Source organism: Cricetulus griseus, chromosome 8 (genome assembly GCF_003668045.3).
Source record: "Cricetulus griseus strain 17A/GY chromosome 8, alternate assembly CriGri-PICRH-1.0, whole genome shotgun sequence".
Lineage (NCBI taxonomy): Eukaryota > Metazoa > Chordata > Mammalia > Rodentia > Cricetidae > Cricetulus > Cricetulus griseus.
In genome coordinates, this window is record NC_048601.1 from 17,874,320 (window position 1) to 18,010,333 (window position 136,014).

Genomic DNA, 136,014 nt, shown 5'->3' on the forward strand with positions numbered 1-136,014 from the left:
CCAAAATCCCAGAAAAACAGCACAGTTCTGTTACCCTTGTGGTACCTGGCACCATTTTTTTGTTTGTTTGTTTGTTTTGTTTTTTCGAGACAGTTTCTCTGTGGCTTTGGAGGCTGTCCTGGAACTAAGCTCTTGTAGACCAGGCTGGTCTCGAACTCACAGAGATCCGCCTGCCTCTGCCTCCCGAGTGCTGGGATTAAAGGCGTGCGCCAACAACGCCCGGCCTGGGGAATAGAGGGGGGGGGATGGCTAAGGGCAGGTGGGATGTTGGGGGGGAGGGGAGGGAGAAGGGATTGACATCTGAAGCAAGCTTGTTCCTAATTTGAACTAATAAAATAAAAAGAATACCCTTCTACAGGCTCATATATTTGAAAGCTTAGTCATCAAAGAGCAGAACTCTTTGAAAGAATTAAGAGGATTCAGATTCATGGCCTTGTTGGAGGAAGTGTGTCACCCGGCGTGGCCTTTAAGGTTTTCAAGAGCCCATACCCCACCCAGATCAATCTCTCTGTGTCTCTGTCTGTCTCTCTGTCTTTGTGTCTCTCTGTGTCAGTCTCTCTCTGTCTCTGTGTCTCTGTCTGCCTCTGTTTCTCTCTGTCTGTCTCTCTATGTCTGTCTCTCTGTCTTTGTCTGTGGATTAGGATGTAGTTCTCAACTACTCCAATGGCGTAAGTGCTGCCAAGCTCCCCGCCATGAGGATAATGAACTAAACCTCTGAAACTGTAAGCCAGTCCCCAGTTAAATGCTTTCTTTTATAAGAGTTGCTGTGGGCATGGTTTCTCTTCAGAGCAATGAAACCATGACTAACAAAATTTGGTACCAGGGACTGGGGTATTGCCATGACAGCCCTGACTCTGCTATTTGTTGTGGAACTATTAGACTAGAAAGTGGTTGGAAGCTTTAAGTAGGGCTTAATGGACCATCCTTCTAGGAGCATGGAAGACAGTGATGAGGGTGGTTTGACCTGTGGGGGCCCAGCGCAAGCTGTTTCACGGGGGAAGAATCACTAATTAAGAAAATGCCCTATAGCTCTATCTTATGGAGGCATTTTCTCAATTGAGGCTTCCTTCTTTCAAATAACTCTAACTTTTGTCAAGTTGAGATAAAACTAGTCAGTGCAATCATCACCAACAAAACTTGGTGCAAATGTAATTAAAGAACAGGGCCATGTTCCAGCCCCAGTAAGCAGCAGAATTTGGTAGTTTGGGCCACTGAGTTTGCCCAAAGTGGTTTGGCTTTAGAGCCAATGGTAGAAAGAAGGGATTATGGAATCTCCCTCCTCAGCTAAGGAAAGCCACTAAGTTCAGGAATGTGTCAGGGCTGTCTCAATATGAAGGCCCAGACAGAACATTTTGTGAAGCTATGAAAGTGAAGCCTGGATTTCATTGAAGACTCCAAGATGTTGGAGATGCCAGAGCTGTAGGATGCCTGCCAAGAGGAGCTACATACTGGGTGTGGAACCAGCCCAAGATTGAGAAGTGTGTTGCAGTGAAAGGAATTGGACGTCTGAAGAGCCCTTTGACATCAGACATGGCAGTTTGTCCTGCTGGTTTTAGGTCTTGCTTTGGTCCAGTATGTCCTCACTATGCTCCCTTCCCTCCCTTTTGAAATGGTGACGTATATCCTGTGCCATTGGGTGTTTGAAGTATGCAATCTGCTTTTTGATTTTGATTTTACAGAGGGTTACAGTTAGGAAATTGTAATGAGGACTGGAAAGATGACTCAGAGGTTAAGAGCACTAACTGTTCTTCCAGAGGTCCTGTGTCCAATTCCCAGCAACCACATGGTGACTCACAACCATCTGTAATGAGATCTGATGCCCTCTTCTGCATGCAGAACACTGTATACATAACAAATAAATAAATCTTTGAAAGTATTGCCATGAGTCTCAGAGACTTTGGACCTTGGACTTTTAAACATTGCTGAGACTGATAAATGATGGGGACTTTTGAAGTTAGACTGAATGAATGTATTTCTTCATTATGACACGGCTGCAAGCCTATGGGGGCAGGGGAGTAGAATGTGGTGGTTTGGATAAGAATGGCTCCCACAGGGTCACGTGTTTGAATGCTCAGGCACCAGGGAGTGGAACTCTTTGAGAAGACTAGAAGGATTAGGAGGTGTGGCCTTGTTGGAGCAAATGTGTCACTGATTGTAGACTTGGAGGTTTCAAAAGGCCATGCCAAGGCCAGGCTATGGCTCTGTCTGCCCATCACGTTGCATCTCTCAACTATTTCTTCAGCACCATGCCTGACATGGCAGCTACCATGCTCCCTGACATGATGACAATGGAACCATAAGCAAGTCCCCAGTTAAATGCTTGCTTTTGTAAGAGTTGCCATGGTCATGGTGTCTCTTCACAGCAGTTGAAGAGTGATTGAGACATCATATGGTTCACCAGATTGGGCATTACTGCCGTCATTGCTTTAGTCTGTCACAGGCTCCTTTCTGGGATGAGTAGGTATGTCTATGTTGTGTTGCCCCAGGAAAAGTAACAGTATGTCATACAGCACACTGCAAAAAAAGTGATTGAAGAAAATACCAGAAGAAGGAAAGGCGTTCCACAATTACAGATCAGTAGAATTACTATTGAGAAAATGATCATCCCACCAAAAGTAACCTACAGAGTCAATGCAATCCCCATCAAAATTCGAAAGCAACTCTTTACCGCAATTAAACAAAATAATCTTGAATTTAATATGGAAGCCCCAAAGCCCAGGATGGCCAAAACAGCCCTGAACAACAAAGCTAATGAAAATTTCACCTTCCTAGATTTCAAGTTACAGAGCTGAAGTAATTAAGACAGCATGGTGATGGCATAAAAATGGACACGTAGTCAGGCATAGATGCTCACACCTTTAATCCCAGCGCTCAGGAGGCAGAGGCATGGGGATTTCTGTGAGTTCAAGGCCAGCCTGTTATATAGAGCAACTTCCAGGACAGCCACAGCTACACAAAGAAAGCTTGTCTCAAAAAATGGACACACTGATCAATGGAATAGAATTGCAAACCCACATATAATCATACACTTCTACAGCCACCTTATTTTTTTTCAAAGAAGCCAACAGCACACAATGAAGAAAAGACAGAGCCTTCAACAAATGGTGCTGGTCAAACTGGATAACTGTAGGAAAATGAAACTAGATCTTTATATCCACCCTCCACAAAATTCAACTCCATATGGGCCAAGAACCTCAGTCTAAGACCTGGAACCCCAATCCTAATTAAAATGGAAGAAAGCAGTAGATACTCTTGAACTCATTGGTACAGGAAAGAACTTCCTAAACAAGACCCTGGCAGTGGACACATTAAGACCAACAACTGATAAATGGGACCTAAGGTAACTAAAAAGTTTCTGACAAGAAAAGGACACTGTTAGCTTACCAAATGAGAAAAAGTCTTTACCAGCTCTGTTTCTGACAGGGAGTCACTATCTAGAACAGGCAAAGAACCCAAAAAAACTTAACACCAAGAAAACAACAACCCAATTTAAAATTGTGGCATGGAACTAAACATGAAGTTCTCAAAATTGAAATAAAAATGCTGAGAAACATTTTTTTCATGTTCAACATCCTAAGTCAACAGAGAAATGCAGAGAAATGCAGAGAGATGTCATCTTACCCCTGTTAGAAGGTTAACTTTCGATAAGGGCATTTTCATCATGTGTATTAGGGGTGGGGAACGCGCCATTGAAGTCCTGATTAAAGACAGAATGGATGAATCCTGTCTCCCTTGACAACTCCAAGTTGATCTCTGAACGCTTTATGTCACTGTGTGACATAAAGAATGTGTCTTTGCAAAATAAAAATAGAGCATTCTTTATGTCCTGTTTGCCTTTCTTCCTCCCTCCCAGATTCTGCTCAGGAGCATACATTGAGGGCTGAAGGGTGGAAACACACTGTGTAACCCTCTCATTTTTCCACACTGTTCTCTCTCAGAGCAAGATTCTCAACGGGAGAAAACACCACGCTATGGTGCTGGATGAGTTATGACAGTGATTATTCCCACTTCAGTCCTTCCTTAGAGCCTTTGTTTGCAATGCCATGTACTCATATGAGCTTCGGGTCTATGTCTCAGAAGACCGGTAGCTGAAAATGTAGCTCCCCCAATGTACACTACCATGGAGAGGACTTTCATTCTTTCATTCTCAGCCCACTCACAGTTGCTCAACACTCTGCAAACACACAGCTCGGGAAGTGACACTGGTGTAGAACTATGTCCAAAGGTAAGGATGTTTTCCACAGTTTTTTTTTTTAAGTAGCTTTATTCTGATAGTTTAAAAGATTTATTGTTTAATTAACATACTGAAATTAACAGTGATGAAGACACCAACCCTGCCACACAAGTGCTAGGATTACAGACATGTGCCACCACACCTTGCCCTAGTCTGCCCTTTGCTACTTATTTTGAGGCAGAGTCAGCAAACTTCTCAGGCTGGGCTTAAACTCTCTCCTACCCCCAGGCTAACCTTGAAGCTGTGTCCTCCTGCTCGGTCTCATGAGTACCAGGGTCACAGACATGCACTATCATAGCCAACATACACAAACTTTGATCTTGTGGTGATGGTATACTAATGTAATGGTGGGGTTTTTCTTATTTTCATGGCTCTGTAAAATAGATTCTAACACTCCAATCTTGGAATGCAAAGAGGACAATGAATCAATACTGGTAAAAAAATGTTTCATAAACCCTTGTTAATGTAAGTATTTAACGGTATAATTCAGCCATAATTTTTTCACAACAGCATCTTTTTGTCTTGCTGTCTTGCTGTTAAAGCTTTGTGGTTAATAGAATGTGAATTTGTTCATCTTGATGAATGTGAAATAGTTGTTAGAATACCACAGGTTTATCATTTTACATACTGATAACATTGTTTATTTTGTGGGGTTGGGCAAGTGCCATAGTCCACATGCAGAGGTCAGAGCATAGAGTCACAGATTACTTATCTTTCTTACTGTGTGAGTCCTGAGGCTCAAACTCAGGTTGCCAGGCTTGGGCACAAGTGCCTTGACCCTGCTGAGCCATCTCCTGGGCTCCTCACGGTTTATGTTTGACATCTGGCAAAAAAAAAATCTGCCATTCAGATTCAACTTTGGCCTCACTCTATTTCACCATCATTTCTGGAATCCTTGAAATTGTGTCTGATCAATAATCTTATGATTATTTCAGTCATCACTGACCTACAGTTGACCCTAAGCATGACTGTTATTTTAGTATGTTATTTAGTATTCTTCCCGGCATCACGTGTATTTTAGATGTGCCCTGGAGTGAAGGCATTCCTTTGAGTTTCTTGTGAAAAAGACAATTTAAAACATCAATATTTGCCAGGCGTTGGTGGCACATGCCTTTAATCCCAGAACTTGAGAGGGCAGAGGGCAGAGGCAGGCAGATCTCTGTGAGTTCAAGACCAGCCTGGTCTCCAGAGCAAGTGCCAGGATAGGCTCCAAAGCTACACAGAGAAACCCTGTCTCGAAAAAAAAAAAAAAAAAAAAAAAAAAAAAAATCAATATTTGTGTAAACTCTTATAATCAAGGAATCTTCAGCTCATCTCAAGCCTCAAACACCTATTGCACTCAAACTTACTTCTAGTATGAGAAAATAATGACATTAGAAATTAGTTCTTCTGGCTCATTCTGGAATTTTCTACACTCATGTATAAATGACCATTTTTGTTTAAAATTACTATCTTTTGCCTTTTCCAATTGCTACCTACTTCCTGCTGACAATGCACAGCCATAAACGAGACAGCATGGGAGAAAATTGAAGCTCTCCAGCCTGATTTTTTAGTCTAGAACCGAGACGTTCAAGAATTATCGTAAACACAGGAGTTCATTAAAAGAAAACCTAATTTAGCAACAAGTACTGAATGGCAATCTAGGTTATTAACAGATGTGGTTTATGTGTATCAGGGGCTAAATGTACCTCTTGTCACACTTTCCCAGGGGAAGCCTGACACAAACGTCTACTCACCCCAGAAAAGGAGGCAACGACAGACCAAAGTCATGATTCTACCAAAGTCTAACTTGGCTTTATTTTTTTTTTCAATTTTTCAAAACAAACAAACAAAAAAAGACACAGAAGCACATACCTCCAAACTTACTTTATCTAACATTCTGAGGTAAATTTCACTTATATCATTAAATGAAGGCAATGCCCCCTGAACTACCAAGAGGAGATGTTATATATTTGCATTTATTGTCCTTTTTAAAAAATGTCAAGCATATTGATTGATTTCATCAAACCATGTGATTTATTTTTCTTTAAAAACTGTTTAACGTGCTAAGTTACCGGCAGCCTCTAGGCACCATTTTTTTTTTCAACCATTTGGGTAACTGCAGAAAGTCAATAAAAGAATGGAGATGGTCCTGGAGATTATCTGGAATTGATTTTTAAATAGTGAAGTAGTTAATATGTTACAAAAATAAATGGTTGGCAGTTTACTCTCACTGCCCATCAGGTAAAATAAAAACCAGTGGCTCTCGACAGAGAGCAGGGTTCAAGGAGCCGAGAGGTCGGCCCCGTTATTCTTCCCTGGCCCTCTCCACCATGAGGGGAAACCAGCAGACCACACTGGCCTGGCTTTTACTGTTTCTGCTTCTTCCCAGAGATGCCACGGCTACTGCAAAACCGTAAGCAATTCTAATTTCAGAAAATCCCTTCCTACTGTGTTATCTATTTCCTGTTTTCCTATTGCAGTTATCTGTTGTCAGAGAACGTGGGCGGAAGGGCTAGTGAGTTGTTATGACTCCTGGAGAAGATCTACTCCAGGTCTAGAGACCTCTGAGATATATGGGGCAGTAATCTTGTCAAACAGCACCAGATAAGAGTATAGAATTCCTACCAAAAAGCGGGGTGGGGAAAGACTGTTTACCGCAGTGCTTCTCAACTTTCCTAATGCTTCCACCCTTTAATACAGCCCCTCATTATTTTCATTGCTACTTCACAACTGTAATTTTGTTACTGTTATGAATTGTAATGTAAATATTTGATATACAGGATATCTGACATGTGACCCCTGTGAAAGGCATTCAACCCCTGGGGGTAGTGGGGGGGTCAAGACCTACAGGTTGCGAACCACTGGTTTATCCATTCATAAATGCCCTGCCATGTCCTGGTGTTGGGAAGTAACTCGGTGTGTCTTTTTCCCTAAGTTGAGGGGCACCCAAGAAAAATGGGTGAAAGACTTTATGAGTCTCTTCACTGAGTCCTTCAGAAAACAGGGGCTGCTAGTAGATTTTAGAAAACATGCTAACAAAATTCAGGCCCTTCCTGAAATAGCACACAATAAGGAAAAAGAAATATGATACATAAAACAAGAAAAAAAGAAGGAAAGAAAGAAAGAAAAAGTGAAGAAAGGAAGGAAAGAAGAAAGATAGCCCCCAAATAGAGCCATCGCAGAGATCTCAGAGAACACCCACAAAAAAAGCCTTAGACTTCATAGCACCCGATATAGGGAAAGGATCTTTGTCAGGCTTGGCAAGTTCTTTTAAAAGTAATAGGTTTTTCCTCAGGAATAATCCCTGAGCCAAGACACATGGGGGTGGGCCTAGGCCCTATCCCAAAGGACACAATAGACTCTGATGACACCCTATGGAAGGCCTCACCATCCAGGGGGAGCAGAAAGGATCTGTGATAGACAGGGTTTTAGTTGGGGGAGGTGGTAGGGGAGAACAGGGGTGGGGGGGTGGGGGGGAACTGGGATTGTCATGTAAAACAATCCTGTTTCTAATTCAAATAAAAAAAAAGTTGAAAAAAAACAGTAATAGGTTTTTCCTGGCATTGGTGGCACACCCCTTTAATCCCAGTAGTCAGGAGGCAGAAGCAGGTGAGATCCCTGTGAGTTCAAGGCCAACGTGGTCTCCAGAGCGAGTGCAGGATAGGCTCCAAAGCTACCCAGAGAAACCCTGTCTCAGGGGAGGGGGAGGAAGTAATAGGTTAATGAAGAAATAAAAATTTCCAGGACAGATGGACACCCAGGAGTGAGAAGCAGTGTAAAACATACAACCCGGCAGAGGACTGCATCCTTGGGTGCCTGGCAGTGAACAGCAAGGATGTGCCAGGAGAGGCGTGTTCTCTTGACAGTGTCTCGTAATGTCTGCTGACTAACCTAGCTTGGCTTGCCTTACACAACCAGACAGAGAAAGGAAGGAAGGAGCTGAGGTTGCTTCTTAAACTGGATTGAAAAGCCACGCAGCTTCTCCCCATGTATTGCGTGTTAGTTTCTAGTGTTTCCTGGGTGAGAGATTTGTGGTACTCGTATGGAACCTGAGGCCACATGTGGCTGGGTTTTCAAGGCTTCCAGTGATAAACCACTGATTAGTTCATGGTTTGGAAATTTAGAATTTCTAACCAAAAAATATAATAGCCGTCACATCACATGGTGTGTGTGTGTGTGTGTGTGTGTGTGTGTGTGTGTGTGTGTGTGTGTGTGCTCGTGTGCACTTGTGTGTCTGTATATCAGGGGAGACCTGGCACAAACATCTACCCACCCCAGATAGGAAACCAACAATACCCCAAAATAGTCCACCTTGGCGAACCAATGCATTTATTGGGGTTACCTACAGGAATATGAGTCAGGAATCGCTTACAGGAGCATGGAAGTTTCAAAGACAACTTCGTAACCAAAAGTCTCACTTCTGTCTGGGTGCTGATTCATGAAAGCCACACCCCTGGAGTTCTTTGCCTCACTTTCAGGTAGTTCTGCTGATAGGAGAGCCTCCTCCAGGAAACTTGGCTGGTCCAGGAGTCTCGTAGAGACAACTCTGTCTCCTCTCTTCTCTCCAGCCATCGTTTACTGCTTCTGTAACCCTGGAGAGACCTCATCAATCCTGTTAGCCTTAGCTCTCCATCCAGAACTCTCCAGATCTGTTTTTTGAGTCTCACCTGCCTCCTTCTTCCCTCTATGAAGGAATGTTTCAATTTGGAGGAAATTGCCACACATCAATAACTTAAATTGATTTCCCAAAGTTTCTCATATTCTGTGGGTGAATATTTCCCAACACTAGAGAACCACACCAGTACTTTCTCTTGGGTTTTATGGTGATCTCTGGAGGACACAATCTTGCTGAAACCTACGTCTGATGACAATATGAAATACACTATGAAAAAAAACCACAGTAATGACATCTTTTTAATCCTTCATGGTTGATCTTTTTCTCCACAGACAATACGTGGTGCTGGTCCCATCAGAGCTCTACGCAGGAGTTCCTGAAAAGGCCTGTGTCAACCTCCACCACCTGAACGAGACTGTGACACTCGACATCATTCTAGAGTATGAAAAGCAGACCACAAACCTCCTCACAGGCCTGGAAGTGAAGAAGGATTCCTTCTACTGCCGTCCTTTCACGGTCAGTGCCCTTCCTGGATGTGTGGTACTGGTAGAGAAAGACTAATTGAGTTGAACTTTATGTTCTCATCCATCAAAACGAGTACAAAGTAAACAAATTTTCTCCTTATAATAATTACAAACAGATCTAATGAAGTACTTGAAAAGTTACCATAGCTGTAGGAAAGATTTAATTTTACCTTAAAATGAACTTCTGAGGTAAATACATTTCTTTTTTAGATGGAAGATAAGTTTGTATTTATGTCCAAAAAACTTAGCAGTGAGTGTACATTTAACCCAGTTTAGTGGGGAGTTCTCTGGCCTTTGCCTTTTCCAGCTTGGCAGTTGGAGCCACAGATTCCTAAGGACCCAGGACATTGCCTCCCCACTGGCAGCGGAGCTCATTCGTCATGTCTGTCATTGTAATTGGTCCTAATAGCTTCCACCAGCTTAGCCAGAGCACCCTTGTCTTCTGAGTCAACCTGTGTGAAGGCAACGGTGGTACGAGTCTTCCTGTGGACCAGCTGTCCCAGCCTGGTTTTTCCCTTCATGATGCAGTAGGGGACCCCCATCTTCCGACCCAGGGCATGCAGGAAGACCACCAGCTCAATGGGCTCTACTTCGTGGGTAATCACTGACAGCTGAACCTTGTTGTTGTCCACCATGGTGGTGACTGTATTGACTCCTGCTCGAAGGACAGGTGGCCTTTTAGTTGGGACATCCCCTCTGCCATCAGCCTTCTTCCCAGAACGGGCCCAGAACCCTTTGCTTCTTCTCCTGCTTTGTCTCTGGCCTGTACTTGTGGGCAAGCTTGAGCAGCTGGGTAGCTGTTTGTCCAGGGCCTGGGTGAACTGGTTAATGGCAGGAGGTACTTTGAGCTGCTTGTAGAGGGTGGACCTTTGCCGCTGCAGCCGAATGTAACGGGGCCATTTGAGATCCTTTTGGGGCTGGATGTGCTGCCCAATGCCGAAGTTCCTAGGCCTTTTCTTAAACAAAGGATTCACCACCTTTTTGGCCTCTTGTTTCTTCACGACAGCATGGGCCGGGCCACCTTCTTCCCCTTGGCCTTCTTTCCCTCGGGCATCTTGCTTGGCTGGAGAAGAGACAGAGAGAGAAAGAGAGAGAGAGAGAGAGAGAGAGAGAGAGAGAGAGAGAGAGAGAGAGAGAGCTATTTAATACTTTTATAGATATAATTATTGTTGTTCTTCTTTAAGATTTGTTTTTACTTTATGTGTCTCTGTGTATATGCACAAGAGTGCAGGTAACCACTAGGATAGAAGAGGGCATCCTTGAGCTAGAGGCTGTGGACAGTTGGGACCCTCCTGACATGGATGTGGGACCCTAATTCCTCTGCAAGAGCAGTGTGTGCTCTTAACTGCTGAGCCATCTCTCCAGCCCTTGAATATATTCTTTTTTTTATAATTTATTTATTAGTTCTAGTTAGGGAACAAGCTTGTTTCACATGTAAGTCCCTTCTCCCTCTCCCTCCCCTCACCCCATCCCTCCTCCCCCACCCCCAGCCTACCCCCCACTCCATCCACCCACCACTCCCCAGGCAGGGTAGGGCCCTCAACCGGGGCTCTGCAAAGTCCACCAAATCTTCCTGTGCTGGTCCTGGGTCCTTTCCCATGTGTCCAGGGCCAGAATGTATCCTTTCACACAGGATGGGCTCTCAAAGTCCCTTCTTGCACCAGGGAAAAATACTAATCCACCACCAGAGGCTCCCTGGAGTGCAGAGGCCTCCTTATTGACATCCATGTTCAGGGGTTTGGATCAGTCTTGTACTGGCCTCCCCGACAGCATCTGGGGCCGATGTGCTCTCCCTTGTTCAGGCCAACAGTTCCTGTGGGTTTCTCCAACCTGGTACAGACCCCTTCGCTCTTCATTCCTGCCTCTCTTCAACTAAATTCCCGATTTCAGCTCAGTGTATATCTGTGGATGTCTGTTTCTGCTTCCATCAGCCACTGGATGAGGGCTCTAGTTCCTGGGTCGGTCGGCCTTGAATATAGATTCTTAAAAGGCAAGTTGCTCACATAAGACAGACGGCTGATGCTGACCTTGGAAGGTGGAATTTGATAACTGGTTTGTTTTGTTGTTGTTGTTTTGTTTTGTTTTTGTTTTATTTTGTTTTGTTTTTGGTTTATTGAGACAGGGTTTCTCTGTGTAGCTTTGGAGCCTGTCCTGGCACTCACTCTGGAGACCAGGCTGGCCTCGAACTCACAGAGATCTGCCTGCCTCTGCCTCCCGAGTGCTGGGATTAAAGGCGTGTGCCACCAACGCCCGGCGATAACCGTATTTTATTAATTTATTTTTTACATTCCAATCTCAGTTCTCCCTCTCTCCTTTCCTCCCACCCCCCCACTATGATAACTATTTTTAATACCAAGACTTTGCTGTGAAAATGTAGACACCATCCCAATCACTGTCCTGACTGCACTGTTCTGGATGGTCCATTGTTTTCTCCTTCAACCAAGGAAGTGAAGTTTTCATAGCACGTTGCACATTTGCAGTAGTCTATGGGTACCACCGGAAATTGAGTCCTTGACATTCCCATCCAGTTCTCAGGGATTCACAAGGAAGACAGACCCCTGTAACAGCTGAAAACCCTCTTCACATTTCTGTTTTGCAGATCTCAAGTTTGCCCTCAGCCTCAGCATTCTTATTGGTGCAGATAAAGGGGCCAACCCAGAACTTCATAAAGAGGAAGCCAATGCAGATAACAAAAGCAGAGAATCTAGTCTTTGTCCAGACAGACAAACCCATATACAAACCAGGACAAACAGGTATGAGGCGCTAACTGAGCAAGGACAGCTGCAGGGCTGTGGGTGGGTGGTTTTCTTTATGTCTAAGCTGCAGTCATGGAACCTCTGGCCCTGGGTTCCCACGTGGTGGGGGCAGGGGTATCTCACAGAGAAATTCTCTGTTTCAGTGAAATTCCGTGTTGTCTCTATGGACATCAGTTTTCGCCCGTTGAATGAAATGGTGAGTCTCCTTTGGGTGGGTGAATTCAAATGAGGTCAGTAAGCAAACATTTAAATCTAATTCATTAAAAAACCTGAAATGGTGAAAGTGATACCTAAATCTACCACAGTAGATTGCCCGACAGTACCCATGCCAGGAGCATATGCAGTGGCAGCTTCCAGGCAGTTCTCTAACTGCCTTCTTAAAGTAGGTAAAGCATTCAAAATCAAGCTGGACTGCTGATGCATGCTTCTAATCCCAGAATATAGGAAGCTGAGTTGCAGGATCACAAGGTCTTGGCCTGCCTGGACCACATAGTAAAATGACATCTGAAAACTAGCAACAAAAAGAAATTCCATTTGAGAATGTCCTCTTAGAAGATTCTAGCCACTTCCAGAAGTGTGTTTAGTTCCTCTTAAGCAAATATCATTTGCAAAATAACAATGTACTTATTACTCAGATCTTCCATCCAGATAGATTTCCTCAAATGTACGTCACCCTTAAAAGGAAAACTGTGACTGTGACTTCTTTAGAGACTTATGTCCCACCCTCGGGAGGCAGAGGCAGGAGGATCTCTGTGAGCTCAAGGTCAGCCTGGTCTACAGAGTGAGTTCCAGGACAGTCGGGGCTACATAGAGAAACCCTGTCTGGAAAAACAAGAGAGAGAGAGAGAGAGAGAGAGAGAGAGAGAGAGAGAGAGAGAGAGAGAGAGAGAGAGAGAGAGGTGAAAAGCTACAGATCAAACAAGGACCTCTCCTAGTTCAGACAAGAGAAACAGCAACTTTGCTCCTCCACACAATAGGCTTTTACCACCGGATGTCACCATTGCCTCTGGCATCCGTGAACACGTAGGCAGCATAATTGGACTTGATGAAAACAAAAAAGACATGAAATAGGGTGGGTAGAGAAGGGGTGTGGATATGGAAGAAGTGTGGGAGGGGAATACTCCTCTCATTGTACACAATTCTCAAAGAACGAATTAAAAAGAAAAAACGGGGCTGGAGAGATGACTCAGAGGTTAAGAGCACCAGCTGCTCCTCCAGAGGTCCTGAGTTCGGTTCCCAGCAACCACATGGTGGCTCACAACCATCCACAATGAAATCTGGTGCCCTCTTCAGCCATGCAGGCATATGTGGAGGCAGAATGGTGTACACATAATAAATAAATAAAATCTTTTTTAAAAAAAGAAAAAATGGTATGGAACAAGGAAATAAATCATGGTATAAAAAAGAAAGCAGTAAGTTTAGTACAATTTTTAAACTGTAGTTTTTGGTGATGATCTCTTTGTAAATGCTGCCACACACTCACCCATTTTTTTTTTCTTTTCAGTTCCCTATCATTTATATTGAGGTAAGTAACAAACTGTACTTCTAAGTTAGAATGAGGGCAGCCTACAAGTCACACTGGATCTCTTTTCTCCTTTTAGATGCCACCTCAATTTAACATATACTATTTCTTTTTTGGCCTACCTCAAGTTCTTTGGGAAAGTAACAGTGAAATGAATGACCACAGTTCTTTAGGATGCTGTGATTTCATAACTCCTCAAATATATCTGGCCAAATAAACTTGCATATCAAAAGAAGTTTGGTGTGACACAGATATGCAGGGTCCCCCTTCTAACCTGCTTGCCTTCCAATATCAGACAAGATTGATGTATCTGGGATGGCACTGCCATAGGATTCATAGGATCCCACAGCTGGTGGACTCACTCTGTTATTCAGTCTAGAATTCTGTTTTAAAGTGCATTAATAACTTTAGCACTACTGCATCAAACACTTACTAAACTCCCAGGGTTGTTATTCCCTGAAAAATCTGACCTCTAATCAATTGTAATCAGTTGTTTACACAACCCATAATATCTTTCTGTAGAATCCCAAGAGGAACCGAATTTTTCAATGGCAAAATGTCGACCTACCCACAGGACTCCACCAGCTCTCTTTCCCACTGTCGATTGAGCCAGCTCTAGGTACCTACAAGGTTATAGTGCAGAAGGACTCGGGGAAGAAAATAGAGCACTACTTTGAGGTGGATGAATACGGTAAGAATTCTCCAAGTACACGACCGGTTTATGATGTTGGAATCTTTTAGGTTACTTTTGTGTATGTATGTGAGAGGTGTGCGTGTGCGTGCATGTCAAGGGTGGTGTGTTCTCACTCCGTGTGTGCATATGACGATGGTAGAAGTCAATACCAGAAGATCAATCAAATAACATGACTCTCAAAGCCCCCCAGAGCTGCTAGAATAATCACATAAGGCAATGCCTTTCACAACTGTGGGAGAGGCTGGGTGAGAAAGGGTCCAACAGGAGGAAGTGGTGAATCGTAGACCATGCCTAACAAGTTCTGAAGCGAGCATGGGTTAGTCAGAGCATGAGGGAGTTGGGGACGAGGAGGGGGGCATCTTCAGCTGCCAGAGGGGAAGATGCATGGGGACCAGTGCAAGGGTCTGCGGAAAGCTGTGACCTCTGATATTTATTTCCCTATTCGGTAGACAAGGTGTCTGGTAGTGGAGCTGGGGTGTCTGTCAGAATAGCTAGCACTTGATAAAAAATGAGAGAGAGAGACACACACACACACACACAGAGAGAGAGAGAGAGAGAGAGAGAGAGAGAGAGAGAGAGAGAGAGATCACACTTGAACCCACTGGCCTTCTGCTCCTACCTATAACTGTGGTGGTCTTCAGACTCAGGGACATTGCACCCGCCTTTGAAATCTTGCACGAAATCAGAGGAGTCTGGGAAATGCAGTCCCGATTTCACCAAGTTAGCATGGTATAACTGCTCACAGGAGTGAATGGCAATGCTCTTTCCCAGTATGGACGCTGGTGCTCCTTCCACGTGATTCAATGTCATAGACTCCTCTAACAAAATCCATCCGTGATATTTATGAGGTTTCCTACCTACTCTCACCTTCCCCCCCCCCCTCTATTCAAAACAGTTTTGCCCAAATTTGAGGTGCAAGTAAAAATGCCCAAGACGATTGCTTTCCTGGAAGAGGAATTTGATGTATCTGCCTGTGGCGTGTAAGTTACATTTCCCCTATCTTATTTTGATGTCCATATTCTATTGGAGAGGTTTATTTTAAATAATATTTGATGATGCATTACTTATCAGCACACACAAGCCTTAGAAGTGGTGTACAAGAAGAAAGCTGTGGCCATGAGGCTCACCCTCATCAGCCACACAGCTCATCAGCTCATCACACACATAGCTCATCAGCTCATCACACACACAGCTCATCAGCTCATCACACACATAGCTCATCAGCTAAAGGGAGATTTTCAGATAATGTTCCACATCTGTTCTATGGGAAGAGCTTAATTAAAATTAGAATCCCTGGCCTCACCTACATAAGTTCTAATTACAAATCTAAGCAAGAGTCAAGAATCCTCCATCACAACATGGGTCGCAGGTCATTCCAGCCTTGCGTGGTACCCTTCCATCATCTGCAGCAGAAACAAATTGAGTCATCATGATATTACTTATAAATCGTGTTTTTATTTTGTAGCCACTGATTTCCCAAATACTCTTCTCACGTATTATTTTAAAATACTCAGGAATAGTCTTTATGTACCTTTCTCTCTTTTAACCTAAAATAACTTTGGTAATCAGACTGCAGAGACAGTAATTTTTTAAATATTATGTGGGTATGTGGGTATATGCCATACACATGGGCAGGTGCCCAAGAAGGCCAGAGATATCAGATCCACTGAAGCATGAATGGAGTTGCAGGCCGTTGTGAGCCACCCCACATGAGGGTCTTCTGGAAGAGTAAGAAGCACTCTTTTTATGTGTAGGTGGTTTTGCCCACAGGTACATGCATGCCTGATGCGTGCAAAGGCCAGAAAGGGCAACAGAGTCCTGGGAACTGAAGCTATAGAAAGTTCTAGACTACCAGGTGGATGCTGGAAATAAAACCTGAGTCCTCAAGAAGAACAACAAGTGTTCTTATCTGCTGAGCCATCTCTCCAGTGCACAGGACAGTCTTAATACCAAAACCTCAACTGAAAGGAGAGAAAAGGCTAGGTGTGATGGCCTTTAAGCCTAGTACTCAGGAGACAGAGGCAGGCAGATCTCTGGGTTTACACCAGCCTGGTCTACACAGTGAGTTCCAACCCAGCCAGGACTACATAATGAGGCCCTGTCTCGAAGAAGGAGGAGGAGGAGGAGGAGGAAGAGGAGAAGGAGGAGGAGGAGGGAGGAAGAGAGAGGAAGGGAAAGGAAAGAGAGAGAACCTGAGAAAAATACTAAATCAGTATCTTTCCATTTAGAGGAATTTTTAAATGGTTCTCTGGCCCTTTTGTCTTGGAATTAATTACAGGCACATTTTCATGCCCACGTAGATGTCAGGATGCAGACCATTACCACAAGCTGTCCTAGAATGCAGATGCCAGGGACATAAAACAGGTCCCTTAGGTGAATACAATGGACCAATGAATGAGTTAAGTGAAGAGACATCTGTATCATTCACACTCAATGGCATTGGAATGATCATTTTATTATTGTAGATACACATATGGAAAGCCCGTTCCAGGTCTGGTGACAATTAGCGTGTGCAGAAAATATTCACGATACCGCTCCAACTGCCATGGCCAAAATTCACAAAGTGTCTGTCAAGAATTCAGCAAACAGGTATGTAGAAACTGCTCCCTAGCTCTTAATTTCTCATGGGCTACAACGCTAAATGCAACACAACGGGGGACACATTTGAAATGTCAACAGCAAAACGTGGTGGTGGGAGGAAGCAACGTGAGAATGGCGGCTGTGTTAGGAGCCCGGATGAAGATGGAGCTTATGCATCTACGATCGCATGTGTGATTGGCCAGTTCTGTGGTCTTTCTTTCTTGCCAACAGCAATCAACATGACGAGTTCTAAAAGAATAAAGAAGTGTTCAAAGATGGCTCTTGTCACAGAATAGGTCAGGTGTTAAAAACTGGGATGATGGGAGGATCCAGTGGCACGTCATTTCCAAATGGCAAAGGGAAAATAATGAGCAGTGAATGAGCATCTGGCCCACAAGGGGAAGACCCAGAAAATGGAAATTAGAGGACCTATTATGTCACAAGGGAGGTTTAATAAGAACAATTAAGGAAAACAACTGAGAGTAGAATATGTTGCATTGAAAACATTTATATTAGCAGCCTCGGGGATCAGCTTTCAAGGCTACTCCCAGGGTTTTTGAAGAAAAACTCCACAACATAGCGAAACTAGATTTAGGGTTTTCATCTGAGGGGTATGGAATAAATTCACACGTGTGCTGTTTGGACTCATGTTCTTCATCCTTCTGCCTATTTTTCTGTCCTCTAATTCTCTTCTAAGTTATAATTCTTTCTCCTTTGTTTCAATTCTCTGTTCCAATTCTCTCTTGCTTCTTTGTCCACCTAGCTTAAAAACATTTTTTTACAGGAGGCTTGAGGCAATAAGAAAAAAGTTACAAGAGTTAGATTTCATTGATCATAGCACATTGGGTAAACAATGAGGACAGAGCTGTTTACCATGGCAACACAAGGTTTCAAGGTTTCTGGTGTAAGACTGTGACCAGAGGCCTGAGGCACAGTGCCTAGTGAGACAAGCTGTGAGACATAGGTCTTCATCAGCCGGGCTTGGCAGGAGAAAAATTGGCACGATTTTTTAGGTTGCTTTGTGTTAATAACCTTGGTTAGACATCTGCAACTCTGACCTTGTGCATATCTGTAAAGTTTTTTAACTGATGATCTATTTCAGAAGCATTCAGTCTAGTTTGAAATTTGTTCTGAGGTAGAAAATGAGCTAATTGTGTGTTGTTTGAGTAAAAGAAACCAAGCAGGATTTTAAGTATCTTATAGTCCTTGTGGGACAATAGATCTAGTTATGAAGCATATCCTAGTATATATTCTATATATCAAAACTACACACTTAATGTGGAGTCATCTTCCTGTTCATTCACAAATACATGTGCCCATAAGATTGAGATGCAATCAAGAGATTACCACTGGGGAGACACCACAGCTGCTTTTGCACATGTGAAATTACAGAGAGGAACAACAGTTTCCAGGGTCAGTGGTCCCACAGGTGTTGTCCAGATGGGATTCTCCTCCATCAGAGAATCATTCCTCTGGTGGGTTGACATCTGAAAACTAGTTGTCACCTACTGCAACTCCCACGGCCTCTGACACACTTAGATGTATCTGAGTGTGGAGGTTCACACCTGTAATCCTGATAATTGGGAATCAGAGGCAAGAACAGTAGTTCAAGGTCATCTTTGGCTATATAATGAGGTCTAAGCCAGTGAAGGCTGAAAGAGAACCTGTCTGCAAAAAACTGGTAGGCCTGGCGAGATAGCTGGGTGGTTAAGAGCACTGGTTGCTCTTGCTGAGCATCTAGGTTCAATTCCCAGCATCCACATGTCAGCTCACAACTTCCTGTCAGGAATATCCAACGCTCTCTTCTAGCCTCCGTGAGCACTGCACCCATGTAGTGCATAGGCACACATGCAGACAAAACACCCATACACACAAAATAAAATGAAAATTTTTAAAGTCGGGTACATGGACCCTGACTTCAGAGGAAGAACACCTAAAAATTCAAGGGCAGCTACTAAAGCATGCACTGCATGGAGACTGTGATAAAAGTGATCAAAGCCTCGAGAAAAACAAATAAACAAGATTAGTCCAGCCACACTCTAGCTGTCCGTGAAGTAACAGCAAATGCTGGCAAGTATAGAGAGAAAAGGAAACTCTTGTATAGTGGGAATGTAAGCTACTCCAGCCACTAAAGAATTTAGAATGGAGATTCAAAAATTAAAAATTGATCTATTGTATGACCAGCTGTACCTGGGTATTTACCTGAAGGACTCTAAGTCAACACACCACAGAGATGCTCGCACTCCCAGTTATTACACCATCGGTCACGGTAGGTATGGAGGAATGAATAAAGAAAATGTGGTGCGATCTGCACAGTGAGATTTTTTCCAGCCATAAACAAGAGTCAAATTGTGCAATTTTTCAGGAAAGTGGACACAATGGGAGATAATCGTGTTAAGAGAGTTAAGTCAACCTCAGGAAAACAAACATCACATGTTTTGCTCTCCCTTGTGGATCCCATCTTTTATATAAATACATGAAATCATGCAAGCATTTACATATGATATGAAAGTAGAAGCAGAATTTGTAGACCAGTGGTTCTCAACCTTCCAAATGCTGTGATCCTTTAATACAGTTCCTCGTGTTGTGATGACGCCCAGCCATAAAATTATTTTCATTGCTATGTCAAAAATATAATTTTACCACTTTTATGAACATAACTGAAGTATCTGTGTTTTCCAATGGTCTTACATGACCCCTATGGAAGGACCATTCAACCCCCAAAGGGTTGAGAACCACTGACCAAGGAGAACAGGAAACTAAGGGAGGGAGTAGGAAGAGGAGAGAGGGGAGAATGTGTTCAAAGTAAATCAGGTACTTGCATGAAAATGTTCTGATAAAACCCACTACCATATATAGTGAGTATAGACCAATATATTTAAATATATTATACAAGAAGAGTACACAACCCACAGTCAGTGTTGAGCTAGAGGTGGTTATGGAAGCCTCTTGGAAAATGTTATGCCTGAGTTGAGTTTTGAGAAGCAGGGACTGTTGGCCAAGGGAAGAATGGAGACAAAGAAAGATATCATTTGAGAAGCAACATACACAAAGAGCTATAGTTACAAAATATTGTGGCACACTTGGAAAGTCTAGGAGAATTGATGTACTAGGAAGAAGTTCCATTTTTAGAAGAGAGGGGAGGCAAAGGCTGGCTATAAATAATGCAGAGATTAACAAAGAAACCGTTCATCCTTAGGGTTGGGAAAGGATACACATCAAATTGTTGTGGAATATTAGTTAAGATATGTTATACTTGTTTATGCTGTGGAATATTTGTTTAATGATGCAAAGATGCAATGCATTATTTTAGGTTGCATTTGTTTAACTCTGTAAAGCTGTGTTACTTCGCCTGTCTAAAACATCTGATTGGTCTAATAAAGAGCTGAACAGCCAATAGCAAGGCAGGAGAAAGTATAGGCAGGGCTGGTGGGCAGAGATAATAAGTAGGAGTGAAATCTAGGGAAGAGAGGAGTGAGAAAATAATAAGGAAAAGAGGACACCAGGGTCCAGCCACACAGCCTGCCACGGAGTAAGAAGGAAAGAAAGATATAGAGAATAAAGAAAGGTAAAATGCCCAGAGGCAGAACATAGAAGAAGACAAACAGGATAATTTAAGTTAAATTAGAAAAGCTGGCTAGAAACAGGCCAAACTAAGTCCGGTATTCATAAGTAAGAAGAAGTCTCCATGTATTTATTTGGGAACTGTGTGAGAGGCCCCCCAAAGAGTAAAAAAGCCAACTACACCGAATAGGTATCTGAATACTTAAAATGTTTTTGCAAATTTATGACTGTCATTTCGATTGCAAATCAGAGAACTTGGGAACTCTCTTCCCTTCTCTTCAGGCAGATGATAAAGGATGTTTCAGTCAAGTTATAAAAACCAAGGTATTTCAGCCAAGACAAAAAGGCTATGACATGAAAATACAAGTGGAAGCCAAAGTCAAAGAGGAGGGAACAGGTCTGTATTGTTTCATTTAATAAATGTCAATTGAGTGGGAATTTACCAATATTCCATTCCATTTGGAATACTTTATAGCTTCTGCATATTAGGAAAATGACAGGTCACTGATCTCAAGAAATTAAATGTTTAAGAAGAGGTGTGTGTGTGTGTGTGTGTGTGTGTGTGTGTGTGTGTGTGTGTGTGTGTGTGTGTATAAAACTGTGGTCAAATTTCCATAAGGAATGTGGAATGTAAGGAAAAGTGGATATGAAGAGAAGTGGCTCATTCTAATTCAGAGGCAGAAGGGGAACCCTTAAGCTATCTTTTGCTGCACTGTGTGGAGGGTGAGTGACATTTTGAAAGACAAGTGATGAGCAGGGGAAAGCACACTCATTCTCAGAATGGGGGAAACTGAGTCAGGCAACGGAAGCTCATATGTGGTTCTGAAAACCATGGCTAGCTTCAGATATAGTTGATAATGGTCTAAATGAACTGAATTTAAAAAAAAATAAGGCTAACACGATACGGGATAAATAAAAACTATTGGATATGACACCTCATAAAACTATTCAAAGATCACTGTGGCACCCTGCAATAATGGAGGAGCGCTGAGGTGGAGCTAGAAGGAGAGTTTGGGATACAGAAAACTGACTTCACTTTTTTTTTCAGGACTGGAACTATCTGGTTATGGATCATGTGAAATAACAAACACCTTAAGCAAACTGACGTTTACTAAAGTGGATTCACACTACAGGCCTGGGCTACCTTTCTTTGGGCAGGTAAAATATTTTCCCCATAATCACACTTAGGGGCATGAAATACTCTTATGTGTTTGTATTTGTGTGATGGTGGTACACATGCATGTGTATTCATCTTCACATGAGTATAGGCACACATGTATGTGGGTACTGTGTGCTTGTCATGTGAATGCAGGGAGGCTCAAGGTTGACATCAGGAGTCTTCCTCAGGCGTTGTTCACTTTAAGTGAGGCAGGGTCTCTCACCTGAACGCAAAGCATGACAGCTCTGGCTACTCTAGCCAGCCAGCTTGCTTTGGATGTGCCCCAACACTCCAAGCTCTGGAATCATAGGAAGGCTGCCGTGTCCATTGAGCAATTATCATTGCTGGAAATCTGAACCCTCATGCACACCCAAGAAGCATTCCATCCCCCGAGGCATCTCCACAAACCCAGGCGTAAGATTTTTAAGAGAAAATGTTTGATTGCAAAAGTATATTACAACAATTATTTAGAAAAAGAAACTATGGCAAATTTCACATTTATCAAGGATAGTGAATTTTTAGAAAACATAGTAATTTTTAAATCATCAACTTCCTTACATAACTCTTTAATGTATTTTTTTCTATGTAGTTTGGCTATAATCTCTTTGATGCCCTCTTTATAAAGAAAGCTTTTCTAATGCAGTTTTCCACAGAAATGATTTTTTAAAGTAATTGTTAATTAGCTTTTCATTACTATAACAAGATACCTGAGACCATTTGCTTATATAGGTTAAAAAGTTTATTTGGCCCAGAATCTTGGAAGTCTCAGGCCCTTATGACTTGTGTTATACATTACATACATCCTCCATACATTACAGTGGAGGAAATTCTCCCTCTCATGACAAAAAGGGGAGAGAGCCAAGATTCCAGTCTCCTTTGACAACATACTCCCAATGACCCAAGAACTTCAAACAGCCCCTTCTACCAGTAGCACCACACTGGGATCCAAGCCTTTGGGAGACATTCAATGTCCAAGAGATGTCAACAATCTTTCATCTAGATGATGAAATTTTTAATTACTAAAAAATTTGAAAGAATTCTTTTTCAGTGCTAACTCAATGTTTGTAACAGCAATGTTAGTAAGTTTTAGGGCGCATAATACAATTGAGCAAACCACTTATGTCTTTTTATATAATATAGCTAAGGTTTTAGGCATTTTTCAAGTTTACTTTCATATCAAATAATCTTTGGACTAAGTATATGAGCAACTTTCTCATTTATATTTGGAATTTTATATATGAGTTTGACTTTTATGCTTTCCTCATTCATTTTAATATTTCATATCAAGTTGGAAAAGACACTGAGAAGTATGTTGGGGTTTGGCAAGGCCATCACGGGTGTTATAATTTTTAAAAAGCAGCAGAGGAAAAAAAGATGGCAGGAGATAGAAAGACACCGTGCAACAGAGTTCAAGCAGAGGGATTTTATTAGAGGAAAGGAATCGTAAAAAAGGGAAAGGGGAGGAGGGAGACTGGCCTCCAGGGACAGGAGCAGTGGGAGAGAGGAAAGAGCAGCACAGAGAGAGAGAGAGAGAGAGAGAGAGAGAGAGAGAGAGAGGAGCAGACATCTGTAAGCAACAACATCGGGCAGCTTACAGCTATCTGTAACTCTAGCTCCAGGGAGACCTGACACCTCTGACCTCTGGGCACTTGTGGTGGTATACCACCACACACACAAACACACGCGCTTAATTAAAATAATTAAATAATAAAGCAAAAAATAATTAAATAATTAAAATAATAAAATAAATAAAAAAACTAACCAGCACAAATCCTATCTCATTAAAAAAAAAAAAAAGACATAAGCCATGATGGATAGGTTCATTAACTAGATACAATCATTCTATATTAAATGAAGTTATCAAAACATCACATTGTACTCTGAAACTGTATGTTATTGTTTTTCAATTAAAAATAATAAAATAAGGGGCTGGGGAGATGTCTCAGTGATTAAGAACACTGGCTGCACTTTCAGAGGACCTAGGTTCAATTCCCAGCACCCACCTGTCAGCTCACAACCACCTGGAACTCAGGGGATCTGATGCCCTCTTGTGAATTCCGAGGACACCAGGAACACACACAACACACAGACATCCATTCGGACCAAACACCTATACACATAAAATAAAATTCAGGTAAAATCAATTTGAAAACAATAAAATAAAAATGAACTGTCAGCTTTAAAATTCATAAGGAATATTTAAAGGAAATATCACAATTTAAAACTCAGTAAGTGCCTCGTTTGCAGATGCAAAGATCTCTCGTAAAGGGCAGGGACAGAGCGTGTGACAGAGATGAAAACAGAACAGCCTGGAAAGACGTCGCGCCCAGCTGGCATTTGTAACCAGCTATCACTTTCCTGTTCCTAGGTTCGACTTGTTGATGAGAAGGATCAGCCAATGCCCAACAAAAACGTGTCTGTCCGTGTGGATCTAGCTCAGTACCAGTCCACTTTCACTACTGATGAGCATGGCTTGGTCAACATTGTCCTTGACACTTCCAACTTCACGTCGTCATTCATAAGTTTCGCGGTAAGTGGAAATGGGAATGTGAGGCTGAAACACCTTAGGTCACGGGACTACACAACTTAAGGGTGTGTGAGAGGTGCATGATCTCTAGGGACCAAAGAAAATGTGGCAGGGAATAATACAAACTGAGCAATTTGGAAACGTATCATGAAGGCCGGAAAGTTCTGTCGGGGGACACTTACAGCATGGTCAGCCTTCAGGAACACGGGAAAGATCATCCTTGTACTGCCTTGAAGTTTTTCATATTTTCAGATCCTATTACCAGATAGATTGTCCCTGATTCCTTTAGCATAATACAATTTTTTGTTTGTGCTTGAACATTCAAAGAATCTTAAGCAATAAAGCCTTAAGACACAGCAGTAGCTACCTGCACAAGACCTGTGCACAACTGGGCCTATCAACACTTCTTGATGGATGGGAAGGGGTTCAAAAGGCCCCACCCTGCCAGAGGAGCTGATTGTTAAAGGTTGCAGGGGGATGGGAATCATATTCCTCGGTGAGTGCATTGCCCTCATGCAATCAAATAACTCTCAAGTGGGTCACACACCAAAAAGAAAAGGCACAAAAATAGAAGATAGGCTCAGAAAGAAAAGACTTAGTGGGGTGGTTAATGGAATAAGAAAGAATAACAAGCAGGAGGACTTGATCAAAGAATATAGGTATGAAAATATAAAAGAATTAATAAGTAAAGCAAAGAGCCTTGCAAGTGTGACGAGCATGCCCCCTTCCTTCTTTTCTTTCTTCTTCCTTTCGTTCCTTCTTTCTTCCTCTCTCTCTCTCTCTCTCTCTCTCTCTCTCTCTCTCTCTCTCTTAGGGGAGAGAGTTTCAAGACAGCCCTGGCTGTCCTGGAACTCACTCTGTAGACCAGACTGGCCTCAAGCTCACAGAGATCCACCTGCCTTTGCCTCCTAAGTGCTGGGATTAAAGGTGTGTGCCATCACCACCTGGCAAAAGCTTAAATAATCTTAAAAGGGAGGTGGGTAAGCAGTTATCAACGTAAGAAAACAGTCTTTTTACAAAAAGATACCATATAGGTAGGTAGGTAGGCAGATAGATAGATAGATAGATAGATAGATAGATAGATAGATAGATACTAAACAAATATGCTATTCTTTTTTCCACTAGGTCATCTACAAGGATAACAATATCTGCTATGATAACTGGTGGCTTGATGAATTTCACACACAAGCACACCATTCTGCAACTCGGATCTTTTCCCCAAGCAAGAGTTACGTTCATCTTGAACTTGTTCTTGGTACTTTGTCCTGTGGGCAAACTCAGGAGATTCGGGTGCACTACATCGTGAACAAAGACACCCTGAGTGATGAAAAAGACTTAACCTTTTACTACCTGGTAAGAATGAGAGTCACTGCATGAGTTCTAATCGTTCAGACTCCAAATTTACTAGATACCTCTCAGAGTAACAGGTTTTATAGGACATCGGTGTTAGTTAATATTGGAGGTTTTTTTGTTTGTTTTTTTGCACTGGAAGATAAACTGCTTCTATGAAATTATTCATGTGTTAGTTCATCATTTGTCCTGTTCACCACTGAAATATTGACTCTAAATAATACTTCTTTATTTCTATAAACAATTAACAAATTTACAATAGTTATCATTTCTGTTGCATTTCTTCATAGTCCTAGGACCTTTGGATAATTTACTAGACTTTGTCCTCAAAAAAAAAAAATGAGCACTTATCTCACCTGAACACTGGAAACAATAGTTTCCATGCAATTATTATAAAAATTGAATTGTTCAAATTACCTAATTTCAGAGTCAGGCACACAGAGAATGAGTTTTGTTTATTTTAAAATAAGAGTAACAGCAAAGGATACTTACATTTTACATTTGCCTCCACTGTATACTTCACATACAGTAGATGCTAAAACTATATACATATGTACTTTTCACACATTCCTAGGAATAGTGAATATTGAACAAAATAAAACACAAAATTATATACTTGTTATTTAATACATACATATATACTATAGGAAGAGTTATATGAGAGTTAACTATACATTGTGAGTATCCTAGAGATAGGCAGGCAGACCTTACGATGATAATGGATGGACTTCCTTCTGTCTTCAGACCAAAGCAAGGGGAAGCATCTTCAACTCGGGAAGCCACGTGCTGTCACTTGAACAAGGAAACAGTAAGCATCTTCCCCTCTTCTTATACCCTCTCATCTTGCCAAACCCTCAGCATCTGAGCATGCTGGAACCTCTTTCACATCACAGGAAGTGCATGGCAGCTCTCAGTTACCCAGTGAGGAAGCTTCTCTGGACACTGCTGCATTTTAGGATTTTATTCCTGAAATAAGATATATTAAATTCATAATTAGCTTAAAAAAGCAAAAAAGAACACAACCCACAAAAATTTAAAAAAGAAAATGACCAAAGAAAACTTTATGTATTTGTGTGTCAGACACCTATTGCTGCCCTGTGGGATACCACAGACTTCCTGGCACGTATCATATTTCTGTTCAGAAGTCTCACTGGGCTCAAGTCACAGTATTGGCAGGGCTGCCTTAGATACGCTAGAAAAGACCCAATGTCCTTGTCTCTGCCAGCCTTGATTGGTAATCCCTTCCTTTTCCTACAAAGCCAGGAGCACTCTGTCTTCAAATCACACCTGCCTTTCACGACCCCCTTTTTATAACTGTCCTCATAACGACCCTCACTCCACCTGGATAATTCAAACCAATTTTCACATCTCAGGATCCTGGTTTAGCATCTGCAGAGGCTTTATTGCCACATAAGATAACACACTCAAAGGTTTCTGGGATCTGATATCTGGGTTAAAACTCTGCTTAATCATAGTCATTCCAAGAACTACACATGCATCAAACAAGTCAAATTCAGTCTCTCCATCAACAAACACCTCAATCCATCACAGCCATGATGTAAGCCCCAAATCTCGCATATCATACTCAGCAAAGCAGTCCCAAATTTTATCATCTCAAATCTTCTAAATTAGGCATAAATGTAATCCATGCCAAGGAGAAAAAGCATCTTTCTGGAGCAGCGTTTCTCAACCTGTGGGTCACAACCCCTCTGGGGGTCATTTATCAGCTGTCCCGAATATCAGATATTTACATTACAATTCATAACAATAGCAAAATTACAGCTATGATGTAGCAATGAGATAATGTTATAATTGGGGGTCACCACAACATGAGGGACTGTATGAAAAGGTCACAACATCAGGGAAGTTGAGAACCGCTGGTCTGCAGAGATATGAAATCCACCGAAACAAACAGCCCCAGAGTCCAACATAGCTACCAGTCCTCCTTGGCTAGTGTCTCTGTCCTCTCAATTGACTCTTAACTGGCAACCACCCTTCCTTTCCCACCAAGCACAGCTCAGGCTTGCCACTGGTTTTGTGTCTATACTTAGAGGGATCAAACGCTCTCCCTTCGTGTACCCTCTGTTCCTTTTATGACAGTGTCTCTTTTAGGATAAATTCCTTAGGTATCATGCCAGGCTCCTGTATGCCACAACAATATCATAATCCTCCTAGACAAAGAATATTATACATCCTCCTAGACAGAGGATATTATACATCCTCCTAGACAAAGAATATTATATATCCTCCTGGACAAAGGATATTATATATCCTCCTAGACAGAGGATATTATACATTCTCCTAGACAAAGAATATTATACGTCCTCCTAGACAAAAGATATTATATATCCTCCTAGACAAAGGATATTATGTATCCTCCTAGACAAAGGATATTGTGTATCCTCCTAGACAAAGGATATTATGTATCCTCCTAGACAAAGGATATTATATATCCTCCTAGACAAAGGATATTATACATTCTCCTAGACAAAGGATATTATGTATCCTCCTAGGTAAGAGGTTTCACCATAGACTTTTCCTGGATAATTCCACCTCTCATTTTGGCTTTTGTTGAGATGAGTGGGGACTCTGTGAGTCACACAAATAATCTCTTCAAAAGGATTTTGAAGAGAGAGTTTTGTGACTGAACATGGTGGCATTTTTACTTTTCTATCATGTTAGCAAGAGGGTGTCCATCATGCGGTTTCTCTCTCTAGAGTGCAATTTCCAGAAGTTGTTCTGTGTTCCTTAGAAGCTAAATAATGTGATAGTTTCCAAAAAAAATTATCTTCCTTATCAACTCCTGCTGGCTTCATGGTGAACAATTCTGTTATCACTTCCCCATCATAGCAGGAAGAAGCCAGGTCAGACATCAGTGCTTCTCTCTAGACACCTTTATCTTTGCTTTCCACATAACTTCAGGACACAGTTCGGCTAGAATTTCTGCCATGGTACATCAAGAATCCCCCTCCTCCAACATCCCTCACTGGCAGCAGTTTTTTGAATTCGTCATTGTAATCATCAATAGTTATTGGTCAAGCAAATTAATGGGTTTTACAGTGTTGTCTCCAAGCGTGTATGGACTTACCTTGGCCTCCATTCTCTTACCCACCCTCCTCTCCCCTTCCCCCCCGGGACTCTTCTTATAGTTTTGAGTCATATTTCCTCACGTAAGAGAAACAAACCACACAATACTAATCTCTTTATCTGGCTTGTTTTGTTTAACATAACGTCCTCCAGTTGCACCCACTGTCCTGGTGGTAACGTAGTTTCGTTATTCCTGTGGCTGAATGATATTCCACTGTCTAAATGCACGGTACCTTCCTGCCCATCCATCCATTGATGGATACTTAAGTCGACTCCGTATATTGGTGGTAGTGAACAGAGCCACAGTTAGTGCGGATATTTAGGTGTCTCTTTTGAATGCTGATATCATGTCCTTTTGATAAACGCTCAAGAGTGGCATAGCTGGTTCATATGATTATTCTATTTTTGTTTATTGAGGATCCTCCATGTTGTTTGCCACAGTGACGGTACTAACTCACATTCTCACCAACTGCCGTCTCCTAGATATCTTTGCTAGCATGTGAGCTGTTTGTGTCTTCTTTTTTGCCATTCTGGCTGTAATGAAGGGGAATCTCAGTGTACGTATGATTTGCATTTCCCTGACTGAGTAGGCTGTGCCTTCACTTCTGAACGTAGCATGCTTCCACAGGTGTCCATCCCTGGGAGCAGCTGCTCTCTGGTTGATGTGATTTTTCCTGTGCTGGAGTAGTGATTGATTGATGGCTGCCTCCAGCCACCATCTTGGATCTCCAAACCCCTGGCACTACTTTGAGTCTCTGTGTTTTCCGTATCCATCTGTTTATTCCATGTTAAGTCTTCACTAAGATGCCTACTAGACCATGACTCTCACTGTGCACACTTCCTCGAGTACTGTTAGCATCAGAATTCTACCAGTCTGATAAAGACGAAGCATTCCCTACTCTAACGCCAGGCTCACCGTGGGGTTTTCTTAGATCTATAGCAGCCCTTATTTCTCTGCAGTCTCACTATAGTTGTGATATCTGTTTTTGAAATAAACATAAAGGGCTGGAGAGATGGCTCAGTGACTAAGAGCACTGGCTGCTCTTCTAGGACCAGATTCAATTCCCAGTGCCCACATGGTGGCTCACAACCATCTGTAGCTCCAGTTCGAAGGGATCCGATACCCTCTTCTGACATTTGTGGGCACGACTCGCAGATGCTGCACAGATGCGCATGAGGGCAAAACACTCATACACATAAAATAAAATATAAAAACCTTTAGAAATAGAGCCTTAGAGTAAGCGGTTTTTCCTGCTTCCCTGGAGGACAGGATTAAAGCAGTACCCGTAAAAATGCCATTTGTTCAGCATGCATTTGTCGAGCACTACTCCACACAAGGTGGTGGAAGCTCAAGTGCGTCTTAGGGGACCCAAATATGAATTCTCAAAGATTCTAAGAACTGTTCTGACATAAAATAGAGAATCCACTCCTAATCTGTGATCTCGAATCTTCTCCATTCTCCAGCAAAAGGGACATTTTCCTTCCCACTTCAAGTGGAGCCAGGCATGGCTCCTGTGGCCCAACTGCTCATTTACGCCATCTTACCTGACGGAGAAGTTGTCGCCGACACTCAGAAACTCGAAATTGAAAACTGTTTTGCCAATAAGGTGGGTGGTTATGTCTAAGCCCAATCCTTTTATTCTATCCTTTATAAGTGTGGACAATAAATAAGTAATACTTATTTTAATTTTTTGAGACAGGGTCTCTCAATGTAGCCCTAGATGCCCAGGAACATACTATGTAGACCAGATTGACCTTGAACTCACAGATATCCACCTGCCTCTGCCTTCCAAATGCTGGGATTAAAATCATGCACACCATAGCTGGCTTAATATCCATTTTAAAACCACCACACAGGGCTCTTTCAACTTTCCCCCTAAGTATCTCTCAAGTTAGTGAGAGGAGTCACACTTTAATAGTCTAGTGGCACTGCCCAAAGCAGGTGGCTGGCCACAGGCAGAATTTTTTTAATTTAAAAGACTCATGTGGATTTCAAAATCTATTCTACAGCAAACTTTAAAATATATCTATTGTTGTCATTTTATTTGATGCTTGTGGGGGTCGTACCCAGATGTATGTCTGTGCACTTGTTATACAAGTATAGAAGCCCTTAATTCTCTGGAGTCTCACTATAGTTGTGAGACTTGTGTATACAAGGCCAGAAGAAGCCACAGGATCTCCTGGAACTAAAGTTACAGGTAGCTGTGAGCAGTTTGTGTGGGTGCTGGGAAGTAAACCCGGTGCTCTTAACTGCTAAACCATCTCTCCAGGTCCTGTGTCAAACTCTTAAATTATTTCAAAATATTTTGTTACCAATTTTCCATTGAAAATGCTGTTTCACCAAGCTGTGTCAACCTTGTCCCATTGACCCCCAGACACACCGCCTTTCCATTCACTGCAGAAGAGTGTGTTCCTTTGAGTTTAAATTGAGCTCCTTAATACAGACAGGAAAGTATGCAGGTTTTTGACAATCTAATAAGGATTAAATATAAAACACTAACTTGTCAATGAGATCTTTATTATTTTTAAAGACTATAAAGCTGTAGTGTGAGTCCCACTAAGTTCTTTTTACCAGAGTACAATTGGCACTGGTTGTCTGATTTTTTTTACTATTCTGGTAGAATACTCTTTGAATTAATGATCAAAGGGCTCTGTCAACTTCAGCCACTTTTCTTTTCAAAACTGTAACTGGGAAGATAATGTCTATTTACAGCGAGTGGACACTTCTGCTGTGGTGACTATTTTCACAATACACATATACACATGCCTTCATGTGCAGTGATCTAAGCAAAAGGCTGTGTGGAATGCTATATAAGCCTTCACCTCCACCTAAGGAGCACTGTCAAAGCTGGACATTGTGTCAGGAGCATGGTGTAGGTTCTGTCTGGGTCTTCTGCGAGTTTCATATCAATTAAGCCTCCTGCATCAGCCTCCAGGCTCTTCCACTGTGGGCCACGTGTGGTTGTGCGGGAGATCTTGGGAGGGTTAACCTTTTGGCTCACCTGGCTCTAGCAGTGGGCAGCAGTCCCTAGCTGGTGAGTCGGTCTTATCTCTTCATGCTCCAGACTTGAAGCTATCTGACAGCATATAATTGACAGAAAGATTACTTTCTACTCAGAACCAAATCTGGAATTAAAAAAAAAAAAATGCCTCTGCTTCTGCCAAGCATTGGAAACCTCTGTGTAACACCACAAAAATTCTCAATAGAAGCTAAAGTCCATTTAAAGTTATATTCACTTCAAATCCAATGCCTTTTCACTCACCGTTGATCAAAGTTGATGGAAAGCACTGACAGTCACACAAAAGAAGACTCACACAGTGCTCACGAGAATGCTGACTGCCACAAAAAAAAAAAAAAAAAAAAAAAGCCAGGTCTAGTGGAGTTACCAATTTAGGCTCTGAAGGGGTGGTGAGCAAAGAGGGGCCTTAAGAGTGAGACAGACAGGGATGTGTCTCTTCAAACCAGTATATTTTTCTCAATCTTTTATTGGACAGAGAAAAACTGTTTTTCCATTTAAAATGCCTTCCCTTAAGACAGTGTGTACACATTAAATATGTATTAGTCTTTCTGGCAGCCAGCCCCGAAAACATTTGCATATAGTAGAGACATAAGTAAGAGAAACAACACAAGTCAGGCACGGTGGACGCCTCTGATCCGATCCCAGCACTTGGGGGCTTCAGCAGGAGCCTGGGTAGGTAGTGAGTTCAAAGCCGACCTGGGATATGTGCAAGACCCTGTCTCAAATTCATTTAAAAATAAGTCGAGTGAAAAACAGAAAAATGGTTCTGAATCCAGTGCTTGCAACAGCTCAGTCCCTGAGACGAACAGCTGCCATGCCACGGTGTCTTCTTCCTCTACTATGGAGTCACATAGCCCACATGAGATGATTTTCCATGCGGCTAAGGTGGAATGAAGGTGGCGCATGAGGTATTTCAGGTCAGATGTGATGGACTTTGTGGTCTAACCTGCATCCCTGCAAGTCCTTTCTCCTAAGAAACACAAAGCAAAAGTGTCTCAAGTGTCAAATCATCAGGCTTTTGGGCATTTTGCATCATATAACCCCATTATAATAAAAGGATAAGTAACTCTTTTCTTTTGAAACCCCACCCCACATTTTTGACTATTAGTCTCAATAGATGTAACCATTAGAGACGATGCTGATTATTGTGGCAGTAAGCAATTTCGAATTTTCCCAACATACCCATTTCTTGGCAAATAATATTTTCCATTGACCAAACTCTCAAATAGCTAACTTGTTCGCTTGACATAGACATGAATTTATTTTAATGAACTTAACTTTTCTAAAACTAAAAAGATGCTTGGAAGTCTCCAGAGGTGGTGTTTTCATAGCAGGTGATTTTGAGATATCCAAATGCCGGTCTCGTGACAGCATGATTTCAAACTGCCCCCTTGTTGCAGTGAAATTCACTGACCTGAGCAAAATAATTTCACTAAGCGTACTGACGATTGAGTTAGAAAACGAACAGGCTTCGGAGGAAAAATAATAAGACAAAATAAGATAAAGCAAAAACTAACACACTGGAATAAGACAAAACAAACAAGCAGGAGGAGAGGAAACTTAAGAAATACCTACATCAATGGAAGAAACCAACACTTCCCTTGCCCATGACTTTCTATGAGGCAAAGCACAATCAAAACTCTAACAAAACTCTGCATGATTCCCCATTGTTCTGTTCTTCCACTAAGCATTCCGATGTTTTTTTTTAATTTTAATGAGCTTTTTAATTTCCCAGCATACACCTTAAAATATATAGTAGATATTTAATTTTTGATCGCCCAGTAAATCCCAGGTGGCCATCAGTACTGCCCTACTTTGGAATGTCACGTGACCATGACTGGAGGTGGTCAGGTGTTTCATCTCACCAACTCCTTACACAGACAAGCTCAGCCACCAAAGGTTTGAGTCTTCCTTCTCAGGAGTGTTTTCAAGACCATTCTAGGTTCTATTTCGGTGGGATCGACATCAACTTCCCACCGGTTACAGAAAGAAATAAAAACCAAGCAAGCCCGAGCCACACCTCCAGGTCATTCTGTGGATGTTGAAAGCAGAGTTCCTAGAAAAGTCCCTGTTGTAAACCTGCTCTAAGACAGGAAAAGAAAGGGGAAGTGAAAATGCAGCATGGGCTGGAGGAAAGAGTCAAGGCTGTCATGTTTTCTTTCTTTTTAAGATATTGCTATAATCACATGCTCTTTGCAGGTAAACTTGAGTTTCTCACCAGCGCAGAGCCTGCCAGCCTCTGACGCCCACCTGAAGGTCACAGGTACGCCCCTGTCCCTCTGCGCCCTCCGTGCTGTAGACCAGAGCGTGCTGCTACTGAAGCCGGAAGCCGAGCTCTCGCCTCAGTCAGTGAGTCCCATTGTGGTCTTGGGAGAAGGATGACATAAGACCCTTTCTGCAAACCATAACCACAAAGGACGAGATCCTCAGAGTGATAAATGTGAAGTAATTCCCTAACAGTCACTGAGCAAAGTGCATTGCAGAATCCATCTCGTTTTACTCGGGGTATTTCTTAACCAGTGAATAATAATTTAGGATAGGTCCTATTATGTTATGAATAACAAAACACAAATAGGATGTGTTAATTATGAAGATAGGATGTGACGATATGTTTTAGAGAAACTAATTTCTTCCAGTCCACTTGCTAACCTGTCACAACTCAATGACTATGTAAGATGCCTGGCTTTTCTGCTTTTCCTGACACCAAGCACTTACTGGTCTTAAGAATGGACAAGCAGTTTCTTTTCACACGTCTTTAAGACATCTTTGCGTTTTCAAAGAAGCATCCCTGCCTTCTGTACTGGCTTTGCGATGTCTTTGCCAGCAGGTGCCCTCCGCTTCTTGCGTCTGGATTCAGTTGTCTCCGGGTACCCATTATCCATCCATCCTCCCTCTACACCACAACCTGAAAACTGCCAGCCTCTAGCTCTCGTCTTCATATTCTTCTGCATTTGGCAATTCTGGCAAATTCACTTCAATTGTTTTTTTTTTTTTTTAAAGAATCTGTTATAGCTGAGATATCACTGAACTCATAAGACAGCTAAGGATGACCTCAAGTTTTTGATTCTAGGCCCCCATCTCCCAAGTGCTGGGATTACCGGCCCGCACCAGCATGCCTGGTTTCGTCCTGGGGATGAAATCCAAGGCTTCATGCCTGTTAGACAAGCATTCTACCAATTGAGCAACACCCCCATCCCGTCAGCCCCTTAAATACTGCATTTGTGCACAAGAGGATTAAAAACGTTGACATTGGGCCTCTTTCTACGCTTCCCTGCCTCATCCCTTATATCATACACATAGCAAGGGTGAATACAACCATGGTGGTTTAAATTCCACGTTGGGCATTGTCACATCTAAAATTCTCTAAACAGTACAACAAGAAACGGTTTCCCTTTGTTCTCTTCCAACTTCCAGATCTATAAATTGCTGCCAGTAAAGTCTCCCCAGGGTGGCTCAATGCATGGATACGATGAAAAGTGCCTGAATGCGGATGAAATCACTCACAATGGGATTGTGTACACGCCAAAGCAGGACCTGAGGGATGACGACGCCAACAGCGTTTTTGAGGTAATCCCCCCGAAACTCACCAGAGCTGATTTGTAAGTCTGTGTTAAGATGCAAAGTCCAGGAGCCTCACAATCGGAGAGAGCACTTCCCTCTCTGGCACAGCAATCATCAACAGAAAAGAATCTCAGAGGCATGGTTACTTCGTGCACACACATATCTACCTGGATTTCTCTGGTACCTTCAGCAATGAGTGGTTTACTGTTTCTCTCTGCATCTAGATATGTAGATACGTAGATATATACATACATATATCTTAGAGACTAACATATGAGTACCTTCTTGGCAGCTGTAATATGACCTGTGCACAATAAATTCTTTAAAGTTTCTAAAGTATCTGTATATACATTGTGTGTTGATCGTAGTCCCCAGGTATGGTCTCAACCTCCCTTTTCTCACCCCTCCCTGCTTCCCATGAGTCCCCTTTGTCCCCCAGACCTCTTTGCCTCTACTTTCATTAATATATGCAGATGGGACTTTATGTATCTTTATAAAGTCTGAGAACCACAAATGAGAGAAAACATAGTCATTAAAAACATGTAATATTTTTCTTTCTGAGACTGGTTTAGCTCACGTAATAGAATTATCTCCAGTTGCATATATTTTCCTGCAGATGGCATGGCTTTGTTGTTCTTTATGGCTGAAAACTTCATGTATGTATGTATCTATGTGTGTATGTGCATAGATATGTATTTTCCCTTATCCACGCCTGTGTTTCAGGGCACTCGAGTTGATTCCATAAGTCAGCTATTGCAAACAGTGATTTAATAAATGCTGAGATGCAAGTGTCTCTGTGATAGGCTGGTTTGCAGTGCTTTGGGTAAGGGGTAGTGGAGTCAGATGGAAAATCGATCTCCTTTTAGTTTTTTGAGACACCTCCATACTTCTGTAGTGACGGGACTAGTTTACACTGCCGCCAGCAGCGTATAAGGGATTTCTTGTGACCATTTCCTTGTCAGTATTCACTGTTTTTTTTTTTTTTCTTATTGACTGCCATTCTGACTGGACTAATATGGAATCTCAGTATGGTTTTGACTTACATTTCTCTCATAGGTAGGGAAGCTGAACATGTTCCATGTGTTTATTGCCTACTTACATTTTATCTTTTAAGAACTATCTATCTGTTAACTTTATTAACCTGTTTCCCTAGTGGTTTGATTTCTTGTTGTTTAGGGGTTTCTTTAGTTATTTATACATTCTAGATATTGATCCCATTATAGATCTATTATAGACATTAATAAGATGTACAGTTGGACAAGATTTTCTCCCCTTCTATAGACAGTGCCTTCATGGTCAATTGACTGGTTCCTTTGTTTTGAAGAGCTGTTTGATTTCACAAGGTCCCATTTGTCAATGGTTGGTCTTATTAATAAAACCCATTTTAGATGTATCAGCCTGTTTCCAATGTATGTTTTCAAGATTAATTAGAGCTAAGCTGAGCTATGAGAGTGAAGTATATCCAGATTGTGAATTAACTTTTATCCTATCAAAATAGACTAAAATTTCTTGTTTTTACCTTAAAAAAAAACATATACAACTGTTCCTCTAGAGGTCTGCTCTTAGCTGAGAACAATTTAAACCCCCTCCCTGGATTTTCCAATATGCTTTAACATGTAATATTTTTCCAGTCTATAGGATTAAAAGTCTTTACCAACTCCAAAATCCACAAACCACGCTTTTGCCAGCTGCCTCAAGCCTATCCAGGAATGTCTGTAGCCTATGGTAAATGTGTGATTTCTTTGTCTGCTAGAAAAATGGGAGCAAAAAAACGGTGGTTCTCTGGGATAGGGTGGGAGCTCAAAGGATACATAAATATATATACATATATATGTACACACATACATATATGTACACATCCTAGTCATACATCTTAGGGTCCACTCCACTCCTTTGGCAATGTATACACAAGTCACATCCTCTGCCAAAAATAGAACTCAGATAGCATTACTGGTTTCCTGCCTCCCTCCCATGTCCTCTCCCCTCCCCACTTCTCTCCCCTCTCTCCCTTCTCTTGGCAAAATTGGCCTTTTTATCCTAGATGTCAATCATCTCAATTTTTCATATCCCCTCTGTAGACACCATGCCTAAGTCAGTCATGACAGCAACTGAGGCTCCGGCCCACAGCCAGCACTCCAACTCAGGGGCTGAGCTTCATGCTGCTTCTCTTTAGGCTCACACAGAAGCTATTTGTGAGTCTATTTCTTTTGTCTCACTGAGTCTTGCCTTAAAAGATGCCTTTGTCCTAACCTCCATGGTGTTTTATTCTATAATTGCTTAACGACGGTAAGCACACACCTGAAATAAACATTCTACCCTAGAGGGACTTTTCATTAACCTCTGAAGGTGCCTCCCACCTTTGTGGTTACATTTGCACAGCTGTTTCTCTGGAGTTCCCTCCCCTCTTTGGCTTCCCATCAACCAATGATCACAGTAAGTTGCCTGTGGTGAAGTCACGAGGACCAGCTGTAGTGAAGATTACAGCTGATCCCCATGGTGTATAACGGACTTGTTAAACTTTGTGCACTTGTAGCCTCTTTTCAAATATAACCCTAGCAAGTAAGCTGCATCAAATAGCTAAGAATATAAAATGTATAATAACAGTGAAGGACAAAGAAATCTATTTTAAACCTGGTGTTAGTGGCACACGCCTTTAATCCCAGAACTGGGGAGGCAGAGGCAGGCAGATCTCTGTGAGTTCGAGGCCAGCCTGGTCTACAGAGTGAGTTTCAGGATAGGCTCCAAAACTACACAGAGAAACCCTGTCTCGAAAAACAAAAACAAAAACAAAAAAAAAAAGAAGAAATTTATTTTAGAACGATTCTTTGGTACACCATTTACTAAAAACAAAAGCAAATTTACATGCTAATGAGATGAATATGCTTGTCTATCTTGCATAAAGAACTAAATTGTGGATGGATATCAGATACTACAGGATCTGAAGCATCTTCAGTGTGTTTCAGCCTTGGCTGACATGTTAGCTTTCTACTCGGCAATGCTGAGAGTGGCACTTCACATAAAAACACAGTAAAGAAAAAATAGCAGATGCATGTTTGTGGCCATTTCAGAAATGATTAGCTGTTTTGTGCGTAATTCCACGCTAAAATTCATTGGACCGTTTTGTTTGTTTGTTTATCGAACTCAAGTCAACAACTCAAATAGCAGCAGTTTTTAAAATTCAGACTTTCTAAATGATAAACTCCAGAGACGGACTAACCTGATGCCTGTGTGCTAGAAGGAAAATATTAAAACTATTTGTTTTTGTAATTAAGCCATTATGCTTCTGTGTCGGGCAGAAACCTTTATGAGGAGACTAAAACTGCTGCAGTGCCCAGCACACAACAGTATGGAATCTGGGCCAGGGAATATCAAGCAGTGACAGGCAGTGCAAAGTACACGTGTTGTATGCTCAGATCCAAGGTTACAGCGAAAGCGATGATGCAAACTGAGAGAACAGCTCAGATCCCTTGCACCTTTGATTGTGGATTAGCTTTTACTTGTGGCATGGTCAGAGACCTTTTCACTGTTGCCAGTGTTTCCCCAGTCTCCATGCTGGATGACACAGCCCCATCCAGAGCTGAGATCCGTGTCCAAGGCTAGGGTGTGTAGCACACACATTCCAAGATCCTACTGTTTGCCGCTTGTGTCTCTCTGTCTTGTGCACTGTTAAATGAGTCAGGTTTCCGAAACCTTGCTGCAGCTAATTTCCTTTCCTGATCTTTGATGTTCACTGCCAATGCCAGTGAGAGACCTATCAGTTCAGGGGAACAGCCGTCTTAGAGAAAGCTGTGTTTGCTTTGTAAAGACAAATATACTCACCTCTATAGAAGCAATAGAACAAATGCATAAAATACACAAAGTAAGAAAAATATATAAAAATATAAAAAAAGTGACTACTGGGTAGACGACCCTCTTCTAATTAGACAAACAACCATTCAAACTCCGTTGCGAGAACGGGTCTCACTGTGGGGCTTCTCTGTTGTCTTCTCACAAGCCTTGTCACCACAAGCCTTGCCTATGGTAGCAGCCTCAAGAGGGGGCTTCAGAACAACGAGCTACGAAATGGACATGATGGAAAATGCTCCAGTGGTGGAAGTAAGAGAGACAGTGCGGAAGTACTTCCCGGAAACCTGGATCTGGGACATGGTGCCACTGGAGTGAGTTGAGTGCCCCCGGGGACTTAGCGTAGGTGAGAGTGTGAGTCTTGCTCTGGGACTTTGGTGTCATCCGTGGTTCCTGATCCTTTCAGGAACCAAGTTCTACAGTTCACGACTCTCACAGCGAAACAATTCTTCTCCCCATCATGTGGTTCCCAGTTTACAAAAGTAACAGAAAACTGGAAGCTGTCTTTTCCCCTGGGGGAGGTGGGGGACAAAGCCAAAGGGGAGGGAGTGGAGAAAAAAGTAAGAATGGAGGGGAGAGATGGGGAGGACTTCCAGAGACCCCCCAATAGAAGCCTCAAGCCCTGAGACTTAGTCCCTTAGTCCTGTGTTTACTACACTTGTTTTCTGAGTTACCACATTCTGGGTTTTTTTCCCTGTCCTTTTCTCTCCACACCAGTGCATCGGGCGGCAGTGAGCTGGCCGTGAAGGTCCCTGACTCCATCACTGAGTGGAAAGCCAGTGCAATCTGCCTGTCTGGAGATACTGGCCTTGGGCTCTCCCCAACCATCCCTCTCACAGTCTTCCAGCCCTTCTTCTTGGAACTCACCCTCCCCTACTCTGTGGTTCGGGGAGAAGCCTTCACCCTCAAAGCCACAGTGTTCAATTATATGTCTCACTGCATTCGGGTAAGGGCTCGTCTCTGGAAGTGAGTGGGAACCCCATCACCCCCCATTACCTAGGACTCCTCAGGCCCCTCCTAGGGGTGTGTGTGTGTGATATGCCCCGATTTCAGAAGGGAGCAAGTACTCAGAGAAAAGCTTTCTGGCGACACACTGTTTTCATTCAGTACTCTGTGTAAATATTCCTAAATTCAGATATGGTTCCCATATGATTGCTCTTTCCTCTTTGGATTTTTTTTTTTGAGACAGATAGTCTCACTGTGCACATGCCCAGGCTGACCTAAAAATGCCCACCTTCCTGCCTCAACCATCGGTGTGATAGAATTATAGGAACATGCCACCATGCCCAACTAAATGACTCTGTATTTAGTCTGTCTAAAGAAACATCTCCTCCTTCTCCTCTGGCACAGAGAAATTCCAGGCATTTACACCATTCCTATGTTGCAAACATCTAAACTTCAAAGTACGTGCTAGGATTTACCCATCCTGACACATCTCAAAGCCTCTGGCCTGGTCTGCAGTATCTGCTTCTCGTCCCTCCCCTAACTCTCTCTGCCTCTCTGCGTTCGGGAACAGATCCATGTGGACTTAGAGGTCTCTCCTGATTTCCTGGCTGTCCCAGTGGGGGTCCATGCAGACTCTCACTGCATCTGTGGCAATGGAAGAAATACTGTGTCCTGGGCTGTGACCCCAAAGTCGCTAGGTGAGTGAGTGGCAAAGCTGTTGACTGATTTCATGCTTTGTGTTGCAATGGTTTGCTCTGGCTGTGAGCCCAATGCATGCTTTTCCTCCTCTTGAATTTAAAACTGATCAACCAAGCAGAAAACCACTGTGTACACTGGGGGGAAGCACTTAACACAGTAGAACTGTTTTTCTGAATTTTCAAATTCATTTATTTGCTGTGGGTGTGTGCCACAAGGCCCATGTGGAGGTCAGATGACAACTTGTGGGGAGCTGCTTCTCTGTTTCTACCATGTGGGTCCCAGGGATCAAACCCAGGGTGTCAGATTTGGCAGCAAGCATCTTCAATTGCTGGGTCATCTCACGTATTATCATTTAAAGCCATCAAATTTGTATCTCCCAGGGGAGGTGAACTTCACAGCTACTGCAGAAGCTTTACAGTCTCCAGAATTGTGTGGCAATGAGGTGACCGAAGTGCCATCCCTTATACGGAAGGACACTGTAATCAAGCCCTTACTAGTCGAGGTGTGTGAGTACTGTGACTCTGTCGTATGGCTTTGTGTTTGTAATCCGGGCGACTCTATCTCATTTCCAAGATTGTACATGGGTCTACAGCTCAATTTTTTACTAATACTTCAAAGCAATTGGCTTGGGGTTTTGTTTTTTGTTTGTTTGGTTGTTGGTTGGTTTGGTTTGGTTTGGTTTGGGTTTTGTATGTTATATATCATTTTACTTTTTTTTTTTTTTAATGCTAAGCCTGAAGGAATCGAGAAGGAACAAACATTCAACGCACTGTTATGTCCATCAAGTATGTATAACAAAACATAAAATTCTCCTCAAGTTAAACCATTTAGTAGAATTTATAGCTGTTGAAAAGTCATCTCTGGGATATGGCTTACTCTGAAGCAAAAACTAGTATGCTCTTTCCATGGAAACCTAAAGATACTTTATGAAGAGAAGCCCTTTCTTGATGAGAATCTCTCAAAATAGGCTCAATTTCCCCAGGGGAATAAAGGATAAGTGCCATTGAGAATACTATCATTATTATTATTATCATTATTGTCACATTTTAATGATAAAGAGGCATAGTGCAAAGGTTGCTAGAAAGCTCCTGGTTAGTGATGAAACTAAATGCCTTGACCTGGGACAGGATTCTTTCTAATACATCTATGTCTGCAAAACTCCTCCTCAAACTATGTTGAGGATATTGAAGGATCTGTGTGGCATTGTTCAGTTGTACTGTTACATTAGTAATTAAAATATATGCACACTCATGCTTTGATTGACAGTGTCTCTGGTGCACTGGCATAGACCCCAAAACAGTATATGACTGATACTGTGATATAAAGATCTCCATCTAAAAAGCTGTGCACCATCCAGAAGTTCCTCAAGGTGAGGCTTTACCTACAAGTCTGTTCCCTATAGAGATGTCCCTTCAACTTACAAAGGGATTGCAACCTACTAAATCCATCACAAACTGAAAATAATAAGCATCAAAAATTCATTGAATATACCTTGCTTATGGGATATCATAGATTAGCAACACGATTGTTTGTTCTTATATTCCCATCCTGGCTTGAAGCAGAAGGTGGCTGCTGCTGGCCAGCATCTCTAGAGTGTTGCTTTCTGTGTCACTAGTCCAGGGAAAGGGTGGTGTTCAGAATTCAAGGTGGTTTCTACGGACTGTGCATCGCTCTCACACTGCAAGTTAGAGACCATTCACGTCAGTATCTTTGGTAGTCTCATCTACATACACTGTGTGTGAGTGTGTGTGTTCCTGTGGAGGATGCATACAAGTCCATGTGCATATGGGGGACAAAGGTCAACCCTAGGCATGGTACTTTGGGTGCTGTCCATCTTGTTTTTTGTGAGACAGGCCTCTCACTAACCTAGTAAGTAAGGTAAGCCAGCTGGCCAGCAAACCCAAGGGATCTCCCTGCCTCTGCCTCCCCGGAGCTGGGATTACAACTACACACTACTATGTCTGGCTTTTTCTTCCCACATGGATTCTGAGGATCGAACTCAGGTCCTCATGCTTACAAGGCAAACACTTTACCGACTGAGCCACCTCCCCAGATCTAGGCACATAGCTTTAATAACCGTTAAGTACCAGAGCTCACGAATGTACTTGCATCATTGGTGCGTATCTCCTTTCTGAACTCAGATTCCTGTATTTAGTCATCCTCTGCGCACAGAGGCGTGCAGGTCTAACAGGGACCTCGGGACTGCCCTGCAGGCAAAGGGAAGCACTGCTGGCCCCACAGATGTGCTCCCCCCAGCTTCCTTCATCTCGTATTGTGGTGGTTTCATTCTCCTACACGGCAGGCGTGAAAACGTCGACCCTGCCTTTACCGTGTGACTTCTCTTCTACTGCACCCCAATCCGTTCACAAATGCAGATCACTCCACTTTCAAGTCACATCAGAATTTACCTACTTCTGGCCACATCTACTTCTACTGTAGTCCTCTCCCTGGCTGGCCTATTTCAGTGACTTCCTAACCGAGCTGCATGTGTGGCACATACTCGAGACCCCAGCCATTAGTAAGATGAGACAGGAACATCACAGGTGTGAGGCCAACAGAGGCCAGACCTTAAGTCCACATCTCAAAAGAAGAAAAAAGAAGAGAAAACAGAATTCAGCAATTCCCTAACTGACCCCCTGACCATCTCCTCTTGTACAGCAAGAGGGCTCCCTTCAAGAACATATCAAATCAGTCAGAATGTGTCTTTCCTGTGCTCACACCTCTCACAGCTCCCCTACGTTCCAACCCTTAACATCATCCTCAAGCCCTCCCTCCCCTACGCGTCATGGCCTCCTGCTCTGTCTCTCCCTTGCTGTGAGCCAGCCACGCCAGCCTTCTCTTCCCTCTCCCTCTGAAGTCTTTATACTTTTTGGTTCATTTTTCCTGGAAGTATTTTTCCAATGGTATCTATAAATCTTACTGATGGTCTCTGAATACTGACGACTTTCTCGATGAGTCTTTCCATAGTGAATCACCTCCCCAGCCTCCCACTTCCTGGTTGCCCGCACTTTACTAGTTCCATCCATAAACAGCCTCTTTTAATTTTCTCCAGGACCCACCAATGTCAGTCTCACTAAATACATCTTCACTCGTTTTCCTAACCCTTCTCGTGAAAGTGAAAGCTCCAAAAAGTCAGGAAATGAGTTTTGAAAGTCGCCTTTCACAGCACATAAGACAGAATGCAGCACCAATCACATGTTTAATGCATATCTGAGGGATAAATGCTTACATAAAAGCATTAACAGTGATGGGAATTACAGCTAGGGAGATGGCTCCGTAGGTAAAGCGTTTGCTGTGGAAGTGTGAGGACCTGAATTTGGATCCTAGCCCTCATATAAAAGCCGAGCAAGACAGTGAACACCTGTAATCCGAGCCAGCACCAGGGACCCAGGAACAGGGGCAGGAGGACCCCAGAGGACCACTAGTCAACCAGTCTAGCTGAAACAGCAAGTTCTATATTCAGTGAGACCCTGCCTCATGAGTGCACACACATGCACACACACACACACACACACACACACACAGAGAGAGAGAGAGAGAGAGAGAGAGAGAGAGAGAGAGAGAGACTGGCGTTGGTAGTGCTCGCCTTTAGTCCCAGCACTCGGGAGGCAGAGGCAGGTGGATCTCTGTGAGTTCGAGGCCAGCCTGGTCTACAGATCGAGTGCCAGGACAGGCTCCAAAGCTACACAGAAAAACCAAAAAAAGAAAAGAGAGAGAGAGAGAGAGAATTAATATAATCCATGAGGAGAAAGAAGGAAGTCTTAGTAACATACAGGCTTATAAGGAAAGCTATAGACATTTACTACAAATATATAAGCAATATGAACTTTTGTCATGAGACAATGAGTGGTGGCTCTGGGAGAAACTGAACTACATCAAGAAACTGCTTAAGGTCCAAGAGAAACAGAAAGACTCCATCTAGATAATGTTAAGGAAAACATCCCCTCCCAGCTCACACTATTCTTGTCACTAATGTCCTGTTTGTCTTCCTTCATTAGATGCTGAATTACATCAGGACTGGTCACTGAACCTTCCACCCAATGTGGTTGAAGGATCTGCCAGGGCTACACACTCCGTTTTGGGTAAGTCTCTCAGCCCCAGCCACAAGGGCTGTCCCTCTCTGTAATCCCAGTATACATGGGGTCTCACCAAGCATGACTAATGAAGTCACCCAGCACCAGGGGTTGGATTGAGACAGGAGCTACAAGCTCGGGGCTGCCCTGTGCGAGAGCGAGAAAGCAGGTTTAACGGATGCTGTCCTATGTGGTATGCTTTAGTTAACTCGGACAGCTAATAAGGGCTGTGTCCTCATCTTCAAGTGATCAGCTGGGTGACAGTGTATCCTAGCAGATATGAAAATGATAGTTCCATTTTCCCAGACATTATGGCCCCTCAGAAAAGATGTTACCTCTTGCCATTCAGTTTCTTCCCTGTTCTCTGTTTTCTCAATTTTTGTATAATTTTTTGTCTCTCATTCCATTAATAACGTGGCCTCTTAGTTATATTTCCCTACTCCAATACAAACCATCTCTATATTCCTCTAATTTGCAATAACCTTTCACTCCTCAGGCGATATACTAGGCTCTGCAATGCAAAACCTCCAAAATCTTGTCCGGATGCCCTATGGCTGTGGAGAGCAAAACATGGTCCTTTTTGTCCCTAATATCTATGTTCTCAACTATCTGAATGAAACACAGCAGCTGACGGAGACGATCCAGTCCAAAGCCATTAGCCACCTCGTCAGCGGTGAGCCATTTTACCTGAACTTCTAAATGCCTTCTCTTTGGTTCAGATTTGGTAATCACTGTTGCTGTAATTCCCAATCAACTGCCCCTCTCTAGAATAATGACTCCCAAGTGTCAATAGCCTTAGAAACGTGAAAAAAAGAATGTTTACTCGATGATTCTCTGATAGGGTTAAAACAAATGAATAATAATACTTGTCTAATGGCACTCTACTTCATAAATGACTGAAATTTCCTCTCCAGGGTATCAGAGGCAGCTGAACTATCAGCACAGTGATGGCTCGTACAGCACATTTGGGGATCGAGGTGGGAACAGCCAGGGAAATACTTGGTAAGATGAAATTGTGTCTTCATGCTCTGCTGATCGGAGGCATTTCAGAGTCTAGAAATGGCTGTTCTCTGGTACCTGGGATTCTTTTCTGGGAGGTTTACTTATTCTTAAAACTTGCAATGTCATTCCTACGGACCTCAGAAAACCCACCTGCTCTGCCGACACCACTAATCATAGTGAGACAAAGAAATAGAGGTGTAAGTCAGGAAGTAGAGTCACGGGGAAAGCGCTCTCGCTGTCCTTGAGAGGAGGCAAGGTGAGAGATGTAGATTGGGACAGTTGGAAGTCATTTGGGAAATGCAGCTGTGATGGGAGGGCGACTGAAAGCTATCAACTAAGACCCTCCAAAATGACTTCCACGGAGCTGTGAAGATCAGTGTCTGCAGGCAACACATGGCGAGCTTCAAAAGTGAGGCGGCCCTACTGTCTCGGTCTCTTTCCTGCTGGACAGGCTCACTGCATTCGTTCTCAAGGCCTTCGCTCAAGCTCAGTCCCACATCTTTATAGAGAAGACACACATCACCAAAGCTCTCAACTGGCTCTCAGGGAAACAAAAGGAAGATGGTTGTTTCCAGCAGTCTGGATATCTGCTCAACAACGCTATGAAGGTGATGCCCTGTTCCTCCTCTAGACTCTGAAGGCTGTGACATGTAGGAAGGAGGCTTCTCTAAGGGTTCTCTAATCCTTGGGGCTGGGGAGACGACTTAGTGATTAAGAGCATTTAGTGCTAGTGCAGGGGACCAGCTGGGTTCCCGGCATCCTCAAGTGGCTCACAAGCATCTGTGACTCCAGCTCCAGATGGCCCAATGCCCTCTTCCAGCCTTCATAGGTACTTCACTCATGCACAAACTGACACATAAATACACACATATACACATGATTCAGACATTAAAAAAGAGTTCTCAATCCCAGTGACGGAACTTAGAGGCTCTAGTGTTCCAGCGAATGCCGGTGTGTGAGAGTTCCCCCTCTGCCCTTCCAGGGCGGTGTGGCTGATGAAGTGACACTCTCTGCCTACATCACCATTGCTCTGCTGGAGATTCCACTGACTGTCGAGGTACGTACACACCCCTATACCTCCTTCGCAAACATAAGGAATTAAATTAAAAAATAAAAAAAAAAATAACACAACTTTGATCCCCTGAGGAAACCTCCAGTTTTTGTGGTCTTTGATTTTGGTACATTTCACTGTGACATGAATTAGTCCTTTTTAAAAGATTTACAGGAAACTCTCCCCTGGCACAAATTCTAATGCTGGGGGGTTGTCACAGTATGACTCTCAACCCAGGGTTAGCCTGGGGAAAGTTCCCTAGCCTGGTTCTGTTATTTGAAAATTGGTTCTCGTCTTCTTTTATTTATAGCACAGTATTGTCCGAAATGCTCTGTTTTGCCTGGAAACAGCCTGGGCCTCCATCTCACAGAGCCAAGGAAGTCATGTCTATACCAAGGCATTGCTGGCCTATGCCTTTGCCCTGGCAGGAAACCAAGCCAAGCGAAGCGAGCTGCTTGAATCACTCAACAGAGAGGCTGTGAGAGAAGGTAGGAGTTTCTATTGCAAAGTATACTTAACTATGGTCACTAATGATGACAGATAGAGTCACTCGTGTGCTGCCGTAGCCAGAAAGACAGCAAGAGAAACTCATTGACCCAACTCTTAAATGATATCAACCATTTTATTGACACACATTATTGATTTTATATAATCCAACTGCTGGTGCCTCATCAACCATTTTATTGACACACATTATTTTATGTAATCCAACTGCTGGTGCCTCATAAGTACATACGAGACACAATAACTTCCCGAGTGATCATCTGGGAGCTTGATGTACTTCTTTGGTGAAGATCTGCTTGTTACCAGGCATAGTGGCTCACGCCTTTAATCCCAGCACTTAGGAGGCAGAGACAGGTGGATCTCCAGGTTCTAGGCCAGCCTGGTCTAAATAATGAGACCTTGCCTCAAAATAATAAAATAATAATAATAATAATAATAATAATAAATCTGCTTGTGACTGTTCTAAAACATCCATTCATTTCATGTGTGCCAGCTCATTAGCTGAACTTATCATCACTCATGAGCTAGATTTTAAAACCATGTTTTAAGCCAAAAAAAATTTACCCTTTCCATTTAAAAGATGATTCAATGCACTGGCGACGTTCTGGGAACATTCAGGAAGTGAAGACGCCCTACTATCAACCACGGGCGCCTTCTGCGGAAGTGGAAATGACAGCGTATGTGCTTCTTGCCTATCTTACGGCTTTGCCTTCCCAGTCTTCACTGGGCCGCTCTTCAGAGGACCTGTCTTCAGCATCCAAAATTGTGAAATGGATCACCAAGCAACAAAACTCCCACGGGGGCTTCTCCTCCACTCAGGTCTGTGGAGAGACCCTGTGACGAAACACCATGACCAAAGAGCAAGTTGGGGAGGAAAGGGTTTATTTGGCTCACACTTCAGCATCGCTGTTCATCACTGAAGGAAGTCAGGACAGGAACTTAAACAGGACAGGATCATGGAGGCAGGAGCTGATGCGGAGGCCATGGAGGGGAGCTGCTTACTGGCTTGCTGCTCCTGACTTATTCAGACCACCTTCTTATAGAACCCAGGACCAGCAGACCAGGGATGGCACCACCCACCATGGGCTGGGCCCTCCTCCCTTGATCACTAAATGAGAAAAATGCCTTACAGCTGGATCTCAAGGAGACATTTCCTCAGCTGAGGCTCCTTCCTCTCTGATGACTCTAGCTTGTGTCAAGTTGACACACAAAACCAGCCAGTACACCCTATGAGGGAAAATACATCACCTAATCCATATGGAAACACAAACATATTCTAGGGATTACATAGCTGAATCTTCATTTCTGACGTTTACATTCTCCGTCCCTCCATGGCCGAGGCCCGGCCTAATTCACTGACGGACACTGCTCTCTCTGTTCACCTTCCATCCTCATCATCTTCTCACAGATGAAGGTCCTCAACATCACCAGGGGCCGGTTTCCCAAAGCACTGTTTCTTTAGAATTACTTCCATGAGAAAATTAACTTTGTTTCCATCCACAGACTAAAATTCTCTAATTTTCTGTCTAAGCCATTTCCTGTCCGTAGTAAATGTGTACTCACCCTGTTAGGCAGCCAAGTCCTTATGCTGCTTCGGGAATGGACTTGCTGTCATTTCTGGGACCATTTACAACATGCCAGCTCTTCCACGTTCTCCTCTCCCCTCTCCATAAATACTTTTCATTATTCAAGAATTATCTTACTTCTCATCTTCAGTCTTCTTTTTCTATCGTAGCCTACATTTTCTTCCCCATTTCAAATTTCTACAACAAATATTGCCACACAGATTTATAAACTACTGATGATACATGTTCAGTTCATATTTCTGTATATGCTGTAATCTGTGTAAATGATAAAACTCATTCCCCCTAAAATACCCAGGTTGGGTCACCATTAGTAAACAGGATTGAACTGTACTGAAGTTAAAATAATCAGCTGTGCTTTTGACTAAATAATCCTCAAAGGAAGTAGTGTTGGCATGCGGTGTGGCATTGCTATCGCTCCATCCGCTGCAATTTCTGTATCTTTCTTTTTCTCAGGATACAGTGGTGGCTCTCCAAGCCCTCGCTAAATATGGAGCAGCCACTTTTACCAGAAGTAAGAAAGAAGTGCTGGTCACCATCAAGTCTCTGGGGACCTTCTCTCAGAAGTTCCATGTTCACAATGACAACCGCCTGCTGCTGCAGGAAGTCAGGCTGCCAGATCTCCCTGGAAAGTATGTCACTGAAGTGTCAGGGTCAGGATGTGCGTACCTCCAGGTGAGGCCTCCAGGGTTACGTTTTCATTGCTAAGTAAAGAGTGGAGTTACTTAGAAGAGGCTGTGAGAAGTTGTCAGCTCTGAGACAAAGAATTTCGCTCTGGTTGTTTTCAGGTGTCTCTAAAATACAACATCCTTCCGAAGACAGAAGGAAAAGCGCCCTTCACTCTGCAGGTTGACACCCTCCCCGTCAATTCTGATGAACATTACAAAACATTCCTGATTCACATCAACGTAAGGTAAAACCTAAGTTGCAATATATGTATGTATATATTTACATATATAGTGTGTGTATATATTTACATATATGCATATATAATCTATCTGAAGAGAGGAGAGGAAAATGATGAGATTTCCAAACAGCTACACAGATATGGTAGCTAGAGAAACTGAGTAATAAAGAAGGTTAGATTTCTGGCTTCAATCAATCCCGACGCACCTCGTCAGCAGGACTTATCTCTGTGTGTTACCATCCTAGCTATACGGGAGAGCGACCCAGCTCCAACATGGTCATTGTTGATGTGAAGATGGTATCAGGCTTCATACCTGTGAAGTCAACCGTGAAAAAGGTAAACCCTGTGCCCTTTTCAGTAGAAAAGGCTAAACACAGGAGGGCCTTAGTCTGCCTCAACTTAATGTGCCAGGCTTTGTTGATTCCCCGTAGGAGGCCTGACCATTTCTGAGCAGAGAATGGGGGTGGGTTGCAAGGGAGGTGGTGGGGGAACAAGAGGAGGGGAAGGAGGGGAACTGTGGTTGGTGTGTAAAACAAATAAAAAAGAAAAGGCTAAACACTAAACCATAGGTGGAGAGGGTTAACACTGACTCTTGCAGGTGGCAATGCCACACTGTTTGTCTATTTGATTTTACTGATATAGTTTCAAAAGGCTTACTCCTGCAGACCTGCCTCTCCAGAGTGTGATTCTATCACTTATTACTGCTTATATTGGTTATTAGTATGTTGGTATGAGGCCTAAGTTCTAGCCTTATACCCAATTCTGCAGACACACAAATATGTATGTATGTATGTATGTATGCATGTATGTATATCCCCTTATACACTACTAGTATATGTATAATCACATACATGTATCTATATACATACATATAAATAGAAAGGATTCAATAAATATTATCATTATGACTAGTGTTCCTAAAGAAACAAAAAATCAGTGATTTGGATTCTTCAGGGAAGCCTTGTATATGAAAAATACCTGAAAATTGCTCTTTGCATAAACCTCCCTCACCCCATACTTCTGGCTTATCAACAGCTCCAAGACCTTTCTAATATTCAGAGGACTGAAGTGAACACCAACCATGTTCTAGTCTATGTTGAAAAGGTAAGTGATTTGGGGTCTGTAAGAATTGCTCACCACACCATCAAGATTCCAAAGAGTCAGTCTCTGCCACCCCTTTATCACACACACACACACACACACACACACACACACACACACACACACACACACGCACGCACGCACGCACGCACACAGAGGACAAAAGAAGCTACAAAGGAAAATGGGAGCGGAACTGATCAGCTTGGCCACCCGCACACCTTTTGTCCTTGCATCTTTTACTCATCTAGTTACGGTATAGACAGCAAAATGTCCCATTCTCTTCCAGCCTGGGAAATGGGGCATCGCACATTCCTGCAGCTTGGCATATCTTAAGGAAACAAGATGGCGACTAACAACTAAGTTAATCATTGAGTCCAATTCTGTTCTCTTATCTCTCCAGCTCACCAATCACACCCTGAGTTTCTCATTCTTGGTGGAACAAGACATCCCAGTAGAAAACTTAAAACCAGCTCCAGTAAAAGTGTATGATTATTATGAGACAGGTAAGTGGAATCCAGATACGCTGATCTTCAACAGGAAATGATTCTGGCCTAATTAAAAGTTATCTTAAATAAAACAAAACTCCACAATCTTTCACTGGAAGAAAAAGTGAGTTTATGGTCACTTAAAATTATGTTTTTGCGCACTAACCCCTTGGGTGCACTTAAACCAGCCTAGGGCCATTCCGGGGAGGACATCACGAAACAATTGATCATGAATTCTATCTAAATTTCCCTTTAAAGTTGCTTGCTCTAGGCTGGATTATTCTGGAAGAGTAAGAATAGCAATATTCTTTTAGATCACATCTTGCTACTGATGTGTGACACAGAACCTACCATTTGACCTATTTTAAATCCCCCAAATGTGAGGAGACCGGATCGAGCAGGAAATTCTTCCATTTGCTCCGGTTTTGAACTTGAAACTTGCCAGCATTAGACATCATTACTGTAATAAATGATGTCTCCTTGCTAAATTGAGGAAAGACACAGAGAAGGAAGAGCAATGCTAGCAGGGAGGCACAGGTGTGAGAAGGGGCTGTCTGAGTCCTGTGGTACCTACAGGCACGGCAAGCCTGTAGTCCACACCTCAGTTCTATTCCAGAGACCCGGTTCTCTTCCTCTCCACCCCCAATCAAAATAACTTAGTATAGACTTTATTTTCATTGATTCTGTAGATGTGGTTTATGCTTTTGTTCTTCACTGACAGGGTTTATCCACAACTAACCACTTTCTGCCTCATCATTTCTGTGTTCTAGATGAATTCGCGGTTGAAGAATACAGTGCCCCTTTCAGCACTGGTACAGTATAAATAGTCAAATCTAATGCCAATGTAAAGAAAATAAATGAACATCCTCTTGAGTCCTCAATACTAGGCTGGGTTTTAGTACAGCATTTTGTATTATATAAATTCTGGTGAATCATCAATGAATTGGACTATATCAAATACATTGTAGAATTTCTTAATAGAAATATGCTAGTGATGGGCTGGAGAGATGGCTCAGAGGTTAAGAGCACTGACTGCTCTTCCAGAGGTCCAGAGTTCAATTCCCAGCAACCACGTGGTGGCTTACAACCATCCGTTATGAGATCTGGTGCCCTTTTCTAGTGTGCATGGAAGCAGAATGTTGTATACATAATAAATAAAGAAAAGAAAAGAAATATGCTAGTGAAATATAATTACTAGTACCTGGGAGTGACTTGTTTTTAACTAAATTTAAGAATTGGAGAGATTTATTTGAGAGACAGAGACAGAGACAGAGACAGAGAGAGAACATGAAGTCGGGTAAGGAAGAAGGGGGAAATCTGGGAGGAGTTGGGGCAGGGGCTATAATATGATAAAATTTCAAATTAAAAAAATATAAAATAATTTGTAAGACATAAAAATTAAATCAACTAATGTTTGCATTCTCTACCCGGTGCCCACCCACATTTTTAAGACATTGTAAAATGTCCTCTGGTTAAGTTCAGGGTCACTGCAATCAGCCATACAGCACAAGAAAGATCTAATATAGAAGACATTCCTTTATGTTGACTGACAGGGTTTGTCTTTCACAGTGAATCATTTTCTGTGGCACCTTTGGCTCTCTTTTTAAACTTTGAAGAAAATCTGAGAACAGTTTCATCATCTAAAGATTATTAAATTTAAAGATTTAGAATTGAATATTAAAACTAGGTCTTTAGTAGGTTTTTTACTTCCTCTAACAGTTCTGTTCTTCTCTTTAGACGCTGGACATGGAAATGCTTAAAAATGGGGACCTGTAGATTTCATCAGATGGATTTCTCCAGACATGAAGAACCAAGACCTGTTAGAAGAAAGGACAGTGAAATAAATGGAAGGGAATTAGAGACACATAAAATTTATATATTGAATAAAGTTATGACATTTACAGCTATATTTCATTTTCTTTTTGTACTTTTATCATTATACTTATTTTCTGAGACAAGGTTTTTATTCTCCACAGCACTTTCACAGAACCTAAAGAAGTTACAGAAAGAGATACACTAGAAAATACTATAAAGTGGAAAATTGTTTAAGTGTTCAGTTACCTCACAAGAACACAGGGGAAATTAATCCATGTTTTCTAACACTGGAAAACAGTCCAAATGCTCATCAATTGGCCAATGGCAATCTCACAAACTGTGGTATGTTCATACCAGGGGGGCTGCTGCACAATATTAGATGGCGCATACCTGCCTAAGCGTGTTTGTGAATAACCACAAGAATTCCAGATAAAGTGAGAAAGGGGTGATGTCAAGAGTAAGAGTGACTAGGTCGTTTTTTTCTTTTCCAACTTATTTTAAAAACTAACTTTAATATATAATTTCATTTGATCTATCTCATGAGAACACTTAAGATGCCTACAAATGAAGACAACCAACAGGTCTCTGTCTTATTTGCATATTTTTATGTTGTTGCCATCCTATAAGTTTTTGTGTCTTTGGTTTCTTCTGTCTTTTCTTCTTTGCAGCCTTCTCTTCTGGCTTTGGAATGACTTGCTCATTTTCAGTGAGGATCATCTCAGTGTGGTGGGGCAAGGGAGCTCATTGTTGGGTTAATGACACATCTTGGGTGCTTTGTGTTCAGTGATGAGAGAATCTGCATCTAAACCCTTGAGTTCTGTATTGCTCTCTGTATTTCTTGTGTAAGCGTGTGTGTGTGTGTGTGTGTGTGTGTGTGTGTGTGTGTGTGTGTATGCATGTATTTTACTTATATTTATGAATGAGTGCTCTGCAGTCCAGAAGAGGACATCGGATACTACTACAGATGGTTGGGAACCACAATATGGTTGCTGGGATTGAACTCAAGACCTCTGGAGGAGCAGTCAGTGCTCTGAACCCCTCTCTGCACCATCTCTCCAGCCCCCACTCTGCATTGCTAAGCATGTACAGCAGTGACATAAGACCAGTGTTCAGGGAGAGCTGGCCTCTGCCTCTGCAGACTGCACACATTGCACTGAACATGGGCTCTGCCTGCTCTATGTCCTCTTGTCTGGGAAATGTTGAAACTGTGTCTTCACCAGGATCTGTAGGAGGCACCAGGGAAACAAAACGCTGATGTTGTAAACCAAAGAATTAGGTGCAACTGAACACTAGAAAGTTATCTCTTTTAAAAGCCTTCATGTTTCACAGCATTGAATTTTCTTGAGTTGCTTTTGATACCGTGTGTGTTGCACACATGTGACTACAAAATTGAGTGTATACGACCACCCATGCAGAGGCCTGAGGGAGACGTTAGTATTCTCTGGTGTTGATCTCTATCTTGCTCCTTTGTGACAGGGTCCCTCAGTGAACCAGGAGCTGACTGTCCAATGAGCTCATAGGAGCCACCTGTCTCCTGGTTCCAATAGCAGGGCGACAGGCACCTGTAGCCACACTCAGCTTTTATGTGCATGCTGGGAATTCAGACTCAGGTCCTCATGGTTGCATAGCAACTGAGCCATCTTCACAGATTCAGATGTTATATATATATATATATATATATATATATATATATATATATATACTATAGGTTGGCTTAACTACCTTTACAATGCTGGATATTGAACCCAGAGTCTCACCAAGACCAGGAGAGCACTCAACCACTGACCACACCCCAGCCACGAAAGTGAAGCTTTTTGTGAAGTAGGTGGGGTGGACACTTAACATTTATAAAGGCACAGGCCATAATAGAAAGAAACACAGAATAGAGTACTAAGTGGTCACCTGATGGTCTACGCTCCCTGGTGGGTAAGTAGGAAAGATGGAGCAGGGCCTAATGTCTCATGGTAGGGTTGTTGCTGTGGCTAGACTATTTCATGAACTCTCCCCTCAAAAAAGAAAAAAATGCAAGCAGAGTGGACCCTGTCATATTTATACTCTAACTGTATTTGAAACCTGCTTTGCTGTTTCGATTTATCCAATACTGACTTTCTGACTTAGAGACATTTCTGGGAAGTTTGGACAACTCAATGTTTTTGTAAGAGGATCTGGGTGATGCTCTCAGGCCCCACACAGGGGCAGTGTACAGAAGGACAGGAAGCCTGGGCACTGCAACTCATGTGGAATGCGGTGGGTTCTGTCTTTGCCTGGCTCTGCTTTGCCATGGTGAGGTCTCCGACAGCAGCAGAGGAATGCTCAGGTGGCAGCTGACAGGGAAGGATGTGGGAACGAAAAGCCAGAGCTCACAGAGCCCCCCTTTCTCTGCTCTTTATTGGCCTTGGTGGGGGCTGAAGGAGGAGCAGTGTGTGCAGAGACCAGGAGAGAAGCCATATCCTGCATCCTGGAATCTTGGAGTGGGTGAGGGGTGTGGGGACTGCCCTCAAATGTCACGAGTCGTGGACACCTGAGAACTAGGAAGAACAGTCCAACTATGGTCCTGACAGAGATTCAGGTGCCTGTGTCCAGCTCTCTGATCATCTGGTTGTAGTCCTCAGTCTTCAGACAGCACGCTTGAGTCCTAGGCACATGCCAGCCTCCAAGGATTCTTTCCTTGGCTGTTATCAGCTGCCACCTTCTACCTAACTGAGGGTACAGGAGGTGGTACTACAAAGTTCCAGGTCCTCTGTGTTCACAAACAGACATGTCGACTTTCCTGTGCCATGCACTGTCTGAATTGTCCGCGGAGTCCCCTACAGGGAACAGACCACAGGGAAACCTGTTCACATACCCCACAGTGACTGCCTTGGCTACTATAAAGAAGGCATGTATTCAAAAGGGAAATAATGTTTGCCTTCAAGTCCCAGGCAGCTGTGTGACAAGGCTGGTAGGATGACCCCACCGTGGTTCCATAGTGGAACATGCCATCTTTGAGATCCCAGTGGGAGCCTGGAAGTCACAGTACGATCATCCAGGTTCTGTCCAACCAACAGGAACGGGGACCGTGTGGCTGATAAAGACAAACCCAGTGGTTCAATAATTAACTAGGGACCTGCCCTGTCTTGTGGTGAAAGCATGTCTGGGGGCTGGAGAGATGACCCAGAGGTTAAGAGCACTGACTACTCTTCCAGAGGTCCTGAATTCAATTCCCAGAAACCACATGGTGGCTCACAACCATCTGTAGTGAGATCTGGTGCCCTCTTCTGGCCTGCAGGGAAACGTGCAGGCAGATCTCATACATAATTTTTTTTCTTTTTATTTTATTAGAAAGAAAATTATTTTACATGTCAATCCCAGGTCCCTCTTACTCCCCTCCTCCTCTGCTCCCCACCCTCCAGCTAACACCCCACCTATCCCATACCCTTTCTGCTCCCCAGGGAGGGTGAGGCCTTCCATGGGGGCGGGGCGAGTCTTCAAAATCTGTCATATCCTTTGGGATAGGGCCTAGGCCAACCCCCTTGTGTCTAGGCTCAGGGAGTATCTCTTCATGTGGGATGGGCTCCCAAAGTCCCTTATTCCTATGCTAGGGATAAGTACTGATCCACTACAAGAGGCCCCATAGATTTCCAAGGTCTCCTCACTGACACCCACATTCTGGGGGTCTGGATCAGTCCCATGCTGGTTTTCCCAGCAGTGGGAAGACGATGTGCTCACCAGCACCCCCTGCTGGCTGAGTGACCCTGCGTGTATGATTACTACAGCAGTGACAAAGGCCTGTGCTCTTCTGCCCTGCAGTTGCATCCACAGTGAAACAATTATCCTCTGCTGTTGACTTTTCACTTAAAGGAGTGATGGAGGTCACAGGTGCCTGTCATCCAGGAGGCCAGAAGCACTCACCAAGAGGCTGCTCCCCTGGTAAAGAGGCCTGGTCCTCCTTGCCATCGTGCTGTGCTCGCCGCCACAGGTGCTGGCCCACTGGGGCCCGCTGGAAGCCTGGCCGTGCCCGAGCCCTGCAGGCCTGCAGATGAGATGGGGGATAAAACTTTGAGGAGACCCTCCCCCACACCGCCTTTCCCGTTCTTCTAGCGGCACGCCTGCTGTGGGCCTTGCCTGCCATCCAGGCAGGCAGCCGGCAGAGGGGGCAGGAGCCACTCTGGTTTCTTGTCCCCGGCTCCCTCCGCCGCCGCCGCCGCCAGCAGGCAAGAGCTGTGGGGACAACGCTGTCCTCAGCGATCGCAGTCTCTTCTCTGTGAATTCAGTTCAGGTCGGGAAAACAGGGCCCTGCAACCCGTGTACCATCGACGAGTACCTCCTTCAGCGACTCCCCGGCCCTGAGCTGATCTTCATGTCACCGAGTGTCTTGGAATCCCGAGGGGTCGACATGAAAGCCACGCTGGGCTCCTTTTCCTTAAAACACCGTTCCCTTTTGTGATCCCCCGACCCAGCCGCCGCCGCAGCCCCCTGCCTCTCTCCCATCTCACTTTCTCTGTAAGGAAGCTGGTACTGAAAAGGAAAATAAAGAAAAGAAGATCAAAAACGCCAGCATGGGTGATAACCCACTCCCTGGGATTCTTTTCAAAGAGTGTGGGTGGGACTATGGATGAGGAGGGGGGTTTCCGCCTGTTGGCTGCAGCTGAACTTGGGGTGCTGGGTCATTTCCCCGGATCTTTTCTCTACATTCATGTGTTTGCATGAAATGCCTTTATTAGAATGAAAGAGCAATCAATGCCGGACCTGGAAGTGGTGGCGCACGCCTTTAATGCCAGCACTTGGGAGGCAGAGGCAGGCAGATCTCTGTGAGTTCGTGCCAGCCTGGTCTACAGGGTTCCAAGACAGCCAAGGCTACACAGAGAATCCCTGGTTTGAAAGATTAAAAAAAAAAAAAAAAAAAAAAAAAGCAATGACCTTGGTCATCAGGACCTGGACCTGGTGAAGTATTGTCTGCGCTGAGGTTACCATTGATGCAGTCTGTAATTTCAAAAACAAAACTCCAGTTGAAGAGATTTAAAGCGCAGGGATGGATGACTTTGGGTATCTCTAGACCCTCGTTCTACTGCTCTAAATCCCTCACCCATACTCTAGGCAAATTACATGAGAATCAAGTCAATCAGTGTGTCTCAGCTACCTCAGGAACAAGCAAGGGGGGGGGGGTTGGGGGTTGGTACACTGACTTTATTTATACAGTGAAGAACAGTCTCTGGAGAGTGAACCTATCACCTGAGACAGGGGACAGTGGAGATCCAAAGTCAAGGACAGAGTCTCAGACACAGCTTGGAGAATGACCCACACCCACACCCCAGAAATCACTGATGGACCATCTCCTGCTTCCCTGGGTGAACCCCTTGGGAATTTCCAAGTCACACTGAAACTTCAGGTGGAGTCACCCTGAGGACAGTGAGTCTGGTGGCTTAAGCCCCTCCATCATCCAGGATCCTCTGATCAATTACTCGGTTTTTAAATGATTTTGTACTCACACTTTTTGTGCATTCTTTTCTAAACTTGTTCCCCCAAATTGAGTAAACATCCCTTCCCCAAAACAATACTGTTTGGTTTGTTTGGGGGGGTTTGTTTTTTTGAGACATAGTTTCTCTGTAGCTTTAGGAGGTTGTCCTGGAACTCCCTCTGTAGACCAAGCTGGCCTCGAACTCACAGAGATCCTCCTGAGTCTGCCTCCCAGATGCTGGGATTAAACGTGTGCACCACCACCACCCAGCTCTATCACTGTCTGGTTTTAGGATGGAAAAGGAGAGAGGTTTTGAGAGAGATTAGCTGAGTCAGATCATCCTTTAGTCAACAGATATCTAACAACAGCAACAGGCTGTACGGGCAAGGGCTCTGACTACCACAAAGAAGACAAAGCAAGGTGTCTACTGTTAACACCTTCAGACAAAAGGGAAGGGTCTCGAATCAAGGGGAAGCAGGCTCAGTTAATATGTGACCTATGCTACCTGACCAACGTAGGGGAATTGGGCATACTTGGGTTATATGACAGGGGTCACTCTGTCTGGGTAAGGGTTAATATGTGAGCCATATTATTTTGGTGACAATAGGCAGGCTGCCTCTGACCCTTGAGTATCAGTGGTGGGAGCCTGGGTGTGTTCTTGCCCTCTTGTAGCCTTCAAGGCTTATGGCCTGGTAACCTGGAGGACTTGGGTTCCCTAACATTTTCAGCCATATATATTTGTATGAGAGAGAGAGAGAGAGAGAGAGAGAGAGAGAGAGAGAGAGTGTATCTGTGTGTGTGTGTGTGTGTGTGTGTGTGTGTGTGTGTGTGTGTCTGTGTGTGTCTGTGTGTGTGTTTGGTGGTGTGTAGTCAGTAGGTGGCCTTGGGTCAGAGACTGGTATCTGAATTCACATATCAGGGGGGATTTGTCACCTTGTGAAACCATCTGGAGTTGGATTTGTTGAATTCTAGAAGAAATGAACTGCTTTGGTTTATGGGGGGAGGACAAGGATGAGCATAGGAGTTACTGAATAAACGGGAACCATCACAGGAAGCAGTGCCCTCAACACCCCCACATTTTTACTCAACTTCCTGGAAGATACATTTGTTATTTGGTTGGGCTTTTTCTGATTAGTTCAAAAGAGTGAGTCAGACTGTTTATAAGATAGTGAAGGTAATTTTTATGGGCTTTTCATCCTTGTCTGTAAAGTTAATCTCCATTCAGAGATTAAGCAGCTTTTGAGTTTGAACCAGGAAAACAGATTGGCAAGGATTAGCAGTTCAAGTCTTGAGCCATAGCCACCTAGACAGAGGACCAGAAAAACTAGTTTTGTGCACTTCTCTGTAAGGAGGAGGTTGCCAAGACACTGTATATCCTGAAGTATACTTAAAACAAGCTCTGATTTAGGTCTGAACTCCAAATCCTCCGGCCTCCACCTCCTAAGGAACACAGGCATGGGACATCACTTCCACCTTGTTAGTCTCAGCATCCTGGCTCCCAAAGGTGTAACAGGCACAAGTGGCATCTTGCCTGAGTGATAGTTAATCTTCATAATCAGTTTATCTGGATTTAGAGTCACCTAGGAGATACACTTGGGTGGGACTGAGTATTCCAGTAAGAAATAACGGAGGAGGGGAGACCCACCCTAAATGTGGCTAGTCCCATACCATAAGCCCCAGAGTGAATAAAAAAGGTAAAGAAGGGGGCCAGTGGTATCTTGTTTTACCATGTTTGGTTGTTGTCTCCTTTCTGAAGGGAAAGAGATGGGGCCCTGGGGGGGAGTGGCAGGAGTAGACAGAAACTGAGGTAGGGATGTATTATATGAGAGAAGAATCTATTTTCAATACAAAGAAAGAACTGTAAATATTTTCTATTTTCATGTAAGACTCTTGCTGTGGCAGGATAGCCACCTGTGCCTACCAGTTAGACTGTGACTGCAGCAACATTTTTGCTAACTGTACAACAGCAAGAAGGAGCTTTATAAATAAAACCTAAATACTTTGGGCCTCTTTTTAAAAAAATTTAAAGGTCAATTGAATGCAAGCACTCATCTCTGTCTGTATCGTGGTCTGTGTACATGAGAGGTGTCCCAGTCACACGCTCCTGCCACTAGGAATTCTGCCGTGCCATCACCACCATAAATAATGGACTGCATCCCAAAAACTATGAGCCAAAATGCACCTCTCCTTCATTTTATCAAAGCAACACTTTGGGAGAAGAAAAATAAAAATGTACCTTAGGAAACATTCCATGTGGATTCATGAATAAAATGTCATTGTGTTAAAAAGAAAAAAAGAGCCGGGCGTTGGTTAGTGCACGCCTTTAATCCCAGCACTCGGGAGGCAGAGGCAGGCAGATCTCTGTGAGTTCAAGGCCAGCCTGGTCTCCAGAGCGAGTGCCAGGATAGGTTCCAACGCTACACAGAGAAATCCTGTCTCAAAAAACCAAAAAATAAATAAATAAATAAATAAATAAATAAATAAATAAATAAATAAAAAGAAAAAAGAAGTCATTCCAAACTATTATCTTGGACAGGCATGTTTGCAACAGCTCCCCCGGAAGACAGATCAAATAACTCACACTCAATTCAGCAACAACGTTCCACGAAGACCTAAGTGCAGCCTACTACATGTCCTCCTAATGACCTTGACAGAGCCACAGCACAGTTACCAGAGTGTACCTCTCCAGCATCTTGAGACCCTGAGAACTGCAGCCCTGCTGGCCAGTAGGGAAGTTTCTGTGCAGTCGTGCTAAAGAGTGGAAAATATCACAGAGGCTTGATCAAGTTCCTCAACTGGATGACTGCTCGTGCTCAGGTTGGGATCCCAGGTTTCTGCTGTGAGGTTATCTGGCCCCCGTAAAGAACACTCTCATCTCAAAATCCAAAGGAAGGAATTGTCTGGCTTGTTGCCCACCATGGAAACTGAACTGAACAGCTCCCCTGCCTCAGCACCTGGGCACATGCTTTTTTCTCCTACCCCACAAGCAACTTCCGGGTTGCTCAAGACTACCTCCCTCACTTGCTGTCTCTGTGCTCAACCAGCATGATGTTTAGCAACACCCCAAACTGAGGAACCAGGCACACAAGTGTAGTGAGAGATCTAATCTGTACCTCCACACACAATCCCTGTAGACCAGGACCCCGAACACTACCTCTGATGTCTCCAGGGCCCAAGAGATGGACCACATTTTAGAACTGTGTTCTACCTCAGTAATGGGAAGCATTAAACTGCCAAAAGTTTAGTGGAAGAAATAAATTGCATCATTAAGAACCTTCCAGAGTGTGAGGTCACTAGGCTGGAAGTGTGCCAAGAGAGGACAGGAAAAAGGCTGTGGGGAGCCAAGTGTGAACAAGGCTGTGGTCACTTGGTACATGGTTCATTGTGGGCTTTGGCAAGGTCATACCTCTACTGCATCACCTCTTGGGTTCTTCTATCCATGTCTCATGTGGACAGGGCCTGTGGTCACAGGGACACAAACATGGCCAGAGCCTGGCCTTGTTCCTGGGATTATAAACAAGAGTTCCTGTGGTCAGGTTAGCCTAGGCTTAGGCTGGATATGACCTCAGTCTCCATCTTTTGTGTTCATTTCTCATCCCTCAGTTTCTACATATTCGGCCTCTACTTATTCTCACAAGGGATGCTGGTATCATTGTGCTTTGGGAGTTCCCCAGATGTGACAGCAGTGGTGGAGTTCTCCCCGCTACTGTCTCTGCAGGACCCAAGCAAAGCCCCTACATCCAGAAGAGAGTGGAGAGATGAATGATGACCCCCTCCTGGGCTGTTTCCTGGTTGTTTACTTTTCCCTACTATCTCAAAACCTAACTCCTGATGACAGGATTTTCAGGGAGGATGGATCCCATAGTGTCTTCTCTTAGACCAGGTCCTTGTAGAGTTGTGTTGTGTTCTGCTCCGCTCTTCCTTCCTCTCCCTCCCTCTGCTAATCCTGGTCAATGGAAATAGATAACCCAGGGAAAGTAATACAGCGGTGATTATTCCTCAAATAATTGTGTCAAATGAGTGACATACTTTTGTTGCTTCTAGGGCACACCATGAAGTAACCAAAATTATTGCCAGCTTCATGGAGCATGCATAGTAGTGGGAGCATGTGTATGATACAACCTAACCAAAATAAAAAAGGAACTGTCCTTTCAGAAGGCAGCAGACATTATAGAGGTTTCCAGGGAGCAGGTGCTTTAATGGGGTACCCCGTGTGGGACACATTGGAGCATGATCTTCAAAGGAGAAAAAAAATAAGATCGCGAGAAATCTCCCTTAGAATGTCCAACCCATGCTTTTTCCAGGCTGTGGATCCTGCAGTACCGATGTACTGTGGCAGAAGTGTGTCTGTATGTTGTGGATGAATAGAGAATCTCACCGCTAGAGCAGAGTCATGTCAACATCCGGCCACATCCTAAGCCTGGAGGACACTTCAACAATTCAGACCTTTGCTCTATGCGACAGAGCCAGGGACGTGGGATGGGACTGTTGTTTCCCCTTTCAGAGGAAAGGGCCACATAGCATCTGGGAAGAAAGTTGCCTTTTGCTGAGATTTTGGTATTGAGGAAAGCCAACGTTCTGCATTTCATGCCAGAAAGGAAAGCAAAACTGAGAGGGTAAGGGCCACTGCCGGCCTTCTTTGGGCTCGGATATCTCGGATCTGCCAAACCAAATCATGTCGGATCTCCACCCCTGAAGTCCCACGCTTCTGCTTCTACTCAGGTGTTCCAGGTGAACACACCCTGCCAGGAACATTAACCTGACCCACATTCAGTGACTCCACACCAATGGGAGAAGCAAATGAGGTCAGCCAGAGGTGAGTTTTTAGTTAAAACAACCAATCTTCAGAAGACACAAAACACACATGAGACCAAGTGGAAAAGAAGTACTCAGCTCTCATTGCCCCTTCCTCTTGAAGCTCTTTCTTTCCTTTGCCCGCACATCAGCAGGGCAGGTAGTGTTGTTCTAGCTCCTGTTTAACCAGAGAAAGGAAGCCTGAGGTCCTAGATTCCCCTAGGGCCAGTTGACACTGGCATCCAATGAACAACCAAGGAGAGATGGCTTGCCATCACTAGCCAAAATAGAGACTTAAAGGAACATTACATCTGAAGAACTGCTTGCTAGCCATCTCCTTCACCACTGATCCCTTCCACGATCACCAACCACCCTGAGCACAGATATGCTATTAAGTCAGAGAACAGTGTTCTAACCACACCCAGTCTGCCAGCCAGGACTGAGACCTCTGTGGGTTATCTGCATGCACTGCAGGGATTCAGAAGAAAGGTGACTTGTCAAATCAGAACAGACAAAGTTTCGTCAAGTGAGCCGCTCTTGGCTTCAGTTCCCATTGCATCAGAAGATGAGCCAGCTCCTTTGCCTGGGTAGTGCTGCCTCCCACCATCGCCTCTGTCTGCAGCCCCGTTGTCTGCTCACCGTGCTCCTGCCCTCCGGGAGCCTCCCGACCCTCCACCCTGGTCCTGCTGCTGGACCCAGCCCTTTTAAAGCTCTTAAGCTCTTGGTCAAGACTGGATTTCTCATCTATCACTCACCATTTAAATTATCTCACTATGCAGCATTCCAGATGTAAGTTCTTCAATGGTACCCTCTTCTTCAGTTTAATCTTCATCCCAACTTGTCGACAGTTTTATCTCCTTTAAACCATGCCACTTCTCAGCATCCCTAGTCACTCAAAACCCACTGTTTTCCACTCTTGAGATAGTTTGGGTACATCTTTCTGCTCCAGCATCCACAAAAGCCCTCTTCTCTGCCAGAATCTCCTTGACACTGGCGTCTTCTCCCGGCTTCGCTTCATGTTACTCCATGCCTACCTGATTCCCTCGTCTCCTCTGTCTTAGTCACCCTTCTGTAACTGTGAAGAGACACCATGAAGGCAATTTATGAAAGAAAGCATTTAGTTGTGGGCTTGCTTACAGTATCAGAGGGTGGGTCCATGACCATCACCGCGGGGAGCTTGACAGCAGGCAGGCTGCATGGCACTTAAGAAGTTAATAGGGAAGAGAGTGAGTGTGCTAACTGGGGAATAGAATGGGCTTTTGAAACTTCAAAGCCCACCCCCAGTGACACACCTCCTAATCCTTCCAAAACAGTTCCACCAACTAAGAACCAAACTTTTAAATATATGAGCCTATGGAGGCCATTGTCATCCAAGTCACCACATCCTTCCACCCAGGATCTCTTCCTCACCTTCCCTTCCCCTTCACTTGAGCCTCCTGCTCAGGACACCCTTGCAGAGGGCAGAGGAGATGCGCACTGAAGGAGGGCACCAGCAACAGTGTAACAACTTGGGGACTGCTCCATCTCCTTGACAACAACCCCAGGTGACACCGGGTGCTGGCGAGTTGACTGGGGCGCGGTTGGCAGAAGTTGGACCAGCCTGGACCAGAAAGCTCCTGCCCACCGGGCCTGAGCTGGCGTCGCTTCAGCACCTCGGACAGTTCCTGGAATGGCCCACGGCACAAACCTTAGTGAGAGCCAGCTTGCCCCACTAGCCTCTTCTACCTGCCAACACACTCTGTTGGGCAACACGCGACAGAGATCAACGGACAAAAAGGAAAAGCCTGAGAATCAAAGCAGAGGCCCTAGGCAAGCCCAGTGGCCAAGAGGAAAAGGAGAAGCTGAAAGAGAACGCAGAGACGGGGAGGGAAGGCAGAGTCATTTTAAAACGTCATGAATTCTTTTCCCTATGTCCAGCCATCTCAGAAACTGAATGAAGCCCATCTTCAAGGATTTCTGAGAGGGGGCTACACCTGCCTCTTTTGTACTCAGCAATCTGCATTGCTGGGAATGTCCTGGAGCACAGAACCATGGGCCAGACCCTTCTGGAGTAACCATTCTGCTTGACATTTAAGGGAGCATGTGTAATTTAGTAAACCCTGGATTCAGTTCGAGACCCCCAAACCAAGAGAATAGTGCCATCTCGTTTTAGAATGGGTTCTTCCGTCGCAAAAAAACCCAATTAAGATGATCCCTCACAGGCAGCGCCAAAGGCTTGTTTCCCAGATGACAGGGATTCAGTCGGATCTCACAATGTGATGTGACCTCTGAGTGTGTGTGTGTGTGTGTGTGTGTGTGTGTGTGTGTGTGTGTGTGTGAACTTACATATGCACGTCTGTGTACATGTGACACAGGCCATAGGTCCAGTAAAGTGTCTTTATTGCTCTCCACCCTGTTTTTTGAGATGAGATCTCACTGAGCCTGGAGCTCGCTGACTGGGCAAGAAGTAGCTGGCAGATGAGCTCCAGGGAGCCTCTTGTCTCCATGTCCCCAGCATGAGGACCATAGGCATGTGCTGCCACGGCTGGGTTTTAGACAGGTACTGAAGATCCGAACTCAGGTACTCATGATTACGAAACAAGTACTTTACTGAGCCATCTTCCCAGGCCCATGAATGCTATTAGAAGATAGCAAAGTGTTTATCATTGATTATTTAAGCCACTCTCACACCTTGGCTGTGCCTCAGTCATCACTCGCCACACTCGCCAGTCAACACTCTGCCTTGCCCTGCACTGGCAGCTGACGTGTGGAAAGACACAACAGTTCGTTTCTGAGATGAAATGTCTAGCATATCCTTGTTAGCCTCTTTTCTTTTAGTTTTACAAAATGTTAAATCAGTGCTTTTGTTACTTAGATATGTTCATTTTCTGCAGTAATGCCTGAAAACTTAGGGCCTGCTTCATGACTTTAATACTCTGAATATCTGAATGGGTGGTGATTATTAGGGTTATGTGAGAAATGTGTTTAACTGTGGTGATGAAAGTCATAAAATTATGTGGAGACTTTGGTTTGCTTGCTTGTTTGCTTTCATTAGTATCTGTGTGTCTTGTTTGCTTTTAGATTTACTTAGTTCATATGTATGCATGTTTTTCCTGAGTGTATGCCTGGGACTCATCCGGGTCAGAAGAGAGTATCCAATTCCCTGAAACTGGAGCTATGGATGGTTGTGAATAACCATGTGGGTGCTGGGAACCAAGCCTACATTCTCTGAAAAAGCAACAAGTGTTCTTAACTGCTGAACTGTATCTCCAGCCCCAGTATCTGTATACTTAATGTCTAGCCCAAGACTGCTTCTTTATCCAATGTGGCTCAGAGAAGCCAAAATGTTGAGCACCCTTTGTGGATGAGGGCTGTCGAGTGCTGCCACACATAACGGCCTGTGCGCCAAGGCACTGTTTGAAGGAGGAGCCTCCATAGTCGCGTTCTCAGCTTAGGCTCTCTGCTTTCAGATGAATTTGCTCTGGTGGATGCCTTCTTGTTGTCAGGGCATCTCTCCCACCCTCCCAGCACAGACTAAGAGGGTTTTCATTAATCTCTTTCCCAATTGTAACTGCTTCTTCAGCCTCCTTGTCTACAGCTCTGCACTCATTCATTTCCTCCCCACGTGGACCGTTTTCATCTCTTCCTAATGCAGATGATGCTCTCACTCACTAGAGATCTGGATGATGATGAGCAGTAACCATGCGACAGCCTGGATGAAGTCCTCGCTTGGAAATTCCTGTCAGACAATGCAATCCATACTTTTGAATTCAGCCTCACTTGAGCTCCCGGGACATGGACAAAACACATGAGGTTCTTTGCCAGAGTACAGAACAAATGTTCTCCAAACCAGTTCCCAAAAGGGCACTTGTTTCCCTCTAAACCCTCAGGAGCCACATCTCCATGCAGACACCTCCATGGTCTGCAATCTCTCTCCGCATTCTGGTTTTCCAAACTCACACCAGAATGCGCTATTAAACTGTGTTTATAACAATCGAAGGCTTTTCCAAATCCTTCCACATTCATCCCACAAACCAGTCCCTACGACCTAAGCAACATGCGGCTCCACCTCTCTAGTTCAGTTTTCTGAAGTAGTTACTTCCATTGCTGTAAGAAGGCTTTGTTTGGGCTCACAACGTGAGGAGATAGTCTGCCATGGCAGAGAAGCCATCCATGTCAACAGGAATATGAGAGAGGCTGATCACACTGGCTCCATAGTCACAGGCAAAGAGAAAGAAATGCTGATTCTCCACTTGATTTCTTGTAACGACAAGTCTTTCTCTGTCCCTCTGGCCAGCTCCCAAATAATGACACAGAGGCTTCTTATTAATTTTGAAAGCTTGGCCTATACTAGGCTTGTTCCTAACTAGCTCTTACAACTTTAATGAACCCATTCATATTAATGTGCGTTCTATCACGTGGTGTTACCTCTCTTCATTTTGTACCTCCTGTTTCCTCTCAGTGTCTTCCGGGGTCTCCTGCATGCCTGCATTCTTCTTCCTCTTCCTTTCTCTCCCCAGAAGTCCTGCCTCTGTATCTCCTGCCTAGCCATTCTGCTTTTTATTACACCAGTCACAGCAATACACCTTCACACCATACACAAATATTCCACAATATTTCCCACTTTTGCCTAAATAAAAAGGAAAGGTTTTAATTTTACATAGTAAAACTACATAGAATAGGAATAATTATTAGGTAAGAATTACATTCACAATGTTTAGTCCATATTATTTGGCAAATTCAGAGGAAGTAATATGATGGGGAATGTCCTTCTGTGTATGTTTATCTTATTGTTGAATAAAGTACTGTTTGGCCAATGAGGCAGCAAGTTAGGCGGAACTAGGAGTCGAGAGGATTCTGGGAAATGTAGTAAAAATAAGTCTTGTGATACAGGCAGAAAGTGACATAGCAGGCAGAATCATATATAAGCAGGGACAAAAAGTCCTCCCTTTTCTCTTGCTCTTCCTCCTCCTCTCTGTGGAGTCACCATGTAACCGCCATGTAACTGCCAGGCCTGCATCCTCAATAAGTCTTATGATTATGGTTGATAATTAAGACTGAGCTAGCAGATGAGAAATCCGAGTCATTGGCCAAGCAGCATTCGTACCTAATATAAGTCTCTGTGTGTTACTTGGGACCTTAACGTGGCTGTGGGCGGATCTCTAGCCTGGCAAAAAGCGCCCACGTGGCGGCAGGGCTCGGGTGGCAGTGGCAGAAAGATTTACCTTACAGTACTATATTATCTATCCTATCTTTGTTGAGTCCTTATCAGTGAAAAATAGTGGAGACTAGTGGCTGTTCAAACATAGACCCAACAATCCACCCTTTCATTGCATCACTTCTATACTACTATACCCCCTTCCCTTCATAAAGAGATTCCTGAATCTGATCTTTGTTCAGCTTTTTTCCTGACCATGATCAATAACTTGTAACCAACCCCCTAAACAATGATAAACATCCATAATCCATTGAATGGCCAAACACTACCCATCCTACCTCTTGAGAATATGGGAGTCATGTTCTCTAGGTTGCTTCTTGTTGTCTGGGGGTGACAGGATCTCTAGGGGGCCCTGAGAAAATTGAGATAATGATCAAGTCCTGGGAGAGCTAGTTGTATCATTTGTTGTCCAGTCTCTGTGTAATGGGAAAGTGCAGAACTTATCTGAAGTCCTGGCTGAGTGGTTAGTAAGGCTGGACCATCTCATCTAGCAGCTTTGAAGTTGTTCTGGATGCAGAATTTTGAGGAAATAGCAACAGAGGCATTCAGAAAGGCTGTTTCACCTGGGCTAATTGTTTTTATTGGTGTCTGATCCTTTTTTTATCCTTTATTATGAAAGCTTGGCCTTAGCTTAGGCATGTTCCTAACTAGCTCTTACAACTTAAGTTAACCCATTTATACTCATCTACATTCTGTCATGTGTCATTACCTCTCTTCCATCTTGCACCTAGACTGACTCTCCAGAAATCCTGCCAGTACCTCCTGCCTAGCTATTGGCCGTTCAGCTTTTTATGACACCAATCACAGCAATACACCATCATACAGTATGCAGATATCCCACAACAGTTTCTCCTGTTTAATTAGTACAGAATCGTGCTGCCCATATTTAGGTTGTATCTTCCCATCTTGGTTAACTTGATCCAGAACTGAGGAGACACGGATTCATGGGGCTAGGTTCAAGTATTAAATATAATTTATTTCGGGGAGAAGTCACATAAGAAGCAGATGGCTGCCACAGGTTCCTGCTCTAAGGATCCATCCGCACAGGCTGCTCCCTGTGACCTGACGGGATGCAAGAGAGAGCCACCTGACTGGAACCCAGACCTAAACTCACTCCCAGTCACATCCTCACCTGTGACCACGCCCGTTGTGGTCAGTGCTACAGGTATGGGCAGGGTGGGTATCTCACTACACAGAACTCTCTCAGAGACATGTCCGGTGGTTTGTCCCCTAGATAGTTCTAGATCCTGCCAAGTAGACAACATTAACCACCACAGACACTATCACTTACATGTATTTTTTTTTTTTTTTATTTTACAACCCTGGGGATGGAATCCAGGGACTTGTATGTACTAAGCAAGATCTTGATTACTAGGCTTCATCTTCATTGCTTTTGAGTCTCAAGGAAGTGGCAGTTTTCCCAGGGAAGGCAACCAGTATGCAAAACTGGTAAAAGCTGGATCTCAAGGCTCCAGCCAAGTGCACAGACTTTGGCTCTGGCCTCTGGTAAGAAGTGGGGAGCCCTCGAGGAACAGCCTCAGGTTGGGCTTAGGAATTCCCTTACTGATGAGTCATGCTGTGAGTGTTGGCTCCACACAACTTTGGCTCTCTCTGCCTTTCTCTGTCTTATATTTCAATATCCCCTTCAGCAGTCCAGTCCCTCTCTTGTTGAACAGTTGGTTCCATACAACTGAATTGTGGAGTTAGTTGCAACGTAACTGGACAACTTATTTCTCCTACATACAGCCATGCTTTCATTCGGACGTTTTCCCCTCCACCTAAAGTGCTCTTTCTCACACTCATTCCCCGAATATCCATTTTTTCTTCTCCCATTTGACTGCTGTAGCATCTTGATGTATTCCTCCATGATTTTCACTGCTTAAAAAAAAATGACTATTTGTAGAACTACTCCCCACCCCATAATAATTGCTTTTTGTTGCTATAGTGAAATACCATGACCAAAAGCAACTAATGGGGAAAAAAAGAGTTTATTTTGGCTTTTAGTTCCAGATGGAGGGTCCACAATGGTAAAGGAAACACAGCAGCAAGCAGCCAGAGCAGGAAGCTGAGCAATCACACGGAGGAAGTAGAGAGCGAACAGGAAGTGGGGTGAGGCTATAAACTCTCAAAGCCCACCCCCAGTGGAATGCTTCTTCCAGAGAAGTTCTTTCCCTAAAAGTTCCATAACCTTCCCAAAGAGCACATCAACTAGTGAGCAAGTGTTTAAATACCTGAACCTATGGGGTATATTCCTTATTCTAACTACCACAACCTCCTAGACTATAAACTCCTGTGAATGCCTTATGAACCAGTTCCCTCTCAATACCAGAATGCACCAAACTCAAAGCTTTGAGCACAGTAAGTGTTCAAACCTTATGTTCAATAAAAGGATAAGGTTAACTCTTGGGATACAGAAGACAGAGGACAAGGAGCAGTTGTGCTTGACTGTGGAGGCCAATGGCCTTCTACCCCTGTATGTCTCACATCAAAATGGCATGGTAAAAGTTGGGGGTGTGGCTAAGTGGTATAATGCTTTGCCTAGCATGTACAAAGCTCTGTTTGGCCCCCAAATGATATAACAAAATTAAACGACACAATATTTGGATAAGCTGTCTGTGTATACATGTGTATGTATTCAGGTACATATATCATGAACTTTCATGTGTATATAGTTGAAATTAAAATGTCTTAAAATTTAGATTTCTAGGGAAAAGTTTGCTATGATTTCACTTAGATATCTTCCTCACAGACTTGTGTATTTTAAGGCCTGGCTTCCAGCTGGTGGCAGTGCGCTGGAGAGCTGGGAGGCATGGCTAGGGCAGATGAATCTCGGAGAGTCACTTTGATGTCACAGCCCTGCCTTGAAGAATTTTGGTCCTTTTCTCTTTGCTTCCAAGTCGGGCCCATGTGAAAAGTCAGTGCCATAAGCTGCCATTGCTATGAGTGGCCCACTCCAGACATTATGTCTTCCCCCACCAGGATGGGCTGGGTTACCTGAACAAACAAAAATAAAGCTCTCCTCCTCAAGTTGCTTCTGTTTAGGTATCTGACCATGTCAATGTGAAAAGTAACTAATACAGGAGTCATTTCTAGGCTTCCTCTTGGTTGTGGCACAGACATGTTTTAAAAAAATAATTCTAGGGCAATTGATAGAGCATGAGGCTATTGATGAGGACTTCAGAAGCCGAAGACTGCCTATAGGAATAGCAAAGTCTTTGGTTTTTCTGTCCAGGGCACTAGCTGAATGTATCCCCACTAGCTTTTTCTATCTGTGTGATATTTGGAGCATTACTTTGAGTGGAAAGACTCACTTCATTTCTGCCCTCAGGGTTCCCACCTGGATCTGGTCAGATAGCTCTCTAGCTAGATTGTAACGGGGTGCAGAGAAGAGGGGAGCTACTGTGGAAGAGACAAACAACATCGGCTTCTGCCCAGAAGATTCACTGCATTCTGCACAACTGCGGGTCGCTTCTGTAGGAGTAGGTAGGGTACTTTACTCTGCATCGTAAGAGCACATCTGTGCATCTTGTAGAAAGAAACCAGCGTAGGCACACTACAAACAGCCCAGTACACACGCATCTCCAGCACCGTGCTTGTAGTGAGTTAACCTTTGACCTAGTTGTAACCCAGATACCTCAGCAAACCCCAACTACACAGAAAGATGGTGATGAGGGAAGTGTGGGGGGTGACATGGAGAAAAGACCATGGTTAAGACCATGAATCTCAGTGACAAGGCTGGCCACCTGACCAGAGGGACAAGACTAAACTTTGCGATGACTCAGCACCCTTGTTCTCATCTTCTAAAGTATGAGAGACAAGGCTGGTCACCTGACCAGAGGGATGAGATTAAACTTTGGAATGATTGATGGCCTTTGTTCTGACTATAAATATGAAAAGCAAGGCTGACCATATGACCCAAGGGACAAGATTAAACTTTGGGACTGCTTTTGTTCTGACTCTGCTAGCTGGAGACAGGAGAAGGCAGGATTTGGGATGCTAGTACTCTGGCTTTTCAGACTCATGGTGCCATAAATAAAGCACAGCCTGAAGGTTCAAGCCCTGTCTCTGCCCACTGGCATTTGTGGTGCAACACAGCAAAAAACATAAGCACTTCAATTAAGAGTTCCTTCCATCCAGTGTCTCTGACCAGAATACCAGCTTAACCACATTCCCACCCTTCTGCCACCACAGAGACAAGATCTGCTGGGTCATGCTGCTCTTGTGGGTCTGTGGGAGACTTAAAATGAACCAGATTATCATCTCCAGAGAAATAAAGCTGACAAGCCTGGAACTGTTTGCTGGCTCTGCATTCCTGTTAGTGAGGTGGTCGCAGCCGACCCCTGTATTTTAATTCACGTTTTTAAAGATCTCTAGGACTTGACTCTCTATGAGCTGGGCATAGTAACCAAGTTCACACCACAGGAAGTTATGAGGATAAAAAGGATAAACCAACCATTCGTGTGAAGCATGACCGTGAATAAACATTTGACCCAGGCGGCAGAAACAAGGCAGATGTGGTTAGCATTCCAGATTTTCAGAAGTGATGAGGCTCAGAGACTAAGTTATCTGCTTGTCTCATTGCTGTGACAAAAATACCTGATAGGCAGCAATTTAAGGAAATGGTGTTTTGTTTTGGTTTTGGTTCACGATTCCAGGTCAGGAAAAGACAGGAGCACCACGGCCGCAGGAGCCCAAGCAGCTGCTCGCATTAGCGTCTGCAGCCAGGAAGCAGAGAGTGATGGGTGCTAGTGCTCAGATGGCTTGAACCTTTATTCACCCCGGACTCCAGGCCATGGCATGGTGGGCCAGGCACAGCAGACCATTCATCCCATCGGTTGGCGGACAGAGGAGGGCAGATCTGTGAGTCTGCGGCCAGCCTGGTCTGCATAGTTTCAGGCCAACCAAGGATATATAGTGAAATCTTGTGTCAAAAAAGAAAAATCTTTCCACTTCAATTAACCTAGTTTACATAATCTTCCAATAGGCATACCCAGAGGCTATCCTGCAGTGGTTAAGTTTGTTTGTCAACTGGACTGCATCTGGGATCAACTAAGAGGGATCTATGGCAGACTTCCAGCAGCCAACCCAGACGAAAGGAGAGCCAAGAGGCGGCTCCTGCTTTCCTCTTTTGCCTTCTCATCTCTCACTGGCAAGTTCATCTACCAGGGTTTAGACTTTGCCTCACTATCACTGACATGACGACTTAGATCCTGCCACCCTGCATCTGCTGCAACACTATGCTGCCATCTGAGATTTGGCTGCACCAAGCCTTCCTCAGAGGAAGCTGGGGGCAGCAGGTAACAGAAACTCATAACCACACAAGGTGCTGAGAACGAGTGATGGTGGGGCGCCCGGCCTGGATGGGGATAATTAAGTCTCTCCCACCAAGGCTCAGGGAGCTTCCTGGAAGTCGGGGTGGAAGAGGTGGAGAACAAAGGATGTTGAGTTGTGCTGCTGCAGAAAGGCATCTTCTGGACATGACGCTGGCCCTGCACTCACGCCCTCACTGCAGCTGCAGTCATCTGCACAAGACTGTGCCCACCAACATTTCCTCATGGGTGAGGGAGGGGTCCTTAAGCCCTCACTCCCCCAAGAGGGACAGTTAATGGTTGTTGAGGGAGGGGTGTCACCTCCTTCAGTGGTGTAGCCACCGGTAAGCTGCCCAAAAGCCAGTAAATAACCTCCCACGCCTGCTCTAAATTCAGTGGGTCACACACAAAAATATGGCAGTCACAGGGGGCTTGTTGGGAGGAGGGTTCCAGTGAGAGGAGGAGGAGGTGAGAAAGGTGGAAGGTGACAGTCACTGTATAAATAAAAAAATTCACTACATAATGTCATTGTAGGGCTGGAGAGATGGCTCAGGGGTTAAGAGCACTGGCTGCTCTTCCACAGGACCCAGGTTCAATTCCCAGCACCTACATGGCAGTTGACAACTGTCTGTAATTCTGGTTTCAGGGGATCTAACACCTTCATACCAACTCGAATAAAGTTAAAGAAATTTTAAAAATAAATAAATTCATTGTACAAATGCATTAAAATGTATTATGTAAATGCAAAATTCATTATCTAAACATGTAAGACTAAAAAATCATTATGTAAGTGTATTGAACTATCTAACTAAATAAATACAAGAACTCGGCTTCTTCCACTCTGTAACATGCACTGGAGCAATGAGCTGCATGTGTCAGCACCAATTTTCTGCAGTACTTGCTTTTAGTGTCATGAGAGTCCCAGACAAAGCCACCTGCAGGAAGAAGGGGTTTGTATCAGCTCCCAGTCTGAGGGTACAGTCCATCGTGGTAGGAATGCCATGGTGGTAGGAGCTTGAGGTAGCTGGTCACACTATATCACAGTACAGACACAGATAGACTGATGAATGGCAGTGTCCACTTTCTCTTTCTTATTAATCCCGGGATTCACCCATGCAGTGATACCACACTTGGTGGATCCTTCCATTTCAACTAAATCTAATAATCCCTTCGCAGATTTTCTGAGTGACTCTAGATCTTAAGGAGCGGCGTGGTGCACACCTTTAATCCCAGTACTCAGGAAGCAGAGGCAGGTGGATATTTGTGAGTTCGAGGCCAGCCTGGTCTATAAAGCGAGTTCCAGGATAGTCAGAGCTATCCAGAGAAACCCTGTCTCAAAAAACAAAAAAGAAATGATCACACACTGGATGGTTCACAAACAACAGAATATGAAGTTTCGCAGGTCTCAAGTCCAAAATCAAAGCGATTTAATGTCCATTCATGAGTGCTCTGCCTTCAAAGGAATCACCACCTAGAGGCTCCAGATCTCAATCCATTACTTTGGAACTTGTTTTTAAATTATGTTTATCTTATGTGCATTTGTGTTTTGTCTGCATGTGTGCCTATTTGAGGGTGTCAGGCCAAACCCCTGAAGTTAGTTATGACCTGCCATGTGGTTGCTGGAAACTGAACCCGGCCGGGGTCCTCTGGAAGAGCAGCCAGTGGTCTAACACCCAATCCTTGGATGTTAGAAATTCCACCTGTAATTTGTGAGGCCATAAACATTGAGGTTATCATGCCACATTCAGGGAAATAGAAGCAGTAGGGTGTGTGTGTGTGTGTGTGTGTGTGTGTGTGTGTGTGTGTGTGTGTAGATTTATTTTAGGAGACCGGCTCATGGGATTGTGTAGTCTAACTTCTGCAGGTGAGGCTATCATGCTGGAGACCACAGAGGGGCTGACTTAGTTCATGAACGCTGCTGGCATTAACTTCTCTGTCAGAGTCTTATTCAGTGTCCACCTTCATTTGCTTCCCTTGAGATCTGCCAATTTTAATGTTAAGCTCATCCAAAAACACCTTCCCAGAAACAACCAGGAAAAAAAAATATCTGACTACCCGGGAGATGGTGGCACACACCTTTAATCCCAGCGCTCGGGAGGCAGAGGCAGACGGATCTCTGTGAGTTCAAGACCAGCCTAGTCTACATAAAGACTTCCAGGCCACCCAGTGAAACATAGTAAAACCTTGTTTGGGAAAAAAAAATAAAACTGATCACTGCCAACTTTAATGAAATAATGCAGTCAGTTCTAGCCAAGTGCAGACCAATTCTCCCATCTTCCTGCCTTTTTCAAAGTGCCTTTTTCAATGCCTTTTTCAAAGTGCTCACAACCAAGCCAGGCATGTGGCACACTCTTGTAAACCCAGATTCTGCAGCCCCTAAGGCCAGGGTATTCCTGTGAGCTCTCAAGTTCAAAATCATCTTGGAGAAACAGTCAAATACCAGCTTTAAAAATAAAATAGTAAGATTCCATTCTGGAAACAATAAATCAGGAGCCAGGTGTGATTGGGCACATCGTAATACCCGGGCTTGCCGAAGCTGAGGCAAGAAGGAAACCACCTTGTGCTGCAGAAGACTTGCCTCAAAAAGCAAAGCAAATAATCCGTGGGGAGAGGGGTGGCTCTCATGACCAAGTCCCAATGCCTTAAATGTTTCATTACTTTTTGAAGAATGATCATTGTTCTCTTTACACTCAGCGCTTCTTGTCACTTGTCTCTACTTTCCACAGCAACCCTGAAAGATGAAGTAAATCCACAGGACTGTGCCTGCGATGGGAAGTCCACGTAAACCCCCACCCTCCCTCCATCTGAAGGCAAGCTAGGCAAGCCAGTGGGCAGCGATGCTGTCCTAAGTGCCTCTGCCATTTTATCTCTGTCATCTTGAATTCACCACTGTTCAGTGACCTAAGATAGCCGTTATTCCTATAGCCATTGCTTTGTTTGTATTCTAGTTATCAAGATGATGTCTGGGACAAAGATGGTTGTGTCCATGCTTTTTTTTTTTTTTTTTCCAAGACAGGGTTTCTGTGTAGCTTTGTAAACTAGGCTGGCCTCGAACTCAGAGATCTGCTTCCTGAGTGCTGGGATTAAAGGCGTGTGCCATCATCGCTCAGCTGTGTCCATGCCTTTTAACAATACTTCTGCACATATCATCTTGCCTTACACCTTCTAGGTCAGAACTTCTATTACCTGACCATACCTAACTGTGAAGAAGCCTGGGAAACACTCTCTAGTCTAGGCAGATACATGCTTTTCAAATGTTCTGTTTCTATTTTGTGTGTATGTGTGTGCCTCAGTGTACCATGCCAATGAGATGTTCATGGAAGCCGGAAGAGAATGACAGATCCCCGGAACTGGAACTGAAGTAAGTTATGAGATGCAGGATGAGCAATGAGAGCTCTTAACCTCTGAGCCATCACTCCAGCCTCACATATGTGCATGTGACTTTTAAAAGGAGCTATTAGAGAATGCTGCAGATGATAAAAGTCACAGGAAGTTAGGCCCAGAGAACTATTCAAGGTTTGTGTTAAGACAATGATGGGGGTGTGGAAGGACGGGGCTTCCTCTCCTCCAGCTCTCTCCCACAGCAGCTCCTCAGACGCCCACTCTTTCTGGAAACATGCTGGGAGGGAATTCTGAGGAATAAGCTTTAGCCACACCACAATGACACACCCAAAAGCCAAGACACACTCCAGATTCCTGACCCACAGAAACACTAATGAAATTTTAATCCTTGGTTTAAAAGAAATGTCATTAGTAAGTCGTTTGTTTTTTGTCTTTTTTCCCTGCCAAATCTGAGACTGGAGTCTGCCTCCAAAGCAGTGTCAGAGATGTTTCTGATAAGGAATTCTTCAAATCATTTCAAGATGTGGCTGGCTGGGCTACAAAGGAAAGAAATGATAAATACCAGGTTGAGGGAAATACACGAGGGAAGTTCAAACACAGAGGGGCTGCAGCAGATCCTGGGAGGACAAGGAGAAAAGGCCATTCTGCCTAAGTGTAAGCACAGCAAGGGAGCTGGGAGTGCAGTTCATAGCAAGGTTTATGGAAGTGAGCTCAGGGTTTGAGCTCTTGGAATTGAGCTCAGGGTTAGCGCTCTTCCAGGGTTTTGAGCAACAACCTAAGTGCCTTTATCAGGGCCTGGAATGCTCAAGGCCCCACGTGGAGTCAAAGCTGCCAGGAAAACATGCTGCTTGCTGGATCATAGACCACTCGAATCTGGTGTTCCTTAGTCAGAACAGAGAAGTGGGGTGAACCAGGTGACCCTAAAACTATTAATGGGGTAGAAGAAAGTGGGTTCACAGCAAAGGATTTGTTTTCAATACAGGAACAGCAGGTTATGTAAAGAATAATGTTACTAACATAATGTGACAGTCTGATGCACTGCATTCTCTTGAGTGACAGGAAGGACATGTGTCAGGCCTATCTAGCATAGGTGGAAGGGTAAAAAAAAAAAAAATGGTGACTAAATTCACAGAGTCTGGATTGGAGAGGAGATCTCTGCTCACTAGTATAATACAGTAACAGTACAGTACAGTATTAGTTCTCTTGCCCCTCCTCTAACACTTCCTAGGCCCCCACTCTGCGGTGACTCTAAGATGCACGTACTCACTTAGGGTATATTCCTCCTTTCCCATTGGAGTGTAAGCCACACAAAAGCAGGGGTACTGGCTTTATTCTCTGCAGTGTTCCAAGAGTCAGAAAGTACCCAGCACACAGTTTGCTTTCAATAGTTAAGAAACAAATTTGGTGGGGTGGAGAGACTGCTGAGCAGTTAAGAGCACAGATTGCTCTTGCAGAGGGCACACAAGATCCTAAAGACTACACCACAAATCTCCTGCAGCTGATAAACACACTCAGTGAGGTAGAAGGACACAAAATTAACACACATATGTCAGTGGTCTTCCTACATGCAAACAACTAACACACTGAGAAAGAAACCAGGGAACCAACACTGTCACAGTAGCCTCAAAAGTAAGATTATCCTGGGGTAACTTTAACCAAAGAAGTGAAAGACTTGTACCGTGAAAACTTTAAGACACTGAAGACAGGAACTGAAGGTGATTCCAGACGACGGAGACCTCCAATGCTTGTGGACTGGCAAAAACAATATTGTGAAAATGGTTGTCCTACCAAGAGCCATCTAGGCTCAGTGCAGTCATCATCAAAATTCCAACAGCATTCTTCACAGCAATTGAAAACGGTATTCTTAAATTTCATATGGAAACACAAAACACCCAGGATAGCCAGAACAATCTGAACAATTAAAATTTTAAAAACCACCAGTTATCACCATCCAAGATTTCAAGTTACACCCCAGAGCTACAGTAACAAACACAGCATGGCACAATGGCATAAAAGCATCACACTGATCAACAGGGTAGAACTGAACACCCTTAATCAGCCCACATCCTACAGCCACCTAAACTTTTGACAAAAGAGATCAACAATGTGCATTGGAGAAAAGACAGCACCTTCAACCAACACTGCTTGAAGACTACACGTTGAAAAATGGAATTAGCTGGGTGGTGGTGGTACTGGCCAATCTCTTCGAGTTCAAGGCCAGCCTGGTCTACAGAGTGAGTTCCAGGACAGCCAGGACAGTTGTATAGAGAACTTGTCTCAGAAAACAAGCAAAAAAAAAAAAAAAAAAAAAAAATGGAACTTGAGTTGTCTCTCTCACTCTGAACAAAATTCAACTCCACATGGATTTCAATACAAGACCTGACACCCTGAATCTGACCAGAGGAAAGAGTAATATATTCGTGTTTTAAAAAATGCTGTAGTGGGGTGAGTGTCCGGCATAGTAACTCAGCAGGTGAAAGCACTGACACTTGCCACCAAGCCTGACAACCTGCATTTGTTACCAGGGCCCACACGGTAGAAGGAGAGAACTCATTCCCTCAAGTTGTCTTCTGACCTCCACACGTGTGTTGTGTCATGAACGTGCCCACACACATATACACACAGTAAATAACTAAATGCAATTCTTTAAAAATGCCAGGCACGCCGGGCGTTGGGGGCGCACGCCTTTAATCCCAGCACTCGGGAGGCAGACGCAGGTGGATCTCTGTAAGTTCAAGGCCAGCCTGGTCTCCAGAGCAAATGCCAGGATAGGCTCCAAAGCTACACAGAGAAATCCTGTCTCGAAAAAACAAAAACAGAAACAACAACAACAAAAAATGCCAGGCACTGCAAACCTGTAATAATCCTAGCACTGGGGAAGTGGAGACAGCAGGCCCCTGGAGCTTGAAAGCCGGCCTAGTGGAATCAGTGACCTTATGGTTCAGTGAGAGAACCTGCCTCAAAGAGAATGTGGAGAAGCAACTGACCTCTGGAACATACATGATCACGCACACACGTGTACATACATGATCATGCACACAAGTGTACGTACATGATCATGCACAAACACAAGTGTACATACATGATCATGCACCCCCCAACACACACACACACACACACACACACACACACACACACACACACACGGGGTGGGGTTGAAAAGTGAGAACAAATCAAAGGAATGCTAATTAAAAACTAAAAAGCTTCTAGGCCAACGCAGACCTCTTCATTGGTGGCAGTTTCTGAGTTTCAATGAAGAAGACTATCAAGGTGGAATTTATACACAGCCAGACCATTAAGTCAGGAAAGGAACACTGAGATGGCTCTTGCCTCCAGAACTGAGTTCAGTCCCCAGACACACCTGGTGGGAGGAGAAACCCAATTCCTGTAATTGTACATAGACACACAAACACACACACACACACACACACACACACACACACACATGCAATAAATAAGTGTAGTTTTATTTATTTATTGGTTTGCTTAGTGATTGATTAGTTTTTCAAGATAGGGTTTCTCTGTGTTAACAGCTCCTGGAACTTGCTTTGTGGACAAGGCTGGCCTTGAACTCATACTGTCCTGCCTCTGCCTCCCAAGTGCTGGGATTAAAGGTGCATATCACCCCCACGTCCCAGCAAATAAGTATAATTTAAAAGACTTAAAAAGAGATCCACTAAGGAACTTATCATTTAAAGCTTTCACTGACAGAAATAGGAGGACCTCTGTGAGTTCAAGGCCAGCCTGATCTACATAGCAACTTCCAGGCAATGAAGAGCTACATAGTGAGAGCCTGCCTTACAAAGAAGAGGAAGGCCAGGCACACCCTGGCTACACAAGAGTGAAGAGAGTAACAGAGCTCATGCCTTTAATCCCAGTACTAGGGAGGTAGAGCCAGGAGGATATGGCTGGGTGGAGAAAGGAATATGAGGAGGAGGAGACAGGAACTGAGAGCTTTTGCCTCTGAGGATCTGCAGAGACAGGATTGCCATTTCAGCTGGGTAGAGCTAAGATCTACTGGCGTGGCTGCTTTGCTTCTCTTATCTTCAGCTTGAAGCGTGAACCCTCTGGGTCTTTTATTTTTCATGTAACACCTTGGGAAGCCAGCTAGTATGGATTCCCTGGTCCTCTGGCTCTTTCCCATAGGACACTGGTGAGGTCAGTGGTCAGTGTTTAGTGTTCTCTTGGTCCTCACTGTGGGCTGATTCTTGATGGGACAAATAGCCTCGAGACCACTGAATCACCTCTGTACCACTCCCTTCCCACAAGACTCCTTCAGGGTCCAAGACTGATCCAGACCCATACAAAGCTCTCATGCCTATGAGTGACTAGCTCCAGCATATTGCACTCTTGTGGATTTCTGAATCCCACCCACACCTTTTATATAATTTAAGCATCATAGGATGGGAGTCATGCCAATCCTGGTAGGTCTCTGAGGACCTTTAAATCTAAGCACTTGCTGTTTAATTACACCTAGTCTGAGGGATGGAAAACTGTGATGAACCTGAAACATGGACATTACAGCACTAACATGAGCCAGGCTGGCTGGAACCCAAATGGCACAAACCTGACAATCTGAGTTCAGTCCCTGGAGGTGACAGTAAAAAGAGAGAAAAGCATCCACTGACAGGTGTCCTCTGATTTCCAAACATACGCCACAGTCATGCACATATCCCACACGCACTATTGGATGAGCAATGTGAGGTTGCACTGCAACTTAACTTATGGTCCTGTGTTGTCCAAAAGGCAGACTGGTGAGGCATAAACTTTATTACAAAAAATATAGGGCTCGGAATGAATGTCCACAAATTTTAGGGTCAGAAATCTGTACCTGCAGGGCTTGAGTTGCAAAGCCTTACTTCTACCTTCTTAACATCTTTGCTAACTGACAGTATTTAAATTTAAGGGAGCCCACATTGAATTCGCCTTCTCGCCACTCAAACTCCATCCATATCTTCAGGTGATACTCAAGTCTCCAGCCATCTTTGATTCCTTTTCTCCCTCACCACCCAGCTCCAGTCCCCAGAAAGAGCATCCTACTTGGGAATATCCCTCAGCCCCTTCCCTTTCCAGGCCTCGTGTGCCCCAGCTCATTCCTCACATCCTGCTGCCTCGAGAACAGCTTGATTCTGGAAGCCTGGCTGGAGCAACACGGGAATAAGGAAATGACAGACACATACACAGAAAAGCAGGGGTCAGGTGGGCGGTGCTTGCTGTGATGAGGGGCACCCACTACACTACACTCCAGAAACGTGTGAACAAACACTCCTACTTGAACCAGAGAAAGGCTTTGTCATCTCCATGGGTCTGAGGTACTGGGATCCTTGCCATAGCTGCGCTCCTGTCAGTAACAAGCATCCACGCCTCACAATGTTCTGACTCATGCAGACACTGGGCCTGAATCCGCCACCCCTTGTTTTTGTCCTCCATCGCTCCAGATGAGCACACGACACAGGAAATGCCTCCAGGAACACTACAGATTACTAACCACAGCCTAGCAACAAAGGTTGTGAGGCACAACCTGGACCTAATATGGTAGCTGGTAGCTGAACACAAGAACTTTAATTCATCATGACTCTATAAAGTTCCTCTTTCAATTGCCACATAGAATGTATTAAAGATTATTTGATGGGCTAGAGATGACTTGGAGGTTAAGTAAGTACACTTAATGTTCTTGCAGAATCTACATGGCAGCTGATAACTGTCTTACTGTTCTACTGCTGTGAGGAGACACCATGGTTAATAAAACTTATAGAAGAAAGCATTTAACTGGGGGTCTACTTACAGTTCCGGAGTTAGCTCGTGATCATCATGGCAGGGAGCATGGGGGCACATCTGTGCTACACACACACAGGAATAACACTAACATACATAAAATTTTAAAATGCTAAAAAAAAAATTTTTAAGTTCTTGGAAAAATGACTTTTAAAAGTATTTATTTATGTTTAACCAGAAATGAACATAGCATTTATATGCTTCAGTGCTTACTGAGGAATCTGTATATAGAAAAAGTTCAAAGTACTTTTAACAATACATAAATGCTTAGTTATAGTTCGGACATGTAAAAAGACACTGTGAAGTCAATAGAAACATTTTAAATAATATTTAATAACATGAAAGAATCCTGATGCTACATCATCGTTCTAAAGAATCAAAGAGGACTGGAGGCGCAGTCAGTTGGTACAATGCTGGTATGGCATTCAGGCTCCAGCCCCACATAACCTGGGTGCTTAGTTCATCCTTTAATCCCAGCCTTTGAAGGCTGGGGACAGGAGAATCAGAAATGTAGACATCCTTGGCTACATAGCGAGGTAAAGTCCATCCTGGGGACCAAACAAGTTGGCTCAGCAAGTAAAGGCGCTTGCTTCCAAGCCTATTATATTGACCCGAGTTCAATCCCTGGAACCCACATGGTAGAAGAAAAGAACTGTCTCCTGGGGATTATTCTGTGACCTCCACACATGTGCTATGGCGTGTGAACATACACATTCACACAGACACAAATTAATATGGGGGGAAAAGGGAAAAGGCATCCAAAGCTTACAAACAAGCTGCAGCCATGTAAGTCTGCCCACTTTTCTGAATTATTCAGAAAACGGAGCTTTTCTTTTTCTTCTACCTCTTTTCTAAGTGTGGTTTCCTAACCCTGTGGGCTCACTCTTTCTCTAGAACCTCCCTTCTACCATGTGGCTGCTTCTCTGCTGCATGTCTGACCTTCATGCTGGCTTACAAGGCATGGATTTTCCCTTCTCTCCTCCACCTTCACCCTCTGAGCAGCAACTGAGGCTCACATCTTGCCTGCTCTGGGAGGGTTTTCATTTAAACACTAATGAAATTGTCCTCAAGTTTCCATTTGCATCCACCCATAAATTCTTTTATTAATGAGACTAAGAACCCTAAAGGGAATCCTCATTTCCCCGGTATTATCTGGTGACCACTAAAGGACACCAAAACCTCAGTAACATTTGGAAGCAACAGACCAGTTAGTACTGAAATGTCTCTGAGGAAAGACAACAGCAGAAGCTCAAGAAATTTTTGATAACGTGAGCTGGAGAGAGGGCACTGTTAGTTAAGAGCATACTTGATGCTCTTACAGAGGACCAGTTTCAATTCCCAGCACCCCCTGTAACTATTCCCAAGAGAATACAATACCTTTTATGACTTCCTCACCACTACACCAAAAATGGTACATTTATATAGACATGCAAAACACTCATACACATAAAATTAAAACAAATTTAAAAAATTTTCGATAATATAAAATCATAGTGCTCATTTGTAGGCCATAGGAATTAACAAGTTACAATTCTGCTTTTTTTTAAATTCTCTTTTTTATTAATTTTTATTTTATGCACATTGGTGTTGGTGTCCCCAGGAACTGGAGTTAGTTACAGACAGCTGTGAGCTGTCATGTGGGTGCTGGGAATTGAACCAGGGTCCTCTGGAAGAGTAGTCGGTGCCCTTAACCACTGAGCCATTTCTCCAGCCCCCACAATTCTGCTATCTTAACTCTCTGAATACCTCACCAAACTTCAAATAAAGATCATAAAAATATGAGCACATCATCACCAGAGGTAAAATAATTTACAGACTTATTATCACATTGCCCTTGTTACTTTCTAGTCCTGTGATAAACACCGTGATCCAGGCAACTTACGGAAGAAGTCTATTTGGGCTTACAGTTCCAAAGGGTTAAAGTCCACAGTGGTTGAGCCAAGCCTCAGTGGCAAGAGCTGGGAGCTGAAGGCTCACATCTTGAATCACAAGCACAAAGCAGAAAGGAAACTGGATGTAGCACCAGGCCTTAAGCTCTGAATGCCTGCTCCCAGTGACACACGTCCTCCAATAAGCCCACCCTCCTAAACCTTCCCAAGCAGTGTCCACCAGCTGGGGGCCAAGCATCAAATGCCAGGACTATAGCAGACATCTCATTAAAACTACCACACACACAACAACTAAGAGAGGCAAGATAAGGCCAAGCACCAACATTCTGAGAAAGCGGAGAGCCGTGTTCCTGGGCCTGCTGCTGCTAACAGTCTCCCTTAACAGTTTGGGACTCTGAAGATGTTTCATTCGAAGAGAACAGAACCCCTGACTCCCAAGCTCAGGCTGCAGCACTTTGTTCCGAGTCTGGAGTGACACCTACCAAAGCTGGTTGTGCTATCATTGTTCCTTTGGATTTCAGACTTGTTACGTAATTTTTGTTTTTCATTTTAGAAAATACTGACTTGGTTAATTAACTTATTTCAAATTAATATCATAATTGTATGTTAATAAAGAACACACACAGGGCAGAGATGATGGCTTGGTGGTTAAGAGCACTAGAGCCTTTTATAGAGGACTGGAGTCCATTCCCAGACACACACAGGGCAGAGATGATGGCTTGGTGGTTAAGAGCACTAGAGGCTTTTATAGAGGACTGGAGTCCATTCCCAGTACCCACATGTGGCTCACAACCTTTTACAACTTCAGTACCAGGGTCCACAATGCCCTCTTCTGGCTTCTGCAGGCACTAGACACATGTGGTGCAGAGACACTCATGCAGGCAAACACTCATAAAGTAAAAATAAGCCAGGTGGTGGTGGCACACACCTTTAGTACCAGCACTTAGGAGGCACAGGTAGGCAGATCTCTGAGTTCCAGGACAGCCTGGTCTACAGAGTGAGTTCTAGGAGAGCCAGGGCTACATAGAGAAACGCTGTCTTAAAAAAAAAAAAGACCAAAACAAAGTAAAACAAAAAAACAAAAAAAACATACATTTAAAAAAATGAAGAGTAAAGCTTTGTCCATGCTAGATAAACATTCTCTCACTACACTACACCCCTAGACAACATGTACTATTTTAACAGACTCCTCCAATGTTGAAAGGGTTAAGCCCCATATGGGCATCCTCTTAATCAGCCAAGTTGTTTACTTGGTTGCTGTTTTAGTTTCATTTTTATTAACATATATTAATATGTTAATAACAAAACAGAGGATTTCACGTGAATATTTTCATTCATGTATATAATATACTTGGACCACATTCACCCCCATGAACCCTCTCACTCCTGCTGATCTTCTTTTCAACCAGTCTTCCCCCTACTTTCCCCTTGGTGAATCAATGAGCTCAATCAGGGTTATTATAGGAACAGGACAACTTACCAGTAGCTATACTACTAGAGCAAGAGTCTCTAACTTCCCCCAGGTCTCACTAATTGTTCATAGATCCTCAAGGAAGGGTGGTGCCTTTTGAGACCCTCTCCCTTAGCAACCCTTAAACTGCCTATAAGTCCTCAAAGGACTAGCAGGACCTCATCAGATTCTCCCTGCTCTGTAACAACGTCGGCGGGCTAAATCTTATGCAGGTAACCAGAGCTGCTGAAGTCAGAGAGGGCCACAGCCACATCATGCCTGGAAAACAGTACTCCACACCACTGCACCCCTTCCTCTGGCTCTTACATTCTTTCCGCCCCTCTTCCGCAATGTTCCCTGAGCCTTGGAGGAGGTGACACAGATGTCCCATTTAGGGCTGAGCATACCAAAGAGTCTCTGATTCTTGACCAGTTACGTGTGAGCCTCTTCGCTAACTGCTGCCCAGAGCAAAGAGAAGCTTCTCTGTGAAAAGCAAGCCACAGCACTGCTCTATGGACATGAACACAAACACATGAAAAGCATTTAATGAACATATCGTATTCAAACATCAGAAGTAACTCCCCCCACTCGTGCCTATGACCTCCTCTGCCTTGAGCTTTTGATCGGGTTTATAGTATAGATGTGAACTCCCTTCTGTGGAGTGGGTCTAGAATCCAAGCAGAAAGTGGAAGGAAGCCTGCAGAATCCTTTCCCAGTTTCAGACTTCAAAGGATAAAAGACTTTGATGCTGAAAATACAGTCTACTTCAAAGGAGACAACTTTAAAGTGGGATAAAGTGAGGAACTTTGGCACAGGATAGATTTCCTATTTCTTTAAATACCCAAGCATATTGTAGTGTTGGTCTCTGGCCTGCCTTGGATGTCCTTCCTAGCTTTGTAAACTGGGAAACACCTATCCTATTCCAAGTCTCAGTTCAAGTAACTCCCTTCCCATCTCTCCTCAAGACATCATCAGTCCTGACAGGCCTCCTGCCTTAGCACCTCATCCCATACTCGGCACTTAGTTCCCAGGGCTATCTTGCTCCTTCAGACCATGATCCACCCAATGTAGGAACTAATGAAAATATTTCCTACAAGTTATAAGTAACTTTGATAAGGACATACATATAAGAAACACTGAAATGATCGCTCTAACCTAAAAAGGGAAGAAAGAGGAATTGTCATACCGGCCTTGCAGGCTTTCACCAGCCTAGACTCGGCCACTCGGGGGTACATGTAGCTCTCCTGCCATTCTCTCCACCCAATCCCATTTTCTGGCTGGGAATCTGACCTTTCTATTGGATACTACCTGCTTTATGACATCATTCTCCCTCTAACCCTATCAGCGTTTGTTAGAACTTTGGGAGTTTCTCATAGTTGTCCATAAACAAATATGGATCATCCCAAGTGACCAAGGACCAGTGACCAGTCTCTCATATTGGACACACATGCTATTTAGCTTCAGCAACAGACAAACCATATTACTGTATGGTTTGTATCTGTGACTGACACTACTGGTGTCAGGAGATACCTGTCTTCAAACATGATGGAACTCGAAACAACAGATTTTTCCCGATGTGGCTGTGTTCTGAAGGCAGAAATCTGACTCCGAAGCTTTTGGTCCTGATGCCTGACCATGGAAATATCACCCTTCCACCCAAAGACACAGTAACCATCCTTCCCCCTTCCCCAGCTTGAGAATGCAGTGGAATTCAATGTTCCACCCTGTCAGTACCTGGAGTTCAAGTCATCTACAAGGCATCCGTTTACTCTGAAGAAAGCAACATTGAACATGCCTTTATCCTCTATAGCAAGTACATCAAGTCCTTCATAGAGCAAAGTCCCCAGATATCGGGATTACAAATCAGCTGTCATTCCTGAGAAGACACAGTCAAGAAATTAAAGAACTCACTTTCCAAGCAGAAGAACCAGAAGCAGTTTAGATACACACTCAAGAATGAGAAAAATATAAAGAGAAGAAGGGCTGAATTTTCCCAGAACATGGCCACCCAGCAGGAGCTGGGGAAAGAGCAAAAGCTTCACAAGTTAGAACAAAAACAGTTCCATGCCTTTGAGGAGATGATCCAGAACCAGGAGCTGGAAAAAGAGTGACTAAAAATTGTACAAGAGCTTAGCAAGATAGATCCAGACCCAGAGGGCCACTTGGGCCTGATTTAGAAAAGCCTCGGATGTGCATTCACAACCTGGGTGCTATCCACAGGCTTCAGACTGCAACAAAGCCGTAAGGCTAGCTGAGTCACCAGTGGTAGCCAGGTCTTTCAGACCTGGAGTGCTTGCTGAGCAACACAACAATGTTCTGTGGGAAACTGATGAGGGATGGATTTCCCCAGTTCACCAATGCTAACACTGCCCGTGACATAGAAACATGTGGAGTACTCTGTGGGAAACTGTTGAGGGATGAGTTTACCATTATACACGTTATCATCCCAGACAAATGCTGGGTCTGATTATTGCAACACAGAGAATGAAGAAGACATTTTCTTCCTCCAAGATGAACTAACTAGGTGTGCCCCTCCTTGGGCAGATTCACACTCCCCTCGCACAGTCTTTCTTTCCAGTGTAGACCTACACATTCACTGCTCTTACCAGATGGTGGTGCCAGGATCACCAGCTACTGTCTGCTTGCTCCCCCAGGTTCAAGGAAAGAAGCTATCCAAACCAACTGCTCATAGACAACAACAACAAAACATAACTGTTAAAAGTCACACTACATGGTGACTGTCACAGATTAGGGCCAACCTCCTAAGAGCTACAAACCCAAATCGGTTTACTATTGGCCTTGGACTTAAGCTTTCCAGAAAGATTTGGAAACTTTTTCAGAGAAGACAGAAAGGGGCAATGGGAGAGAAAGACTGATTTTTTTTTTTTTTTTTTGTTATTTGTTTGGAAACAAATCATTGAATATATTTTTAAGACAAACGTGAAAGAAACCTATCACACTAAGCAACTAACTCAAAAATTAGGTGGATTAGAGAATATCTCTCTGCCCTTCTCCATTCATCTCTTACCCATCCCCCTCCACCCGCCAGCTCATAGCAGCATCCGTGCAGCAATCTGAAAGCCATTTAGAAATGGCTTGTGGCATAGTTACTGGGACAACTGTTAGAGACAAGTTGGGATGAGTGGTTGGTGGCCCAGTTTTGTCAGCTCACTATTCCTGGTAGCCCAGGGTGTCAGAAATTGGCTCTGTCATTGAAAAAAAGACCCCACCCCACTAAACAGCAAACTGTGGATTATCCCTGGCTCTTCCCCATACCCTGTCATCACTGTTACATGTCTGTTGCTTTAACAAAGCTGTCACTGTTCTCTGTGATTTGTGCTTATATGTTAAGACCCTGAACTTAACCACTAGCTCATGTCTATTTAAACTCAGCCCCTCTGGTACGATAGTGTGTCTTTGCTGTTCTGGGTTTTTTAGCTTTTGGCAGAGATCCAGGTATCAATTAGGACCTTCCCAACTTCAGCAAGTCATGGGATCTCACATGCCTCCTCCTGGTGGACAGAAGCAGAGCTACTTGTCTGGAACTTTGCTTAACACCTAACACAGACAATGAACTAAGAAGCAGCTTGGGATTGAAAGCATTATCTGTGAGCTGAATGAAAAAAAGAAATAAAAGGAGGACATGACTGACTCTCCTAAGAGGTTGAGGTTTTTATTATAGATATAAGAGAGAAAGCAGGTAGAGATGGAGACATCTGGGAGAGTCCAGACTGAGCCAGGCCATGTGAGGAGACAGGAAGGAGAGTAAGAGAGGAGCCACTGACCAAAAAGGGCGCCCTGGGTCAAGAGACCGGCCAAGAGACACACGCTGCTTATAAAGCAGCAAGTTATATAGAGGCCAAAGGAGCTGGGGGGAGTGGCCAGACCAGTAACTGGGCTGGAGAGTTCAGGGTAGTGGGCCAGGAGAGTGTGTCGACCAGGAGGACTCCTAATAGGTAGGGACTGAGGGATGCTGGGAGAACCTGGCCCCCAGTGTCTGCTTTGATATGTTAATAGACATCTCAATTAGCCCTTTGTCCTGGGTTGGAGACCTAACCGGAACCAAGTGCACAGAGGTAGTGAAAGCGCCTGTGCAATTGAGGTGCCTAAGACAGGTACAGAGACTGCCAATCACCTCTCACACAAGGAATTCAGTAAAGGGGATGTTTGTTTAGTAAATAAATGAGTGAAAGGAGAGTATGCAAGAGAAGCAGGAGAACCGGCCTGCAGATGGGCCACCTTACGCGCGCACAGATCCACCCTAGTAGACAGAAAGCCTGTTCTATCTAGACAGCAGCTACTTCTGGGCATCCAAGGCCCCAGCCATCCTTTATTTGAGCTCAGGAAGTTGGTAATCTTATTTGAAAGCAAGACATGCACCCCACCCATAACTCTGTGACAACTGAAGAACATGTGAGCCCGGCCCCATGATAATCTGAACTGTAATGACAGTCACTGAACGCCGGACAAAGCAGAGAAAAGAGCTCGTGTTAGGTGGAGCAATCAGGGAGGTCTTCCTGGAAGACACTGATTTTGAGCTTCTCGACAGAAGATAGAAGAAAACAGAAAAGTCACTACCTACTGGTCTGGAGGCATCCTGGAGTCCCAGACCTGAAGCCTCAGTCAGAGATCCTGAAGCAAAGGGACATAGGTAGCCACCCAGCCCACAATCCCGCTACCGAGTACTGTGCTGCCAGGGCAGGAGTGGTACAGAGGTCAACTGTATACTGTTCCAGGTTCCACACAACAGTGTATTCTGGAATCTTGAGCTACAGTCCTGCCTGCCCCCAACCTCACTTCAACTAGGCTTCCACCTTTTCAGGATATAGAATAACCAGGTAAAATATTGATAAGACTAAGTAACAAGCTTACTCACACCATTTTCCAACAAATCAGTGAGGCAGTAAGAGGCAGTTGAAGGAACGGGACATGCTAAGCACTCAAATGAGCCAGAGAGTCCAAGGAGAAGGTGGCTTTAGCCGCCCAGATTCCCAATCAGCTTGGCTCATGGAACTAGGTGGGACCACTCTCCCATAACAAACAGCACACAGCACGTTTGCCTGAGAAGGAGCTGAAGAGAGTTGTCTTCTTCAGTGTTCCTCTCCTCTCTTTCCAGTGACGTGATACAACATATGTGCCTCAGAGGCCAGTTTCTTGGCTCCCAGCATCTGTCAAGACTCTGCCTCCTAATTCTCAAACAGCACTGTATTCACCCAAGCCTCCCCACTGATGTGCACAGATGCTCAGACACATCCTGGGGCAACTTTCTGCTGTGGTCATCAGCACTTGCAACACACCTGCGCCTTTCCACTACAAACAATATGCTAGAACTAAAACAACATGGACTGAGAGTCAACAACTCAGTCCACGTCCTTTGCTAAACCCTGAATGCTGTACACACAACAGACACAACAAACTACCACAAACTTGTTGCTTAAATGAATTTGAGACCAACAAGACCCTATGGCAAAACAATAAGAAGCCAGGTATGGTGGTACACACCTGTAATCCCACAAGCTGGGAGGTAGAAGCAGGGGAATCAGAAGTTCAAGGTCACCCTTGGCCACAGAGCAATTCCAAGGTGAGACTGTGCTATAAGAGACTCTTTAAAAAAAAAAAAAAAGTGTGGTTGTACAACATTGTATTTAATGCCACTGAACTGTCTGCTTGGGAACGGTAGAAATGGCAAGGCATGGCATAGACCTTTAAACCAAGCATTTGGAAGGCAGAGACATGAGGGTTTCAAGCGGAGGCCACTCTGTGATACATGGTAAGCACTCACTTCCAAAACATACAAATAGTAATAATGGTTACACAGTAAGTTTTGTTACAAAAATTTTGCATAAGTAAAATGCATTTTGACATTTTGGCTGTGAGCCTAGCCTTTTTTTTTTCTTTTTTCAAATTTATTTATTTGTATTCTATGTACACTAGTGTTTTACTTGCATCTATGTCTATGTGAGGGTGTTGGATCCCCTGGAACATGAGTTATAGACAGTTGTGAACTGCCACGTGGGTGCTGGGAATTGAACCAGGGACCTCAGGAAGAGCAGCCAATGCTCTTAACCGATGAGCCATCTCTCCAGCCCCAAGCCTAGCCTTTTAACAGCTCTCCAACATCTCTCCAACACTTAGAATGCATTTTCTGTGCCAGCAGCAAACAAACAAAAAAAAAATCTTTGAAGACAGTTAAAGCAGCAGCAGCAGCAAAACAAAAGACCTTGTGCTGATTCTAACCAAGAAGTTCGAGGCTCCCACATCCACTGTGCTCTTCACATCCCGAGGGGTGGAATAGCCAAGGGGTCCAGCAACAGGTGCGCTTAAAACTTCGTTATATATGCACAGTGAAATGCTATTCAGATATACAGGAAGGTGCACAGAACCGAATATTATGCTAAGCACCATAAGCCAGACTTGAACAAACACTACCTTTTCTTCTGTGTGAAATCTAAACACAGGTGTGTATACAGGAGACGGGAGCAGAAAGGGAGACCACCACTTGGGAAAAGGAAGAGGACAAAGAGAATGGAGAGAGGCGCAGGAGAGCAGTAGGCAGCAAGAACAGAGGAGAAGTGTGACATCTTATGTGAGAGGCCATCCGGAAACCCATTACTTTCTATGCTGACTGAAAACCCTGGAAAATACACAAAACATTCAGTGTTTCACCACCAGGGGGCAGAGCAGGCCAGTGTCCCCACCTGACTCCTGTTCGCATCTCACTTCCTCTTTCTTCTTCTAAAGTTTTCATCATCTTTACACCTCACATTTGTTTTCATTCTGGGAAAATTCGCTCCACGTTTACTGTCTTCCATTACTGTTGTTCTGAAGAATCCTTTTCTTTTGTTCTTAATGGTGTCTCTCTCACTCCCGAGCTGTCATCCTTCAAAAATGCAAAATTACAATTTCAATGGAAGACATTTAAAAAGCTTCATTCATTCTCTATGTGAGCTATCTAGAAGATAAAATCCTAGAGAGAAAACAGGGTTGAGCAAGAAAAACAGAGACCTGTTGTTTAAATGGGTAGAGACTCCCTGTTTGAGAAGTAACTGGAGGATCCCAGCACTCTTGACCAACCATTCAGAGAGTTCAGAGTCTCACAAAGGTGGATGGACTGAAAGAACCAGGCGCCACAACTTTAATCCCAGCACTCAGGATGCAGACTCAAGCAGATCTCTGTCAGTTCAAGGTCAGCCTGGTCTGCATACTGAGTTCCAGGGCAACCAGGACTGTGTAGAGAAACACTATCTTGAAGAAAAAAGAAAAAAAGGAAGAAAGAACTGGATGGGCTGATTAAGAGGGCTCATCCACTAAACACTTTTTGGTGAAAACCTAATGTCCTGAATCCACGTCAAGGTGGAAGGTGAGAACTGACTCCACAAAGTTGTCCTCTGGCCTCCACTCATGTGCTGTGGGACATACATACTGAAAGACACACACACACACACACACACACACACACACACACACACACTCACACACACACTCACACACACACACACTCACACACACACTCACAACACACACACATACACACACACACACACACACACACACACTCACACACACACACTCACACACACACACACACTCACACACACACTCACTCATACACACACACACTCATACACACACTCACACACACACTCACACACACACACACTCACTCACTCACACACACACACACACACACACACTCACACACACACACACTCACTCATACACACACACACTCACTCATACACACACACACACTCACTCATACACACACACACTCACTCATACACACACACACTCATACACACACACACACACTCACACACACACACACACACTCACACACACACACACTCACTCATACACACACACACACTCACTCATACACACACACACTCACTCATACACACACACTCACACACACACACACTCACACACACACTCACACACTCACACACACACACACACTCACTCATACACACACACACACTCTCTCACACACACACACACACACACACACACACACACACACACACACGGTGCACAGACGTATGTCCAGGCAAAATACCCATACATGTAAAATAAAAAGTTTAAAACTTTTAAAAAAAAGTGACATACACAATTAGGAAAACCTCCCGAGGCACACGGCCCTGCCCAGGGATTCAAGACCTCAGTGCCTGTGTGTGTCAGCCTTGCTCACTGAAGGGCCCTCCCACTGAAGACCTATCCTGGTGTCCCCACACTTTACCTTCTGTCTCACCACGGTGCCCAGAGCTCACCTCCATCCCCACACATGACATGACAGCAACCACTATCACTTATCCACTAGAGGCCAGCACCCCCAGGCGCACTTTGGGAATTCTTTCCCTCTTCTGTAGCCATCAAGTCACCCTATTTGCAGGGCTCACAGACAAGAAATGGAGGCTAACAACCTGCCTCAATTTACACAGCCGTCACTGGGCAACCCAAGTCTTTGCTTATTGCAAACCATGTGTTCTGTCCACCGTATTAAGTCACCTGTTCCCAGGCAGTGGGCAGGCAAGTGTCGATGCTGCATGAACTCAAAGGCGCGTTAGGCCTGTGATGCTGTTCTCAAGGATAAGACACAAACTCACTCCTGTAAAGCTCACCTTCTCTATCACAACTTGCGGTGCCAGATAATACCCAAAGTCCTACCCGAGTCTCTCACCAGAGAGATAACTGCCACATGTGCAAGCCAGTGCTATACAAGCACCTTCACTACCGAGGGAGTAGCTTAGATTTTGGTTAAACTCATAAAAATGTAAATTCTTGGAAAGAACATGTTAGGTTCCATCAGAAGGGATTACAACAAATCATCTAACAGTGATAACTTAAACCAGTATAATAGGTTTTTGTTTTTTTTTTTAATTATACTAATTTGGGAGGGATGATAGGATGTCAAAAGACAACTTTGTAGGAGTCTGTTCTCTCAAGGCTGTGGGTGTTAGGAATCCAACCCAGGTCGGCAGTCATGAAGCAAGCACCTCCACCCACTGATGTGAGCCATCTCCAAGGCCCGGTATTATAGCCTATTGCCTACTTAAATGGCGTCACTGAACATCATACCGAGCACACAGAGCCAAAAAGTTCATTTCACTGGAATGAAAACTCACAGAGCCCACAGCTATCTGGTGGCACTCACCAGGCGCTAGGTACAACTGCGGTACTGTTAAGCTGGACAGACACAGGACCTCTCTCCAGGCACATCTTCCGATCAAGCAAGCACTGTCTCGGTAACTCACAACTGGACGGTTTTACCCACACAGACTCGGAACTCCACAGATATCGATTAGGAGAAGCCGGCGAGAAGATTCCTTCCCGTTCATCTTTAGTAAAAAGGAAAAGGGGATTTTTTTTTTTTTTCTTTCGTGAGCTGAAACCATTTTGTGCTCAGGTACTAACAACAACAAAAAAAAAAGGGCTGGTTAGTATGGTGGGAGGAAGTATGCTAACACACATATACCCCACTAACAAGCCTTTGGCTCTTGGGGGAGGGGGGTCATCTCTCACAAGGTCTCCTGCTCACAGGAGTTTTGCAAGGCAACTCATCCGGTGGGCATGCCAGGCTTGCAGGGAGGACAAAGCTGTGCCCCACAATCTGTGCACCCGGCCTGAAAGCTGTTCCTTCCCGGGCCTACGCTTTCACTCCCTTGGCCTCTATTCCCCACACTGCTTAGATGCCCACGTCCGGGGGCGGAGGGGGGGGGACCCGAAGGCCACGCCACGGATGTCTGGGGTCCAAAATCGCGGGAGGCGGACCCTCGCCACTTCACCTCTGGCTACCCGGCTCCAGCTACTGCGCTGAGGGTAGGGCGGGAACGCCAGGCAGGCCGGGACTTGGGAGTCCTGAGGATGGAGAAGGATCTGGAAAACTCGGCTAGACTGCGGCGGGGTGGGGGTGGGGAGAGAGGACATGGGGGAGGGTGTGATCACCGAAATCTGAGAAGTCCTGGAGAGGGAGAGGAGGCCGCCCCTGGGAGCCATCAACCAGAAAAACAAACCTTACCAAAAAAATAAATAAATAAATAGATAAAATAAAATAAAACAAAACCCTGGGCTGCCCTCGGCCCGGGAGCCCCAACCCGTTTAACCGCTTCTCTAGAAAGTTCTCCGCTCCCGCCCCTTCGCAGCCCGCTCGTGCGGCTCCTCCTGACCCCGCCCCCGAGGCGAGCGGGACCAATCACGGGCCGGGCCGCGCCGCGCCCGCCCCCTCGGCGTCGCCGGCTCGGCCGCCGGCAGCGAGCGCGCGGAGAGCCCGGTGCGCGAGCCTGGAGCGCGGTTCGTGGTGGGCAGCGCCGCCTTCTGCCGCACCGCCACCCGCACCGCTCGCCCGGTCGGCGGCCAGAGCGACCGGCTCGCGCCCCGCTCCACTCCCGCCGCAGCCAACGGTGCGCCCAGCGGCCATGACCGCCGAGGAGATGAAGGCGGCCGAGAACGGGGCGCAGTCGGCGCCCCTGCCTCTCGAAGGCGTGGACATCAGCCCCAAGCAGGACGAGGGCGTGCTCAAGGTGAGGGGGCCGCGGAGCCCCGGACTGCAGGCTTGTGAGCCTCGGGGGCGGGCGCGCGGCGGGGGGGGGGGGAGGCCGCGGCCGGAGGATGGGGCGATTGGCCTTCCCTGTGTGGACTGCGGCGCAGAAGATGGCACGGTGTCTGCACGCTCCGGAGGGTGCGGCCCCCCGGCCCGGGAAGGAGCCCCCCGCTGCAACGCCAACTTGATCGGGCTGCACTATGCGGCTGAGAGGGGCGGGGCGGAGCGCGAGAGCCGCAGCCGCAGCCGGGGGGCCCGGGCGGGGCGCACGAGGCCCGGGCGCGCCTAGGGGTTCGGGCCTCGCCTTCCCGGGGACCCCCCTCCCCTCCTCCCGACCGCAGCGTGCGCGGGCCACCTGAGCGAAGGTGCGTCAGGGCTCGCCCACTTGAAAGTTAAACATTAGCCAGGACCTGAAATGGCTTCCTGGAGCCGTTTCCTGGCCCCAGAGCCCTTTGTGCCTCTCTGCGCCCCCTTTGCTATCGCCGAGACCCAACGAGGTCACGGGTTCGGCCATGCTGTGCCCCCTTTCTCGGCCTGGGGAGAGCCGGAGCGGTGCATGTCGGGACCTGTAGTTCCTCTCCCGCCCCTCATAAGCCTTCCTGAGTTGGGGGTTCGGGGTGCTGGCCGTGGGGGAGGCGGTTTTGCCCTGGAGCCAGCGGCTCACTAATCGCCTAACTGCAAATAGCCCGAGGAGCGAGGGGGAGGAGGGCGCCTTGACCCGGGTCGGGACAATGGGCGTCGGTTCAGAGCAGGTTCTGCCAGCAGTCCAGGACGGTGAAATCCTAACCCGCATTGCATGCGCTCCCTCCATCCATTGTTTCTCCTCTAGGCGTCCCATTGCTCAGCTCCTGGAGTGTGTGTGGCCTCTGTTAAGCAGAGACCTCAAGGAGCCTTGCTGGTCCAGAAATGCTCCTGGCTTTTACCCCAGCCCTAGCTGCTCTCCTGTGAACATGTGGCCCTTCTTTCTCTTCTGTTTTCTGCAAGGCTCTGGTTCCCAGAGGGTCCATTCCTTGGAGACCCCTGTACATTCTGATCAGGGAAGCCGTCTTCCCTTAGAGAGTGGTTCTACATCCACCTGGTGGCTCGCCCACGGGGTCACCATATGTTAAAAATGTTAAACAGAAGCAGACGCCTATAAATTCATGGGAGGTACTCTAGTCTTGAAATAAAGGCCTCCTTTGCTTGCCGGTCTGGTAATTTTGTGTCTCAATTCTCATTTCCCAGGCTCTGATGCAGAGCCTTTGTGTTCATCTGTAATCTGGCCCTTCCTTTACCCAGTTTTGAACCGGTCTGTTCCATTCTATTCAAACCAGACCCTGATCTGCTGACCTGCTAATTTTCTACTCACGCTATATGGGTTTGTTCTTCAAGCACCTCCAGGGAATTGGGATTGTCCACAGTACTTGACAATTTCTGAATAGGTTAGCAACTTGTCTGAAACTGTAGACAAGACTCTAACCCAGGTCGTTTTATCTGCAGTTTTCCAGAACAGGTCTGGACAGACCTGGAGGGAGCTGGGGAGGTTCCTTGAGTCTAAGTTAAACCACTAACACCAGAGTCATTTGAAGATTGGGATAAAGAGACCAGGGGCTTATGGGCAATTGGGGCACTTCTGCCCACATCCCTCGGTACTCACATTCTCCACCCCCCCCTTCCTCCCAGGTCATCAAGAGAGAGGGTACAGGCACAGAGACACCCATGATTGGGGACCGGGTCTTTGTCCACTACACTGGCTGGCTATTAGATGGCACAAAGTTTGACTCCAGTCTGGATCGCAAGGACAAATTCTCCTTTGACCTGGGAAAAGGTAGGCATCGTTAGTTGGGCTGGCAGGATAGGCTCCAAAGTTGATCATGGCTGTTACAAGCAACATTTACGTTCTCAACCAAGCTTGAGCTGGGTGCAGTAGTACTTATCTATGTTCCCAGCTACCAGAGAAGCTGACACAAGCAAGTCACTTGAGCCCAGGAGTTCGAGATAGCCTTGGCAAAATAGCATAAACTAGTCATCAGAAAGGGAAGGGAAAAAAAAAAAAAACAACCCACCAGAACCAAGATCAGGAATGATTAAGAATCTTATCTATTGCCCAGCAATGGTGGCACACGTCCTTAGTCCCAGCACCCCGGGGGTGGGGAGGAGTGACAGGTTGATCTCTGAGTTGGAGGCCAATGTGGTCTACAGAGTGAGTTCCAGGACAGCCACGGCTACACAAAGAAACCCTGTCTCGGAAAAACAAAATGACAAAAAAGAATCCGTCCTGTATTCTCTTCCACTGTTCTGGGACTGGCCAATTTCTTCCCCATCTCATCGATTCAACTCCTCCGTCCCTCTAAGGGTGGGCAGTCTTGCTTTTTGAACTCTATTGCAAGGCTGGGCGGTCTTTTAATGTGCTGTGGATGACAACACCGCTGCTGCTTGTCTCTGATCCCATTTCTATGGATGTTCAGGTTCCCCCTTGGGTAGAGGACACCAGCTGTCTGTTTGGGGGGACATTGAGCTTAGAGTTAGACCCCTGCTGAGCAGGTCTCCTTTGCCTTTACCTGCAGGGGAGGTCATCAAGGCTTGGGACATTGCTGTGGCAACCATGAAAGTGGGGGAAGTCTGCCATATCACCTGCAAGCCGGAATATGCCTATGGTTCAGCGGGCAGCCCCCCAAAGATCCCCCCCAACGCCACGCTTGTATTCGAGGTAAGTGCTGGCCACAGAGCGCCAGGCAGAGCCAGGCCTTATCTCACCCCATTGCCTGGCTGCCCTCCAGCCCTTCCTGCCTCCTGGAGACAATGTAGCCAAGCCTGAGGGCCTAGCTTTAGTAGGAGGAGAGGTGGAAAGGATAGCTGGCTCTGCCGCAGCCACAGTGGCCAGTAATAGAAGCTTTGGGTTGGAAGAGGGGCCTCCAAAGCCCTTCTAGAATAGAAGTGACTGAGGCGCTCTTAACTGAAAGGAGTCGGGGGTCAGGAGTCATTAGGGTTATAAAGGGTAGTGTGGAATATTGGCAACCTGGAGCAGGGGAAGGAGAGAGAGACAACTTCCTGCAGGTCAGAGGTTGAAGTGTGATCTCCACTGAAGGGGAGATCTGAGGCTGTTTAGTCTGAGAGTGGAAAACCGACCAGTGGGTATGAGAAAATTCACAAGGCCACTGAGATGCCTACCAGATTGAGTTTCTCGTGTCCTTGTTAAATGAAGCAGGGTGATAGAGAGCTTGTCTTTCTGAGGCCAAGTGGAGTCTGTGTCCTGCTGGCCTCTGCCAAAGTGTGAGCCAGAGCATCGCCCAACAGCTTGTCAGAAGTGCCACCATCCAGTTCCTGCTGGGACTGTGCCCCTCTGGCTAGATGTGGTCTGGCCATTAGTGGTAACTTCTGGGTGGAAAAGAGCTTCACTGTTGAGTTGGTCGCCACCTTACATCGCATCCCACAGGTAGAGCTGTTTGAGTTCAAAGGAGAAGATCTTACAGAAGATGAAGATGGTGGGATCATCCGCAGAATACGGACTCGTGGTGAAGGCTATGCCAGACCCAATGATGGTGCCATGGTAGAAGGTAAGAAAGTGCAGTCTGGTGTGCGAAGAAAAATCTAGAGTTGCATATGATTGCTGGCTTGGGGAAGAAGGGCCTTGGGTGGTTTGGACTAAGTCATTTCCTTTCTATAAGTCTTTTGTAATCCATAGAGTGAGGAGTTAAACCACACTGTCTTAGCATCCCTGCAGGTCTGAGACACAATGTGGTTATCTTGGGTATTAGCAGTAATTTGGAGATGGGGGGGGCTGGTGGCAACTTCCTCAGTGCTCTGCTCTCTCACACCTGGAGCACTGCCTCTCTTTGATGCAGTGGCACTGGAAGGCTACTATAAGGACCAGCTCTTTGACCAGCGGGAGCTCCGCTTTGAAGTCGGCGAAGGGGAAAGCCTAGATCTGCCCTGTGGGCTGGAGTCGGCCATTCAGCGAATGGAAAAAGGCGAACGTTCCATTGTATACCTCAAACCTAGGTGAGACACCGGCACTTTGCAGAACCAAGGGACATAACTGAATGTCTCCAGGGAGCTATGTGACAGGCACTATGTGCTCGCTGCTGTCTGTCACCATCATGATCCCTTCCCTCATTGGATCTGAAAGTGTGGCCCACAATTGTCCACATTTCTTTACATCCAAGCCAACATCATGATTTTCATCTGCCATTAATTTATTCAGTCATTAATGTTTGTTGAAACACCTACTGTATGCCACATACTAAAGTTCTTAGGGCTTCAAAATGGTTCTTGCTTCCTTGTCTCTTGGAGTTAGTCAGTGACCAGTCTAAGTCTCTTGGAGTTAGACAGTGTATAGTTGAAAGAGTTAGTAACAACTGATAGGAAGTGCCATGGGACCACCTGAATGTATAATGAAGAAATTGGGGAAATGTTTGCCAGACAAAGTATTTGAAGCAGGTCTCAAGATGGAAAGGTACTTTTCCAGGGAACAAACCGCCTTTGAGCCCAGAGCAGCAGACAAAGGGCCGTGAGGTGACCCAGGTATTTTCACCCCCACAGCTATGCTTTTGGCAGTGTTGGGAAGGAAAAGTTTCAGATCCCACCACATGCTGAACTGAGGTATGAAGTCCATCTGAAGAGTTTCGAGAAGGTGAGTCTCCCTGAGGCCTTCCCTCTCCTGGAGTCTGGTCTGTGGGTGACTGAGGAAGCTGACCATGGTGTCTGTCTTCTGGGGCATGGCAGGCCAAGGAATCTTGGGAGATGAACTCTGAGGAAAAGCTGGAGCAGAGCAACATAGTGAAAGAGAGGGGCACTGTATACTTCAAGGTGAGCCAAGGACAAGATACCCCAGAGAGGACTGTCCAGATGATACTCGGCCACAGTTATGGGTACCCCTTGTGATTGTCACTTGTTATATCTTACTTAGTCCATTGGTCTGGGGTGGGAAGAAGTGGGAATCTGGTGTCTAGGAGTCACTCGTGGCTACCAGGTAAGGCAACCTGGGCTGCTGAACCTGCGCTGGGTGCCTGAGCTTCACTCCCATTCTAGGAAGGCAAGTACAAGCAAGCTTTGCTGCAGTACAAGAAGATTGTGTCTTGGCTAGAATACGAGTCTAGTTTTTCCGGTGAGGAAATGCAAAAGGTCCATGCCCTTCGACTGGCCTCACACCTCAATCTGGCCATGTGTCACCTGAAACTGCAGGCCTTCTCAGCTGCCATCGAAAGCTGTAACAAGGTGAGATCCCTTTGGAGGAAATAGCATTTACAGGCAGGCTGCTGCACTCACTGCCAGCATGCCTAAAAAGTGCCTGCAGTCACTGGGTGGAGTGAGTGGGATATGTGGTTGGAATTCTGAGTTACAGGCCCAGAGAGGCCTAGTGGCAGGTGCTTTGATGGTGGGAGACAATAGATTCAGACAGTAAGCAAGCCCTAGAGTCGGGTTGTATTGTCATGTTCTGTATCTGGAGAGGTGAGATTATGTTCTTCCTGCATCTGAAGACCTGCTCTATTTCCTTTCTTCTCTTGGGTTAAAGTAAGTTTTTTCTGAGCCATGACCCTTCCCATTTAATGCCTCTATTTTTTTTTTCTTTTTCCTAACTTGACACCAGTCATTTCTACTGAGCCTCATCCTGCTAATGGGGTCCCCTTGGGAATCCAGCTGGTGCTACAGAGCCTGATGTCTCTGCTGCTTCCTTTCTGTGCTTTTAGGCCCTGGAGCTGGACAGCAACAATGAGAAGGGCCTGTTCCGCCGGGGAGAGGCACACCTGGCCGTGAATGACTTTGACCTTGCACGAGCTGACTTCCAAAAGGTCCTGCAGCTCTATCCAAGCAACAAAGCCGCCAAGGCCCAGCTGGCGGTGTGCCAGCAGCGGACCCGCAGGCAGCTTGCCCGGGAGAAGAGGCTCTATGCTAACATGTTTGAGAGGCTGGCTGAGGAGGAGCAGAAGGTGAGGGTTGGGGTATCTTCATTGCTGTGAAGAGACAACCATGACAAAGGCAGCTCACGGGAAAATTTTTAGAGGGCTTACAGTTCTACAGGGTCAGAGTTCATGGCCGTCATAGCGGGTAACAAACATAAGTATGAGGCAGAGTTAACCTGGAATGGTAAGGGCTTTAGAAACCTCAAAGCTTCCCAGCAAACACACCTCCTTCAACAAGGCCACATCTTCTAATCCTTCCCAATGGAGTTACACAAGTTAGGGACCAAGCATTCAAATATGTGAACCTATTGGGGCTATTCTCATTCAAGCCACCACACAGTGGGAGTGGCTACTATGGACATGGGGATTTTCTTGGCCTCTTCAGCACAGTAAGGTGCAGACTCTGTGCCTGAGGTTGCCTTTGGCAGTTGTAGAAGCCAGATGCTACTCTTCCCAAGAAAGAAATTTAAAAATTTAAGTCCTCAGTATTGATCCCACTGGTGGGGCCAGGCCAACATCGTGGGAAGTAGCATTACACACCAGAGCCTAGTTTTCATGGTTTGGTTTTGTTTGAGACAGCTGGCCTGAAATTTCACTCAATAGACTCAGAGCTGTCTGCCTGTGAGTCCTGGGTTTAAAGGGTGCATAGTCCCACCCCACCCACGCTCAGTGTCTAGGAGATTATGTAGTTGGTACTCTGCCTCCGCTACCTCCCGCCAGTTTACCCTCACCCTGCTGTGTGGTGGTTTCCCCTGGACATTAGCTAAGGACTGGAAGCTTGTTTTTCATTGCTACTTAAGAGAGCTTTCAACTTCTTTCTCATTGTCTCTTCCTGTGTCCTGTTCCGCTGGACATACATAGCACATCTTACTTAACCTGTTTGTTGTTTCAGTGTCCCTAACACCATCCAGAAGAAACAGATTACAGAACGTACCACCTTTCTAGTAGCCACATTTAAAAGGTGAAACTAGATAGTGAATTTAATGTGTTGCTCTATATTTTTTAATTTTTTTTGGTTAGCATATTAAGAAATGGCTTTAAAATATGGAAAACTTAGCTGGGTGGTGGTGGTGCACACCTTTAATCCCAGCACTCGGGAGACAAAAACAGGCAGATCTCTGGGTTTGAAGCCAGCCTGGTCTACAGAGCAAGTTCCAGGACAGGCTACAGAGAAACCCAGTCTCAGCACCCCCACACATGTATGTGTAGGAAAATCTGGGAAAATGGTGTGATGTCCTTGCGGGGGGAGGGGGCTATGCTAACCCCTATCATTGCAATTTTAGTGGGCATGCCACTGAACAAACATGGGGTTAACATTGAGAAATGTTTTTGTTTAGCAGGTCTGGGATATTGGGATATAGCACACCAGTGAAGTGCTTGTTGGGCATGCTCAAGGCCCTGAGTTTAATCCCAGCACTACAAAGGAAAAAACAGTTTAAAACATCCAAAATCTGTGACATTCAACAGTAGTGTGTTGAGTATCCTTGTCGGTTCAGAGTGTGCATGTGCGCATGGGTGCTTTGAGGACAGTCTAGGATGGCTGTGCCTGTGCCCTTCTGTTAGGCATTGTCTGTCTAATTCAGCCTCTTGCTCGTTTTACAGGCCAAGGCAGAGGTGGCTGCAGGAGACCATCCCACTGACACAGAGATGAAGGGTGAGCCGAACAATATGGCAGGGAATCAGTCTCAAGTAGAGACGGAAGCCTAGCCTGCCTCTCTGCACCTGCCCACCCCTGCGGCTGCCTGCCTCCCTGCTCCCTTCCCTACTCCACCCTGTTAGTTTTGTAAAAACTGAAGAATTTTGAGTGAATTAGACCTTTATTTTTCTATCTGTTTGGATGATGGTTTTGGGGGAGGGAGAAGAGCAGGCTGGGGGTGAACTGGGGGATAGTTGTAGATGGTGTCAACCCTCTTTCCTTCCCCATTACACACGAGTGTGCACCCTTCCACACATAACGCATCAGAAGGTTAATTTATTTCTCCCTCCCTCTGTTAGCTCCATGTTTCAAGTGGTAGAAGTGGGTGTGATAGGGATGGGGTCTGATAAGAAGCCAGGGTGGGGAAGTTGTCCCCTGGGCAGACATTTTCCTCGTATCTTCCCTCTCTGGTTGTTACCCAAACCTGCAGTCTCCATGCAGATGCTAGGGGCATGGGGTAAACCACTGTGTGTCCATTGCCTCCCTTGCCCTGCTTTCCTGAGATGGTACCCCTGATAATCCTCTGGTATTTCGGTGATCACCTCTAGACAGCACCTTCCAGTATCTCCGCTCCTATTGGTTTCCCTCGTCCAGGTTGTCCTTGTCCCCATCCCCTCAGCCTCTTTAATGCACGCTGAAGGTCCAGGCACACCTCAAGTCCTGTGCTTGAGCAATAAAGTGGAAACAAAATGTGGGTGTCAGGCAACCCTTTATGTTGAGCTCTGGGAGAGGGAGTGGTGGGTACATGTGGGCAGGGGCAAAATGAATAATGTCACAACCCATTCCAACTTGAGTGCGCCATGTGATACAGACTGCAGCAAGGCAGGAAGCAGCCTCTCTGCACACCCTCAGCTCCAGTACAGACCACAGCTCCCAACTGGGCAGCACCTCACGAAGGATCCACATACACCCTCCCTACAGCAGCCCAGCATTAGAATGCTGGGGTTCCCCTCCCCCCACCACCAGTAGGAAGAAGAAAATAGAAACATCCAGAAAACTAGGACCAGGCCCAGTGGTTCTGATGCTGGGTTTTTCTACTGCCTCTGCCCTGGTAGACATCTTGGGTGTTTAGTTTGAGTGTTTTACCTGTATGTGTGTCTGTGGAGGCTAGAACAGGGCATTGGGTCCCCTGGGCCTGCAGTTAGACTTGAGTCACCAGGTGGGTGCCGGCCATCAAACCTGGCTCTTGTGCAAAAGCAGCAAGTGCACTTAACCCCTCGAGCCATCTCAGCTGCCCCAGACCTTAGCTTCCTATAGTGTACTGGCTCCCTGAGGTCAGATAGCTTTTATGGGAATTAAGGTACTGGTGAAGTATTTGTCCAATCTACCTTCTGTCTGTACAGGAACACACTGTACCTCCTTCAGAGCTCTTTTAACTGGTGGCCCTTGTCAGCCGCATTGAACTGCCTCTTGATAACCTACAGGTCAGAGCTCATTTTGCCTGTACTTTTCTCTGGGCTCCCTGGCAGTCTGCCTACCCACATGTTGTCTGCGTAGCTCTCAACGTTGTACAAGATGGATTTCCATGGAAAAGGTTTCAGGTCTTCAACATGTCTGGCACTGTGTCTGCTAGTTCCCTAGACTTGAGTTTTAAGTCTGGTTCCTTAGGTATTTCTGACATTGACTCTTGTCTGACTTTGTTCTCAGTGTGGCGATACCAAGCAAGCCCTTGCTAAATTGCCAAGTGCCTAACAGTGTAAGCTTTGACGTGTACCAATAAAATCTTTGATCCAGCTGTCTAAGAAAGGCATGGCCCATTTTACAGATGAGGAAATTCAACCAAAGCCTGGGAAACAGTTCAGTCACCAGACTGCTCTTACTGTTAAAGTAGAACCTGGGTTCGGACCCCAAGCACCCACGTTGAAAGCTGGGTGCTGGGCCTGGAGAGACCGTGTGGTAGTTAGGAGCACTTGCTTACTCTTACAGAGGTCCCAGGTTTGGTTCCCAGCCCCAACTCAGGCAGGCTGTAGCTGCTTGTAACTAGTTCTGAGACTTGAGTTCAGTACCCTCTTGGGATTTCCACAGGCCCTGCACACCATACACATACGGCACTCACATGTAAACTTAGACACTCTTTTAAAGATTTTATTTTATGGTGGCACACACCTTTAATCCCAACACTCAGGAGGCAAAGACAAGGAGACTGAGTTCAAGACCAGCCTAGTCTACATAGTGAGATAGTCTTTAAAAACGGGGGGGGGGGGGGGGGTCCTGAGTTCAATTCCCAGCAACTACATGATGGCCGACAACCATCTATTATGAGATCTGGTGTGCAGATGTACATGAAAGCAGAATGTTGTATACTTCATAAATAAAAAATTTAAAAAACTGTGTGTACAGTACCCATGGATGGCAAAAGAGGGTGTTAGATCTAACTAGAGTTAGAGCTGGTTGTGAGCCACCCACTATGTGGGTGGCAGGAACTGAACCCAGGTCCTCTTCAGGGGCAGCAAGTGCTCCCAACCTCCTGATCCAAGGGTTCCAGTAACCCCCTCCGACTTATGATGTCACCTGTACACACATGGCATACACTCACAGGCAATACACATGAAGTACTGGGCTGGATCCCCAGCACCACATGAACCTTAATGTGATGGTTTATATTTGTAATCCCAACACTTTGAATGTATAGGCAGAGGGATCAGGAGTTAAAGATTATCTTCAGCTACATAAGTTGAAGACCAACCTGAGATATTATGAGACCCTGTCTCAGAAAAAAAAAATTAAAAGTCAAATGTCTGCTTGAAGTCTAGTTCTCTGAACTAGCCCAAACAAAGTCATGTGATTCAGGGCAAGTCTTGAGCTTCTTTGTCTACAGTGCATGGTTAAAAAGCTAAATGCTGTTCATGTCTGGAAGCTGGAGATCCCAAGAGCTTAAAATTTGACTCCAGGGCGTTGGTGGCGCACGCCTTTAATGCCAGCACTCAGGAGGCAGAGGCAGGCGGATCTCTGAGTTTGAGGTCAGCCTGGTCTCCAGAGTGAGTGCCAGGATAGGCTCCAAAACTACACAGAGAAACCCTGTCTCGAAAAAAAACAAAACAACAATAAAAAACAGGCTTTTATCGCCGGGCGTTGGTGGCTCACGTCTTTAATCCCAGCACTCAGAAGGCAGAGGCAGGTGGATATCTGTGAGTTCGAGACCAGCATGGTCTACAAGAACTAGTTCCAGGACAGCCTCCAAAGCCACAGAGAAACCCTGTCTTGAAAATTCAAAAAAAAAAAAAAAAATTTTTTTTTTACTTCACTTTTATAGAGCAAGAGAGATGGAAAAGTCCTAGCTTATTGTATCTTAACTGTCTAGTGAAGATGTTTTGATGAAGTGATTAAGTCTTTATGTCTAAAAATAATCCTGCTGCATCTTGAACTCCGCTGGGTCACTGCTCAGGTCTTGAAGACGCTTGGGCCTTGCTCACCCACAGGACAGCATTTATGCAGGGGATGTACTCAGAAAGTCCAGCAGCAACTGGTGTTCTGGGCTGTTCATGCACATTTCTAGGTAGTTCCTCTCTGTGCTGCCTAATTTCCAGTCTGTTCTGCCTATGAACAGTTACTGGTCCTTATGTATCTTCCTCCTCCATCTGCCCCTACATCATTGTTCGCCGCTGACCTCTCTAAAATGGCACTTTTACCCCACCTACGCTTCATAGCGTCTTGTCCCTCCGCCTTAAGAGGCTTCCCATCCCATTCAGGCTATAGAGTTCCTGCCATGGTGTCTCAAAGCCTACAAGGCCTGATGTCATTTGCTTGGTGCACCTGTTACATCCCCTGAGAGCACCTCAAGTAATGTGTGTCCCATTTCAACTGGAGAAAAGTATGGTAACACTAAGAACCAGAAAAAAATATATATTCTTACAAGAAACGCATTGCTAGGAAAAAAGGGATCCAGTCTTTTAGCATGTAGGGCTCAGCCTTATGTTCCACTGTGATGAACAATGTTCTCAAAGGATATGGGTGAGGAAATGGACAAGCATGCCTGTAACCCTGGAGCCAGGTGGTGTGCTCCTGGTTAAGTGAGAAACCATGCCTCAGTAAGGCGGAGAAGCCATTTCAAAATCAGCCTCTGGCTTTCACATATGTCCACATGGTCAAGCACACCCACACATCCAAGTGCACAGACATACAGCACACAATACTTAGTTTATATTCTTCCTTTGGGGACTTTGCTCTCTAACTCTATTTACTCTCTTAATTGACAAAAGACATGGCATCCAAGTTGTGACGTGTCATGAACTTCGCGGTGGTAACTACAAACAACCAGACACTGCAGCTGAGAATTCCAGAACAAGAAATCCAATGATGAGGGAGATGATTGTGGAGTATTGGTCAGGAGGGGAGTCAAGGACTTGGTCAGGCCAGGGCATACAGTGAGAGTAGTAGGCTGGTGTTCTTCCATTCTGCCCTAAGAATTTATTAATATGTGTATCTTACCTTACTCAAAAAATCCAAAACAATAAAGCACAACAAAACATAAATTGTTTATATTCAGTCACAAACACTTGGTTTTATTTTCTCCTTAAAACCTAATAGGAAGTTTAGGGGTTGAATTAGGCTGACAAGAGTAGGGAGCAGTTGGGTGGGCATACAACCCCTCCATGAATAACAATGAGTTTGTAGCACCAGGCACCCCTGTGTGACCCAGACCTTCCAATGAATATGGCCACCCCCAGAACTCTCCACCAATGACAGGAGCTGGTAACCATTTATCCCAGAATGGATCTGCAGTCCCCAGTACAATCCAGACTACCTCCTGCTTGCTCTTTTTCCTTTGTGTTTTCAGCTGTCAGATCCACTGAGACCAAATCCATCATTTTCCCTGTGGTAGGGTAGAAAGGTCTCACCCTCAGCCTTCTCCCTTATATGTTCTCTTCAACATAGAAAGTAAGACCATCTCTGATCCAACCACTGTGTCTTTGTTTCCATTGAGAAACCATATGTAAATCAGCCTGAGCTTGCACATTTAAAAGTTAAAAAAAAAAAAAAATGAGATAGCCTCATGTGTTTCAGGCTGGCCTCAGACTGTATGTAATTGAAGATAACCCCGGTGGTGGTGAACATCTTTGATCCCATCATGGGATCAAAAAGGCAGAGACAGGCAGATCTGAGTTTGAGGCCAGCCTGCTCTATAGAGCAAGTTCCAGGACAGGCTCCAAAGCTACATACACAGAGAAGCCCTGTTTCGGGAACAAAACAACCAGGAACTTCTGAACTACTGCCTCTCCCTCCTGAGTTCCAGGAAGGTTCTGTTGTTTATTTTGTTGTTTGTTTTGGTTTGGTGGTTTTTTGTTTGTTTGCTCAGGCTTTTGTTTTGTTTTGGAGACAGGGTCTTGTGTAACCAAAGCTGTTGTAGAACTAGTTCAAGGCTGACTTTGAAATCTTGATCGTCCCACCTGCTCCCACGTGCTGGAATTACAGGCAAGAACTACTACGTCTTAGTACTCCTGTTGTTTTAACGAGACACCTTAAAAGAATGGCAGGACCTGACTCAACAGGGGAAGTATCCAAAAGCAGCCTGTCATGAGAGTGAGGATCCCACCAAAACTAGAGTAAGACCCACTTGAAAAGAGGCAGCTTTGTGCTAGTTGTGGGGGGCCACACCATACAGCCAATCAGAATCCCAGCAGCCTTCACTTTGCTAAGAACTGCAACAGTGACTGAAAAACTCCAGCATTTTGGATCAAACATCTTGGTTTGAATCTCATGTCTACCACTTTCGGCCAAGTAACTCAATCTTGCAGAACGAGTTTTCCTCATCTGAAGAAACAATAGTTAAAGCTTACATAGTTGTGTTAATTTTATTAAATATGTGAGGTGTGCTTGGCAGTGGGTGTTTTTCACAAAGTACACAGCATAAAAATTTTTCATTATAATCCAGGATATATATGTAAGTATAAACAACTGAAACAAAGCTTTCACAAAATAGTACTTTTTTTTTTTTTTTTTCTATTTTTCAAGACAGGGTTTCACTGTGTGGCTTTGGAGCCTGTCCTGGAACTAGCTCTTGTAGACCAGGCTGGTCTCAAACCCACAGAGCTCCGCCTATCTCTGCCTTCCAAGTGCTAGAATTAAAGGCGAGCGCCGCCACCGCCCAGCTTACTAGCATCTTTATGTATTCATATTTTTATATTTTGTGTGTGTGTGTGTGTTGCCTGTCTTGCTCCATGTGATCTGTGCATCACAAGGGTGGGTGCCTGGGGGAAGCCAGAAGAGTGCATCTGGCTTTGGATCCCCGGGAACTGGAATTCCTGATGGGTGCGAGCATCATGCCGGGGCTGTTTTGAGTTGATTCTGGGTCCTCTGTAAGAGCAGCAAGTACTCTTAATTGTTGAGCTATCTTTCTGGCCTCTTAAAACTTTTTTTTTTTGTGGGTTGCAATCCACCACGTTGTGTTGACAACTCCTATTGGGCAATTCCATAAAAAGAACTGTTGGGAAACATAAAATTGCTAATTATGACAGCTCTGATTATGACCTGCTGATGGTCCGACTGCCCAAGAGGAAAGAGTCAAACAAGCCCCAGGGCTCAGGTCGGCTCCAGGCACGGAAGGCCCGCCTCCTCCCCGAGGGTTAGGAGGAGAAAGCCGGAACCGGAGGCTCGAGCGGTGACGCAGACTTCCGGTTTGGTGGCCCTACCGCGCGCGGCTGTCGCGAGGACTGCGGGGGTCGCTTGACGCGGTGGCCCCGGCACCTCGGCCCTCCCAGAGCCATGAGGTCGGTTAGCTACGTGCAGCGCGTGGCGCTGGACTTCAGCGGGAGCCTCTTCCCGCACGCCATCTGCCTCGGAGACGTGGATAACGACGCGGTGAGTGCATGCGCACTGCGAGCGGCCGCGCTCGGGCGGGGTGGGGCGGGGGTGCGCGTGCGCACTGGAGGCAACGTGGCGGACGGACCGGGCCGTCTTGGTTGACAGTCTCGGTCCCCGAGCAAGACCGCGGGTGGCTTAGTTGGCCTGGAGCCTCTTGAACAGTTTTTGTTTTGTTTTGTTTTTTTGGATTGGGTTATTTTTTTTCGTAGTTTCAAATGTTACGTGCAGAATGTTTTGCCTGCATGGACGTCTACGTACCGCGTGTGCGCAGTGCTCGTGGGGTGACAGATAATTGTGAGCCCTATTCCTCCGGAAAAGCGGCCAGCGTCGTCACTGAGTCATCTCCCCGGCCTGTCGTTATCAGTAACTATAAAGGATAGAAACTCGGTCCTCTTGCCCAGTTGAGCGACTTGTCGCAGTGGGCACCGTGTAAAGCAGCGAGCGGTCAGCTTTCCTGCATTATTGCTTCCCCTAGCCGAAAGACCCTTTCAGAACATTTACCAGCCCGGAGGTGGTGGTGGCGGCGCCTTTAATCTCAGCACTCGGGAGGCAGAGGCAGGAGGATCTCTGTGAGTTTGAGGCCAGCCTGGTCTAGAGAGTGAGTGCCAGGATAGGCTGCAAAGCTACACAGAGAAACCCTGTGGTGTGTGTGTGGGAGCGGGGGACAACACTTTACCTTCCAAAGCTCCAGTGTGTTTGTTTGTTTGTTTTAGGAGACAGCATTTCTCTGTAACAGCCCTGGCTGTACTGGAACTGCTTTGTAGATCAGGCCTGGAACTCAGACATCCGCCTCCCAAGGGCTGGGCTTAAAGCCATACGCCACCGCCGCCTGGCACCCATAAATTCTATTTTAATGGCATCTCTCATCTACCTATGGCTTTGGCCCTCCCATCCTCTAAGCTACCACGCTCGCACACTTGCTGCTGTTGCCCTTGGCTCCCTCACTGGAAGCCACCTGTAGACTTCTCTGCTGCCGCCAATGGGCCGCAAGTACCCCACAATCAGTCTTGATCTGCATTGGGCTTCTCTAGGTCCCTACCCAGAATAGACTCATTTGTCTGGCGCCTTTGTAATGCTACCCCTTTGTTGAATTACAAAAGCAATTTCCACCAACTTTTTTCTCCCCTAGGCGGCTATTCCTTTTCTGGTCATTTAAATAAACAAATACAGAGAAAGCAGGTGAAACACATCGTTCTGTATCATGACACCCAGTTAAAACTCTGGAACGGTTAGTGCTAACAGTATCAGCAGCCCTCCTAATCCCAGTGCTGTATGTCCAGGGTTCAGCAGACCTACATAGGAAATATTTCAAGAGGAAACAAACAAAAAAAGAAATGGATCTGTACTGAGCATGTTCGGATTTCATTTATAGACACCATTACCTAAGCAGTACGGCATAGCAACTGCAGTCCTAATGAAGGGGATACTTTTGAGGAATGCATTGTTGGGTTACTTTGTAGTCCTAACATCATAGTGTGTGCTAACACTAACCTGAATGGTATTTATCCTAACAGATAGAGCCCTCCATTGACCAAAGTATATGGTAGCAGCCCGGGGATGTAGTTACCAAACACTTGCTAAAAACGAAAAAGCCCTGGATTGAATTCTTGGTACCCCAGAAATAAATACAAGAGAAAGAATTAAGCTGGGCATGGTGGCACACTTCATTTAGTCCCAGAATTTGGGAGGCAGAGGCAGGCAGATCTCTGAGTTCAAGGCCAGCCTGCTGGACACAGCAAGTTCCAGAACTACACAAAGAAACCCTGCCTCAGCAGGGGGGTGGTAATGAAAATGTCCAGGAGGTTATGTACAAACACTACTCTGTAGTTACAGAGTTCCTGTAACCATGCCCCATAGATACAGAGGTTCAACTGTAATTTATGCTGTCCTTATTTTTCTTACCTACATTGTAGATGCCATTACTTTAAATTTCATAAGGATAGGATTTGTGTGTGTGTTGACAAATGGTTGTGAGCTGACGTGTGGATACTGAGGACCAAAACTGGTTTTCTGCAAGAGCAGCAAGTGCTCTAAACCACCAAACCAATCTCTTCATCTCCCACACTCAATTCTAAAATTACCTTTACTTACTTATTTGAATGTGTGAGTGACAGGGCAAATGCACACACATGCCACAGTGCAGGTATAGAGGTCAAAGGACAACCTGCAGGAGTTAGTTCTCTCATCTACCATATAGATACTGCACAGGAATCAAACTCGGGTTTTTAATTTAAAATTGTTACTGAAGGAGCAAGTGTGAAAAACAAAATATTGTATGGTGGAGGTGTTGGTCCCAGTGCTATTTTTTATAGGGGCCGGTTGCTGGAGAGATGGCTCAGCAGTTAAGAGCACTGACTTCTTCCAGAGGATCCTGGTTCAACACCCAGCATCCTCATGGCAGCTAACAATTGTCTGTAACTCCAAGATCTGACTCCCTCACACAAACATACATACATGCAGGCGAAACACTAAAAAAAAAAGAAGAAGAAAGAAAAGAAAAAGCAAATGAGATTGTTTCATAGCTACCTGAAGAGCTTTGGGTGTTATTAGGGGGAAAGATGTAAGAAATTGAAAAAAAATTAAATTAAGTAGTTAGCAAATGATCAGCCATAGCACATGACTGTAGATAATAAACATTGTTATAGTCTGAGGGTCTGGCCCAGTGGTAGGGCACTTGTGTAGAATGTATGAGACCCAGCATTCTTTCCTCACCACCATTCCAAAAATGAAAATAGGGAAAAAAATTGCTGCTAAGCATGGTGGTACACATCTGTGTTTTCCGTACTCAGGAAAGATGAGAAGAGGCAGGAGGATCATTGCAAGTCTGTGGCCACCCTGATCTGCATAGCAAATTCCAGGACACCCCAGACTACATAGTGAAATGCTGTCTCAAAACTACCAATAAAACACAGTTTGTGTGCCGAGCAGTGGTGGTGCACACACCTTTAATTCCAGCACTTGGGAGGCAGAGACAGGTGGATCTCTTTGAGTTCAAGGACAGCCAGGGCTCCACAGAGAAACCCTGTCTCAGAGGGGAAAAAAGAAAGAAAGAAAGAAAGAAAGAAAGAAAGAAAGAAAGAAAGAAAGAAAGAAAGAAAGAAAAAACCCAAAAATCAAACATGGTTTGTAGTCCCCAAACGTTTGGGAGTTTTGAGAGTGGGGTCAAAGGCTGATTTCAGCCTGGTAAACCCTTAGCCTAAAGTTTTTTGAGGCTGATTTATTTCCTGCTGAGGTGGAGGGAGAAGCCAGGAATAAAACAAAACATGCTTTTGGACTGCTCACAGGAGCCTGGCTGGATGTGGCATAGCAAGCCTTTGGGAGGCTAACGTAGATCACAGAAAGATTACACCTGTCTTGTCAGCACTCCTGAGCATGGTGGACCTTCCCTCTGGGGTTCTAAGTGTCGCTGTGACCTGGTGGGGCCAGAGCTAAACTCTGTGGGAGCAGCAGATCCTGATGAGAAGCATCCGAGTGCTTAGAAGGCAGACAGCGCCCTGGAAATGGCCTCTCCCACATGTTGCCTCAAGCAGCCACCTGCCTGAGTCACATCTGCTTGCTCAGTGTGCCTACCGTGCTCTTTTGTGACTCTGTGTCTGTGGCTCTGGAAACTGGGAGGCTGGCTGGCCATTTTCTTCTATTTCTACTTTTTCTTGCTTTGATAAAGCCTCATAACATATCTACCCCAGGCTGGCCTGGATTTTCCAGTCCCCCTCTCCTTCCTCAACCTCTGGGTGTGGGGATTATAGGCATGCACACCATTGTAGGCTCCTGTCAGCATTTTATACAAGAAAAGTGTAAGCGGGGACAACGGATAAAGGCGCTTACCACCAAATCTAGTGATCTGAGTTTGATCTCTAGGACCCACATGGTAGAAGGAGAGCTGATTCTTACAAGTTGTTCCATACACATGCCACGTGGCACATGTGGTGCCTGCGTGCAAGAGTGAGCACATACATGCAAGGACACATACACAAGTAAATAACTGTAATTTTAAAAATACGTGTTTTGGAAGCACAAAGATAATTTTCTTAGAACGTAAAAGAAAGCCTCCTGGCAGGCAAGCTGTCGAGCATCAGTAGCTGCCTGAGGTGGAGAAGGGAAGGGATAAGGGAAAGGTCATGCCATTTTATCTGGGAACAAGGTCAGACACATGACCCACAAGCAGCTGCATGGTGGGGAGGGACTTTAGAGAAAAAGGAAGGAAGCCTGAAATGCCCTTTAAAAGCTCAGTGTTAGGGAATGCCTGCTCAGAGGACACAAAGAGGGAAGGAAAGCTGCACTTGCCTGAGTGATCCAGAAACGCAAGCCCACCCACAAGCCTACATGGGAGCGGCCCGTAGGTCTCCGCTTTAAAGTGTTTAAGAAAAGTGTAATCAAGGCTGGAGAGGTGGCTTGGTGGCTACTCTTCCAGAGAGCCCCAGTTTGAGTCCCAGTGCTTGGGGGCTCACAACTGTCTGTAACTCCAGTTCCAGGGGCTGTGTCACCCTCTTCTGACCTCTAAGGACACCAGGCATGCAGTTGGTGCGCAGACAGACAGACATGCGGGCAAATCACCCGTATACATAAAATATAAAATAAACCAATCTTTTAGGGAGAGAGAAGCCAGCTATGGTGGGGCACACCTTTAATCCCAGCACTCAGGAGGCAGAGGCGGGCCCATCTCTGTGAGTTCAAGGCCAGCCTGGTCTACAGACAGTTCTATAACATCAAGGGCTGTTACACAGAGAAACCTTGCCTCAAAAAAGAGAGAATGAGAGAAAGAGGTAAAAATAGTATCAGAAAAATCTGAATCCTCTATGGTATCTGCAAAAGTCCTCTCAGGTGGCTGCAATTGAGACCTCAGCTGTTGCAGGCTGTAAATAAGCAGACTGACCTGATACTCCTTTTTGTTTTTCTTTTTGTATAACCTTGCACAAAACTCCCATAACTATTAAAAATACATCTTTAGAAGTCAATTCATTATGTCAGTCCCAGTTGGTCTCAAACATCTTCTGTTGGGGGTGGTCTCACATAGCTGGCTCTGTGGGATCCATGTCACCACCTGAGGCTCCCTTACTGTTGTAGGTCTCTTAATCTAATTTTAACTTCCTCTCTGTGGGGGAGACATTGTCTTCTTCCCAAGAGAAGATTAGGAAATAGTAGAAGTGGGATTTGGGGCCACTGGGCTATCATGGTGAGCTCCCCAAATGGATTAGCAGTGATGGGGAGAGATTCCATGAAGGGACCCTCCTTCCCCCAGAGCGAGGATGCCGACACCAACATTACCTTCAGGCCCAGTCCCTCAGACAATTCCATTCCTCTGTGTTCCCATAATAAAAAAAAATCTTTAAAACTCAGGGGTCTTGTGAGAAGAGATGGGGTCCTGAGAACTGACTTTGTATTTTTGACCTCTGACAGATTAAGAAGTCTGAAGTAATATTTTTCCAGAGTTCACTGTTGGACCGTTTTCAAAACATATCCCATTTATAATGGACAAATGAGAGTAGCCAAGGCCAGGCTTTTGGGCAGAGAACTGTACAGATAGATCTACCTGAATCAGTGCTCTCATGTAGAACCTTCCCAATGCACACACACGGAAGTAAGTTCTGGGAAACCATGACTGTTGGTTCCAAAGGATTTGTTTGTTGTGGGTTCCTTTTGCTTCATCTGTGCCAGGCAACTGCTCTGCTACTGAGCCACCCCTAACTCCCAGGCAACCAGTCTCAGAAGATTTTTTTTTTTCTCCTGAAACTCGGTCTTGCTTTGTTACCTAGGCTGGCATGAACTTGCCATCCTCTGGCTTCAGTCTCCTGAGGGCTGGGATCACCATACCTCTCAACGTCTTTTTTATATAAAAGGCAGTATTCCAGGCTGGCCTTATATTTGCTATGTAACTTGAGAATGACCTCAAACTTCGACACCATGCCAGTGCTGAGATTCCTGGTGTGTGCCACAACACATGTTTTCTCTTGTTTTGAGACACTTTGTGGCCCTGACTGTCCTGAAACAGTCTAGAGACCAGACTGCCTTGAACTCACAGAGCTCCTCCAGCCTCTGCCTCTGGAGTACAGTGATCAGAGGGCATGCCACCACATCCAGCAACCATGCCTAGTTTTATGTAGTGCTGGGGATAGGAACCAAGGCCTCAAGCATTTTAGATAAAGCAAGTACCAACTGAGCTACACCTGCAGCCCATCAAAGGCTTTTTAATGATGTTCTGGTTTTTCCAGAAACAAGCTAATCTGATAAGGGGTTACTGGGGCCCAATGGAATCCTTTCCTAACATCTTTCTCTCTCATTTGCAGTTAAATGAACTGGTAGTGGGAGACACCAGTGGAAAACTGTCTGTGTATAAGAATGATGACAGCCGGCCCTGGCTCACCTGCTCCTGCCAGGGAATGGTCAGTATTCATCTTTGCCGCTCTTGAGAAGGAGCTGGGGTGCCTTTGTGTTATACTGCCAAGGAGTCCCACAGGGAATTCCCCAGCGACTCAGCCGAGTCACAGCTTCAGAATTTGTCTGTCTCAGGAAATTGCTCTCATCTGTCCCCCTCTCAACTCTCCCACAAGACTGTTATCTTAGTTTGCTTTCTGTTGCTGCGATAAAGGTCATGACCAAAAATAACCTGAGGAGGAAGGAACTTATTACAACTTACAGTTTATAGTCTCCTGAAGTCAGAAGTCAGAGCAGGATCTGAAGGCAGGAACCTGGAAGCATGAACTCGAGGAGAACACAGCTGTTTACAGGCCTGCTTTCTTATATAACCCAGGACCACCTGCCCAGAGCTGGGCCCTCCCACATCAGTCAGTAATCAAAAAATAGCCTACAAGCAATCTGATGGAGGCTTGTTCTCAATTGAGGTTTCTCTTCCCATATAGCTCTAGCTTGTGTCAATTTGACAGGAAAAAAAGAAGACAACTATATTTTCCTTTATGTCGTGGAATGAGCTCACTGCTTTACGGAGATTGCCCTCAGCTTGCCTAAGATTGTCTGATAGTATGCAAGTCATGCATTGGTTAACAGCAAGGAGAAATGCATTGTTGGTACTTCCATCATGAGAGGACCACCACAGCATTTATATAAGCTAAGAGAGCCACTGTGTTTACCTTAGTTTTATCAGGTGGGTCTTGCTTTTAGTTGAGGCTGGCTTTAAACTTCCGATTCTCCTGCCTCAGCTCCCCTGCCCACCCCCTTTTTTTGTATTTGCAGACAGAGTTTTTCTGTGTAACAGCCCTAGCTGTCCTAGAACTCCCTCTGTAGACGAGGCTGGCCTCAAACTCATAGAGCTCCACCTGCCTCTGCCTCCTGAGTGCTGAGACTAAAGGCGTGTGCCACCACCACCCAGCTATGTGATGTGCTGTTGACTAAAATGTCCTTATACATTATGTCTGTGTGATAAAAAATGGGGATGATAATTGGAATAATCTAGAAGTATGATAATCAAACTATTTTCCTGTTTGGTGGGTCTTTTGGGGGGATGCTTATGAGACAGATAGCCCTAGATAGCCAGGAATTCATGACAGTTCTTCCTTCTCAGCCTCCTGAATGCAGGGAGAGTACAGATGTAGACCACACAGCTAGATTTGTTCATTTTACCTAAGTTTGAATTTTTATCTACTTGGGTCTTCATATTGCTGTATGGATAAACCAAACTATATAATTCAATGCTTCTATTAATAAAGACTATTCATATAGGTCACATGACACAAGCGTTGGGTGATTAGGGAGAAATGGTCTCTTGGTGCCACCATCAGCCTCCCTTTCTCTCTTGCAGTTGACTTGCGTTGGGGTTGGAGATGTGTGTAACAAAGGAAAGGTAAGGACCAGGGGCATCTCGGGCTAGGGTAGATCTCCAAGTCCTTCCTCCATTGTGACTCCCTGGGAAAGTCAGCCCTGGCCCTTGAGATCTGCTTATCAGCCTCGCTCCCCAGCCCTAACCCTCTCCTGTACCTCTCTCTCCCCCAGAACCTGGTGGTGGCAGTCAGCGCAGAGGGCTGGCTTCACTTATTCGACCTGACATCCACCAAAGCTCTGGATGCTTCTGGGCACCATGAGACTCTTGGAGAGGAACAGCGTCCTGTCTTCAAGCAGCACATCCCAGCTAACACCAAGGTCATGCTGATCAGCGACATTGGTGGGTATGGGCAGCCCAGGAGTATACTGTCCATTTGTTGTGTGTTTACATTTTCTCTTTTTATTTTGTTTTACTTTGTTTCCATTTGTTATACAGTTGATGCATAGTTACTAAGCTCCTGTTATAAGCTAGGAATGGTTCTAGGTTCTAGAATTACAAAAGTGAATAAAGCAAACAAAAGAAATCATACCATCTCGGATCTTACTAGGAAGAGACAAAGTAAATTTTGTAAGAAAATTAAATAATGAGGCTGGGCATTTGGCTCAGGATTAGAAAGAACTATCCAGCGTGTACCAAGCCTGAGTTCAATCCCAGCCAAAAATCAGTCAATCAGTACTACATCAGAAGGCAGTAAGTGGTGTGAACAAAATAAATCACAGGGCTGAAGATATCAACGTAGAGACAGCAATTTTAAAGATTTATTTGTACTTAGTTATGTGTATATGTGTGTTGGGGGTGTGTGCACACAAGTGAAGGTGAAATCTCCTGTAGTTGGAGTTACAGGAAATTGTGAGCCACTTGGCATGGGTGTTAGGAACCTAAGGCAGATCCTTTGGAAGAGCAGCAGGTACTCTTAACTGCTAAGCCAGACGCAAAGGGACTTAAATGGAGTTGCCAGGGGTATTCTTGCTGGAAGGTGGCATTTGGTAAAGAGCTGAAAGTGGCAGGAGAGTGAGCTGTAGGGACATGAGGCTGCTGATTGGCCAGAAGCTGTCTAGGTAGTAGGTGTGTGAGATGGTCAAGGTGCAAACATGGACACAGGAAGCAGAGAGCAGAGATGCTGAGCTCTGCATAGCACTAGAGTGAGAAACCGAGCACAAGGCCAGGCAGGAATGGACAGTAACCACAGGGTGTGGTGAATGGCTCAGAAGACTGGACATGAAGCTTCACTCAACTGAAAGTGCCAGGAGTGTCACCTGTGGAAAGGTAGCCACAGACAAGGCTGGCCAGTCAGTCAGGTGTGCCTCCAAATCATTGACTCTGTGCCTGCAGATGGAGACGGGTGTTACGAGCTGGTGGTAGGATACACAGACCGTGTGGTACGGGCATTCCGCTGGGAAGAGATGGCTGAGGCGCCTGAACACCTGACAGGGCAGCTGGTGTCTCTCAAGAAGTGGATGCTGGAAGGTCAGGTGAGAAGCAGATTTTGGGGACCTAAGAACCTAGTAAACAGAAGAGGCCTCCCAGGGGAGGCTTCTGGAAAATGGGGCCTCTCTGGGAAGAAAGGATGTCCTTACTGAGAGAGAGCCAGGTCATTTTTAGGCAAGGTCCCAGTGGAGTTCTAGTAACAGGTATGAAGGGCAGAGAAGGATGAGTTCAGTGAGCCGTGTCTGGAGCCCGTGGTCTGTGGAGGGGATGGTGCCAGACAAGACTCTGAGCCTTAGAACTCCTCCTGTCCCCATCAAACTGGAGGGTAATTCTCAGAGGCCCTGCCCCTGAGTCCCCTGGTTCTGGTGGCAGAGTCTCCCTTGCTTCCTGCTCTGTCCCCCATTAAGACTCTGTTCCCTGGCACAGGTAGACAGTCTCTCTGTGACCCCGGGGCCTCTGGGTGTGCCTGAGCTGGTTGTGTCGCAGCCAGGATGTGCTTATGCAGTTCTACTATGTACCTGGAACAAGGACACGGGCTCCCCTCCTGCCTCTGAGGAGGCCACAGGAGACAGTAGGTAAGGGGGTGAGGTGGTGGCTCCATCAGAGTTAGGACAGGGTGACATGGTGGTGAGACAGGTCTGCAGGTGCCAGGGCTCCATCACTTGGCCCGATAGAGAAGACAGTCTAGGGACCGGGAGGCCTGGGCTTTAGCCTTTCAGCATCTGAGCATGGTGAACTGGTCTTTGCAGAGATCCCACCATTCAAATTCAGGTCTCGGGACTCCCGCCTGGCAGCCCCATCACTCCTCCTTCCATTTGCTGCATGAGTCAGAAAGGGTTCAGGGGTGGGCTTCAGAAATCAAAGCTCCTGCAGTGACGGTGGCTAAAGAGCCTGGAGAACTCGGTCCCTTGGCCTCCTTTACCCACAGGGAGACCCCAGCTGCCCGGGACATAGTGCTGCACCAGACATCTGGCCGGATCCACAACAAGAACGTTTCCACTCACCTAATTGGCAACATCAAGCAAGGTAAGGGAGGTTAGGAGCTGGCAGTTCTGGGAGAAAGGAGACCAGGGCCTTGTCCTTACTCCTGCCTTCATCCCCACACAGGCCATAACCCTGAAACTGGTAACTCGGGCCTCTTTGCACTGTGCACCCTAGATGGTGAGTAGTCCTGGGCAGGGTGAGATGGGTGTCTGCCTGAGGGGTCTGCTCATAGCCCACACACCACACACACATACAGCCCCACACTCTCTCTCTCTCACACACACACTCACACACACACACACACACACACACACACACATACAGCCCCACACTCACACACACACACACACACACACACACACACACACACCACCACCACCTCTCTTCCTGCAGGGACTCTGAAGCTGATGCAGGAAGCAGATAAGCTGTTGTGGTCTGTACAGGTGGATCACCAGCTCTTTGCCTTGGAGAAGCTGGATGTCACGGTGAGTGGGCTTTTCCCCTTTTCGGGGGTCACTCATTTATTTACTTTTATGTGTGTATGTTTTGCCTGCATATATGTCTATGTGGCACATGTGTGCCTGGTGCCCACATAGGCCAGAAAAGGACATCAGGTCCCCTAGAACTGCAGTTACAGATGGTTGTTAGCCACTTTGTGGGTGCTGGGAATCAAACACAGGTGCTCCAGAAGAAGAACCAGTGTTCTTAATCACTGAGCCATCATTCCAGTCCTATGAGAAGACATTTAAATGTAGCCATTCTCTCATCCCAGTCAACAGTGAGCCTTTATCTTAGTCCTGAAATGAGTGTGACCCTCTATTTACACTCAAGTGTGCCCTTACAACACACTTCTAATACTTCTCTTTGAGGCTGCTAGAAAATAATTTTCAAGCCTTTTAGCCAAAAATAATAGCTCTAAAGAAAGTGGGCTAGGGGCTGGAGAGATGGCGCAGCAGTTAAGAGTTCCTGAGTTCAATTCCCAACAACCACATGGTGGCTCACAACCACCTTGAATGAGATCTGGTGCCCTCTGCTGGCACGAAGGCACAAGACTGTATACATAATAAGTAAATACAATCTTAAAAAAAAAAAAAAGCGGGCTATAGGTCTAAAAGTGAGCTATTTGTCATGAATACAGCTGGGTCTTGTTTTTTTGTGGTTTTGGTTTTGTTTTCTTATCCATGAGTCTGTTTGATATCGCTATAGTCCTCAATTGACAAATGTACATTGGTTACACTGCAATGGTACATGCTGGATAGCCTTGGCTGGTAGAACAGACCTGTGCTTGGGTCTTGTCTCTGCCTGTGACCTTGGGCAAGTGACTTTATCCCTCTAAGAAACTTCCCAATATAAAACAGAATGGCTGGGTGGTGGTGGCACACGCCTTTAATACCAGCACTTGGGAGGCAGAAGCAGGTGAATCTCTTAGTTCAAGGCCAACCTGGTCTACAAACCGAGTTCCAGGACAGGCACTAAAGCTATGCAGAGAAGCCTTGTCTTGGTGGGGAAAAAAAACAAAACACAAAAACCTGAGAATAATGACTGCATCATAGTGTTGCTTAGAACATTAGGCAAAGTAGATTACCAATGGCGCTGTTGGACACTTGGCACATGGAAAAAATATCCCAGTTTTATAGTTTACCACCCAGTCAAGCTCATGGCCCTCTGTCTCTCACTGGCCCCACCCTTCCATCAGATCTTTTGTTCTTTTCTGATACAGGATCTTGCTGTGTGTGCTGGCTCTGCCCCTGCCTCTCAAATCCTGAGATTACCAGTGTATGACTATGTGTGTGACTAGGTCTCTTTCTAATATGGCCCCTAACCCTTCTGGTGCCCTGTCTTTGACCTTTTCAGGGCAATGGGCTTGAGGAGGTGGTAGCATGTGCCTGGGATGGACAGACGTATATCATTGATCACAACCGCACCGTGGTCCGCTTCCAAGTGGATGAAAATATCCGAGCCTTCTGTGCAGGTGGGACAGCGGCCTCTAAGCTCAGCTATTCCAGCTTAGTAAATGTTCTGGAAAGGACTGACTCATTTCCATTCCATGTCGCCGCTGATAGGCGTCTTCATTCATGAATGGGTTCCTCAGCTCTGTGGCAGTGGATGATACCACACTGCCATCTTGACAGCTTTTTTTTTTTTAATTTGTGGGGCACTTTATTTTTATGTGAGTGTTTGCCTTCATGTTTATGTAACATGTCTGTGCAGTGCCTACAGAAGCCAGAAGGGGGCATCACATCCCCAGAACTGGAGTTTACAGTCAGTTGGGTGTTAGGAATTGAACCTGGTCTTCTGAAAGAGCAGCCAGTGTACCGAGCCATCCTTCCAGCCTCATTAAGGCTGTTTGGAATCAGACATAAAGCACAGTGAGGGGCTCCATCTCTAAATATGCAAAGAATGGGATGACTGTGGGAAGATGTTTCCAGCTGAGCATGCTAGCTAAAGAAAGTGCTTCCAGAGTATTCTCTGTGACTCTAAACTGGGGACTGTGGAAAGCTGCAGTAGCTATTTGAGTGACAGGGATATATCTGGCTACTAGCTTGGTGTAGAGCCTTGGCTGGCATGTACAAAGTTGTGGGCCCAGTCTCCAGGACCCCAAAATGCATGGAAAAAGCTGGAAAACACCCCAGCTTTGGAAGAAAGAAACAAGCCAAGAGAAGCCTTTCTCTCTGGTTGTTTTGTTAACCTGCCCCTTGGATTAACAGGGCTCTCTCTCTTTGCTCCAGAATACCAGTAAGATGAGAATACCTACAAATACATCTTTTGGGGTGCTGACTGTGTCTTTTCCATATCTAGGATGTACTGCACGTTTTACCATCTTACGTATAATATATACTGAGTTCTTAACAGAAGAAATAGGAAAGGGGCCTTTGTTGATGGACATCTGTGGGGGGTTAATATTGCTTCCTCTGGTGTCTTCTTGTCCTTGCCCTCCTCCCACCACCAGGACTAAGTCTTGACGTTTGTCTTCTTGCCCCCCACTCCCAGGCCAGTATGCCTGCAAAGAGGGCCGCAACAGCCCCTGCCTGGTGTATGTCACTTTCAACCAGAAGATCTATGTGTACTGGGATGTTGTGCTGGAGCGCATGGCGTCCACTAACCTGCTGAAGCTGCTGGAGGCTGAGCCTGAGTACCACAGCCTCCTGCAGGAGCTGCATGTAGGTGAGTGTCAGCAAAGCCAGTGGCCCTGCGCCCGGAGGCCCAGCAGCCTCTCACCAGTCTCTCCTTGACCGGCAGATCCCGAGGATCTCCCTGCAGTCCGTGCCCTGCTTCACCAGACACTCTACCATCCGGACCAGACACCACAGTGTGCCCCCTCCAGCTCCCAGGACCCCACCTAGCTGGGCTTGGCCACCTAGCTGCTGAAGGATCCTACTGAACCCCCACCCTCCCCCAGAGTGATCCATGATCTTGGCAGGATGGGGAATGTCTATTACAGAGGAGCAGGACCTGATTCTCGGCATGGAAGGACAGTGGCGCCCCTGAGAGCCTTTGATGAATGCCCCGTGGTCGCTGCCTGCATCCCAGGATCCCAGGATCCCAGTCTTGTCAATCACCCAGGTCCCTGTGCTTTCCTCCTCTTCTCCTACTCTCACTGCAGAAAACAGACTTGTTTGTGAGAAGAGGCAGCAAACCTTTTCCATGGTGCCAGCACCTGAAAGGACAGGGGCTTCAGGCCTGAGGGACTAGGGGAGCGGTGGAGGTGAGCCCCATCCTCCCTCTCCTGCTGAGGGCCGACTTCCGAAGCATAGCTCCCGGCAGCTGACATCATAATTACTGCAGGAACGGCCGAGTGTTTGTTTAAGAGCATTTTCCTGTCTCATCTTCCTGTGTTCTTCCATTTGCTGAAGCAACTAGGTCAGGGCTTTCTCATTCTCTCTCTCTCTCTCTCTCTCTCTCTCTGTGTGTGTGTGTGTGTGTGTGTGTCTGCGATTTGGTGGTGGTGGGTGTTGGTTTTTGTTTGTCGTTTTGTTTGTGCATGTGTGTCTGTGCAGAGGTGGAGCCCAGGGCCTTGCACATGCTAGCCAAGCACTCTGCTATTCAGTACTTGGGAGGAAGGTCCTAAATCCAGCGCCAACCAAGGCTCCATAGTGGGGTTGAGACCAGCATGGGTCACATTTGGAGATCTTATCTTAAAAGCTCAAACAAAAAAGACATTAACAATCTAGTGCAAGTTTATGATCTAGACTATAATAATTAGAGTTATATAACTGAACCAGGCATGGTGGCACACACCTATCATCCCAGCACTCAGATGATAGAGGCAGGTGGATCTCTGTGAGTTCAAAGCAGCCTGGTCTACATAGTGAGTTTCAGACCAACCATAGTAAGACCCTGCGTTAAAAATTATAGTTTAAGCCACTTATGTTTATTTGCTGTAAGTATTTTTCCAGTTATAGGTGAGAAGCCTTTGAAGGACTGTGGCTAGGGTTTGTGTTTGCTGATACATTTTCCCATGTACACATGTATGGAGGCCAAAAGAGGATGTCGCGTGTCCTGCATTCCTTCCCTCTACTTTATTCCCTTGAGACAGGGTCTGTCACTGAGCCTGAGCTTGCTGCTTCATATAGCCGATGATCAGTAAGACAAGGGGATCTACCTGTGTCTGCACCACACAGTGCTGGGGTTACTAGCATCTGAGCAGTATCTTTTTTTTTTTTTTTTTTTTCAAGACAGGGTTTCTCTATGTAGCTTTGGAAGCCTATCCTGGCACTTGCGGCACTTGCTCTGGAGACCAGGCTGTCCTCGAACTCACAGCGATCCGCCTGCCTCTGCCTCTGCCTCCTGAGTGCAGGGATTAAAGACATGTGCCACCAACACCCGGCTGAGCAGCATCTTTTGTTTTGTTTTGTTTTGTTTTGTTTGTTTTTCGAGACAGGGTTTCTCTGTGGCTTTGGAGGCTGTCCTGGAACTAGCTCTTGTAGACCAGGTTGGTCTCGAACTCAAAAACATCCACTGCCTCTGCCTCCCAAGTGCTGGGATTAAAGGCATGCGCCACTAAGCCTGGCTTTTTTGGGGGGAAGGGGAGCAGCATCTTTTTCTATATATAATTTATTTTTAGTTTATGTTCATTGATGTTTTGCTTGCATGTGTGTCAGTGTAAGGGTGTCAGAAGCCTTGGAACTGGAGTTACAGACAGATGTGAGCTGCTATGTAGTTGCTGGGAATTGAACCCTGTAACATGGTGCTGGGGCTTGAATTCAGGTTCTCATGCTTGTGTGGCAAGTGTTCTTCCCAACTAAGCCATCTCCCCAGCCCTCAGGGCTTTTGAACTAAATGAAATGGAGTAAGATAAATGGTGATGTCAGAGTCCTTTGCTCCCAGTGGAGTTAAATATTGGTTTGTTGCAATTGCATGTGTTTTTGTGCAGCACATAACAGTGTAAAATGTACTTCACAAGCCTGTGGTCCAACTTGGGAGAGGGACTCCAATCACACTTTCCCTGTGGGTCTGAGGCCAGAGGTACTGTGGGCACCTGGAGGTAAAGAGGAAGAGACCAGAGAAGAACATGGCTTAGAGAAACAGTGTTTATTCAAATACAGAAGCAGGCTAAGGGCCTGCCCTGGGCCAGGTCTATCATTACAGGAGCAGTAGGAGGCAGACTGGGGAGGAAGCATAGGTCTCGAAGCAAGGTGATGAGGGAGTCGGAATTGAGAGCAGGTACCATGGCACTTAGGCTCAGCCAGCCCGCTCTTGAGCGTGAAGAAAGTGAGACTGTATCCTGGTTCCTCTTTGGTGTACCCTAGGCTTAGTATTTGGTTCCCATGTAAGGGACCCAGTTTCCTCGTTTGGGTTAAATATGTCATTGTCTCTTCCCTAACCATGATTTGAGAGTCAGCCCAGCCAGAAAGACGCTCAGACATCTGCAGCCCAGAAGGGGTCATAACTAAAAGCCTTCTCAGCTCGGGGACTGTGCCTTCCTAGACTAACAGTCCCACTTACTTGTCACTCCCACCCAACTATAAGCAGATAGGTGCAGGATCAAGGGGCAGGTCGCAGGAGGGCTGGCACGCAGGCTGGGAATCTGGTTGAGACAGATAAGCCCTAGAGGTTGGAGATATAGGTGGGGTAAGGGCAGGAAAGGAGTGCCTGGGGTGGGCCTCAGGCAGGTGCAGGCAGCAGGTGACCTTGACCCCCTATGGCCAGGACAAAGTCTAGAGCCCATTTTCTGTAGATCCTTTTCTGTAACTGACTTGGCTGTTCTCTCAGGGAGGGATAAGAGAGAATGGGGAAGCCGGGGCCTTGGAGTCATAGATACTCTCAGTAGGAACTCCTGGGACAGAGGGCAGCTATGGAGAAGCAGAGACGGGGTGGCAACTGCAGGATCAGGGTGGTGAGAAAAAAGTAATGCAGTGGTCTCCAGGTGCCCTGTCAGGAAATGTCCCCCTCCACACCACTCTTCCCCTAAGGCACAGTGTGGCCCTGGGGACTGGCTGAGACAGTGGTCACTGGCCAGGCTCTTGATACAGAGGCAGGAAGGGCAGCTCCGAGAAGGGGGCTTTCAGCCGAAGCACTCCACGGTCCAGGTCAATGCAGCACTGCCATGGGGACCCCGGATTTGTGGTCACCTCCCTGCCAGCTCACATCTGCTCCCCTTCCTTCTGCCTCCCCTTGCTGCCATGCCCCTGCCCCTTCAGGGAGGGAACCCGCTCTCCTGATTTTACTTTTGGGGCTAATTAAACAAGTTCCAAGTTTCACACCTCTCCGTCTTTCTCACCAGCCTGCTCTGGGCTTCCACCCTGACCCTTCCATCTCTCCTAGCATTTTGGGTCAGGCTCAAGCATGAATGAATACCTTACCTTGAGGGAAAGCAGAGTCTGCAGTCCCAGGCAAAATTCAGGGCTGTCCACATCTGCAGGAACCATTGGAAAATGAGATTGCATCTGTGACCACTGATGCCCTCCTCTGAACACGCGCCCATTTCCTTCCCAGTCCACCCATGAAGTTGAGAACAGCAGAGTGGCTAATCTGAGCATCTTGGGATGGTGCGCCGAAAACCTCTACCTTTGTCCCCCACAGCAGAGGTGAGAGGCTGGAGGACTCACCCACCACTTGGGCCGAGCATGCCACAGTCTCCTGCCCCAACTCTAGCTCCAGCTCTTCCACCTGACTTGGTGGCCCCGGTGCCAGGTCCCCACCTGGGGCTTTTGGGACTCTCTTCCCTAACCTGTGGTTAGAAAGCAAGGGTTATAGTCTCCACAGTCCCTGATTCCAGACCCCCACAATTAAAAAGCCAATACTAATCTATGTTCCCTTCCAGTCCCAGGGAGGCTTAATCTTTTCCTGCCAAGGCTGCCTGACCAACCTACCCTGCTTTTAAAAACATAATGTGTGCTGAAATATAGTTTGTCTGCCATCAAGTTCACTCTTGGTTGTGGGTTTTGTTTGGGTTGTTGGGGGAAGGCTGTGCTTTTTTTTTTTTTTTTTTTAAACAGTCTTGTGGCGCTTAAGCTGTCTCAGACATCTTATGTAGCCAAGACTGGCCTGGGGTACCTATTTCTCCCTTACCCCCAGATGTTAGATTTATAGGCTTGAGTCTAAGGCCCAGCAAAATTCCCTCTATAATATGCAGTTCAGAGCTAGGCATTGTGTCACACACCTTTAGTCCTAGCACTTGGGAGGCAGAGGCACACAGATCTCTTGAGTTTTAGGCCAGTCTACACAGTGAGACCTGGTCTCAAAAAACAAAGTGTGCAACTCAACAGTATTCAGTAGTATGTCAGAGTGCAATCATCTTCATACTTTGAAGATAATTCATCACCCCCAAAGAAACTGCATCCTAAACCCAAGTGTGGCCTGTCATCTCCACACAAACCCACACGAAGGAGGCAGAGGCAGAAGGCTGTTGAATTTGAGTCTGGGCTACATAGTGAGACCTTGTATCAAAAAAAAAAAAAAAAAAAGGAAGGGAAACCGCAAGCCCTGACCACTGGTTTAGGCTGCACTCTTACCCCAGGCGCCTGAGGCAGCCAGTAGATATCTGATTGTGCTGAGTCCCTGTGTCCACCGCCACTCGAAGCATCTGGTCCTGGCACTAAAAATTAAAGAGTGTGATGTTGGGGATGTCCTTCTGCATATATGTTTCTTATTAGTTGACTAATAAAACAATGTTTGGCCAATAGAGGCAGGAAGAGAGGAGGAGAATTCTGAGAAAGGCAGGCAGAGGGAGACTAAGAAGAGACACCATGGAGAGACGGGGAGGATAGGCTGCGCCAGGCATTCTCTGGTCAGATAAGGCCATGTAGAAATACATAGATTAGTACTTACGGGTTAATACTTAAGACAGAGCTAGCCAATAAGTCCTAGCCATCGGCCAACAGTTTTATGTTAAGTATAAGTCTCTGTGTGCTTATTTGGGCTTGAGAAGGGCTGCGGGACCTGGTGGGAAAGAAACCTCCGGCAATAGTGTTGATGAGTCCCCAATGAGGGGCCTGGGTTTGACCCCCTCGACTTCCCTTTCACAGATGGGCAAAGGGAATGAACAAGTTTTCAAAAGTGAAACTGACTCGCCCAAAAGGGAATCAAAGAAGTTGTATTCTACATGGAGAGTCCACTAAGTTAAGAAAGATCTGGGCCAGAATGGCAGTCTTATTTGTTTAGAGGAATACATGGAGGTTGAGGGCCACCTCCTCCTGATCAAAGAGCTCTAGGTCAAGAGGCGAAGAAGACAAAGCTCTTCGTCACACACTCAAATTTGGGTGACTGTGAGTGGAAGCAGGAAGACAAGTTCACTGCCTTGGGATACTGACAAGCATCAGGCGAACATGTGGATACATACACATGAGGAAGTTGGGTTTTTTAAAATTATTTAAATTTGCTTTAGTGCATGTGTGTGAAAGAGCCTGGAACTGGGGTTACAGTTGTGAGCTGCCATGTGGTTGCTGGGAATTGAACCCGGGTCCTCTGGAAGAGCAGCCAGTGCTCTTGACCACTGAGCCATCTCTCCAGCCCTTTTTTTCTTTCTTTTCTTTTTTTAAAGATTTATTTATTATCTATACAGTGTCCTGTCTGCACGTATCCCTGCAGGCCAGAAGAGGGCGCCAGGTCTGAATACAGATGGTTGTGAGCCACCATGTGGTTGCTGGGAATTGAATTCAGGTCCTCTGGAAGAGCAGATAGTGCTCTTAACTGCTGAGCCATCTCTCTAGCCCACGGAAATAGTTTTCTTGTTCCAAACATTTATTGAGCATCTATATAAGATGTATGGCTAATGGATACTTTAATGAGCACCATCACTCAGCAGTGTAAAAGAGATAAAATATGCCGCCACTCTGTAAGGTCTTTAGAAGGGTCATGGACTGAGTGCCTCAGAGCTGGGAGAGGAAGGGAGCTGTTCCCTGCTGGACAGAGACAAGCTTTCAAGGAGGAGGCAGCATCTGAGCCGGGCCTCAAGAAATAAGACATGGAGCCGGGCATTGGTGGCGCACGCCTTTAATCCCAGCACTCGGGAGGCAGAGGCAGGCGGATCTCAGTGAGTTCGAGGCCAGCCTGGTCTCCAGAACGAGTGCCAGGATAGGCTCTAAAGCTACACAGAGAAAAACCCTGTCTCGAAAAACCAAAACAAAAAAAAAAAAAAAAAAAAAAAAAGAAAAGAAAGAAAGAAAGAAGACATGGACAAGGGGTGGCTGGAGGTTAGGAAGTAAGAATGGGCAGTGGGTATTTATTGGGATGTTCCACTAGCAAGTAGGTGCTCCAGAGATGAGCCTTGGGAATGCAGAGATGGCTCAGTGGTTAAGAGTGTTTGCCAGTCTCCCAGAGGACCTGAGTTCAGTCCCTAGGTTGGGCAGCTCACAACTGCCTGCAACTCCAGCTCTAAGAGATCCAACAGCCTCTCTGGCCACTGTGCTCACACACACACATGGCATCACAAACACATACACATAAAAAGTTAAAAGTCGCCAGGCACACGCCTTTAATCCCAGCACTCGAAAGTCAGAGGCAGGTGGAAAGTTCGAGGCCAGCCTGGTCTCCAGAGTGAGTGCCAGGATAGGCTCCAAAGCTACACAGAGAAACCCTGTCTCGAAAAACCAAAACAAAAAGTTAAAAGTCTAAGATTTTTCACCTTGAAACATGAGCCCATTGTACTCACGCACACCTTCCCCTGCAAGTGAGTAAAGGATCTGCACATTTAAATCTACTTTGATGAAAGCATGGCGCTAGCACATTTAAATCTACTTTGATGAAAGCATGGGAGCATAGTACTGCTGACTGATGACATCTCACAGAGAAGACGGGCGAGACTGACAGGAAAGCGGATGCAGGGCCAGAAAAGGAGAGAAATGACTTCTCTCCATCTTTTGATCGCCAAGGCAGTGAGCAGGCTCAGCAGGCAAGTGAAAGATCCCCGGAAGACCTCTTACCTTGCAGTTGACAAGAAGAGCTGGAACCTGTGTCCCACTGGTCCTGCTGCTATCATGGCCATGGATCAGTGCCTGCACCAGGGGAGACTCCCCCTGAAGCCGCCTCTGGTTTCCCTCCACCAGGCGTCTTTGGATCACGCTGTGTGGCTGCTGGCTCCATCACAAAAACAGTGAAAGCAGATCTAAGCCCAAGACCCAGGCTACTTGCTTCCCCACCATATGCCTTGCAAACCACGGGATTCTTGCCCCCCGCTCTACCCCAGACCAGAGGAGCAGTAAGAAAATAGCTGAGGGATGGCTCAGGAGGTAGGAGCACTGGCTGCCATGCTAAAGGACCTGGGTTCAATTCCTAGCACCTAATCCCAGTATGGACCAAGTCTTGCATTGGTAGAATGGGTTTTCATCCCATCACTTGGGAAGGGAAGGGAAGAAAATCAGGACTTCAAGTACCTCAGCTACGTGGTATCTTTGAAACCAGCAAGGCTTGAGTGGCTCAAAGGGATTTTTTTTTTTAAAGATATAAGCAGAACCGGGCGTTGGTGGAAGCAGAACCGGGGCGCTTGCCTTTAATCCCAGCACTCGGAAGGAAGAGGCAGGCGGATCTCCAGCCTGGTCTCCAGAGCAAGTGCTAGGATAGGCTCCAAAGCTACACAGAGAAACCCTGTAGTGAAAAAAACCAACCAAACAAAAAGAGACAGAGAGAGAGAGCAGGAAGGAGGGAGAGAGAGATGGAGATAGATAGATAGATGGATGGATGGATAAATAGATAGATATAGATACAATTTTATGTGCATGAGTGTTTAGCCTATATGAATATCTGTGACTGTATGCATGTCTGTGCCTGTAAAGTCCAGAAGAGGACATCAGATCCCCTAGAACTGGAATTCCACTGCCATGTGTGTGCTCAAAATAAAACCTGTGTCCTGTGGAAAAGTGCTCTTAACTTGTGAGCCATCTCTCCTGCCCTAAACCAATAGCTTTAATGACATCCTAAAGCCTGTCTAAATACATAGCCTCAGACCTCCTAAATCAAGAATTTTGTTTTTGTTGTTTCCTTGTGCAAGGGTTTAAACCCAGGACCTTGTACATGCCTGGCAAATGCTCTACCATTTAGCTTCTCCTAGCCTGACTCTTGGTTTTATTTGTTTTACGACAGGATCTTCCTCTGTAGCCGGGGCTGACCGGGAACTCACTCTGTAGACCAAGCTGGCCTTGAACTCATAGAGATCCACCTGCTTCTGCCTCCCAAGATCTAGGATTAATGGCTTATGCCATCAAGCCCAGCCCAGCCTCTAAGTTTGTTTCAATAAGACTCCTGTACATTCAGGTGTGAGAAATGCTTAGGTTAAATATAAAACAACTGTACAAGCCAGATGTGGTAGTGTGTACCGACACATTTCCGATGTTCAGAAGGCAGAGGCAGGAGAATAGTCATGAGTTCAAGGTTACTCTAAGCTACGTTTAAAAAAAAAAGAAAGTAATTGGTGTTGGGGGTACACACCTTTGATCTCAGCACTCAGGAGGCAGAGAGAGGTGAATGTCTGTGAGTTCAAGGTCAGCCTGGCCTACAGAGTAAGACCCTATCTTGAAAAAAAAATTGTTATTCTCCTGTATAAAATACATCACACATACACACCTGGTATAGTGATAGACTGTTTTTGTTTGTTTGTTGTTTTGTTTGTTTGCTTGCTTTGGTGTTTGTTCATTTGTTTTGAGACAAGGTCTCTCTACGTAGCTACCCTTGACTGTCTGGGAATTTGCTATATGGACCAAGCTGGCTTTGAACTCACAGAGATCTACTTTAATTTTCCTCCCAAGTGTTGATATTAAAGGTGTGAACCACTATGCCCCATTGTGTATTTTCTAAACTGACCCCTAAATAACCCGGCTGCTGTCTGTCTGCATAGCCACCACACACGGCTTTCCTGCTTCAGTGACACTCCTGTGCCTGGCCAGCCCGGTTCACCCCAGGCTCACCCCTGCTCACCTCTCTGCTGGAAACTCCTCCTAGGGGTTTTCACTAGGCCAGTCTGAATGCACAGCTACTCATGTTTAATGACTAGAAGGGCCTTGCTTCTAACTCTGACTCCACCTGCAGGACTGGCCTCTGGGTTATTCTGCCCTCTCTCTTCCTTCCTCTCATAGCTCATTTGGTCATGATTCTCACAGATGTTATTTTTGGATTTCACCCCACCGAAGCCTGGGAAGGCCTTCAAATCAGATCTGTCTTGTTCATCTTTCTGTCCCAGGGCCCATTTCTGAAAATAGGTGCCTCCTTGACTGGAGGATTTGGGGTGGCGCAGTCATAGAAAACTTGCCTAGTATGCACAAGGACCCATCCCCAGTACTACAAATAAAGCAAAAGGAAAAAGTCACAAAATAAAATGGTTGGTTTTAGTCTAGTATGGCAGCACACTTCTATAGCCACAGCATTCAGGAGTCAGAGGCAGGAAGATCACCACCAAGATGAGGTCAGCCTGGTCTACTTAGTTCATGCTAGCCTGGGTTATATAGTGAGACCTATTTCAAAAATAAAATACAATTGTGTTGTTTATAAACTCAAAAGAAACTGTTGTAAGCCTGCCTGGACTACGTAGCAAACTCAGGCCAACAGGACTACATAGTGAGACTCTGAGAAAATAAAAAAAGTTTCCTGGAGAATGGCTATAGCCTCCCAGGCTCCACACACTCCTCCACCTGACCCTGGGAGCCTGGGATTGTTTTTCCACCGTTGGCCTCATGAGACCCTGGCAGCAAGTTGCTAGCTCTGGGAAAGTGCAGGCAGCTCAGGGCCCAAGCAGTTCCCATGCCCTTCTCTCCTCTGTGACTCCATGCTCCTCACTGTTGGAAAGTGTGTCCCAGAGCTGTGCCAAGCAAGGAGACAGGGCTCCCAGAGTGTTGCTTCTTCATCCCCAAAGTCATGGGACCTACATGCTGTAGGTCTGTGCAGGTGGCAAGTCAAAGGGGAAAGGTGAGAAGCCCTGACATCAAAAGGCTCAACCAGCTAGTCTGAGGTGGCAGCGTCCACAGGGCAACTTCTGGGCAAGACAGCTGTAGGATTATACAGAGAAGCACAAGGCCTAAACCCCTGGGCACCAAAAAACCTGCTTTCCTGCCCCCCCCCCATTCCTCAGCTTTCTCCTGTGTTCTTTGGGGACGCTGGGATTGGGTTAGGGGACTGCTGGAGGGAAAACTCAGGCGAGGAGTAGGACAGAAAGGTAAAGCCAGGTTAGTCCAAGCAGCAGAGGGAAGTGTTTGCCACCAGGGAGAAGTGGCTCCCACAGAATGGAATTCTGTATTCTCTGGACCCTCCAGAATTCACGCTAACTCAAAAGCTATGTGGAATCATAGCTAGAAGATTCCCGATGTCATTTCCCTCGTGTCTCTATTAGCCAAGCAATGTCCCAGTGCTAGGGATGAAGAAGCCCAAGTAACTCTCTCCTTACCAGATGCTCACAACTTTATCCATTTCTAGCAGATGGAGAAACCAAGGCACAGAGTCGTCATAGAGTCATAACTTTCCGAAGTGCAGTCAGAATTAGGTTCCAAACAGGGTGGCTCCAAAGCTCCCCCCTTTTTGGGGTGGGGTGTTTCCATACAGTGTTTCTCTGTGTGTCTTTGGAGCCTGTCCTGGAACTCGCTCTGTAGACCAGACTGGCTTTGAACTCACAGAGATCCGCCTGCCTCTGCCTCTCAAGTGCTGGCATTAAAGGCGTGCGCCACCAACACCCAGCTAAAGTCCATATTCTTAACCATGATATCTCTGGGGGCAAAGACTGCATGCAGCTGACCCTGAGCCCCTCAACTCCTCACAGGTAGCCTCAGACTCCATTCCCTCTGGAACCAGAATTGCTGCTGTGGTTTAGAAGGAAAGGACAGGAAGACACAGACATGGAGACTGACGGTCCATCCAGGTCAGAGCCATGTGAACCCCGATTGCCAGAAGCCCCTCAACATGTTGATGCTGGGAAAGGGTAAAAAAAGGGGGTGGAGCAGGTGTGAGGAATGAGGCAGATTCATAGGCAGCTTGGAGGGAATCTAGAAGCAGGGAGTTATAGCCCTAAGCTGACTGAGGAATCCTCCAGGCCTTGCTGTCCTCATATGCCCATTCCACAGGATTCCCAGGTCTTGTAGGCTTCTACCCAGCAGCATAGGATGAGACTTGG

General features: G+C 45.4%; 5 protein-coding genes and 1 pseudogene across 8 annotated transcripts in view; 4 read left to right on the plus strand and 2 right to left on the minus strand.

Moving 5' to 3' along the window:
• Positions 1-9,726: 9,726 nt before the first annotated feature.
• On the minus strand, positions 9,727-10,409 carry LOC118239265 (60S ribosomal protein L7a-like). Its single transcript, XM_035448739.1, has 2 exons — positions 10,357-10,409; positions 9,727-10,300 (listed from the first exon to the last, which is right to left on the minus strand). The coding sequence occupies exons 1-2, from the start codon at positions 10,407-10,409 to the stop codon at positions 9,727-9,729; spliced, it is 627 nt and encodes a 208-aa protein (XP_035304630.1).
• A 1,611-nt stretch (positions 10,410-12,020) lies between these two features.
• On the plus strand, positions 12,021-53,128 carry LOC100761806 (alpha-1-macroglobulin-like). Its single transcript, XM_035448485.1, has 34 exons — positions 12,021-12,108; positions 12,255-12,307; positions 13,616-13,636; positions 14,156-14,324; positions 15,223-15,307; positions 16,793-16,916; positions 20,754-20,868; positions 21,520-21,629; positions 23,999-24,160; positions 25,283-25,510; positions 26,252-26,315; positions 30,059-30,201; positions 33,814-33,963; positions 35,029-35,181; positions 36,807-36,900; positions 39,170-39,332; positions 39,736-39,964; positions 40,535-40,661; positions 41,043-41,164; positions 41,396-41,447; positions 44,661-44,744; positions 45,232-45,408; positions 45,650-45,737; positions 46,189-46,345; positions 46,720-46,794; positions 47,099-47,276; positions 47,873-48,111; positions 49,332-49,550; positions 49,664-49,788; positions 50,028-50,118; positions 50,818-50,886; positions 51,284-51,386; positions 52,139-52,174; positions 53,106-53,128. The coding sequence occupies exons 1-34, from the start codon at positions 12,036-12,038 to the stop codon at positions 53,126-53,128; spliced, it is 4,101 nt and encodes a 1,366-aa protein (XP_035304376.1). The 5' UTR covers positions 12,021-12,035.
• A 34,806-nt stretch (positions 53,129-87,934) lies between these two features.
• LOC113836942 lies at positions 87,935-89,121 on the plus strand (annotated as a pseudogene).
• Positions 89,122-96,634: 7,513 nt separating this feature from the next.
• Positions 96,635-105,191, plus strand: Fkbp4 (FKBP prolyl isomerase 4). Of its 2 annotated transcripts, XR_003487462.1 has the most exons (11): positions 96,635-96,899; positions 98,582-98,726; positions 99,466-99,608; positions 100,335-100,455; positions 100,744-100,900; positions 101,441-101,531; positions 101,624-101,707; positions 101,930-102,115; positions 102,589-102,828; positions 103,694-103,762; positions 104,404-105,191. XR_003487462.1 is itself a non-coding variant. In XM_027428389.2 (10 exons), exons 1-10 carry the CDS (start codon positions 96,795-96,797, stop codon positions 104,506-104,508), a joined length of 1,377 nt encoding a protein of 458 aa, XP_027284190.1. In that variant the 5' UTR covers positions 96,635-96,794; the 3' UTR covers positions 104,509-105,191. The 2 variants fall into 2 exon arrangements, 1 of the variants encoding a protein (XP_027284190.1); XM_027428389.2 differs by lacking the exon at positions 103,694-103,762.
• Positions 105,192-111,090: 5,899 nt separating this feature from the next.
• Positions 111,091-126,156, plus strand: Itfg2 (integrin alpha FG-GAP repeat containing 2). 3 transcript variants are annotated; one of them, XM_035448486.1, is made up of 13 exons: positions 111,178-111,295; positions 116,696-116,876; positions 117,583-117,678; positions 119,052-119,093; positions 119,243-119,411; positions 120,405-120,544; positions 120,927-121,075; positions 121,429-121,526; positions 121,608-121,661; positions 121,878-121,969; positions 123,339-123,456; positions 124,476-124,649; positions 124,725-126,156. In XM_035448486.1, the coding sequence occupies exons 3-13, from the start codon at positions 117,676-117,678 to the stop codon at positions 124,826-124,828; spliced, it is 1,143 nt and encodes a 380-aa protein (XP_035304377.1). In that variant the 5' UTR covers positions 111,178-111,295; positions 116,696-116,876; positions 117,583-117,675; the 3' UTR covers positions 124,829-126,156. The 3 variants fall into 3 exon arrangements, with proteins under 3 accessions (XP_027284187.1, XP_035304377.1, XP_035304378.1); XM_027428386.2 differs by lacking the exon at positions 116,696-116,876 and having other exon boundaries at positions 111,091-111,295; XM_035448487.1 differs by lacking the exons at positions 111,178-111,295; positions 116,696-116,876 and adding an exon at positions 111,620-111,867.
• Positions 126,157-127,518: 1,362 nt separating this feature from the next.
• Nrip2 (nuclear receptor interacting protein 2) overlaps positions 127,519-136,014 on the minus strand; it is an 8,916-nt gene continuing 420 nt past the window's right edge. Inside the window, exons 2-6 of the mRNA XM_027428385.2 lie at positions 131,849-131,998; positions 129,440-129,522; positions 128,534-128,655; positions 128,288-128,340; positions 127,519-128,026 (exon numbers count right to left, since the gene is read on the minus strand). Coding sequence (XP_027284186.1) covers positions 127,934-128,026; positions 128,288-128,340; positions 128,534-128,655; positions 129,440-129,522; positions 131,849-131,998 — 501 coding nt within the window. The 3' untranslated portion in view covers positions 127,519-127,933. The remainder of the gene's footprint in view (positions 128,027-128,287; positions 128,341-128,533; positions 128,656-129,439; positions 129,523-131,848; positions 131,999-136,014) is intronic.

Bases quoted from the DNA above. Each gene is read 5' to 3' on its own strand.
- LOC100761806 (XM_035448485.1), top strand. From the start codon at position 12,036: ATGCAGATAACAAAAGCAGAGAATCTAGTCTTTGTCCAGACAGACAAA. The intron at 16,917-20,753 runs GTATGTAGAAAC...CCTTCTCTTCAG, and splicing joins GTCAAGAATTCAGCAAACAG to GCAGATGATAAAGGATGTTT. The intron at 20,869-21,519 runs GTCTGTATTGTT...TTTTTTTTTCAG, and splicing joins AGTCAAAGAGGAGGGAACAG to GACTGGAACTATCTGGTTAT.
- Fkbp4 (XM_027428389.2), top strand. From the start codon at position 96,795: ATGACCGCCGAGGAGATGAAGGCGGCCGAGAACGGGGCGCAGTCGGCG. The intron at 98,727-99,465 runs GTAGGCATCGTT...CTTTACCTGCAG, and splicing joins CTCCTTTGACCTGGGAAAAG to GGGAGGTCATCAAGGCTTGG. The intron at 101,708-101,929 runs GTGAGCCAAGGA...CTCCCATTCTAG, and splicing joins GGGGCACTGTATACTTCAAG to GAAGGCAAGTACAAGCAAGC.
- LOC118239265 (XM_035448739.1), bottom strand. From the start codon at position 10,409: ATGCCCGAGGGAAAGAAGGCCAAGGGGAAGAAGGTGGCCCGGCCCATG. The intron at 10,301-10,356 runs GTGAAGAAACAA...GAAAAGGCCTAG, and splicing joins GTGGCCCGGCCCATGCTGTC to GAACTTCGGCATTGGGCAGC.
- Itfg2 (XM_027428386.2), top strand. From the start codon at position 111,200: ATGAGGTCGGTTAGCTACGTGCAGCGCGTGGCGCTGGACTTCAGCGGG. The intron at 117,679-119,051 runs GTCAGTATTCAT...TCTCTCTTGCAG, and splicing joins CCTGCTCCTGCCAGGGAATG to TTGACTTGCGTTGGGGTTGG. The intron at 119,412-120,404 runs GTGGGTATGGGC...CTGTGCCTGCAG, and splicing joins CATGCTGATCAGCGACATTG to ATGGAGACGGGTGTTACGAG.